Source organism: Pomacea canaliculata, linkage group LG13, assembly GCF_003073045.1.
Source record: "Pomacea canaliculata isolate SZHN2017 linkage group LG13, ASM307304v1, whole genome shotgun sequence".
Classification (NCBI taxonomy): Eukaryota; Metazoa; Mollusca; class Gastropoda; order Architaenioglossa; family Ampullariidae; genus Pomacea; species Pomacea canaliculata.
The window spans coordinates 8555533-8665481 of record NC_037602.1 but is presented as its reverse complement, the minus strand read 5'-3'; the positions used below and the strand labels follow the sequence as shown (position 1 = coordinate 8665481).

The 109949-nt window shown below is 39.0% G+C and overlaps 6 protein-coding genes across 13 annotated transcripts in view; 4 read left to right on the top strand and 2 right to left on the bottom strand.

The window, feature by feature from the left end:
* LOC112553776 (tetraspanin-3-like) overlaps positions 1-6858 on the top strand; it is a 7769-nt gene extending 911 nt beyond the window's left edge. The window contains exons 2-7 of the mRNA XM_025221214.1: positions 561-752; positions 938-1012; positions 1515-1607; positions 2076-2225; positions 3371-3454; positions 4032-6858. Coding sequence (XP_025076999.1) covers positions 561-752; positions 938-1012; positions 1515-1607; positions 2076-2225; positions 3371-3454; positions 4032-4130 — 693 coding nt within the window. The 3' untranslated portion in view covers positions 4131-6858. The remainder of the gene's footprint in view (positions 1-560; positions 753-937; positions 1013-1514; positions 1608-2075; positions 2226-3370; positions 3455-4031) is intronic.
* Positions 6859-11490: 4632 nt separating this feature from the next.
* LOC112553620 lies at positions 11491-33216 on the top strand. The gene is made up of 3 exons (XM_025220967.1): positions 11491-12648; positions 30307-30510; positions 31107-33216. The coding sequence occupies exons 1-3, from the start codon at positions 12348-12350 to the stop codon at positions 31478-31480; spliced, it is 879 nt and encodes a 292-aa protein (XP_025076752.1). The 5' UTR covers positions 11491-12347; the 3' UTR covers positions 31481-33216.
* A 172-nt stretch (positions 33217-33388) lies between these two features.
* On the bottom strand, positions 33389-55784 carry LOC112553619. Of its 4 annotated transcripts, none has more exons than XM_025220966.1 (5): positions 55672-55784; positions 51862-54539; positions 51547-51678; positions 49993-50139; positions 33389-40192 (listed from the first exon to the last, which is right to left on the bottom strand). In XM_025220966.1, exons 2-5 carry the CDS (start codon positions 52570-52572, stop codon positions 37691-37693), a joined length of 3492 nt encoding a protein of 1163 aa, XP_025076751.1. In that variant the 5' UTR covers positions 52573-54539; positions 55672-55784; the 3' UTR covers positions 33389-37690. The 4 variants fall into 4 exon arrangements, with proteins under 4 accessions (XP_025076751.1, XP_025076748.1, XP_025076750.1 ...); XM_025220963.1 differs by lacking the exon at positions 33389-40192 and adding an exon at positions 44389-48614; XM_025220965.1 differs by lacking the exons at positions 33389-40192; positions 55672-55784 and adding exons at positions 44389-48614; positions 55400-55584.
* Positions 55762-63441, top strand: LOC112554392 (zinc finger CCHC domain-containing protein 4-like). The gene is given in 14 exon segments (XM_025222151.1): positions 55762-55882; positions 56355-56571; positions 57067-57256; positions 58068-58159; positions 58441-58522; positions 58937-59179; positions 59854-59925; positions 59927-59947; positions 60154-60207; positions 60209-60276; positions 60890-60965; positions 61523-61648; positions 61896-61968; positions 62654-63441. Coding segments are annotated over 12 exon segments (1314 nt in total). The 5' UTR covers positions 55762-55809; the 3' UTR covers positions 61896-61968; positions 62654-63441.
* Positions 63442-64896: 1455 nt separating this feature from the next.
* On the top strand, positions 64897-91065 carry LOC112553707. 5 transcript variants are annotated; one of them, XM_025221101.1, is made up of 19 exons: positions 64897-65094; positions 67815-68069; positions 74778-74858; positions 75134-75244; positions 76905-76961; positions 77495-77836; positions 78527-78567; positions 78770-78907; positions 79297-79366; positions 79511-79652; positions 80061-80096; positions 80450-80602; positions 80973-81086; positions 81858-81872; positions 83528-83575; positions 83673-83774; positions 85443-85535; positions 86719-86844; positions 88327-88792. In XM_025221101.1, the coding sequence occupies exons 2-19, from the start codon at positions 68004-68006 to the stop codon at positions 88608-88610; spliced, it is 2019 nt and encodes a 672-aa protein (XP_025076886.1). In that variant the 5' UTR covers positions 64897-65094; positions 67815-68003; the 3' UTR covers positions 88611-88792. The 5 variants fall into 5 exon arrangements, with proteins under 5 accessions (XP_025076886.1, XP_025076887.1, XP_025076888.1 ...); XM_025221104.1 differs by having other exon boundaries at positions 64899-65094; positions 88650-91065; XM_025221102.1 differs by lacking the exon at positions 81858-81872.
* A 450-nt stretch (positions 91066-91515) lies between these two features.
* Positions 91516-109188, bottom strand: LOC112553706 (zinc finger RNA-binding protein-like). Its single transcript, XM_025221100.1, is given in 23 exon segments — positions 91516-92733; positions 93678-93813; positions 94133-94230; positions 94802-94913; positions 95426-95521; positions 97466-97557; positions 99405-99546; positions 100492-100675; positions 100870-100923; positions 101495-101643; positions 101924-102038; positions 102477-102622; positions 102882-103021; positions 103325-103378; positions 103809-103904; positions 104062-104329; positions 104514-104690; positions 104803-104990; positions 106039-106186; positions 106188-106228; positions 106659-106752; positions 108110-108325; positions 109088-109188. Coding segments are annotated over 23 exon segments (2814 nt in total). The 5' UTR covers positions 109094-109188; the 3' UTR covers positions 91516-92671.
* Between the last annotated feature and the right edge of the window lie 761 nt (positions 109189-109949).

The following is a 109949-nucleotide window of genomic DNA, read 5'->3' as shown; positions in this document are numbered from 1 at the left end:
GATAAAGTAGTGTTATGAGCAGGGGTGGGCAATTAATTTTCCCAAGGGGCCGGATGAGAAACTGGGATGGTTCTAGAGGGCCAGATGAGAAACTGGGATGGTTCTAGAGGGCCGGACTAATATAGTTAACTCAGTTTTACCCAATACTGTATGTATAGTATATTTACTGGTGGGCGGGCCAGCGGGCGGGCCGGTCAGAGACAGGAGGCGGGCCGGATCCGGCCCGCGGGCCGGCGTTTGCCCAGGTCTGGTTATGAGTAATGGGTAAGAAACTGAATGAAGGGAACAGCCTTGTTAAAACAGTAAGAATGAAAATACTTGTGATTATATTTATGAGTAAATATTATAGGAATAGAACTTTTTTGGTACATTGAAAGGGTTCCAGAAAATTGTAAAGTAAAAAGGTATAAATTTGTAAATATGATTTACAAAAATCAAGCAAACGTACCATTGTTGGAACCTTTCAAGACTTTTTTGTGTGTGAGTATCATAGTTTTTCTCCTATGATATAATTTGCTTAAAAAATGATTTTTTAATGTGTGCAATCATTTCAAATACAGGGTGCAGCAGTTGCCCTTTGCTTCATCAGTGCCTGGGTTTTCAAGACTTACAATGACTTTGGACACCTAACGGAATCCACACTTATTCTGCTGCCAGCTAGCATTGTGCTAGGCATAGGCATTTTCATGTTCATTGTGGGCTTGCTAGGGTTCATCGCTGTCTGCAAGGAGCACAAGTTGCTGTTGTCCATAGTAAGTAATGCTAGAAGTGAAATAAAATGTAAGTTTTCTAAAGAGTTTTCAGTACAAGAACGTACATTAATTTTAGTATCATACATTTATTCAGTATCTTGTTAATGGTATCAGCACAAGAGTAATACTACAGTTATTTAGTATCTTTTTAGTATTACTGGCAGCTGAGTACTCTTTTCTTCCAGTTCTTCTGCCTCATCCTGGTCATCTTTCTGGGAGAGGTAGTGGCAGGAAGTCTTGGATACGTCTATCGCAAAGATGTGAGTATTATACCATTGTCTTCTGATTTGACTGTATTAGTAATCATATTTATCTGTTTTTCTGGCCCTTTACATGCATAGTTATTATTCATGTTAAAATATGGTTTATATATAGATTTTTAAAAAAGTTTGGAGACACCAGTAATGTTTAGCAGGGTACTGGCATTGCCAGGGTGATGTCCCCTCTACTCATGTCTGTGAGAGTGGAGGGCATCTACCTGGCAGATTGAAGGACAAAGAGGGGAAGAACAACATATACCAGTGGTGCCCAACCTTTTCTTTCCTGAGGGTCACATTGGACTTGATCTTGCGGGCTAGAACATGGCAGTTTTGCTAGAATCATGACGTTAAAAATGAAATTATGTTGTCTCGTTAAAATGAGCGGGCCAGATGTTTAAGTTTGTTTTTGGAGTCTGGCGAGAGGAAATGATGGAGTTAATATTGTTGATTTTACAGATTTTAGGGTCCAAAAACTTAAACCAACACAATTTTTTAATGGCAGGTTGAAAAGACTGTTTCTGATGGTCTCACCGATGCATTGAAAAATTACAATGACACCAACAAGGCTGGCCAGATTGACTACCTTCAAAAAGAGGTCAGTTATCAACATGGAAGAAAATAACCAGCTCAGTTCTGATAAGCTTAGGATTGTGTCAGCAACAGTTACAAGTTCTTGTTGATCCTGTTTCCCCCAGCCTATCCATAAGCCATGAGTCTGAAGACATTCTAAAACCCGTTAGGATCATGAAATGGTTGAGAATATACAAGAATTATAAAAAAGGTACAAAAATATAGTTGCCTATCTTGTCATCTTAAGAGAAAGTGGGGAGTTTGCAAGCAAAGCCTACCTGCAATCAATCAACAATCAGAATAGATAAATATGTACCATATTGTGAGTTCCAAGAGTGTTAATCACTATAATTTCAGCTAGTGACAGGCAAGCACCATAATTCCACAAGGGTGTAGCATAAGTTATTGTCTCACTGTAATAAGAATAATAATTGTAGAGCATGTTTCCTGATGTGGATGTGGGCTTATTATGTTCAGTTTTCTTTTTCCTCAGCTGCACTGCTGTGGTGTGCATAATGCCAGTGACTGGACAATGTACCCTTTCTCAAAGATGGCTGTTCCCACCTCTTGCTGTAATTTGACACAGGTTTACAATACCACTACCTGTAATACTCAGATTGGAAGCAAAGACATCTACAATGAGGTCAGGCATCAACAGTTGGTTTTTTTTTCTATTTTGTGCATTTGGGAGCCAAAGATTGAGCTAATTCAGATGGGCACTTGGCATTGATGAAACTATTTGTGGAGCATTTTGAAATTAAATAACAGTTATTGATGGATGTATATAAGTGTGTAGAATGTGGTGGATAGGTAGCACTTTTTGGTGGTGTCAATTTTTAAAAAGATTTTACTATAATATTCATAATGAATGCTTGCCAGTTTCTGAAGAAATAAACAAGCTGTGTGTGTCCACATGTGTGCGTGTGTATGTGCATGGGTGAATGCATGCTTTTTGAATTGTCAACTCAAAAAATTATCCTTTTCTGGGTATTCCCAGAGTGTGTGACATTCTTCATGGTTGGCAAAACGCAGCCTTTAAAACCACATCATCTATATAACTATATGCATTCTTTATCTTAATCTAGAAAGGGTATTATTTAAACTGTAAAATGCTATTGTAATGATGCCTTCTGTTCATTTTTACATCATATACTGACATCTTTAAATAGATCGATAACACTCTTTTTTGTATATAAAGAAAATAGTCACACATTGCTAAATATAGCTAGCGTATTTAAAGTTAGGCTATCCATGCCATAATTTGTGATACTAAGCTTGCATCCCTTTGACTATAAATATCAACAAATAAGTGTCACGTTCCTTTTGTTTTGGTTTTTTCTTTTTTGTGTGTACTACAACAAATGTGAGCAGACTTAACATAAGATATAACATTGTATACGGTTCCCAAGGTTAAATAGGACCAATCATATAGAACTTGTAGTCCACAAATATGCTGGCAGTTATATTATTTTTACTTTTAACAACTTTGCTTTCTTATCTTAACTTTGCCATTACTTAGGCCTTTACTCATTTTACTGCTTGGCGGATGTGACCACATTCAAAATAATTTGGGGTAAATCATGTAATAATTGTAAGAGAATTTTTATGTGCTTTCCCAATGTTCCCTAAATAGGGAGCCTATGATTTTTTGGCTTCATGCATAGCAAGGTCCATTCTGTTGATGTGATATGGTAGACTACTAATTTTGATGTATAAAAGCCTTCCTTGGTTGTCCAACTTTTCATTCATAGGCAAGATGTAGGAGTTAACTAACATCTTTTGTCACAGGGCTGTCTAGATGTCTTGGAGCACAAGTTTATTGTCAACCTGATCTACATTGCCAGCACTACAATATCCTTTGCTGTTATTCAGGTTAGTAAAAGCACTTGACCTTTTTCCTTTACAGTCAGTGGACTAGAATTGGTGCTTATTTTTATGGATGGTGATCTACAATTTTAGTAGAGTAGAAATGACTACCTGTTTTCAAAAATAGGACTGTGCTGTTAAAAAAAAAGTGATTTATCTTATGATGGTAACACTTCTCTTAATTAAATTAATTCATTCTAACAAAAATTTACTCATGACTTCTTGATCCTAATCTTTGTCCACTTGTCATAAAAAATAAATGTTGTTTATTAGTAAAATCCATTTTTGACTTGAATATGACCTTAGTCATAAAATTCAGTTCAACTTAAAAATGCTTTAAAAGTTGCATAGAATTAATCATATTGTATTTTCTTATGTTTTCAAAGTATTCTGCACTAATTTGCCTTCATAATTTTATGCTGCAGGGTTAAGACTTTGCTTTTTTTTTTCCTTATTTTGTTCAGAGCCAATATGGTATGAAAATGTACTTATGCATTCTAATATCTGTACATTATATTTTATTTCTTATATTTACTTGAATGTGATTTTATTAGATTCATCAGGAGCAACTAAATTTGTGCAGATTCTGGGATTGATCAGTGCTTGTATCCTGATCTGCCGAACTCATGAGGTGAAGTACGACCGCCTGGAGAATGCACAGCGCAACGGTCTTCGGGTCTGAGGTGTGGGACCAGCAGGTGCAGTGCTGACAAATTTACTGGCTGGTCCTACCCCTGCTGTAGAGCAGGCATCTCTCATTTGGAGAAAGCTTCTTTTTGTCTTCTGTCTGTCGTGAGGCACATATTTTGTCTTTTTCTTGTTTTATTGTAGTCCAGACAAGACTTATGCAGATATTTGTTTCCAGTGTGTTGCATGTGGTATTATTGTTGCTAGAGGTTGCATTTTATATTTATTGTGCCAGACATTATTTTCCACGTGTGGGGAAGAAGACAGCAGATGTGGGATGTTGGTCATTTCCATTGAGGCTCTTTTTCTGGATTGTTTCACTGGGATGAGACTAAGACTATTGTGTATCATTAGAGATGATAGGTGATTGGAGAAAGGGTTAGTCTGTTGGATAAACATATTTGGAAAGATCACTTCCTCACTAGATGGATCTCATTCTGTGTCCTAATAGCTATACTTCAATGGATTTTCAATTAGTTGTAAGTATTTTATCTTTCTGCACATTATGCTATCAAACTTTGGATTGTAGTGTATTGACTGCATGAGCAGGGAAAGCCCTGCTTACCGGTGATCGCCTCAACTTATTTATTACTGACTGGTAATTGCAGAACTCCTACTATGAGGTAGTATTAGGAACAGATGACGTCTAGGCAGGCTTATGAATAAATAGCTTTTAATGTAAGACATCATTGTCACAAAATTAGCAAAATAAAGATGAGGTGCATGGAATGTGTAAGCAGCTGTCTGTGAGGCAGCTGAAGTGTTGGATTAGACTGTCAGGCACCTTTGGGACATTACTGAAAGGAGAGAACTGCAGAGATAGATTTGTGACTGGATAGCTTGTGATGTTTTTTCCTACTTTAACCAGTTTGGCCTTGGAATTGTTACAGAGAAACACAGATTGACCATTGTATCAATGTTTGTGTGTGGACAGTTATCATGATATAAAAAATATGAACTTTTAATTAAATCATAAAAATCTGTTCAGCTGCTAGACATTCTGGTAAGATAGGAATCTTCTTTCCATGTTTTCAAAAATCCCTAACAAAATCTTTGGTATAATGCAGGTAATTATGCTTAATTTTTGGACTACCTAAAGATACACAGTATTGCAAGTAGATTTTCGACTTGAAATATGCATATTACAGACAGGCTGGTGCATCAAAGTAGACAGTATTTTATTTTTGAAGAAGCTGAACATTTTGTATCTTAATATTTCAGTGGCAATACTCGCAAGCATTGGGTGCAATCTCACAAACCCAGAAGAGATTAGATTTGTTTCTCAATTTTACTATTGTTTTGAGGGTTGCTACTAACCCATGTTGCTTCATTATTTTGGCATTCTCTGTGTTATGTAAATTAGTTGCTTTGTTGCTTACATAGTTAATAACTCACCATGAAAAACATGTTAAATTATTATCTGTGAAGAATTAAGATATGCAAATTATTACCACCGACATCTAAAAAAGCAGATTCTGTTTCATTTCGAATGTAAAAATTGACATTGTGGAGTTTTCCTTGATCTGATGTACACATACATGTTCGTATCAGTCACAAGTCCAAGCAGGGTACAAAAGTAGCAATGTCTTTTAAAGAATTAAAAAATCCACTTTAAAGACTGGACATTGTATTGGAAGTCTTGTAAACATGACAACAGTGGGGGAGCAGATCGAGATCTGGAATCTGTGATAACTGGTGCAATACCTCTCAACTGACCCATTTTTTCACTAGATACTTATGGAGGGACTGGGCAGGTAAGGTAGTGACAAAGATGCACCAGTCTCACAATGAGCTGGCCATGAGAAAAGTGGGATCTCCACTCCCCAACGATTAAAAAAATAGTTTTTTTTCTACCACACTGTTGGCACGTGCTGTGGTTTAGTATTTGGACAGCCTGTAAGATTGGGACAGCTGATAGCATCGAACGAAATGACATATCTTTTCAAACGCAACTAGTGTATGTTGTAACACATTCAATTTAAATATTATTGTATATAAGAATGTGTAGAAAAGCATGTGTGAAAGACTTTTGTGTTAGACCTACATATTTAATATTTTTGTGATTTTAGGTTGGTTTTTTTTTAGCTTCCCTTTTATCACCTTGTAATAGTTTTTCACTTTGCTGGAACAGAAATATGGTTGGTTTTTTTTTCATGTAGGATGAATAAAATTGCTTTAAAATGTTTGATAAAACAGTACAAACGGGAAGGTGCAAATGTAAGCCTGATGTTAAAGAATCTTTACACATAATTTTTATTAAAAAGTTTCCATTTAAAGAATGCATATTTACACAGTTTAGATACCAATAAGCTAATAGAAATTACAAATATAAGTGGTTTCTTTAAACTGGATGTATAATCTAACATTGGTGGGCTATGACTCTTGTGCCACAGTGCTAGTGCCAGATCCCACTTTTTTTAGGACATGAACATAAACAGTGTCCTTCATGCTGGAGACCAATATGTCATCCTGTCAAGAATTCTTAGCAGGAAATGGATTGCATTGTGATATGTGTCATTAAGTGTATTTCAGCACTTGAAAGAAATTTTTAATCAGAAAATCTGACAATATCTCTTAATTTTAGTAACTTTAAATGAGCTGTGAAAAGATTTTACTGTTAGCAGTGAGATTTCTATTCTGCAATGAAACGTGTATATATTTTTATTTTCTCTGAAAAGTGCTGCACTCCTCAGTAAAATTAATAAATGGATTTTTTCTACAAATTTGATTGCTGTTATGATCTACTGAACACAGATGTCCAGATAACTTGACGAAATACTGGACAATAACCAGCTAGCCAAAGCTCTGTCTGTGGAAATGGAACTGCCTTGACGTAATCATGTGAGCACCAACATAGATTTCAGGCACACATGAATGCAAACATACCTTACATTATGCTGCTTCCTGTTACAATGACAAATTATTATATGTGCTAAAACAAAAGTTTGAGCACCTTATTTAAATACTCCTTTGAACAGGTGCGACAGGAAATGTGCTTCTACAACCTCTGACTCTCCAACATATCTTCCACACTGATGAAATGTAGTGATAGAAGCCAGCTTTTATTTTTTAATACAAATTCTTTAATATAGCGTGAAGTGACTACCCTAAAACCATAAAAAAGACAAAACCAACAACAGAAATAATTATTATTCTTTAAAGGCACCAAGAAGTAATGGCAATAACCAACTTTATTAACCTTGGTGTTGGTATTGTAGTGACTGTGTAAAACTAGTCGTGAAATGCACAAATACAAGTGATAATAAAAATCATATCAACTGCACTTTATTCAAATACTGCTTTGAACATATGGTTAAAAAGATTACACCTGTTCAACAATAGGTTCTGGTAGAAGACTTGCCTGAAATGTCAGTATTTCACCCTGTTTCTTTTGTTTTTGTTTTTTTGTTTTTTTTGTTTTTTCTTTTTGCTTGTTTTTTTTAAATCCTGGAAGTAGATTGCAATGGTTGTTGTGTTGGCTGTCAAAGGGTTGAGGCCGAAACCCAGACATAAGCGTCCTATCACCTCCTGTTGGGTTTTTTTCTTTCTTTCTTTTTCTTTTTCTTCTTTATAATGGCAGCAAGGAGGGGCGGGTTAGAGTAGCGTAAAAAAAAGTAAAACAGACCTCAGGCATACGTGTGGTTCTTTAGGTGTCGATCAGACTCATCATCATCATTCCTTGTTACTCCTCAAGGAGCATAGGGCCGCAACAACACCTCGCCAGCGAACCCGGTTTTGGGCAGCCCCCCTCAGTTGGGCCCATGTGGTTCCGGCAGCCTTTGCCTCGCTCTCTACTGATCTTCTCCAAGTCTGTTTTGGCCTTCCAACTTTTCTCTTCCCCTGCGGGTTCCAGTCAAGTGCCTGCCTGGCAATGGTGTCAGCCGGTTTGCGCAGGGTGTGTCCTATCCAACCCCACTTGCGCTTTTTGATGTCTTGACTAGTGGCATTCTGGTTAGTTCTTTGGAAGTCAACCTGTCGATCAGACTGCACCAAGTCAAACTTTTTGTTTTCTTTGATTCTGATCAGCAGAGCGTACACAGACAGATTTGTGTGAGGGCATGCATTATCAGGTACCGACAGGAGTGATCGGTGGAGGAAAAATGCAACTTGGCAAGGATCCAGATACCATCTTGGGGGCTTGGCTCTACACACGATAAATAAGTAAACCGATCAGTGTCATACATAGCCCACAAGGGCTTAGGTACACGTGCACTTGAGGAAGGCTGAAGACTCTGGATGACACTTTTCTGGAAACCGAAAGAGTGTGATGACTCGGGATATTGATGAGAGTCTAGGTTATTAATAATGTTCTCTGCCATTTACAGCTAAAAGGGAAACAGATCGATCACACATCAGCCTCTTGCCGTGTGAACACTACTCTCTTCATGCACGTCATGCACACTGTGGAGGAGTATCCGAAGAAAAGTCGACTGTCTGCTCAGTAAAAAGGTGTCTTGACTCCGAGAGCCGAGACTTATCTACTATGCTGGTGAGGAAGTGGGAAAGATAGCATTTAGTGATTAGTTTAATTTTGTGTATGTGTGCGTGTGCGCGCGGTCGTGGGAAATTTTATATCCTATGTTGACAAGGCCCGCAGAGCTTTTATTTTGAGGAGCGAAAGGAGTGGGAGGATATTTAGCGCATGCGTAAGTGGGGGTGCGTTTACGTGTGAGGTGACAGTGGCCACATGGCAGCTACACTAACGGTTAATGGTCATCAACTGTTGGGGGATTCCTTTTGGCCTCGGTAAATAAAAAGGCAAGAAGGGCTAATTCCTACTGATGGATGATTCTTCAAAATACCCGCTGAATATCTTAGCCCGTTGTGATTTCAGTCTGGTGTAGTTAACGGAAAAAATCCAGGTTATACCCCAGCTGCCCTCCCCGAGAACATTTATCATCCAACTGACGATGTAAAAGTCGATAAGAGCCCACGGGACTGGTGCCGTACCCAGAAAGAAATACGTTCGCTCAGTGGTACAAGCAAGTCAACAGAAAGTGTCTACCCACATTTCATACACTCAACTGACGGGGACAACAAAAGACGATGACGGAAGGCCAAAATGGGATCGCTCAGTCCTCGACTTTGAATGATTCTTGTAAAGCTGCCAAGACCACAGACCCACCGCGGTCAACATTTTCATCTTTACTAGAAGGAATTAAGTTCATTGCAACTCACTAACTCTCCCCTGCCCACCATCAAAATTCCCTTCCACTTTGGAGATTTGATACCTTCAAACACTGATTTACACAAAAAAAAAAGTATTTAAGCATAACCAAGGGATATATGCACGTGATAGCCAGAGTCAGTGTGGACCATCAAAGAAAACCAGAGATAAAGGAGAATTTGACAGAAAAGCTCTATTACTGACACCTTGGAACAGATTATCTGAGTTCGTAATGTTTTGAAAAAAAAAGCTGCCTCCTTGCTTTCCATATTAACCTCTTTGAGGAAACAAGATGCACTTCTTATGAGTCCGCTCATTTAAAAGTATTTACACTCGGCTTAGCCTTTAAGAACAGATCAGCTATTGATTAGCGGTACTAATTACACCTCTTAAAAACATGAAAATCACCTATTTCCTGCTGATTTTTGAAAACATATACCTTGCTTCACCAGCAACGGCCACAGTCTATGGAGAGGTAGAGTGTAGGCAGGTGCCGGTAGGGACCATCCCAGTCTACCCCTTGTTGATAGCAAGCGTACAAACATTTGCATGTAGATAGGATCTCTGTATACCACTTACTCTAATGGAGAGCCTATATACATTGTGCCTGTAGATACGATCTATGTATACCCCTTGCTGATGGTAAGAAATCGAGCAAAAGAAAGAGCTGGTAAGTAAACTATCCACCCTAACCCCTTCTTCCCCTTCCCCATCCACAACAAAAAGGATCTTGCGCAAGTGGGAGAGAGGTTTGCTACAATATTTTTATAAACAGTCCTGGTAAACATATGTCAACATTCTCTGCAGCTTTGTCTGCCCCAAGGTACAGGGTGACTTGGCGCAAGAGTTGGTTCCCTTACTCGGGTGCTGTCCCCTTTCAGCGGTGCAGGTAGTAGGAATCTTTGGGTGGAGGGGTAAGTGGAAGGAGAGGAGACAACACCCGTGGCCTTATAGACATATCGTTTTCACGGTCTGCCACACGCACTTTCCCTCCCAAGCCTCAAGAAGACACAAACTTGACTTCCACCATCTTGAAAACGCACTCATCACAAAATCGTTTTTGAAGTGCACAGAGGTTGTAAGATCATCAACAATGTACACCCGTATTTTTTCATGCCTATAGTTGGTTGATATGATCCAGACTTTATAATTTACAGGTCTTACAAGTTCAGTCGTTTGGTTGTCTGTAACCTGCTGACTTGTAACTCCCAATGCTGCTTGTGTTCTGTTGTAGGACACATTACCTGTAATCGATGACTGAATTTTCCGATAAGATATCGGAGAGTGAAAAAAAAAGCAATCACAGGATAGTTTGTTGTTCAAATAGACGATACATATACTTTGTGTTTCTCATTGGTAGTCTTTGGATAATGTTGATATTTGTCAGAAAAGACCTTTATTTTTATGTAAGTGTTTTATAATGGACTTAACAGAAGATTTTAATTCACATCGCGAGGTCACTCCTAGAGAGGGGAGAATGAGTGTGCGTGCAAGTGCGTGTGTTCGTGTGCTGGTGGGAGTGTGGGTGTGAAGAGTTATTGTCCTCCAAAAGAAAGTACTCTGAGTGCACGATGTGTGTCCTGCTCAGGGGTACATACCGTGTAACTGAAAAAGCACCCCCTTCCACACATACCTCCACTCCTTATCCTGTGTTCTCGCCCCTTACTTGTTCAAACGTCTCCTTTCATGCTCACCTTTATATCTATTTACATTTCCGAGCGTACAGTATATAGATTGGCCTTACATCCCATTTGACATGACACGTACTCCGGCAGTTGTACACGCAGCACTTTAGAAACATTCTGTTGTACACAAACCGCGAGCAGCAGTCTTGCTGAACTGTATCTCCTACAGTACACTAGGTGTACACATAGATATATATCTGCGATCTTCATGCTGCAGTAGTTTTTGGTACCTAAATATCTGCTTTACATCAGATGAAACATATATACAGCACCAGATCATTTGACGACGACGACGACGACGATGGTGATGATGATGATTAACAATGTAATTTAGAAATTCATCCATTATCACTATTATCAAAATTAAAATCAGCAATACTAACTCAAAAAAGGTGTGATGGAGCTATTTACCAATCATTAGAGCATCAGAGTAAAACCCACGTGCGGCGGTGTCGTTGGCTGCGGATCTGACTGCATGACAGGACAAGAAGGGGAGTGCGAGCGTGGGCGGGGGAGAAGGAGGGGTGTACGGGACGATTGACGTTTCGTCAGAAGGGGGCGGGGCTTGGCCCGGTGTGAGCGGACAGACCTGTGGGGTCAGATACACCAGATAAATATCTAAAATATCTTTGCTCCTAAACTTGAGCCATCCAGACAGTATTACCTACCCACACTTTGTGCACCCGACCCCAGGCTCCTGGCGTCGACTATCGTGAGAAACACGCACACACGCAGTGCGTGCACACAGGCACACGGACGATAGCCCTCTACCTCGCTCACCTGTCCTACTCCTCGCCGAGAGTTCGTAAACATGGGGTAGATGGTCTCCATTCAGCAGCAAGCTATAACAGCTCGCGGCAGTGTCTTCGGGTAGTATTCGTTGTTCCTGAAACTACAAATGGTGTACCCCGAGTGCGTAGGCAACACTCTCTTGTGTCCATCACTGCGAGGGTTGTGTGCATTTTTGTATGGACCACACTTATTTTGGCCAGAGGGAGTAGGGTTCTTTCAGTACTATGGTGCCCTCCCAGGCTGCACTACGAGAACTGATCCAGAGCCAGCCGGCAGCCACCATTATGCCGACGATTAGACAGTTCGGCACTTGATCCCACTGCCTCTTCGAATCTGACGGAGAGGTGGAGTCAAACTGGTAGTGGGTCGTGAGAGAGAGAGAGAGAAAAAAAAAAAAAAATCCGGGGTTCTGCATCGAACTCAGGACTCCACCATCTCACACCCACACCCCAGACCGCCCCAGCGTGACATCACGAGACGAAAGAGAAGGAAGACAGCTCACAGTTGACAGTGTCAACATCCCCGCAACCCATCACAGGCCTTAGCTGATGGGGGGAGTGTTCCAGACATGTCACGGCTGCTCATTTTCTTCATTGTCTTCATCGTATTCTCCTCCTTACCTCGGTGTGCTTCTCGCTCATCTGCTCACCTGCTGACCTCCACCGCTAGCCACCAAGACGACGTTCAGGTGGAGGAGAACGTTGAGGAGGACGGGGTCAGCGAGTGCAGCGACAAACCACACACGAGCAAGGGGGAGTGTTGTGCTGACCGCAAGCTGAGACAAGAGATGAGTTGTATGAGACAGGAACTAACAAAACTGAGCAAACAGTTTCAAAGTCTGGATTTGGAAACTAAAAAATACTTTTCAGGTAGGTGCTAAAGTATTATTTTTATGTTAGAGAAATATTCTGATATTCCTGTGCATTTGTACGTTTGTAAAATTTTTATTGCTACGTGCTACACACGTGTGTATGTGTATATCTGTTTATTGAAACTAAGATGCATGCTTATGATCCATGTATATGTATGAGGAAGATCCAAGTATTTGTGTGTGTGTGTTCATGAATGCCGACACGTGAGTTCACAAGGGTGACACTTTTATATAAAGTATCTACAAAGTTATCTAACTATGGTCATGTATTATTTTATGTAGTACCAATGTCTAACACTGTGTTACTTGCATGTTATAAATAACAAAAGCCGGTCATTAAATATTTCTTAAACTTTACAATACAAATTCATGATACGCAAAATTACTCGCATTTAAAACTTGAGCTATTTTTGGAAATTATCAATGAAATTCCTTTTCGGTATTTTTCTTGGAGCTAGTCTTCCCAGAGTGCAAACCCTCCCGGATTTACTTAAGTCAGCCCTGACATTACCTACTGGTTTCAGGAGCTTACAAATCTTTTCATGATTTGTCTACCATGCCTCAAAAATTGTGTAGTCTACTTTTTTTAAAAAAAGGATCACTACATCACACCAACTGTTTGCAATTTCTCTATGGCAAAAGATTTCATCTTCTTAAGAAATTTTGCTGAAGGAAGGACACGACTGGTCTGGTTTTTAATGTCAAGAAATATAAACTTGATCAAAATGGTCTCTTCTAAATTAAATATAGTCTCTCCTGAATGACAGGATGACAGCGAAGGACGGAAGAGACTATCGTGGATGACAGAAAGGGTGACTGAATGACAGAAAGGATGGGCGTGGCCCGAGTGGGTGAGAAGATGACCGGGAATATTCCCCACAGAAAGGTGGACCGAGGGTGAGAATATATCTCCTGTAGGATTTTAACATTATTAAGACATAAACACACTGATATTACAGAGGACGCTTGTGTAGGTGATTGCATCGGGTCCGTCCTTTCGCCATGTTCAGGTGTTATACGCCACAAAACGCAATGATCCGCATCGCCCTCGTCAGGTACACATGCTTGGTGACGGACACGAGACTTTGAGAAATCTACATAATATTATAAGCATCATGATGGTATAGCAGACAACTTTGTCGGGAGTCGTATGGAAGAATGTTGTCAGCTCCGGCTGCCAGTGTGTTCTGGAAAGAGTCTATGACACTCTGTCTCATTGAACACATCTACATACCTATGGCATGCTTCACCGAGCGTAACGGTTGTGTTCCTCGCGTCATTGGCGGACACGCTTTAGTGAGCACGAAGTTATGCACGTCTGGACGTAGATATGGAGTTCTTTCCACCTTTTTCCTCATAATTTGCCCCTCCCCCTTTGTTGTTGTTGTTGTTGTTGTTGTTGTTGTTGTTGTTGTTGTTGTTGTTGTTGTTGTTGCCACTTTCCATGTTTGTCCAAGCGACACGTCTTTGTTTCGCGACTCAAATCTCCATGTTACCTTTTTCCACACTTTTACGTCTGTGTGCATTGGCCAAGCATGCAGGTGAGTAAATGACAGTGTGCGTGTGTGCGTGCGTGATTAGAGGATAGATGAGTGAATGAGCCTGCGTTCGTATGGCCATGCATTCCTATCCTTCTCACACTCAGACTACGAGGACAAGCACACACATGTATACATAAATATGCATAGCTTTCGCAATCTTTCTACTGTTCGCTAATCATCCATGTAGTCGCCCAACCCATTTGTCTATCCATCCACAAATATAGGTGTGCTAGGGGGCCTGCACTTCTCTTTTCTATTTTTTGCCTCTCGCACAGAAGCTTGGGAACACACACACAAACACACATATAGGGAGAAGGTAAGCAAGAGAGGAGCACTAGAGAGGAAGGGAGAAATCTCAGAAAGAAGAACTCATGTCCTGGTGTTACTTTGCGGAGACGCAGTTCGAGACTAGGATGTGTTCGGTCTTGTCCAAGTCTCCAAAAAATCGCCAGTCTTGTGTTTGTAACTGACACTGGGGCCCACCCGACGTTATGGAGGATGGGTATCATTGGATATCGCTGGGTATCGCCGCGAGGGCCATTCATGACATGCAGAACCTGCTCTGAACCTGTCGACTTGCATTCGATGAGGCACCGTGAACAAGCTTAAAAGAACAGAACAAAAAAAAAAAAGTGTTCACAAGCTTAAAGGTATAAGAGCATACTGGAACATGTTGGAAATCAAAAGCGTTTGGGTATTCAGGAATAATTTTTTTGGTGCTCAAATCAGGGATGTGAAACTTTTAGCGGGTGCTTTGTCACATGCAGGTTGAAAATATTATTTGATATTTGTACACAACACGTACGTCTGTGCACTTGCGCGCGCGCGCACGTGTTATGTGTGTTTTGAGAGAGTGTGTAATGTCTTTTGTCATTAGTTAGACTCTGACCATTGATCACTGTCGTCCACTGGGAATATTATTGAATTAACAGTTTTCATAGGTCATGTCCACCAGCAGTTGGTGCAACTTACCTTGTAGAGGTGTGGTGGCTTGCGCTCCTTGTCGATCCACAGAGCGATGTCGGCAGGAGCCTTGTTCTCCTGGCAGGTCCAACCAAACCAAACAGGTCTGTCAGGGGAAAGGCCAGACTAAAATGTTGCCCCCTGGTCCTCCAGGTTGGGCTATTTGCTTTGGGACAACAACCCACTCATTAAAATAAGAGCTGTTACAGAAACCGCAACAAAGGCCTGGTCGGGAAGAATCCTCTCTAGAAGGGCTTATGATGGTGGTGGTGAAAGCCTGGGAAGCCACCTCGTAGACTCATCTTTTGACGAACCACATGGGTCCAACTGAGGGTCATCTGGCGAGGTGTTGTTGCGGCCCTATGCTCCTCGAGGAGTAACAAGGAATAATAATATTATTAAAAAAACATAGGTCACGTGTTCTTGTGGAAAAGGCTGCGCGCGGTTCTCTTTGAAGCAGTTATCATGCTTTTTGCTTCCTGGAGCAGACTTCAAAGTGCAGCTTGTGGAAGGTTATCGTTTTCGTCTGTTGGATTAAGATAAAATAAACGCTCTGTTCAAGCTCATCGCTACTTCTTGACGGGAAAGCAGAAAAGGGACAGGGAGACAAGATATCTTGAAAGTGGCTACAAATGTTTGAATACTTCAAGATACTGTTAAGACGAGATTAACATTTGTTAATCAAGGTAAAGTATTGATAGTAATTTAACCACTAAAATTATTATACCGAGCTCACGCCCTCAGCTCCATATTTACTGTTCATAAATCTATGTTATCTCTCTGCCGCCTCCTGGCAAACAAAAGAAACTTTCAATGTTTTCAGAAGTGCCATTTTTAGCCCACAATCTACAACAAAACAGCTTTTGCATGTTACAATAAACTTTGAGAAAGACAATAGCGGAGGACTGGGGGTGTCTGGAGTCAAACAACGGAATTTCAATATCGCCAGATGCCCACAATGTCTGCATTAAATCTTCTTTGTGAGCAGTTCGTACCTTTTTTTCATCAAGTTTATCCCCAGTCAAGGACCAGGCCCCATAGAGATTTGCTATTGTCCAGTACCTGGGAGGAACTAAAAATACAGTTTCCACAATCACAATGCACGAGGATAAAACAAGTTGAGCGTATCGCCGTCAGTAAACAAGGACCTAACTGGTCACGCCTCCTTTGGGGGCTGAATTACTCCTTTATTGACTAATTCCTTGTGAACTGCTTTTAAAAGTAAGGTATGTCAAGTTACCTTTTAAGTCAGATATAATTAACGGTCTGCCTAATCACAAAACCAAAACGAGCGAAGTAAAAAAAAAAAAAAAAGAGTTCTCGAAAACACAAGCGTGACAAATGAAATGTTCTATACCCTGCTCTACCTCTTTAAAAAAAAAAAAAAAACAACTTTATTTTCGTATCTTGTCAGACGATCTAGTTCTTTTTATCTAACGATTTGTCTACAGGGTTTGTCTTACCTACCCTTCCCTCTTCACCCTTTCCTCGCCCCCCTCTGTGCATTTGGTTCTTCTATGCTGTCTCTCTGTTTGTCCCCCCTTCTCTCTCTCTCTTCACTTGCTTGTTTCAACGATAGAAACCTGACATGAAGAGCAAACATGACTGAACAGGAACAGCTGACACGTCCCACGGCGATGCAGAAGCAAGAAGAAAGAAAAACGAATAAAATCCAATTATGGTTGGGTAGTTATAATGTACTTTATAGACCGTGATCGCAGCAGGTGTCTGTTTCATTCACCTAAGCCCCGCTGTACATTCGATCACCTCGCTCCTGTTGTCGGAATGACTGTTACACTTGACAACGCTCGATGAGCTCTTCCGCCACAATGGCGACAGGATATGCTGTGTGCGCATGCGTGAAGGTCTGATTCCGCCAGGCGCGGTAGCCATTGTCGTGTGTAGCGAAGAAAACACACAACCACGAACAAACAATCAGACAAACCCGCTATAAACATTTTACTTTATTGTGGCCAATCTGGTGCTGGCTTAGGAATTCTTTTATTGGATGTTTGAGCTTAAACTGTGTTTTCTGATTTCGGGAGGTATATATAAATATCAAAGGGCTGATCCTCGAGTAGGTGACTTTTGAAACTCTTGCCGCATCCAAGTTTAAGATTAGTTCAGAGTTGAATTAATCTTAAATTGTATTGAATTTGCACAAATTGCGAGTGCTAAGAACGCAGTGTTGTCATCAGTCTCCCCGACGATCAGTGTTCCTTAAAGAGAGTTATCATGCATTCCAAAGTTAGAGATTCTTTCACTCCATAGGGCATTAAAAGTATTAACAACACGCAATCACACATGCACGCACGCACACACATATTGCATGTTTACAAATGAACTGCAGATGCACGATCCTTTGCAGTGCGAACTAGGAGCTAGCCATCAAACCAAAAGGCAGGAAAATAGCATAAATGAATGAACGAAAAAAGTGGAAAATATGAAGGAAAGAAAGGAAATGAATAAGAGACGAAAAAAGGATAAAGAAAAAATCAAACGAAACAAGACAAAATAATAAAGACTAGTAATGGCTTTTGTTTATAAAGATGCTGCAAAACAAAACAAAAAAATCAATTTTTGCGTACGTTTATCCGTCTGCCTGATAGCCGCCACTCTAGTGACGAAAAATGGTCGATTTTCACAAGCGTAGGTTTACTTTCAGAAAAATATAAAATCGGTTTACAACTCAAGATGAAGATGCCTTCGTAGGCCATTATTAATAATTTTTGGATGATTCAGATTGTTCAATGCGGGTTTGTGTCATTGATATTGTGTCACTGGTTCCATCAACATCGAGGATTTCATGTTTCGTTGGACATAGAGGAAAGGCCGTTGAGAATGAACACTGTGACTGAGGACTGAGCGGCGAGAAAGATAGCAATGACGAGAAACATTTCGATTCCATTGGTTACATTTTGGGCGCACTCTTGTACGAGGAAGGAAGAAAAAAGTATAACTGATATGGTGGGAATATCGCGCTATTTTCTCAGTGATTTCAGCCTTTGGGATGAACTCTTTGAAGACTTTGCGACCATCGACCCCCCCGAACACAAAATAAAATGTCCCTTCAGGTCTGTTTTGAGAAAAGCCCCGTTATTTTACTGCCGTGTCCCCTACCAGTTTGGACCATAATGTTTCTGGCTCAATGTTTGTTGAACCTATGACGGGTAAAATTCCCTGTCCATCAGCTTATAAATATGTAATTTATCTCAGGGAAAGTAACAGACAGCAGATGGAGATAGCTAAAAGATGGCTTAGTCCTACAAACGAATAAGCCGCTTACCAACGCTGTCTCAACGGCTATTAGCCCATGAGATCCTTTTTTATTGCTTTTTATTTTATTTTATTTTATTTATTTTACCTTTTTCTTAATACTCCGTGATTAGTAATACGATTTTGAGATGTTTGATGCTTGTTCGATTTTCGAGATCCTTTCTTTTCTTTGGTTCCTTAGCATCATTAACATCCCCCGTCCTTCTTCGTGCCCCAGACGCAGGAAACACCAGGCGAAGAGAAAAAAAAAGAATAAAATGCTATTTCAACATTTTTGTTTCAACATGCGCCATAGCAGCTGCACACTAGCCACACATTCGTCTCTAGCATCAGTCGCTGTGGCGACAGGAATGGCAATCAGAGTTGAGGCTGATAATGTTTTTGAAACCCACGCTTCCGCCCTGCTCCCCATCAGCATGCAAATGCAGCTTCACCGACTGTTTACCAGTCGTCTGGCCGTGCAGCACGTTCCTACTACGTCCGACGTGCTAATCACGTAGACGCTGATATCGCCGTCAACAATCTGCTCTGGTGAGCATGTCTCTTTTTTTTTTTTCCTGCGCCTCCGAGACCGTGATGACAGGCAGCAATGGCTATAACTCTTTTATGTGAGATTATTCCCTCTTGCACCACAAGACTACGAGGATCATACGCAAAAAGTCGGAATTTTTATACTGGGTTTTTTCCACTGGTGGGTTGGAGGTTCGATCGTGCATTTTTCCATAGCTGGAAACAGGTCTGGCTCTTGTAGAAAAATGATGTGCGTGGGTTGCTTCGAAGTTTCTGTAAAAAAATTCTGAGTGCTTGGGTTTTGCCCAGATGAGACACGAATATTAGCATAAACATAACGCCATACTCCGAACTTAAACTAATTACTCAGAGAGTAAACGAACAAGGCTCACATGCTGACAACTGACAAATTTCTTTGATTTTTTTTTAGTTTGTTGTTACTTCACAAATGTCAAACTCCGACTGAAAAGTTTCACATTTTTTTAAAAGACTTATTTAAGAAGGTAAAATTTGCAACGCTTGGAAATGTCTGTCCATGCATAAATTTACTTTACTGTAGCTTCGCAACAAGGCTGAAAAAAATGTTGCATTTCGTATTTAAAAATAGATTTACCTGATTTAGTGATATTTCGCAAACGCAAATATTCAGGAGATTGAAAAGTCCATAGAATGCACAAGTTTAATTTTCTTCGATGCCAATCCCATATGTCCTTCCCCATACCCTACCCCAACAAAACTAACACACACAAAAAATGTTAAGTCGTAAAAATTTAAACTTCAATATTAAAAATGACTTGCTCTTATATTTCTTTTTTATCGCAATTAAGTGACTGAAAAAAGTGCACAAAATAACAAAAATATAATAGAATAATCTGAATAATGATGCTAATATAAAAAAACAGCAAACATTAAAAAATGCGAACAAAAATCCATGAATAAAGTTGGCCACGGAACATCCGGCTTCTGTTACTTCCGGAAAGTAATACAAACATGCGCCACCTCGAAATTCCTGGTCATGGAGAATTATCGACAACATTCTGCAGCTAGAGAAAATTTGCATGAAAGGTTAAAACTGGATGAATTTACTGTCCTGTAAAATTGCCAAGCCATTGCCATGACATTTTACGGCCATGAAGGCGTGTGTCATGAGAGAATTACAAAGCCTGATGTTACTTTATTGTATATTGTCGGAGCTTCGGAAGCAAATACAAATCTTCTATCATATAGTCTCTTCTTTTTCTGTGAGAGGGGAGAATGGGGTTACAGGTTTGAACGAGGACACTGAACGAGCAGATCCGGCTTGATGGGTAGGCTTGGTGCAATTTTTTTCCTAATGAGTGGGTAAATCTGTGCAGGATATTATTTCCAAACCTTTGGATGAATAACCCACTTCTGTTCTAGAAAAATCCCAGTGCATAAAACTAGGATATACATCTAACATAAAACTGTTATAAAGAAAAAAAATTGGAACTTCTTTCTTTCAAAAATCACTCCTGTGCCGCTTAGATGCGTTGCACACGTGCAAACGAAAAGTTGTGCGGAGAGGAATGAAAGTCTACCTTAAGCAATTTTTTTCTTACTTAAAACAGTTTTAGTTTAAAAATCTAATGTCTTGTGTACTGTGTTTCTATAAAACTAAACAGATTTAAGGCCTAAAGTGTATGAATTGTGTTGTGCGACCGGCCTCAGGACTGTATATTTACGATATCGGGGATTTCACTAGTAAAAAGAGAGCAGAGACAATGTGTTTATTACGTTAATTATGTATCTGTGGACATACGTGACGTCCTAGTTTGCTATTGTCTGCATGGGGACGTTTGTAGGTGTGTATATCTACAACGGAAGGGGGAGGGTACTTCGCCAAATTTAGAAAATAGTATCTTGCACTGAGCTTTACCCAGTCATTAAAAAAATAAAATTGTCTCTCCTTCTTTTTTCCCTCAAATTCCACAAAAAAACCCTTTGTCAACAACCCACTCTGTTGTCATGTCAAGGCAACAATAAATAAAAACGGAAATAAAGGGAGTGCGTGTGCAGTTGATAATAATAATAACATCATCATCAACTTTTTGTCGAGTTAGAAGAACATCAAGAAATCCAGGTGTCATGGTGACGTCATATGTCATACGTGACGTCACAGAACGAGAGTCAGTTCGGCAGAGGGCACAGCAGTAGCTTCTGGTATGAGAACCAACTTTTAAATGTAGACAGCTTTGCACCTGACTCAAACCTTTCAATACCACGTGACCTGTCAAAAGACAGGGTTCAGTACGTGTGTTACCGAGATAATCGAATTTCTGAAAAAAAATCTAGGATTTCCCACCCACCTACACAGTCAGCCCAAACCTGAACTTGTAGGAGTGCCAACCACCGTTAGATGTACTCGTTTGCACAAACGTCGTGAGCAAAGGGGTGCGAGGGTAGATACTACCTCTGTCACTTTGCATCTGTTTCTATGTTTGTTAGTATTCTTTCTTTTCTGTTTTTAATTCTTTCTTTCTTCTGTCTGCCTGTGACTCGCACACACACACACATCTCTCCGCTCTGTGCACAGTTTATGCTGTACCCACTTCAACGAACTTCTACACCAGAAGCATTTTTTTCAGTCACATTGAGTAGTACGTGTCCGGCACGTAAAAAGGACGTTACATCGCAGTCGGTGACTTGAACAAGACCGAAGCAACGTAGATACTTAGTTTGTTCAGGTAAATCCTTGTCCTGTTTACATCAACTGCTTAAAGACTCACGCGGATAACACGTCGATTTTGTAATCTATTAACATGCCTATCCAGCCGATAATTGATTTTATCCGTTCATCAACGCATGTGCCCACCAGAGGCACGTGACAACCGGATGCTCGTAGAACATGGTATTTATGACGGACGCCGTCGCTATTGTACGCCGGACACAACAAAGCGAGTTACAGGCTCGATATGAAATAATAATAATATTTTTTAAAAAAAAACATTTTTATAGTTGGCGCTGTTCCCTTGTGATCCCTTTCCCCACTCCTTAAAGTTGATAGGCCTTAGAACCTTGGTAACGATACGAGCGCAGAAGAACCCCGTATGATGTCTTGACTAATCTAAACACAGGTGTTAGCTGCTGATAATAGGTCCCTCAACGAAGCCTCCTCTTAATTCTGAAACAGATAAAACTTTTAAAATGCGTATCAGCTTTCACACCTGCGTTCTTAAGATGATGAGAACGAACGTCTGCGGTCTCGAGACTACACAGCTTGCCTACATGCACACCTGTGCGCACCTGGGAGAAACAACAAGAGGGAGGGAGAAAGGTCGCCAGGAGACGGGTCACATCCTTGAGGAACAGCATCTGTTCGAAAGCGGGAGATCCTGTATTGTATTGGGATGGTGTGATTAGAAATGATCGTTTAATACATCGCGTAAAATAACTGTTTGATGGAATGCTTGCTGTCTGGACATGCTAAAGCTTGAACGACACGCAATCCTCCTCAGTCTCTTCCTCTTTCGGGTTTGCACTGGTTTGAGCAAATACAGTGTGCAAAGGTGCGCCCAGGTGTTCTAGGTCGCCTATGTGGGTTTTTTTTTGGTCTCACACACCCTGGCGTGAATCGCTATTGTATACAATGTCGTTGTCATTTACCGATTTGTGAAAGAACACCTGTAAAGAAACCTTCTGATGTCCAGACGTGTCTGCTCTATTTGGTGACCTTTGACTTCTTTCCTGGTATCAGCTCATTATCCAGCATCATGAGTACCCTTCTTAAAGATCCATTAAATTACAGTATTTTTACAACCACCATTCCTTCTAGATGCTTGCTTGAAACACCAACATCCTTGTCTGTAATCAAACACGGATCCGTCAGCATTTTTTTTTTTTTTTTTTTTGGGTGTTTGGTGAGGCACACTTCCTTTAGTTTTATGCAGCATATAAAAAATTGTCTCAGTTTTCTTTTTAAAAAAATGATATTTTATAATCTCCCTTTCCCGCTAGCAGACCAGCTCATTGGCAAACGTCTGTCTCCCTCCCTGACTGTCGCCTTGACTTCTCTCTGTGCGTGGTGATGTTTGAAGACTTGCATTTCGCGAACAAAGAGACAACAAGGCGCAGAATTTGAGAATTTACATTGTTTTTAAAGTTTTCCTCAAAGGCCTACACGTTTATTGGTTTATTAATTTACACGTATGCATGTCTGAGCGCACATACTCACATGAATATATATTTAAACATAAACGCGCGCGCGCGCGCACACACACACACACACACATGTAAGTATGCATAAAACAATTTGGTTGGTAATGTTTGAGTGTGTAGGTTAGTTTTCCTCCGGCATTATAATTCAATCCAATCTGCAATTCGTCCGCCATTTTGACTTTCTGAGAATCAGGAGTTTAGCAGTTCTGGTTTTGGTTTTGTGAAACACGGAATAGGTTAGTTCTGTTTTATATTAGCGCAGTATGTCATTGCATCGCTTTATTTTTGTCCCTCATACAAGTGTCACTTGAATACAGTTTAAGAATGAGCATCACACCTCTGTGACCCGGCAATCGCAATAAAGTGCGTGCCCAGACATTTAGTCAGGGTGTACAACTAGTAGTTTCCCAGAAACACGAAAGGCTCTAGGGCAGTGGTTCTTAACCTTGTTTGAGGTACCGAACCCACAAGTTTCATATGCACATTCACCGAACCCTTCTTTAGTGTCATCACGAATTGCGGGAGTGTCCTGACCTCCATGGCGGAGGCTCCGCCGAACCCCTGAAACCGACTCACCGAACCCCTAGGGTTCGATCGAACCCCGGTTAAGAACCACTGCTCTAGGGGTATAGAGGGAGAGTTGCTCGTCGCAGGTACGGGATTTCAGGTAGCCACAGGTACGAACGCCCACATTAAACTCATAAGCGCAGACGCACGCACATTCACACAGGTAAAGGCGGCGGCGGCGGTGGTGGTGGCGGTGGTGGTGGCGGGGTGGGGTGGTGGTGGTGGTGGTGGGTGTAGTGTAGGCGTCACACAGTGTTATGCTGTGTAGGCAGTGTTCAGGTCAAGGATACAAGAAACACTTGTAAATACCTTTGGTGTTCAGATAGGGTGACTGAGAGGTTCAATACTGATAGGACTGAATACAGCAACTTCCTTGTCCGTCTACCTGGCTCATTTGTGTGTGTATATATATGTGTGTGTGTGATCGCACTCTACTCTGACTAGCCTCGGAGCAAACTAGGGCGTTATAAATTATGCCCTTAGAAAACGTTCGCTACTATAACACATTTATGTCCCACGGCTCATTTATCACCGGGAGTGCAAATACAGGATTGTTTATGGGGATGTGGGCGGATGAAAGGTGAACATGTACCCGCTATAAAAAAACACACACACAAAAAATAACATTCATAAACGTTGATAACCATTTTACATTATAGGACGTTACACAGCAAATCCTTCTCTATCTCTCTCCTCGTAAAGGGCGAGGTTCAGTTCAGTCCCATGTCCGGGCGTAGGGGGACCGTCCTGCAGCAGCAACAGACATAATTTTCCACCCGGTCCTCTCTTGAGCAGATGAGAGCAAAAGGGCGAGGGCTAAATGGAAAAAAATTGTTTTCTTACTTCGGTATTTCGATAATAAAGAATTTTCATTGATAATTTAATCTACTCCTCCACCTACACAGCGTTTTACCTCCGAGGGAAAACCTGCATATATTTTGTTTGAGGTTCCATATCAAGACATTGCATGCAAGTTGACTTCGACCCAATCCTCTAGAGACTTGGTCTGTGACCTGCAAATGTCGGACTTCCCTCCTACACGTGTTTCTATGGTAATGGAGGACACAGCTATGAATTCTGTGTTGGTGTTTTTATTTATCGTCGCCAGTCCTCAGAGTCGGACCAGGAACACGTGCAGCTCATATGTAAATAAAAATAAACCCAGAGTCATAGATGACGTCAAATGAGTTAGAAAACGTAGTAAAGAAAACACGAGTCACTGAACAAGCGTCACCACCTTATAAGTGACGTCAAATGCAAGTTGAAATGTTATTTGATGTCACTTCCGTGCAAGAATACATTTGGAAGAAAGCACATCCGCTTCTTTTTGTCCTGAAACACTGTTTTCATCGTAAATATATACAAGCGATCTGTGCGTATGCGTCAGGTTTCGTTGCTGAAGACTGTACTTCTATGTCTGTTCCCTAAAGGAACCTCTGACGAGAAAATTTCAGCCATGGATTACTCACTTATCTATACTGTACACTCTTTGTCAACCTTCCCCCACCTACTCAACCAGCACCTACCCTACTCCTCCCTCTCCCCAACTCTCCCCCTGATCCGCTAGTCGTCGTGTCGGGGCGGACGTTGACGAGTATTCACTTGTGAATGAAACTCGTGTGTGGCACAGCTGGGATCTACAGCCAAGCATTCAGTTTTTAAGTGTTTAAGCTGCATGAATTTACATGTAAATTAAACCGAAACAAACTAAAAGTTTCAAACTGCACGCTAGTTTATTTTGTTTTCTAAATGTATGCATTCATAAAAAAATAAGAAAGAAAATGGACATTTTTTCTCCCTCTGTGTGTGTGTGTTTTGTGTTTGTGTGTGAAGAGCTAGGGCCCGGTGGGAGAGAGGGAAGACGGTAGAGGATTCACAATGTTTCAAAATCCTGGCTTCTAGTTCAGTCTGTCGATTTATCAATGAAATACTTTCACCGGCATTAATAAACGCACCTCAGGGTGAACGCGGACATACGTATCTTTTTCAATGTCCTGCTGGGTGCGCATTTATAATGAAATGAAACTATTCACGGGGTAGACAATGAATAAAATATTTCGTGAAGCTTACAAGACCATCTTGCGATATAATAGCTTATTTCATCCTGCACCTTTCCCTCCAACCCTCACAGCCAGAAATCTTTCTATGAATACACATATTTTTATTATAATTTTAGGTCAATATTATCTCCTGTTCTTTCATCCTTTTTTCCCACTTTTTTTTCCTTCTTCGTTATTTTGCTTATTCTCTCTCTTTTTTTCTGTCAGCTAGCGATTGCAAATTCTTTCATCGTTTTCTTGCAATTATAGATGGACAATTTTTTATGCTTACAGGACGAGGTTTGAATTAATATAAATATTTGTAACAAAAGAACAGTCGCCGAGCCTGTCTTCACTTCCAGTTCCCATACAGGGTTTGTGGCCATGCATTTAAGGCTAGACTGGGACACAAAGCATGTTGCTTGTATAACTTAGCCTTGTATCGGTCGTGCTGAGATAAAATTACTGAGTTGTAAGCCGCCCAGGGAGCAGAACGTCTGGGTTACGGTGGCAGCCACATAACTCAGTATCTACTTCTCTTATCTTCTTGTCACGGCTCATTCTCAAAAGTATTTCACTGTCGGGTGGCGAGCATGTCTACGGTGTTATCTAGAAACATAGCTTTGAAGTGTTCAACACCTCGTGCATGTTACAAGTCTTGTGCAGGCGAAGCTAAGCGTGACGAGTCCCGTAACCTTTATTGCACAATCAGAAATTTGTGAAGCGTACCGTGATAGAGGGTTGAATTTTTATATATTTTTCTATTGTTATCTGTCCAAGGTATTATAGTGTAATCAAATGTCTTCCTCGAACACTGTATTATGCGAAAAGAAAATTTTTGTTGCATTGTTTCTTGTAATCATCATCAGCAGCAGTAGCATCATCATCATCAATCACGATAAGTACAAATATAAATCAACATAATAATATTATTTTTAGTAGCTTTATAGGTTTTTCGGATTATGTTTTAGCCATTCATTTTAAACATCAGTGTGACTATATACTTACCGGTGCAGAAGTTTAGATAACTGAGACTGCCACTTAGAAAACTAAAAATTAACCACAACGATGACAGAACAACAACAACACAACAACAACCCGAAAAATAAACCGCGACTAGTAAGTTAAACAGTTAAAATTCTGATACCGCTACAGGGAGAGAATCTTGTTTGCTTGTCAGCCCCTAATCGTAATGAATGAGACAAAAGGATTCTTCTACACGGTCAGCTGCCTTTCCTCTGGAGAAGACCTGGGCAAAGGGGCGGCCCGCGGGCCGCATCCGTCCCGCCTCCTGTCTCTGACCGGCCCACTCGCTGGCCCGCCTACCAGTATATATACTATATATACAGTACTGGGTAAAACTGAGTTAACTATATTAGTCTGGCCCTCTAAAACCATCCCAATTTCTCATGCGAACCCTTGGGAAAATTAATTGCCCACCCCTGCTCTAGAGGTTTGTGTCAATCTGGCGAATTTTGTGCAGGTCAATGTCACTGGAACTGCAAAGCACCATTGAAGTTCTTTTACGAGCAATCAGAAGCTCAGAGTGACCCACTGCCATATCGGCGAGTACTTGAAAGAATCTACAGCTTGCTAATGTCTGAGATGTTCTACTTTCATTTTCTAAGAGACTATTTCCAAAGCTTAGTAAGATTTTCCCCGAAGCCCCTTGTCCTCCCTTCCCTCTGGTCCCTCCGCCATTCAGTCTGGGGTCTGATGAATTGGACTCTTGTTCCAGATGTCAGCAGATTTTTAGGGAGCAAAGGCACTTCACAATATCAATGGTTCCCACTGGTCGGTGACATGGTGGGTGGTGAACTGAAGGTTACTTGGCCGCTTGCCTGACTTTGTTTCGAGGAAGCTTCTATAGCTGGCTGGATGTGGACATGTTGCTACAGGTTCTGCCATACGAAACGTGAAGTGAGAACTAAAAGGTCTTTGTGAACTGTAGTCAAGAGATAGCCCGACGAGGGCAGATTTTAAAAAAAAAGTCACGCTGTTGACGGGAAGACATCTTGGAAGACAGCCAGAATGAAATCTCAGAAATTGTTACATACCATGCTTTATTTGTAGCACTTTCTTCTTTCGGAAAGAAAAACTTTTTTCAAAATTTTATCAACAAAAAACTTCCCGTGGCCATGCACCGTACACATTACATCATTTTCCTTCTACTTAAACAAAACTGGACCTGTCTGTATCCAGAAAAGTCCATGCACTATTGTGTTGGATAGTTCCGACAGACGACAATAATTTGTCGACAGGTGCTAAGCTGTTGGCTATCAGGTGTCGGGAGGAGATGTCGTAATTTGCAGGTGAACATATGCCAGTCGTAATTTACACATTGCAAAACACAGAGAAATGTGACACTGTTATAATTCGGAGATTACAGTTATAAATGCACAGAATTGCAGATTACAAGGTATAAACACTTGCCAATGTTGTAATCGTCGGATCACAATAGGTCAGTAACGACCTCTGTGTACAGGACCAATATCTACATGATTATTAGTCAAGCAGTTGTAAAGGTATGTCATCATCGCAAAGAGCATCTGGGTGCACTCCCTCATCAGCATCTTCCCCTTCCATTTCGATAAAAATTGGGGAATATTTTAAATATGATGCACCCGTAGTTGACTAAGTAGTTAACACCGATGGACCAGGTTTGGTAAAATATGACATCTTCATTTGCGAGATACATGGTACATGACACCCGTAACCGTTACATCAAACGAAGAAAAGAAAAAAGTTAAAGGATGGATAGACGAGAGAGGTGGAGATTTAATGAAGGAGAGGTGAGAGCGAGAGAGAGATGGAGAAACCGAACTGTAATTCCAATTTTTCAAATTTATTCACTCAGCCAAAGGTTATAAAAAAAAGTCTTATAAAAAATGTATTTATCCTGATATTAAAATAAGCGTAACTATCACAATTAAGGCTACCTGGAGCTCAAGAACTGCCTGTTCCTCCTTCTGATATCTTCTTTTCTTTCTCGGTCTGTCTACTGGACTATTCCTCCTTTCTACTGTGGTAAACCAGAACATGTGAGATCGCGAACATTCCTGAGAGCAGTCATGAAATTCCAGCATCATTTTTGAGCTGTTAGTGAGGGCGGTGCCATCTTATCTCCTTTTCTGCAACCAGTCTAAAGACTCAGGTAGACATTCCACAACTACTGGGTCACCTGTAAGAAAGTAGGTTGTCGGCTACAGTCGGTCTTGCGGGTTCGAACCTGCGGCTAGAAAGACTAAATGGAGGTATGAAGTTCATATACATTTAGGGTTTAGACTATCCAGTTCACCAGTCTGTCCCTACCTGAAATGCCTCTACGAAAATACAACTAATTTTGAATTTATAATATACAGTCTAAACAAAAATGAACATCGCGCGATTATGTTGAATAAATTACTGCTACGTATTACTTCGTAATTAAATTTTCCAGGCATTGTTTGAGCTCCTTGTCACACATTCACAAAGGCATAATTTATCTAACAGTTCACATTTTTTGTACAATCTACACTTTGGCAAACGATTGCTTCGATCTTTGTGCGTTTTTCGTGGTGAGCCAACAAATGTAACCAGACTCTATAATGTCATAATTAATTGAAATTAATTTTAGTTAAAGTCAAACAACTTAATTAAATAATATAAAGATATGAATAACTAAAGTGAATATGGAGTCCATTATTTAAATAATTTTTCAGAAGTACCAGACTATCGGAAAAAGACAATTAATAAACAACGCATTAAAAGTAACGCACATTATCAATATGTTTACGGAAAATTTTTCTATTCAAATACGTGTCTAAATAACTTATGTTTCTACGAAATGTAAAAATAAGCATACCATAAATATGCGACAAATCTCTATACAAAAAGGACTGTAATTATAAATGATACAAACAGTGCAACAAATATTTGCCAACACATTTATACTTTTTATGCATCCAATAGCAACTTCCCTTTTTTTTTACTCAAATACTCAGTTAACATTAACCGATTCGTCAAATGAAAACATCTCTTTTTCGGAAATGTTACCAGTTTTGGGAAATCTTACTATCTTACTAATAATATTTTTCGAGTATTATTGCTTACTGCTCAGTTATTTTCTTTATACCTTGCTTGATTTTTGTAAGATGTTGAGTTTTATTATTTTTGAGATCTGAGCTGACATTATTAGGTTCTTAATTTTTCCTTTATGATGTTATTTAATTTACTGTACCAAGTGCGGAGTATCCCTCATGAATGAATGACATTTTTATCAAATATTTGTGTCCGTGTTGACACTCATATTTTGGAATGAGATGACCACCTGACCACCAGAATGCAAGCAATCTGCGGAGGACGTGTACGGTGTTTGTCAGGGAGAACTAAGAATAATGAGCTCGCTGCTTGCTCTTTTCACCCTCCTAAAAGTAACATCCTGGCAACCTTAAGATAAACGATTATAAAACCCTGTTCAAAATATTCATGATGTCTGGTTATGCCCTGGGCTATGACCTCTGGTATAATTTTTTGACTATAACAGACGCTCAACTCCAAAGATATTATTGTCTCTGAAGATATGCACTCTTTTTTACTCGACAGATGCACAGAAGGAAAAATGCTTCTCGGCATCGTGTCCAGTGGGGGCAGTGAAGTCCGATTGTCTGTGTCTGCTGTACGTGCTGCACCAGAAGCTCCCCTGGCTTGAAGCACGTGATTACTGCAAGAGCATGGGTGGCAACCTCGTCATCGTCGACTCGGAAAGAGTCACCAAGAAAATACGATCATTCCTCGACAGCAACATTGGTGAGATGAATATGCGCCTGTATGAGGGCTGTTGCCAGTTCATTTTACAGCTCTTTGTTTGGTTTTTGTTTGTTTGTTTGTTTGTTTGTTTGTTTGTTTGTTTGTTTGTTTGTTTGTTTGTGTGTAGCCTTATTTTGGCGGTTCACCATGTTTGGTCTTCCTTCCCTGGCTACTCTGGATTTCAGTCCTGGTCGGTTCTGTGTTTTCCTTCAGTCTCCATGTGAACGTGTAAATTCCCTCCTTCTTTAAGTGTTTAATTGAACCTTTTGTTGTTATTGTATGCGTTTTCCATGTTATTTAGTCATGAAAGCCACCCCCCCCCCAATCAACCCAACTCCATGATGTCCAAGACATCTGCCTGCATTATTTGCCATTTCCCTTTTGATATATGGATTTTCTACCATGGTTAATATAGATTTTAATCGTTTCTTTCCCAACTGCATATCTTTTACTGACATTAGCAGCTTAAACATATAAAGCAGCTATAATTTAGTCTTTCTTTATTAAAAACAATTTCAGGAATGGAGGGACAACGGTTGATATTTGTTGCTGTGCAGTATCTATTTTTTAATTACAAATCTTGTTTTGTCTTGCAGGGAAGAAAGCAAGGAGAAGGGTGGAGATCTGGACCAGCTTGATACTGACAGTCGAAGGAAAACCAGAACCTGCTCACATCAAACTTTTTACAACGACGAGAGCCCAAGACTTTTACTGGCACACGTTCACCGGTACTAAACAACTTGACTATACCAACTGGGGGAGAAAACCTGACAAGGTCAATGAAGGTTTGCTGGCAATGCCTTCATGTGTAGCTATGATAGGGAAGGATAATTTACAGTGGGAAGCAAGACAGTGTGTGGAAAAGAAATATTTTGTGTGTGAGTTTCATTTAAGGCCAGCGAAAAAGAATCGCTCAAATGATAGACAACAAATGCAAGAGAACTCCAAAACAGCCTGCGAAAATGGTTGAAAAAGTACAAGATGGACCTATGGAGGAAAAAAAGTACTTGAATGGTATATAAGTGGGTACAAGACCTACAGGTTGACCTTTTTTGCAGCTCTTTGGTTCATCTGTACTCATTTTTGTGTTGGTTATTACCTGCTGCTGGCTGTTGGGACATGAGATACTCGTGGAGACAGGAAAGTGTGTTTGGGAGAGAGAAAGAACAAAATGAAAAGTCTGAGCAGCACCAAGAGGAACACTTTTTTTGCTTTGATGTTCACACAGCTGTGTCCAACTACTCTACTCGACTTGTGCAAAATGAACCAATAACTCACCTTTTCAAAGTGATAGCAACATCCTGATTGTTGTTTTGTGTCTGTGTTACTTTACAAGACCTTTTTTTTAAGTGGTCTGGTCCTTACAACTCACTGGTTACTTTTTATGGATGTTTTTCACGGAAAAGTTACTGTGCACATTGCACTCCCTGCAACTGAGATCTACTGTGTCTAAATATTCACATCGCTTCTAGGTGTTTGTTTCCTGCACTTCTTTGCAGACTGTGACAGCATTGTTATTTTATACACTAGGTTCGCAAGACTTCATAGGTAGAGTGTACATTTGTATGGTATATTATTGTCTACGGTCTTTACAAGTTTGAGTGTGTATATCATCAATGTCCGACTCTTTTTCCAGGGTATTACTTTCTGTTGCATCAACTCACTTTTTTCTTTACAAGGAGGGATTTCCCTTGCATCAGTTTCCAGTCCTCATTGGGATAATGACTGATCGCATAAAACTTAATTCTGTGCAGTCAAAGATAAATTTATTCTCAATGTGATATATTTAGTATAGCCCTATTGTTATCTTGATGTGCAATGCAGAACAAGGGGTGAACGGTATTTATTACCTCATGATAATGTCCTTAAGCAGATACGTGATCAATATGTCAGTATTCTCATTTCATTTTGGTTTAAATACTATCAAAAGCTGTGTTATATTCATTCTTTTGCCTTAATTGTTCTTTTGTTCACTTAAAGATGGTGTGAATTGCAATAAATTATATTGAGCATACCTGTGTTTATCCTTATGTGTTTCAGTGCAAATGTGTGGTTTTTATGATGTGTATTTGCATGTGCATGCAAGCACACGTGACAGTTCACACAATCTGTACAACAGTTTTATATATTTGCACCACCTTTTAGGAAGGCTTTTAAAGTTTTCTCTAAATATTCCTCATATAAAGCAAAAAAGTGCATCATTCTGCTTCATTAAGTAGGCAAAGAAGACTGCATAATTATTTAATGTGATAGTAGTTTGCATTTCAAGGTGACATTAAATGCTTGGGGCAAATTAAGAAACACAAATGCCTTCTTAAACTGGAAAAATGCCAGACATATGAACCATATTGCTTTGCTTATTTTTTTTTCTAAGTAGGAAAATACAATGTATCTTAATTACTATGTGATGTTCATACCATCCATTGCTTTCTGTTTATCATATTTATATATTTTACAGTTGTTATTTCACTCATGTACCTAAGAGTAAGGAAGACATTGTAAATATTGTTTAGGTTACAATGCTATTCATTTCTATAGTGCCAAATGTATTTATATACACTTACTATGTTCTTTTCCATTTTCTCAGCATAAGCATCTGTGACATGATGGTTAATGTGTTGTCGACAAGTCAGAGGGAATCTTGAAAGCGTATATTTTTTGAATAAGAAACAAACCAGCGTGATGGAAAATAAATGTTTTATGGTTCATTTTATGTCATTTATTATGCTGATCACTACAATGTGTGGCATTTGGGAACGACTCTGCTTGCATATGCAAGTATGCTCACTTTTTTGGGTGGTGGTGGTGGTGGTGGTAGAAAAAAAGGTAATAAAATTTCAGTCACATAAATTTAAACAGTAAATTGTAAAACATGTCAGCAAAGAGCAAAGTAAATTTATTTTTATTCCAATGACACTCTCAACACAAGTCTTTTGCAGCACATTTCGATAGATATTTTTTTAACAGTTCAGTGCAACTGATTGCATTTTTGAGAGCTTTTGGTAATAAAAATTATGGCATCTCTTCACATCAGATATTTAAAAAAAATATGGCATCTGCCCTTCGTGCTTTCTATCCAAGCATTAAAAATAATGCAAATAAAAGTGACTAAATGCAACAAGTTTTAAAAATTGCTCTGGAAACTTCTTTTCCATTTGCGATGACACTCAAACTTGTTTTTAGAGGTTATGCGATACTTGTGCATCTAACATCAATGAACAACATGCAGTTTCATGATATTACACTGCTGAAGCAATCATGATAATTGTAACATATTAGTACTTCCTTAATGCATAAATTAAATTGTACTGAAAAGTGAAGGCATACTTGTGCATTCAATGTATGTCATTGGAGAGAATGCTATTTACTCCACAGGCTTGATTTACATTTTTATTTCAATATTGATTTCACTAGGGTCCCACAACTCTTGTTTTGCAAAAGTTTCAGTTTGGATATGGGTGCCAAGCACAGTGTGATATGGTCTTATGCTCTGTGAACTGTGCTTGATTATCACCTCTTACTCAATCCCCCACCCCCCCAAAAAAAATGCTAGGAATCAAATTAACTAAAATAATTATAAAAGGGGGAAGACTAGAAACAGGCATAAATTTAAGAAGCTGTTAAATCTATCTGTTCTGAAAATAAATATACTCACAAACTGTGAAATCTAACCCAGTGCAAAACACTTGCTGACAAAATGAGAATTTAAATCACATTTAAAATACCTCAAGACCAATTAACAACTGCTTGAAAAAAATATCACTGATACAGCAGCTGAAGTTTTTCATACATTCTACAAAAGATGCAAAATAATTAAGTCCACAGCAAATAATCTTAGACTTCATGAAAAAGAGGGCAGCAGCATAAATTATTGGAGACAGCAGCCCTTGACCCTTTGACCCAAGGTTATACAGAAGTAATTTGGGCTGTATTTTATTACCCTTAAGCTGTAGACTTTGGCCACAATATACATTCAGCAGGATGGGGTCATAATGCCTTTCACTTAAATAACAGTGGAAATCCATCAGGTTAACAAAAGACTGTAAAAAGGACAGGTAGAGCCTGGAAGCAAGTCTCTCAACAGTCTTCATATAAAATTTGTAGCCTAAGGTCTTCAGGACGTTAACAGAATTTTATGTAAAAACTGTTAACCCTAAATATTACTTGTGCTTGGGATTTTATGCAAAAGAAGTTAACACCAAGCATCACTCACGTATCCTGATCTGGCCCCACATTCAGAATTAACTTTTTCTTTTCACACAAAATTGCAAGCCCATGTAGCACTTATGTTAAAGCCCAAAAGATTGAAAGATCAACATCAAGCACGACTTTGTTTCTGTACATGTGGGAAGCAGGAGCACTGTAGAAAAAAATGTCCTTAGCTGCTTGTTTATAGTTATGGGGATAGACAACCAACAGTCTTACAATAAACCATTATGAAACTAAGCTGAAAATAACAACTGCCTATCCCCAAACCATGATAAAGGTCCCCATGGCCTAGTGGCTTTGTGGAAAAGGGAAAGAAATAAACTTATAAATCATTCACATTTATAGAGTGCAGCCTGACCAAAAACTGAGCAAACTAAAGTAGTTAACAACAGTGTGGAATGCAGAGAAAATGTAAAAAAAAGTAAACAAATCAACAGCTCTAGTAACAGCTTTGCAAATACAGGCAAAAAATGCTTAGAAGACAGCACCTGCACCAGTGATCATTCTTTGCACTACCTGCAGTCAGTTGAAACAATTTGGAAGATATAGTAGTAGGTTGCAGATTTTAAATTAAAAAAAATTCAGATAACCAGTGATAACAGAAGTAACTTAACATTCAAACTATTGGTCATCAAAGGTATTATTTTATCCTGCATGTCATTGCAAAAGTGAGCAATCAGCACAATTTTTTTTCATCAACACAACAGCACAAACAATTTAGACCTGTTTGTTGTCTCTTTACTATACCTGCACACAAAGAAAAGCACAACCAGGTGTTCTAGGGTGTTCTAGTGTTCTGTACCAGCTGTGCTGTAGATATGGTGCGAACAATTTATGTCATCATAATCATCATCCTCACTGCTCCCTCAGCCCAGATTGGCAATGATTGGAGGGAAGGCCACAATGAAGATCTTGCTACCAATGGTACACAATTATGCATCTCCAATATGACTCGTCTACATTGTTAATGAACTATAATTGGTTGATAGATTAAAAAAATTACTAAAATGCATAATGCATACAATAAAATACCCAGATGTATATAAGACGGGCAATAACTTGCTTTTAAGTGATTATATTAATCATTTATGCTGCATCTCCACAGCTTAACAATGGTGATATGCATATCTTTAAAGATATAAATTTATTTTTCAGAGAGAGATAGCTAACACAGACTGGGTAGAGGTGTACACAAGACATAAAACAAAACAGAGAAATGTTTTACAGACAGGCATCAAAAACAGTCATCATACAGGTGAGTCATTACTGCCTGTCAAATCATTGTATTCATTAATGGAATTCTGCAGATTGACATGTTCGTGGATTCAATAATAAACAAAAATCTTTATATATATAAAAGAAACATTAAAAAATTAAAACATTGCCCTTTGTGAAAAATAACTGGTTTGTACTGGAGGCAAACAGAATACCAGAAGATTAACAAACAAAATAAGCCTGCTGGCTGAAGACAACATTTCAACAAAATGCAAAACAACTTCTCATTCATCTTGACAAATTATCTGATAAATGTCCTAGAAAAATCAAAAAAATTGCACATCTGCAAATTTCTCATTGTTGAGAAAGATTTTTTTTCATCAAACGCTTGATAGGACTTTAAAACCAAAATGTTTCAGTATAAAAGAAAGCGATACAAAATAGAACAAAAAATCTACAAACCTTGGCAATACTTAATATTTTGATTGCAACTGGCATGCATATGTATTTGACTCGGTAGATATGACCACAAGTGTACATGTATGCAACTAGTTGTGGAGTATCGTGTATGCCCATATATGTGTGTGTACAGGGAGGGATCGATTTATGTGATGGCTGCATGAGTGCATGTGTCAGCATTTTTACAAATTTTGTAAGAGTTAAGATTGTCAGGTGACCATTTTTAGGTCATTGAGGAGTGAGGTGTTAGAGACCTAACCCTTCTTGGGGCTATGGAAGGGCAGTGTCTCCTTTTCCTCAAAACTTTACTTTCCCCAACCCTCAATGGAGTCAGGTACCCATTTTTAACAGATGGGTTGACTGGGCAAGTCTGCTGTGACAAATCTTCCTTAGAATGATAATTTAAAGTGGACATTATAGTCAGTATAATGCTGTTCACCTATTACACATTTATACTAGATTTTAGTTTGCTTGCTAATAGTTGCTTTTTTTCTGTCAACATCACAGCACTTGACAGAAATATGTTTCCATGCATAATTACATTCAGTTTCACGTCCAAATCATCAATGAAAAATGGACATGTTCAAAAAGCCATTCATATTCACAAAGAATGAAATAAAAAATCTGTCCTCAAATTGACTGCTCAACTTGTTTAGTCAAACATGAGATCCAGTCTATTAATTTTCAATCACAATGCTAAGATAAAAGTACACAACACATCAATTAAGCGATAATATGAATGCAATCTAAAATACTGTATCAAACAATTGGCACAAATTCTTTCAGTAAATTCACTCAGATATTTGGATTGTAGGAGTGGGATTCAAGGATTGAACGATTATCTGGATCACAGGTTTATTTCACAAGCTATAATACAGCAGCAGATAACTGGATATGTGATCCTTAACTTCTGCATGGAAGTTAACAGCAAGAGACGAATTCACAGCATGAACAGTGAAAGGCATGTAAATATTGACAGCAAACCAACATAAGCCGCGCTTAACACTGAATAGGTGTACAAACTCGATAACCAGCAGTAGATGTTTTAGTGTGCCGTCTCCACTAAGCAGATAGGGGACCAGAAAACTGTAAACAGATGATACAATGCTGTTGTCACAAAAACAAGAATCAAATCTGCTAGGACAGCAAGGCTGGCAATTAGCTTACTGGGCAGTCAAGTCATAAATAAGTGCAACAAGTTGACACATACGCAGCTCAAAAACATCAATTTCTCATGGCTTCTTTGTCGATGTTTGAAGCTTTCTTCTGGTTTGCTGAGTGGTACTAGTTCTGCTGGTCAAATGTAGAGCAACAGTAAGGGTGCCAGACATAAGGGGCCAGGCTCTGAAGCGACCCAGAGCTTGCAGGAACTGTCTGCTGAGAATGCAATGACTGAGGGAATACCACAGCACAGATGTTGCTTAGAGATGACTGAAGTCAGCTGCAGCTTGGAATCAAGGATTAGGACAGACTGGGTTGTAGAGTCCAAGATTCCAAGAAAACCAGCACTGTGTGCTGATACACTGATGGGAGTGAAATCCTTCTTCTGGTCACTGGGGTGAAGCCCAGCGCCTGTGTATGGCTCAAGGGTTATAGCACCTTTCTTTAATTTCTTTTCAAAGAAACATACAGCATGTCCTCCTTTGTCTGCCACACAGATGACTTCACTTCCATCTCGAAACATCACAGCACATGAACTGGTCTTTATGAAGGTAGAATCCTCTTCTGACACAATCAGCTCTTTGGCTCCACTATTCAGATGTATCCACAAAAGAGACCTATAGCCGCAGACAGCTATGCCTGTGAAACCAACGCTGAATGCAGTCGTCTTCATATCCAATACATGCATTTCAGAAGGCTTTTTGGTGCTGTCAATCAGCAGAAGTCGAGGGTATGGTGACTGAGACAAGAGAGCGATGCATTCATCAGTGATGCAAGAGACCTGGTAGATGTTGCCTCCAACGCGGACCCGTTCAATGATCTTATCTTCATTCATCAGGTCAATATGTGGATCTCTGTCACCATAGGCAAGCCATACCTGACCATTGGGCAGGGGAGCGAATGAGGTTGGCACTTTGCCAGACCCTTTGAAAGTAACTGGTGAAGAGCTTGTGTCCTCCATGATACTGGAAGGCATGATGGATGTTGGCATTTCAAAAGCACTGACTTTAACTGCTTGTTTCCTTCCCTTTCCCCCTCTTCGTGACCTCTTCCTCTGCCTGCTTTTGCCAACTTTTTCACCTGAAGAACTAGCCTGAGGAAAGAGGCTCCCACCTGGAGGCACCGGCACAGCGGGTTTTTGTGCTACAGCTGCATACGACATAGACTGACCAAATGAGCAGCTCGCAAAGCTAGATGGTGGCATGTCAGCATAATGGCTGAAGCCGGAAGTCAAGTCTTGCATGGCTGTGCTGACAGCAGATGTCTGATGAATGACTGTCTGAGGTAAGGAACTATCAGTGTCATTAGCTACCAAGTCTGTGGACAGATTCTCCAATCCTTCTGCTAAGCCAGCTCGGTCTGGGTAGGATCTTTTGGTCGAGTCAGCACAGGGAGCAGGGTGCGTTGATAATGGGACCGAAGACCAATGTTTAATTTCAGCTAATTTAGGGACAGGTGGGCCCACCAGAGTGAGAGGAACAAACATGGCTTTTTTTTGAGACTGCGCATCCTTCTCCATTAAGTGAGAAATTGCTTCTCCTTTGTGAGCAGGCCGTTCTGATGGAACAGCTGTTTCTGTCATCCACTGCAAGCTGTCTGCAGTGCTTTTGCTTTGAGCTGATTCTGCAACATTTTTTCCTGGTATTGCCATGTTGTGTCTACTCTCAGCTGCTTCAGCACTTTTATTCTTTGGTGGTGAAGTGCTTGTGCTTGTGCTTGTGCTCTGCACTGCTGCAGTACTCTTCTTTTTCACTTTAGAAGTCTCTTTGCTTTTAAGTACTGCAGTACTTTGAGGTATTGTGGTACTTTTGCTTTGAGATGCTGTAGTGCTTTTTATCTTAGGTTCCTTGGTACTTCTGCTTTGTGATGCAGCTTGTGGTGTACTCTTAACCTGTGGCTCTGGTGATTTCTTATTCTGACTAGTATTTTTGCTTGGTGGTACTGATGTACTTTTCACTTGCGGATCTGCAATATGTTTATTTTGAACAGTACTTTCAATTTGTCCTAGGATGGCACTGCTGCTTTGCGGTGCTGTAGCACTAATTTTCAGTTCTGTGCCAGTCACACTGTGCACTGCTGTTGCATTCTGCATTGTAGTATGTGATGCCAATGTACTCCCAATCTGTGTTGCTCCAGTTCTTGAATTCTGAGACGAGATATACTGCTGTGATGAAATTATGTTTTCACAGGAGGCCACAGGAGTTTTGCTTGATGCCCTTGAGGTCTGACTTTGTTCTACACCAGCACCCTTCTTTTCTGTATCTGCAATTTCTTGCTTATGTGGTCCCATAATACCAGCAACCTGTGGTGTCTCTGCGATCTTCGCTTGTGGTGCAGTCCTGGATTCAGCAGTAGTACTCTTGTCTGGGATGATTGTACTGCCAAGATCTGGAAGTGATGCCAAAACCTCATGTTGTTGTGCAGTAGAACTATTACATTGCGGTGCTGGTGACATCTCAGTGTGCTGTGCTGGAATTACTTTTCCTGTTGGTGGTGATAATTCTTCATTTTGTCCTGAGGTCTCTTGTTCAGAGAAAGATGAATAATTAACCTTGACTTTTACAGATCCCGCAATAAAGGAGAGATTTTTGGTGATGTCGTCAGGACGGTCAAGGATGTATGATTGTTTGGCTTCAACCTGAAAGGAGAAAATTTACACAAAATTCATCATTAGTAAGAAGATAAATAAAAATGATACAGAAATTGCTTAAGGCATAAGTGACACACAACTTTATAATTTCAGTGGGTCTCATTGAAGAGGTGTATCTCAAAAGTAACGAGACCGGTGTCACAATTTATTTCATTTCCTACGACAAACCACATGGTTTCCCCTTCAAAGTAAACCCCTTGAGTATAATGCACTTTCTCATCTTTCTTTGCCATGCTTCAGTACACTGATGGAGGGATTCTTCTGGGATACCCATCCCCTCCACAATTACGGCTCTTTTGATGGCCTTCACACCTTCAAAACCCCGTTTATGACCCCCTTGAGCATGGGGAAAAGAAAAAAGGTGAAATGGAGCAAGATCAGGTGAATAGGGAGCTTGTTCGAAAACAGCTATGTTCTTCTCGTCCAGGAACTGCCAGATAATCAGGGGCTTTGTGAGCAGGTGCATCATGGAGGCCATAGTGATGGAACTGATGGTATCCAAGAAAATTCTTCCAGCAGTGCATAGAAGCATAGCAGAGAAGGATGGAAAAGTGCACGAGACTTGAGGGGGATTACTTTGAAGGGGATAGTTTGTTATTAGGAATTGACTATGACTCCCACCTTATTACTTTTCAGACACATCTTGTATTTGGTGAACTTTTAACAATTTTAACTGAGGGTCTGAAAAACCCCTTGCCTTTTATGAATGGTAAAACCAGGTAACTGTAATCACATGAGTGTGACAGTCAGTATTTGCAATATCCTTAAGAAATCTACATTTCCTCACATTCTACAGCCATATTTTTGGTATTATTTAGTTACATGAGCTTAGGATACTGTGTTGCCTAGGTGATAAATTTGGAACTGTATGTTGGCGATATGCTTGGTACACTTCTTTTTGTTTTAAAAGATGGCTATCTTTTTCTTGTTGCTTTTCACCTCTCTTAAACCATCTCTCCTCCTAGCTGTATGTAAAAAAGTAACAAGATGAGAGTTAAAAAAAAGAGAGAGGAGTGTGTGTTCATGAGAAAGAGGATATTGAATTAAAAAAACTTAAGCAAAGTATTATCAGGCATAAACCTTCTAGTGATGCACATGGTGATCCTGCTTAAAGATTTTGTTACGATTGATATCAACATGAATATTGCCTACAGTCACATTCTAAGAATTAAAAAACACCATACCCATCATCAAGAAATGTCTTCATTATTAACCATATATATACAGCCATTGTGGATGTCTAGTGACATCAGGGCCCCTTTCCATGTCGTAAACAAAATATGTCTACTCCCTGACAGTCAAATTTCCTAACTGATGGCTAAACTGATGAACCATTTAGAGTGCCATGTGCAAGCGTGCACCACACACAAACATATATACACATTGACTTTAACCTCCTTGGCATCACGAGGGCTTACACTTTATGTTAAAATAGTCTGAAGCTCGAAATTTTATATAAATAAAAACAGTTAACTTCAAAAATCCCTTGGGTAACCCGATTCAATCCCCAAATGCAGCATTTAACACAAGTTCCATTCAGGTTTAACTATTTTTACCTAAAATTCTCAACCTGAGTTAAAATTTATGGCTAATTTCAGGAAAGTTAAACATCATCTCCGATTAATCAGGCCAGGTAAACTTATTCAAGTCTATCTTTTACAGGAAAGGCAATAAAGCATGTGTGTTCTATTTGTCTTGCATTCCACATCAAAAATCTCTACTCTGCATATGAGAAACTTAATGACTGAAATTTTCGATAACTGTCCACAGCAGTTATACAAACATACAACTCCTTGAAGACATTATTGTGTTAATTTATTTTATTCTGGTTGGAATTCACAATGTTTGATATTCTGCAGTTTCATTATCATTGCAGAAGACATTTTTTGTGTTACATGTTAAGCAGCAGATGGTATCCAGCCTAACCTTGATTGACTGGACCATAATATATATGTAACAACACAGAAGACTGAACCATAACTCAATCGGTTTTTTTTTTCACCATAGAGTTGTAAATTGCATGACCAAAGCAAATCTTTTTATGTAAGAAATATGTTCAGGAGTTTCCAAAACGAAAAAAGCAAGCATTTTAATTTAACAGCACAACACCTTGTTGAAAACTATTCTTCAAGGCACCTTGTAGGGAAGTCAACGCCGCAGTGGCTAGAGAAAGAACTGGCTTACGAATGTCAAAGACTGTACTAGTTGACCTGTACAGGACCTGCTGACTATTGCCCACAGTAGGCAAGAGTGGTGGGCCAGTTAGCTGTGTCCATGTGCTCCCCACCACCGACAGGTGCCGGTCAAGGGACGACCAACTGACTGAGGTATTATTTCAAACCTTTGAAAGTAAAATTTTTTTAAGTAGAACCATTAATTACTGAAGACAGATATAGTGTGGCCAACAAACACCCAACTTAGAAAAAAAACCTCTATGACCCCAGAAAGACTTAGAAGCCACAGCATCATTTAAGGTATTTGACAGCTGAGCAAATGAACAAAAAGGAGAAGTGTTAATACTCATCACAGTTTCACTATTCAAAAATAAATAAAAATTGATATATATATGTGTGTGTGTGTGAATTACAATGTAAGGTGACCAGACGTCCCGCTTTAGGCGGGACAGTCCCGCTTTTGACCTCGTGTCCCGCCTGAATATCGGGCGGGATGCCCAATGTCCCGCTTTCTGTCTTTCTGACAAGTCCATCAAATGTCCCGGTTGTCTTTAAAAATCACTTTATTCGGAGTTCTTGGACAGTGACGACACCATCATCGGCACGTGTCCCGCTTTCGCCCCCGAAACGTCTGGTCACCTTACAATGTCAAGCTGATACTTAAATAAATAGGTATGTGTGTGTGTGAGTTAGCAAGAGAGAGACAATATCATGTTGTAACTCAAATAAATAGGCGAGTAAAAATAAGATATTTCATTCCTCAAAACTTTTAGCTCAAGCCTCCAGGTAGAGATAAAGTGTATGTGCAGTCAATCTTATTTAATGAAGACTACAGTTCAGCTAAAGATTTATGTCAGAACAGAGACATTTACAGGCAGAATGAAAATCTCAATAGCAAAAAGTGATGAACACTACTAAATGAAAGACATTTTTCATCTCCAGTAAAACATTTAAATGAAAGACATTTTGAAATAAATTTTATCACAAAATTTTGAGCTCAACCAGATCTTGGTTAAATAATTAATAACAAACCATTATGAGATTCATCAGAAGAGAACTGCCATTATTAATCATTTACTGTCTGCTTGAATTCATACAATTAAAGCTATTTTTGTACACACATTTCAAAACAGACATCAGAATGCAATAATTGCACAAAGATCTTAAATTCGAAGCAGCATGTGTACATGGTCAGCGTAAAATCTTGCTCAGCTTTCCTGCTCCCTCTCCCCTGTTCAATATTACCATATCTGTTTATGACTCTGCCAAGAACCTAGCTGCGTGTCATATTCAACAACAGTTCGTCTCCCATACTGTCAAGTCATGCTATTATCATCTCTGATGCATTAGCCAAATCTGAAATCATCTTCCCATGCACAATTCCACCAAACTTGTTATCTCCCTTGTCCTCTCTTGTATTGAGTGATGTTAATATCTAGGAACTGTGATTGACGACAAACTCACTTTTACCACCAATACTGAGGTTATTCATAAGAAATGTCAATCTCGATTGTACTGTTTACAAAAACTCCGTTCCCTGGATGTCAACAAAAAGGTTTTAAGTGCTTTATAGATGTTTTCTTGAGTCTGTGTTGACATTTGGATTTTTATGTTGGTATGGAGGATTGAGAGCTAGTAATAGGAATGTGTTAGATAGAGTTGTGCATGTGAGTGGGAAGGTGATTGGGGAGAAGCAGGAGTGTCTGAGTGAGTTGTATGCGAGGCGAGTAGTACGGAAGCGAGAGCGATAGTGAAAGATAGAACACATGTTTTAGCTCAATATTATAACCTTCTTCCGTCCAAGAGACGTTTTATTGTACCCAGAGGCTTCCACTGCCCGTTCTCGAATAGTTTTATACACCAGTCTGTTGTATTACTGAATAAGTGTTTGGAAGGATTTGTGAGTGTGAGGGTGTGGGTGTGTGGTTTGGGAATATAGTTTTAGTGTTGTTTCTTATTTAGTCGGGTATTTACATGGACTGTAGGTGTTTGTGTGAGATGATAGTTTGAGTGGAATTAAGTTGTTATTAAGTTTTTATTATAAGTTTTATTATCAGCCAGTTGTTTTACCACGTCTTTTAATTTCTCCTAGTGAGATAATAAAGTTAAATTGAATTGAATTGAATTGAATTGAACTTTCTTCTTGCTGGCCTTCCTGACTTTACCATCCACATTCTCCAGCATGTTCAAAACGACACCTTCCGCATCATTTTCTGTTAGAAATAACCTAATCATATCACTCCTCTCTTTGCTGCACTCCACTGGCTCCCAGTTTCCCAATGCATTCAATATAAACGTCCTCTGTTATAAGTGCCTAAATGACTTGGCCACCACCTTACAATTCAGTTCACTTCATATCTACACACCAAATTATTCTCACTCATCCTCTTCTGATCTTTGCAGACTTTGTATTCCTAGATCAAGACTATGGTCTATGCTCCTTTTCTGTCTCTGGTAAACTCACCAGGAAATGAACCGCCACTCCAGATTTGCAGGAAACCTTATTTCTCTTCTTTTAAAATGTCTCTGAAATCTTGTTATTCTTGCCCTAGTGTCTCTCTGTGTGTGGGGGAAGGGGATCTGCATGCACATGTGCACATTCTTTGATACGTTCATCTTGAAATGCTGTAGCAAGAATAAGCACTTTATAAATACCTTAATTAATATCTTATTAAGGAATCAAAAAACATCGTAAATCCTGATAAACATAGATACATAAACATCCTACATCTTAAACTTTGCTCATTCCAAGCTCATGTCAGGTTAATGAAGTAACAGTCTAACTCAGTTCTATCAATCTTTCATTGAAAGTCTCATCACTTTTTCTTTCATTTCTTGGTTCCACAGCCTCTCCCTAGTGAACAGGAACAGTCTTGTTTCCCTTGTTAGTATATTCCAAGATCACCGGAACCAGGCAGAGCAATTTGGCAGCCTTTTATCATCAGCAAATCCTCAGGAAGCCATCATGCATTCTATTTCTGATCATGTGTTGGCATGTGAATTTTCACTCTTGCAATCTGGCTATAGGTACGCAATACCTATATGCTGAACCAATTGTCACCTCAATTCCATGTCGTTCACTTGATAAACTCTACTGGCTGTTCTCATGTACTAGCCTGAGGTGGCCTGGGGTCACCAAGTGCATCTATTGTTGGAAATGTGTATGTGGGAGAGAGAATGTGTGTGAGAGACACTATTTCAACAATATTATCTATTTTATTTCATGTATATGTATATTTTATTGCTAGTACGAGCACTATCTTGAATTGCGCCTGGGGATCAATAAAGTTGCATTGTATCAGCTTGCTCACCAGACAAGCTAACATACTTTGTTATGCCTTTAAAAAAGAAATAAATGATCAAACGTTTGTTTTCCTCAACTAGTATAGAAAGTATAGCAAGCAATATTTATGAAGCATCAACAGCAGTAGATCAAACTATGAAAAACGTAATTTAATTATTTGGGTTATATAAATCTCTGATATTCAAGCAGATCAAAGAAGTAGAAAATAGTGGATGAATTTTAAATCCAGGATTATGAGCAGTAGACCTCCAGCCTCCAGTTAAAACTGTGCCAATAAGACACTGATCCAAAACATAATAGCTTACTGCTATCAAAACATCTATCATGTCTAGTAAGTTAAATTGATTTTCCTTCCTCACATATTTCTGAGGTAAAAGTAAGTCTTTGATAAGATTTAATTCAAGGGAAGAGAAGCAAGACATATGGGGCCAGGTTCTGATGCGACCCAGAGCTTGCAGGAACTGTCTGCTGAGAATGCGATGACTGAGGGACTACCACAGCACAGATCTTGCCTAGAGATGACTGAAATCAACTGGAGCTTGGAATCAAGGATCAGGACAGACTGGGTTGTGGAGTCCAAGATTCCAAGAAAACCAGCACTGTGTGCTGAAACACTTATGGGAGTGAACTCTTGATCACCCTGATAAAAATCTGCCCCTGTGTAAGGAGTAAGGCGAGCTGCACCTTTTCTCGATTTCTTCTCAAAGAAAAACACTGCATGTCCTTCTTTGTCTGCCACACAGATGACTTCACTTCTGTCTCGAAACATTACAGTACATGAGCAGGCCTCTTTAAAGCAAGAACTTTCTTTCGACACAACCCACTCTTCAGTGCCACGATATCTGGGTATCCACAGAAGCAATATGCTGCTGCAGACTGCAATGCCAGTATCACCGGCACAGACAGCATTGACCTTCATCTTTAACTTACGTACAACCGTAAGCTTGTGATTTCCATCAAGAATTTGAAGAACTGGCTCTGGAGACTGGGAAAGGAGCAGAATGCGTTCTTCATTAAGACAGGAGATGTGAGTGGTGTATCCACCAATTGTGATGCGCTCAGTCATATGGTCTTCATCCATCAGCTCAATGTATTGATCACTAAACCCATAGGCAAGCCAGACCTGGCCATTGGGCAGTGGAGCAAACGAGGTTGGTACCTTTCCACTTCCTACAAAAGTGACAAAGGAGGAGGTGTTGTCTGCCCTGATGCTGGTTGGAATTGTTGATGCTGCCATTTGTAATGACTCAGCCTTGCATGAATTTCTCCCTTTTCCTCTTCTCCTGTGTCTGGATTTCTTACATTTGATAGAGATTGCAGACGAAGCTGACAAGGTTTCTGAAAATTTCTGCTCTGACCCTGCATGAAACTGACCACCTTGTGGCAAAGACTGGAAGCCTGGCGGCACAGAAATAGGAATTTTCTGTGCAGCTGCTGCATATGACAAAGATTTATTGTGCTGAAAGCCTGCAGCATCCAGTGGTGTCATAACTGAGCTATCACCTGAACAAGGAGAAGTCTGAATGCCTCCATAGGTATCAGCACCACCCATCACTAGAGATGAAGAATCATAAATAATATCTTTCACTTCGTCATCATGGTGTGTTGAAGAGCTCTGCCAGGAAGACTGTATATTGTCTTCCAGATTTGTTGGTGAAATGAAATTAGAACATTCTGAAAATCTCAAAAAGGGAAACATATGGGCATGGGAAAAAGGAACTTGTGCAACTCTGTCTCTGAATGCTACATCCAGCCCTGACAGAGAACCTAATGCAGCTGGTGGAAAAGCATCTACAAAAGTGTTGCCGACAGTATGGTGCGGTGAATAATCTTGTAAGGAAGTTGTGTCCAGATGAGAACTTGCAAGAGAAAACATGCTCTGAGCACCTGTGTCTAAAACAGGTGAGCAAGGGGGTGTTGTGAGAGAGGTTGAATCATCAACAGGTGAGTAAATGGAAGTTGTGGGAAGAGATGCTGACATTTTGGATTGGAAATCACCACCAGTGTAGCATGCTGTGTAGTTCTGCATGTCTTCTCTCTGAAGAATGTGACAGAAAGATGTCTGCCTGCCTGCTATCTCTAAGGATTGATAACCAGGCCCCAGATCATCTTCTTTCTGAGAAGCTTGATGTGTAAAGGACTGACTGTGCAACTGGTCACTGTTTAACAAAGGCACTGCTGATGGTTGTCTCATTTCTACTGAACGTAATTTAGGAACAGGGGGGAAAACAGAAGTCAATGGAACGAAAAATGGCCTTTGTGAAGCTTGAACGTCCGGGTTTGTAAAGCATGGCTCAGCAGTCAGCACTGATTTATCAGAATTATCTGTCACCAGCAATGAACGCAAATCTGCGTGTTCTACCTCTCCTACAGTACCCTTGCAATGTGGTGCTGTTAAGGTGTCACTATTTTGTGAAACATTAGCACTACTACTTTGTGATGCTGTAATGTTGCTGATTTGTGATGCTAGAATACTGCAGCTTTCTGAGACTGCACTACTGCAGTTTTGTGGTACTGTTGTACCACCACTTAGGGGTACAGTAATAGTCCTATTCTGCACTGTATTTATATTCTCTAGTTCATTACTGCTCTCTTCTTCCACCGCTGTGAAACTCTTGCTAAATGCTGGCATTATGTTCTCATTTTCTGGCAGAGATGTAATTATGCCTTTTGGTGGACCAGTACTCTTGTCATACTGTGACAAGCGGTTTTCACTGTGTGGTGCATTACTTCTTGTGTCTTGAAATGTTTTACTCATCCTGCCTTTAAGTTCTGTAACACTTCCAATTTGTGATTCTGTAATTATGATATTCACATTTTCAGATGAAGCCATCTTTGGATCAGATATGATTTTTACCAAACCCACAATGTAGGGTAGGCTTTTGCTGGCGTCTTTGGGAAGATGCAAAGAATAGGAAGGCTTGGCCACTACCTGGAATGAGAATTTTGAGCAAAAACATGTACGTTTATTAGAAATGATGCAAGAAAAAAAGCTCAATTACAAAGAATTACAAAAATATTAACAATATTCATGACTACAGAATCACCAAAATTCTCAAGTTTCAACACTGATGATTACGATCAGAAATGATATCTCAAGAAGAAACTTACTGATTTCAAAAGGAAACTTGCTGTCTTGAAGTTCTGAAGAAGGAATGCCTTGGGAGGGTCAGTCAAAATAGAGTATCTTCAGAGATCTACTCTACGACTAATTGAAGGAAATCTGGAACTACTTTGCAAATGCATCCCAGTAAGAACAGCTATCAGCTTCAGTTGAAACTGACTCCCTGAAATCTATAGGTACTGAATCAATGAGTCATAGTAAAAGAAAATTTGATGGAAAACTTCCTCTCGGGCAAAAGATAGAAATTGTAACAATTTGGTGTGAATTGTAATAACAAGAATAAAGCTTAACAGACAAAAGAAGTTCAAAACCCACAGGTTTTGCATAAAGCAGACACAACAGGCATGCTTTTCATAAAAAGGACACCCAGCAGGTTACATCAAACGTCTTTCTGACAACAAATTTGTATTGTTTAATTTAAGATTTGTTACCATCCTTCGTATGGTCAAAAGATAATTCTCGGTGTTTAAGAAATGAATACACAAAGAAAGAAGTCAACAATTTGCCAGAGACACTTTATCACCTCTCCAAGCACTGATGACAGACTTGTATACAAAAATTAAAGATGGGCGAATGCTATTTGGTTTAAATACAAAGTAATATTTTTTATGAATGTCATGAAACCAAATACACTGTTTTGTCATGTCATCGAATGTAACTACTTTTTTATCTTTAAAAAAAAATCAGCTGTACACTAACCACTGGAAAAAGGTATTACTATTAGTAAAATTTGTGAACTTGCATGCACAAACTTTAGTAAGATGGAAGGCAGAATAAATTTCACTAAATAAATCTGAACAGCAATAGTCATGGAAACAAACTTTCCTCATAGCATATGAAAATGCAACATTGAAAATTCTGTAAAACTTGATCGAAAGAAAATAAGATAATAAGCAGAAGATAATTGAACATACTGACTGCAAAAGGCCCATCAGCTACATAGGTAGATAGGACTGACTGGAAGTGCAAAATGTTATTTACATGGAAGCCATGTTTACACCATTCACCATGACCAACTACTTTTGGTTTGTCTGAAACCTAAACAAATGGTGACTGTAACTTTTGTTGCAGTATACTCTGGGTTTTCCAATGAGAATTCACCATGATGAGAATGAATAACCACTAATCAACTACTAGCTGTGACTTTCTAACTCAATAATAAATGAATTTCTCCAACCAGACTTACCTGAAATTCAGGCATCATACTTAGAATCGTAGTCAACTCCTTCTTTAAAGTTTTAAAGCCAGAAGATGGTTGGGGGCACCCATCATGATGAAGTGCTGTTTCCACGCGAGCCAGAAGGTTTGTTAGCTGGGTCTGATAGCTGCATACCTGTGAAACAAACCATTTTCACCAAATGAATGCAATGCTGTAAAAACAAATTCTAATGAAACATCATGTTAGTAAGGTGTTTAGTGACAAAGTACTAAACTGTTCCATTCCAACACTTCTCACTTCCACAACCAACAAAATCTTTAAGCTATTAGTTTGTATTTTAAATGTTTAACAGGAAATATCTACAAAGATGCTTATTTTCAGATGGTAATAATTTCTGAGTTAAGTTGTATAAGAAGCAAGTACTTTATCCACACTTTTTAAAAAAAGCCAAAATATGTTGGAACTGGGCTTCTGCAACCATTTCTAAAAGGTACATCATCCCCTAAGCCATGTGTAACCATGAATCATAAAACAAAAAAAACAAAACAAAAAAAAAAAAAATAAAAAAAGGACAATATCACATTCTAAGAAAGAACTGTAACATTAGTGTAAAGGTTAGCGCAAAACATTTTTATCTTCTGTTGTTTTTGCTATTAGAATGCTGTAATATCTAAAATGATAATCCGTCAAGAATCTGGGCTTCACTGTCACTGGAGATATGACTCTTGATCAACAAGTTACAGCTCTTTGTCAGTCTTCCTATTATGAGTTCTGTAACATCAGCGCCATCCGTCATATTCTCTCTTCACGCACTACTAACATTTTTGTCTGTACTTTCTCAGCTTGATTACTGCAACTCTTTGCTTACTGGCTGCCCTGCATACCTTCTTCACAAACTGCAGAACGTACAGAACAAGTCTGATGCTTAGAGCTACTCTATGTCACTCCTTTCCACCGTTTTCTGCACTGACTACCCATCCATTCTCGTATTCAGTACAAACTGTCCATGCTGTGTTTTAATTTCTTTTCTGGCACCTGCCATATTTCTCGGAACTTCTCTTTCCTTACGTCCCAGCCAGACAATTACGCCTTTCATCTGATGACTGTCTCCTAACTATTCCTGTCACCAGAATAACATGCAGACACAATATTTTTAGTTACTGCAGCGAAACAATGAAACTATCTCCATATCTGCCACCTACCCACTATTTGAATTCTTTAAACTTGCACCGAAAACGCACCTCTTCCTTAAGCATTACTCCTAACAACAGTCAACAATGCTTGTCCTTTTTCACACCCTCCACCCTTTTACACTTATTCCCTGCTTGTCTTCCTTTTGTAAAGAAACCATATTCTCAGTTCTTGTTACTTGGATCCTCTTTACTTTTTTTATGTCTTTTGTTCGTCATCAGTACTGTTTATCCTTCTGTCATTCATGTGTTATTTAGTTGTTCTTCTGTCCCTCATATGTTGCCTAAGTTGTCCTTATGAGTGTGAGTAAATGCTATTTAAATTTTGAATTTATTACCATTATTATACAGACTTGCAATAAATATTTCACATGCACCTACACATACGTACCTCGATCTGACGTTCCTTTATCTTTTTTTCGCAACTGCTGTGTTTTTTATAGAACACTTCCTTGGCCTGGCGGTGCTGCTTATCTAGTCTGGAGTGAAGCTGGCTGATATAGGCCGCCCATTCTTTATCCACCTTTAGGCAAGCAGATGAAAAAAATGTAAATAAGAATTAAAAAGGACAAGGTTATGTCTTACTTGCCACCTGCACAGTTGATCACTTGCAGTTAACTGCTCCTATGGCCATTACAGTATAAAACTTCTAGTTCTACTCTTTACCTATGCATTCAAATGATACTAGATGTTTGCATAAACTTACCTTTGTTTTGGATGCCGTTAGCTCTCTCAAGGTTTTCTTCATATAGTTCTCTTTTTCATGCAGATTCTGCAACTCTTTTTCAATTCTGTCTTTCAGCTTCATCAGTTTTTTCCCTTGTGGAAGCTCTTCTTCCTCTTGAGCAGAACTTCGTGCTTGTGCACCTAGACTATCCAAGATCCCTGCAATACCTCCAACAAGACCAGATGAACCTGGAAGGATGCCTTCATGATTAAAATACAAGTTTAACAGGCTTGTGCCTTCTGCTTGTGACATGAATCCATGTAGTGGGCAGGGCTGAATTCCTTCATGGTCAGGAGCAGAGGAGTTTGTATTTTTGTTTTCTCCATCAATACTGTCAGGGATTTTATTAACTGATGGTTGGCTGTTTGTTAATTTCTGAACAAACTGGAGATGCTCCAGGAGAACCAAGTAGTACTGTTCAGGGGTCAGATTCTGTAACTGACTGCATCTAATGGACCAGTCCCGGTTAAACTGCTCTACTAATGAGCATGTACACAACTGTTTCCCTTCTGCTTCCATCCCACTCTGCAACTCTCTAGAGTGGTCAGTGCTGTCTCCTACTGGGACTCCTGTTAATGTTTCAAATCCAAAGGTTACTTGTACAGGTTGAATTCTAGAATTTGTCTCTTTAAGGACCCCAGATGATGATAACTCTGCCTGTGAGAGATCCTTCTCCACAATGGCATCCATTGTAGAAGAACTTGAATCAGAACTACATACACTTTTATCTAGCCCATCATAAAAAAACTGTGAAAAAGGCACCTGTTTCTCTAAAATATCTCTGGCAGCTGGTAAACCTGATAGGAAACTATGACCATCTCTGTCAAGAGTAGCATCTGTGGATTGTAAACCTTCCTCTGGAGGCAGGTTGGTTTTCACTGTAATATCTGTTGCTGGTGATGAGCACAGCTTATGACTTTCACATTTTTCTGCAACTGCCTCAACAGGTGAATACCTAAACTCTCTGCTTCATCTGTTATCCTGTCATCTGGTTGTAAATGTGACTGGAGAAGAGACCTATGTTTTTCTGGAACACCCTCAGACATTGAAAAGGAAGACTGAAAACTGTCTCTGTCTGCAACCTCATCTTGTTGCACAGACGAGTGACAAAGAGGCTCACCTTTATCCAAAACTGCACCAGTCTGTGAATGAACCTCATGCTTATCCAGAAGTGAACTCGGAATGCTGTATCTGTGTTAACAGCAGCATCCTCTTCCTCTAATACTGTATCAGATGACTGAAGACCTTTCTGGAGAAGGGGTTCAAATGTCTCAAGAATAGTTTCTGTTGGTGATGAGCTTGACTGGGAGCATGGTTCACCTTCATCCAAAAGCACTACAGAAGGTGATGAATCAGAGAGAGAAAGAGATTCATCTTTTTCTAAAACAACCTTAGCAGCTGCGGAAGACAGTGAAAGATGCTGGTTCCTCTCAGCAACTGCTTCAGTTGGCGATGAATTTGTCTGGGAATGAGGCACCCGTTCATCCAAAAGTACGACAGATGGTGATGAATCAGAATTAGACAACAGCTCATCCTGCTCAAAAAGGGTCTCTCCTGGTGATGAATCAGAATGAGAAAAAGGCTCATCCTTCTCTAAAACTACCTCAGTGGGTGAAAAACTTGCCTGAGAATGAAGATCCCCATCATCCAAAAGTACAACAGATGGTGATGAATCAGACAGAGAAAGATGTTCATCCTTTTCAGGAATAGTCTCAGTTTGAAACAATTTAAAATAAGAGGGTGGTTTAACTTTCTCCAAAACTGTGTCTACTTCTGATAATGCTGGATGAACTTGAGACTTTTTTTCATCTAAAACTGCATCATCTTCTGGTGAAGTTGGCTGAACTTGAAGCCCAATGTCGTTTAAAACCTCATCAGCTTCTAGTGAAAATTGCTGAACATTATTATCTAGAACTGCGTCAGCTTCTGCTGAATCTGACTGACAATAAGGCTCCTTTTTCATCTGGACTGCCTTTAAAGGCACTGAATTAACCTGAGCATTTTCCAAATGGTCAATGTTTTCTTCAGTTCTAGTGCTAGACTCATCATCATGTGTCATCCATGCACCATCCTGGGGTTCCTCCAGACCATCCAGCAAGTTATCTTCTGATGGTAAGACACTTGTCTGAGACTGAGAAGATGTTTGCCTTCTGAACTATCATCCTTACCCTCTTCCTTCATTTCTCCATCATGATCTATGGTTTCAGCATCACTTATGTGTTCTTCTAACACAGTTTCATCTTCTTCACAGCTTTCAAAAGTGTCTTCTTGTGATTCTGACTGTACCTCGAAAGAATTTTCTAAGAGTTCCCCATCATCACCAGCTGGATATTTGTCAATAGTATCTCTGAGAACACTCTGGTCTTCACCAATGTCTTGGCCATCAATCCTCTTATTAACCTCATTATCTATCTTGCTGTCTCCACTGTCATTATTTTCAACAGTTATGTCTAAATGTCTGCTTTCCACTGCACAATCTGATAACTGCTGGGAAACATTAGATTCAAACTGAAGCTCTCCAGAAGCAGGAGACAAAGATGGTGCTGATCCATTTTCATCACTTGTCAAACCAGATCCCAAGATGTTCTGAATGCCATCTCCCTCCATGGAGTATAATATCTGCATACAAAGATGCCCTGTCTACCCTATGTGATTCACTGCACACACAGAAAAAAAGCAGTTTTCTTCACCAGTCAACTGCTACCAGAAATAACTTAAACAGTAAAGCAACTTCTTTTCCTCCATATGGCATTCTAAAGACAACACATTTGTATATCATGATACATGCATCTGTTTTTGTTTGTGTGTCATTTTTTTTCTTGTAAAGAACCATAAGCTTTTTCACAGGCCAAGTATTTTGGTATCATAATATATTGGTATCTGCACTAACGTTACTAAGTTTCATTAGCTTTAAAGTTTTCATAAGACCCTAACATGGCCTGAACAATAGGTTCAATGGTACTTGTTTCTCACTTTTTCTAAATCCTCTTAAAGAAAGAACAGGAGGATACAAATTTAGGCACTGGCAATAGCACTGTGCTTTCAGAATTAAAATTCAGAAGTAATTTCATTTGAATCACAGCCTTTTAAGTAGTTTTTATCTTGTACAAGTTGAGCAACATGAAACATCTGTGCCAATTTTACTGCTATACATCTTATTGTGATAAATCCACAGCGAACTGTCAAACAGCTGTAATCATGCACTCCTGATTTCCACTGGAATTTCATCCCTTTAAAAAAAAAAAAGTCTTTTTGCTCGTCTGTGAATTGAAGATTGTAACACTATAGCAAACACTTGTTTCAAGCACCAACCATGATAAAACTGCTTCTGAAGCCCAATCAATATCAAAAGAGTCTGCAACAAACTATGCTTTTAGCAACTGGAACTACTTTCATTTTTTTTCCCCCGTGAGTTGAAACCGAAATAGAAAATACTGTGACAAATATTACGTCACTTATTGCCTAAACATGACTGTAAACAAAATATCATGTTTATGCACGCCACGTTAATGCTTACCGGAAATGACCTCACATCGACAAATGCCACAACAAATTCTCTACTCTAGATTCCGCGTTGCTTATTCAATAACTCGAAATACGTAACTCAAGTGTTTATTGCGTTTGATAAACCTACAGCCACAGCATATGTTTATTTTGTTTTGTTTACAGTCGACTTGTCATGCTGCAGACACTTGCTCCTCACAAACCGAAAATAGAAAGTAACTGTAGCTGTGAATATGCGCAATATTCGCTTTAAATAGTTTTAATTAGAAACAAATAGTGTTGTACCTGTGTGTACAGCCCACAAAGCTCCTCGGGATATTTTACGGGCTCCCTTTCTAAACGTGAGACTTCTTGGTATATAACACTAAGGGGAGAGCATGCAAGCAATTCGATGCAAGTTAACTCCCATGCTATTCAATCAAAATGGCGTCCTCGTGTTCAAACATCGATGTGCTGGTAGAGCCGGATATTAATACTGTTCCCTCATGTTCCCACGGTGTGTTTCCAGAATTATTCGTTTACCGCTGACGTTTCTAGCTCCTTTCTTGTCAACTTGATTTATTACCACCTTGTTTCATTGTACCAACAGCTGAGGACAGACTCAGAAACTTGAGAAAAGTTTGATAAGATCACGAACTAATATTTTCTATGTAGGTTCCTGATAAATGTTTCGGTGACTTTAAAGAGTAATTAAGTTAATTAAAAGAAGGTCTGGTATTACTTTCTCTGTAAAGCACCCAGTATGCAGTAAACTAACTGCTAACCCTTAGTCATAACGCCCCAACCATCCATCTGTGGGTTTGTTTTCAATTTTTAAAAATGACTATAATAATTATAAACCTGTGGTGGTGGTGGGTGCGTAGGATTGGTAAACTACACAAGCTTTGATTTATTACAAATATACATGTTTCTAATATATGCATATTTTGAAACTTTGTGTTTGAAAGGAAGTCCCCATAATTTTGCAGGACCATGTCTTCTTTTCGACCAGTACACGAAGGATGGGAGGAGTCGAAAGTTCTTTGCGTGCTCAGCATTCAGGAATCGCAAACAGTGTAGTTTTTTCCGTTGGGCAGAAGACTTGAAATATTGCCACAGCAAAGGACAGCTAGCTTCAGATCCTCTCTCCCAGAATGAAACTCAGATACAAAAATGCGAGAAAAGCCACACTGCCAACCGAAAAAGGTAGTGACATAATTTTTGTCATAATACTAGGGAGAAAAACTTTTGAGCTTTTCATAGGTTTTTTTAAAAGGATCGGGAGGTGGGTGGGGGTGGGGACTATAAAAGATGCATTCAGTTTCCTGTGATATTTATTTGGCTGGTATGCTTTTTACTTTTTCCGGATTTACCATCTGTTTATGATTATTTTTCAGTAAAAGGAATATAAGTATATGCTGAATAAACAAAACTACAATGTTCTGTATCAGAAACCATGCATACATTCTGGCCTTTTCATTTGTAACTTTTACCATATACTTTGGTTTTAATTATGTTTTTTGTCATGCTTAATTTCTTTATCCACTTCTTGACATTCGGTGTAGGTTTTACAAGAGCTCTGGGTATGCTGTCAGAAGCAAGATCCTAAATACACGGCACTGTATTGATGACAAAGCTTTTTATAAAAGCTTCAAAGATGTTGCAGCAGTTCTGAAATCTTACACTTAATTTGTTCAACAGATACTTGCAGTTTAAGAAGTTGCCATGCAAAGAAAGAACTGCTTGCACTACCTGCGGCATTGTGCTGTTGCCTGGAGAATTAAATGAGCATGAAAAGAAAGGTCATGTCCTCCGCCACAAAGTCAAACTCCATGATCTCCAGCATCCCACATCTTTCTTTGCACCATATGAAGACAATAAGACATATGCAGTTAGTATTGATTTAAGTGTTAACAGGGTTAAACATGTGAAACTATGTTAAGTCACTAGAAACTATATTTAAATGTAGGAGTTCTAGCATTCAAACCAAGCTGTTAACACACTGACATCTTTGCATGTGAGTGTTGAATGCACCCTTCAGTCTTTCGTGGTACTAAGTAATGAATGTCATATTCAAGTTTTTGTACAAGGCTGTATTACAATATGTATTACAATTTTTCACAAGCTGCATTACAATATCCAAAACATTTCCTAAAGAGAGTTGCATCCCTTTAAAAAAAAATTTTGAGGGATATCCAGCAAGGCGGATAAAGATGGTGATGGAAAAAAAGATATGGAAATCAGCAATTGTCCTGACCATCCAGATGCTGGTCTTCTAAATAATGACATATTTTAGGTGATATTCCAGATGGTTTTGATGGCAGGTTTTGATACAAAAAGATCTTCAGGATTTTGACTATCAGACTAGATAGTATTATGATCATATATTTCCATCTGTATAAAAAGCATTGTTCAAAAGTCTGCTGAATCCATGTAATTTATTTGGGATTTACAAAAAAAGTGATGTCTCAGTCCCAATTCAGGTAGAAAAAAACTGATATAATTTTAATTTATCCGCCTATCATTGAATGTCATGGCAGATTCTGTCGAGGAGGTAATTCATGAAGCATCGTGGTTTTATTATACTGCTGGTATAGGTTTCAGGAATTACCTCCATTACACCATCTACCTTGACATTCAAGTAATCAGTCAACAGTATAATAAGAACTAATTTTGACATTAATTTTTTTTCTTTTTTAAAGCAATACTTGTTCTCAGATACCACAGTGGACTTTCTGTTGTCTTATCTGGAGAGTAAAGATTTCACACATGTCCTTTGTGTTGGTGCTCCAAGGTAAGACTACTAGAAAACTTGTAATACATGTGAACCAGCATTTAGAATTTTTTTCAAGATTATAAATAAACTAGCACATTAAAAGTTTCTGACACTGTGAAGTAAAAACTTTTTGACGTGAATATGCTAACATCTGACAGATAAAACCAGCTTGTGAAACCTTCCTTGTACAAATAAACTATGTGCAATAACACAGACAAAATGACATTACAATGAGTCCTCTTAAAGTCTTGAGAAATATATTTTCAAACAATTTTTGGATGAAAACTTTTTTTCCAAAGAATTCATGAAGCAATCACTTTGAGAAAGAGGTCAGGGAATGTGACTTTGACAAGCCTTCTGTTGGATTTAGATGAGCGCTATGTGAGTATAATTATACTATTTTGCCCTTTGATGATAAGAAAGAATAATCGACATTTTCAGGCCAGTTTTAAATGTGGCTCAACTGCATGACAAAGATCTTCAGGATTAACTGCATGACATGATGTGGCTTAACTGCATGACAAAACTGTAATGCTTAAAGTACATCATTGCACCTAATTAACAATGTACACAGATTAATGACAATAAATGTACAGATTTTTCACAGTGCTGCTCTTTTTAATATGCTCAATTGTGGTCAGTATCACTTTTAAAAAAGTGACAGCTATTCTGAGCATTTCTCCTCACTGCTAGAAATATTAATGTGCCATAATGCGTAAGTGATGAGGAGGCCATATAAGGTATTTCTGAACTGACATCATAGTCTTTTGAAGGGTGTGCATTTTCACGTTTCAGATGCAAGTATATCCACGCAAACAGATGTGTTTATACAACATGTTCAACCACTATTTTTTTGACTCCAAAGGAGAGTCCATCTTCCTATCTTTTCTGCATGATGGTGGTAAAGGAGTAGTCTTAGTGAGTGATCCACCCTTTGGAGGCATGGTGGAACCTCTTGTAGCCACCTTCAGGAAGATTGAGCAGTCCTGGCAGCGAAATGTGGAAACAGGTGTGTCATCAGAAAACTTAAAAAAAGAAGTTTTTGTTCCTTTCATGTTGTCTTTATTTCTTTTTTTTTTTTTGAAATTGCAAAGCAAATGCATTGCCACAAAATCCTGCATTACCTTCAACATTTAACTCTTTAACTTAAAGTCTTTACAGTTCACTCAGAAAAATAGAATTTTTAAAAACCCACCTTTACCTGATAAATGAGCAAGTAGAGTGAAAAGCATAGAGTTAAGCATTCATTTTACTCATTTCTTAAGACATGAGCTTTAGAGCTTTGTAGACTGCATTAAGCAAAATAGGATGTAAGTGGTAAGGCTTTGGTTTTAATTTTTCCTCTTTTTTTTCTAGTTAATTTTACTCATTCTGGGTTTTTTAAATTGATGCCACATTGCTGTCATTTCATACTTTTTAGATTTGTAAATGTTTCATGAGATGCCATTTAAGCTTGATCAAGCCTTCATACATTGAACTCTTTATATCACACAGTTCCTGCAGTGACATCCGTAGCTGCATTTTAAGATTTGTGAACGGAGACCTCTACTGAAGAAGTTCATTGTAACAGTTATTTGTCAACAGTGGATTTTCTTCTAGTATTTTTTTTTGGTAATTTAAGTTCGCTACTTCAGAGATAACCATAAAGATGCACAACTGAACATCCTGAATGTGTTAAATATTTATTTAACCAATGTCTGTCTGTTTTGCAGATAAGTGACTTACCAATAATCTGGTTCTTCCCCTACTTTATGGAAAAGCGCATTACAGATGCAATGCCATCTCTTGACGATGCTAGATTATAAGGTATGCCATAACTAAATCAGAATACAATGCAAAATCCACTGTTTTTTAAATATGTAAAATTATGTCGCCATTGAAAAAATTCCTTATTAGGTACAAGTTTATAAGTTTATAACAGTATTTATTGAGAGATGAGTTATCAGTTACTACAACAAGGGTAAAACAAATATAGATAATTAATGAATTGTTTCTGTAATGGATGCCTTTAGGTTGATTATGAAAATCACACCTTATTCAAGACAAAAGAAGTTAAGAAGAAAGGTAAGCCCTGTCCGAATATTCACAAACTTGCCAGCTGAATTATTTGCTCTTCCAGCATCAGAAGGCTACTGGTAAAAATTTTATTTACTGCATTTGTTACATCTTTGCACCATTTTCGAATACTAGAAAACTGAGCTCTTTTCTTTCTTGAGTGTTTGTTATCTATTATTTGATTAACACCAACTGGCTTTGTAATTTTTGAAGGCAAGCTAGGATTCAAGAAATTGAGGAAATGTTTGGAGAAATGAAAATTGCAGTGCCCATTGTGCAAAGATTTTTAATAAAATATTACTGCTGCAAAAATATGTATAAACATATAAATAAAAGATTTCACCAAATATCTTTAGCTGCAGTAAATGTTTTCCATGCTTCAATAACTATTTGGCATTATCTTTGTACACAAATCCATGGGTTTTTGGTTTGTTTGGGGTTTTTTTTGGGGGTTAAGCAGTATATTGATTAACATTTTCACAGGACATATCACAGTCATTATATTCTAGCCGGTTGTATCAACATTAACTCCTTGTGTTTCACAAAGAATTTACTATGCTGTTGCTTTTATATTGTTTTTGATGAAATTGTTGAAGACTTACTACTGTGAGCTGGGTTAGAATTACAGGTTGGTTGTTTTTACCTAGTAGACTCTGTGGTTCATTGGAAGAATTAAGTGTTCTTTGCATGTAGGTTCTGCGCAAAATGTCAGAGGTTCAGTGCAGAAGAAAACAGACACTGTGACAAGTGTGGCAGCTGCACCTCTAAGGTTAGAGATGGATTTGTCATTAACTTTGGTGACTTCTTTTTTTAGTTTTTAATGCAAGCGTGTATTGTTTGGGATAGGGGATATCATCTCATCACTGAGCTTTCAAAATTTAATTTATAGGTTGTTTCTGAGTGGATAGTTGCAGGTAGGAGGAGAAGAGTATGCACTCAGCTGCATAGACCCTTCCAAAGTGCTCTGCATTTCTGGTCTAAGAAAAATTCTAGTTATTTTTTAAACATGGCATAAAAGTTTTGTTGTTTTTAACTCAGTTTTTGTTACTAAAATATTAATTCAAATCTATTTGACTCATTTCTGTGTTCATCGGATAAATTTTAGTGACTGTTGATCTAACATCTTATTCAACTTACCGCAGTGCTTTTTTTGCCTGTAGGATCTGTTTACAGGGCTGGTTGGTTTGCCATGATATGGCCTTACCTGCTGGCTCAGCATAAAGCACCAATTCCCTCTTCTCCATTCTTTTGTCTCAACAAAGTAAATGTAGTTTGATTAATCTGTGTGCTCATATTGCTCAGTTTAAACTTGGTTTCTGCAACCAGGATGGAACCACCTACAAACACTGTGATTCGTGTAAGAGATGTGTGAAGCCTTCACGTGTCCACTGTCCACAGTGCGATGTTTGTGACCTTCCCTCTCATATTGTGGGCAGCAGCAGCACAAGCTAGGTACCAGTTTCACTTAATACTTTGAATGAAATTAGCTGCAGGGTAGCTTCACACAAATTAGCTTCATTTAATTCAGAATTTCTTGCTGAGTAGATGGTCATTTCTTCTTTATCTGTTTGAATAAACTGCAAAGAGTAGAGCATGGTGAAGAATTCTAGGTGTGCATGTGATTTTCCTAGACAATTTTTTTTCATTTCGAGGTAACAGTTACATTTTATTTAGAGGTGGTAGTTACATTTTGTTTCAGGTTGTTACATTTGTGGTATGGTGGAGCACAAGAGAAAGGATTGTCCACAGAAGTTTAGTTTACCCCATCAGAAGTAAGTCTGCATAGCTGTATTTCTGTATTAACTGTGCTTTCAATAGATGGCCAGATCATTAGGAACCGTAGGGCTACAGCTGCTCTAAAACTAAACAAACTACTGTCCTGTTTAATGGGTTAATTGGCCATGGCTGCTAGAGGGTCTGTAAAAGAGTTGAGTAGTAATTTTAACTCATAGGAGTCACATCGTAGACCCTTATTATGAAAGCTCGTGCGAGCGCTAAGATTATAAAGGCTAGTAAATATTTCCATTCCTATAGGTAAAGGATGTAACTGGATATTGCTTATGGAATTATTTTTCTGGAGCTACCTTTCTTGACATTGTTTAGTCGATTGTTTCCTAGAGGTAATTTAGAATTTTCTAGATATAGTAACTGTCTTTCGAAAATGGCAAGTCAGTGATTAGAGGTTTCATGTCAGTTCTCAACACAAAAAACACTCAAACTTTATGAATATACAGCACTTATTTGTGTGTTTAGATTCATCCGACTTTTTCTTAAAACCAATAGGTCGACTGGCCATACTATCAAGAAAGAAATTGTACAAGGAAAACTTCGTTTTAAAGGGAAACTAAATGAGGAAGATTTAATTTGAAGGACTTAATATTTATGGGCATAATTCGCGTCATATATTATTACTACAATAAAATGACTGATTAACTGCTCCTTTTTTTTTTGCTGCAGACGCAACAAACGGTTCGCAGAGGAAAAGGATTTTACGTCAAAGAAAAGACGTACAAAGACCTGATCTTCATTTGGTTTTGCCGTGTTTTGTTTATTGCTTTAGTTTGTATAAAGACAGTGATGTCACCCATTGTTCAGGAAAGTGAAACAATGTTTTTGTTTTAAAAAAAGGGCGCGGGCACGTCTAAAAATTCTTTTGTGATTTATTGGAAAGATACGTGTGTGCCAAATGACAAGATTGTTCGTGGCAACCACGTTACCATAGTTCTTAGCGTAATGTGATATTAACCGATTCAATGTGAATATTGTTGATGTTTTTTATGCATAATTTTCTACTTTGAAACAAACCAAAGGGTTTTTTCAATAAAGAAGCCGAAGTGATAGTTTGTGAGAAATACATCAGTAGGCGTCGGCAAACAAAGTATCTTTAAGTGGAATAAACATGAGGTTGAAATGACAGGCTACGGGTGGATGTTGATCATGTAAGAAAGTGTGGCTTCAAGAGGTCCCCGCACTTCACCTCTTGAAACGCGAGGAATCCGTTGACTGATTTATGTGTGACTTGAAGGTCTAGTGGGGTGTAATTCATGTATAATCCTGACACCTGTGTTGTTGACTTCTTTCTGTGTGGGGATATTTGTAGGTGGGTTTCCCGAGAACGGAAATGTGTGTTGGGGTTATTTGGGGAAATGGTATCTGGCTCTGAGCTTTGCAGAAATCCACCAGCGGGTTTCCCCGGCAGACGGGTGCACCACTAACCAGAGACAGTTGCATATAAACATACTACTTCCACCCTCGACAAGCCAGCACATGTTCGGGTGTATGTACGCTACCACTGCATTCTTCTCGTGCGTTCAAGCAAGCAGTTGTCTACGAGTCACCTGCAGATATCTCGACCTTCAAAACGAGGAAGTAGATCTTTAACTAATTTCGATTCCTTGCGAAACACCTGTGGAAAAAAAATATCTTGACTGGAAGGTTTGCACTGTCAGATTTTTTTTTCTCTTCTAAATTCCCCCTCAACGTAAAAACGCTTCCGTCCGGCCGCTGTTTGCACAGCAAGAAACTTGAGAAACTTGTCGTTTATGGACTTTAGGTTATCGGAAGGTTTGGGGTGTGGTTATCGGAAGACGAGGAACATGTGATCACCGGGAGATTATGATGCATGTGATTACCACTGGAGGGAAGCTGCCTGAAGTGTGCGATGGATCACAAAGACAAAAAGATGACTGTTTGGGTCATGAGCAGCACGCGATCAGTGTTTGTGACCCCAGGTACAAAAGGTCAGAGGAGGCCAGCAGGTGTTGAGCAGCAGACTCACAATTCGAGTATGTCTATATGTATGTCTAACCAATCAGTTTTGTGGGACTTTTCATCTTCCTGCTGTTCCGCTTCAAATACTCTGAATGTTGATAGTCTGAAACTTCACATTTGTTTGGGTGTCCTACTGACACGCGGGGGGAAAAGCCCGACCTTTCTTACCCTGATGAGTTTTCGCAAAACGGGTTTGAGTTGTGGCGACCGAAGAATTAATTTCTAATAAAGAATGTGTGTTGGGACACTTCTCTGGGTTCTGCTCTCATCTCGGGCACGCTGTTCTTTCTCTTCAGGTGGCATCTGTATTATGTTCTTATTCCAATCCTTCTCAAACCTACAGTTTGGCTAAAACACCAATCTCCCATCACCACCACCACCAGCATCAATCCCCGTTGATGATGTAGCTCAAGCGGTGGCTGAGATGCCCTGGGGTAGAGAAAAAAAGATGGAGTATCGTCCGCGGGGTCTGTACTACGAAAACAAGACGCTTTTCCTTGAGTTCCTGACTTTGCCCTGTGAATCTTTTTTCTTTTGATGACACGCAGGAACAAAAAGGTCAAACACGTTCGACAGTCAGTGTCCGGTTACACAACCAACAGAGGAGAGAGAAACAGGTGAGGCAGGCGAAATTCAAGGAAGATGGTATAGACGAGGACAAAAGGATGAGAATAAAGTCCACACACAAAAGAACATGAGATAAACGCACACCAGTGAATACGCTTGTGTCCACTTCCTCACACTCACCTACCCTTATATCACAACAGCCACACACACGCACGCACGCAGACCACAAGTACACAAATGTTGGTATATAAAGGTCGATGTGATTATTATTACTTCCTGGTCGAGTGTTGTCACCCAGACACAGCGTGATCACTCGCTCACGACTCCACCATCACAACCACCCCCGACGGCCAAACAGTTGGGGGAGAGGTGCTCTTTAAGGGAAGTGTTAGGGGGTCGTGGCAGCCACTGGGTAACGACGGTGTTGTCACATCGGTAGTGGCATTCACCTGTGGCGCTTGCTCAGGTAGACTCAACGGTTGTGGTGCAGTGGAAGTGCTCAGCGCTGGATTTTTCAAGGTGTTGCCAGAAAGGGGGCAAAATGGTACCTGTTGGCTGAGGTAGGACTTGCATACCTGTATATTATTGTGAGGAATCGATTTGTTTATAGAAACAAGCAGTTGAACACACCACGTAATCATTTTGGTAATTTCTTTGAAAAAAATATAACTTTTGGTCAGCACTATAAATATGGCCAGAGTTTCGTCTAGTCGTTTCTCGTGTTTTACGCAAAAATAAATAAATAAATTACTGACGCTTGGACTTTCTGAAAGAGAAAAGAATTCCCCATTCTGAACTACTGAACGTCAGTAGTCTGATACACACTTCCAAATTTGATTCGCGCGTGTGTTTTGTTGTTATTATTTTCTCTTGAGGTGTGTTAAATCCCTGAAGTAATACGACACACCTGTGTATTCAGAGGGGTTAGAAGTCATTCTGTTCCACTCACACTCTCAAAAGAAGACTTTTCTCTCTTGTAAATAACTCTAAAGACAAGTCTCGCACCCTCAGACGCCTCTCAGTGCTGAGAGACATACTTGACCCGAACCAGACCCTTACCATTATTGGCTTCTTGCAATCTCGAATTTCATCCTGTGCTTCACCAAACACAATTTATTTTTGTTCCCAGTAAATCTTGAACAGACACACCACTATTTAATGTTTTTATTATTAAATGTGAGATGCAATATAAAAACATTTATTTCTCTAACGACAATGCACTCCTTTCCCTGTATGTAAAACTCACCGTTTTGTTTAAATCATCGTTTACACATCATCTTCAAGCAAACCGATCATTTAAATATGGTTCTGGCTTACAGCAACGCATGTAAAAAAACTTTGAAAGTACAGTGTTTCAAAGTAAGAAGCTTATTATTATCACTAATAAAAAAACATTTATAGATCAAAAGCGCCCTTTCGATTTCGATGGTGGTTAAGGTTGAAATGGTCTGGGGATGAAGTACACATGTTTGCTGATGTTCGGGGATTTCATGTCCCCTTTCGCAGATAACGAGGTCGAGATGATACTTATACGAGTGACTATGGTAAATAGTTCATGGCTGCTACACGTGTACAGAGCTACCAAGTGGTAGTCATATATTTGTCGGGTTCAGAAGGTCGCGGAAGACGGAGGACATTATTGGGTTCTCAGCTCGCGGCTGTGACATAAAAGAACGTGTTCTCTTGATCATCGTCATCGTCGTCGTTTCCCTTCTCTTTGTAATCCATAAAATAATTGACTTAATTTCAAGACTTAATTCAATATCTCAAAACGTCGTATGTCTTGAACATCAAGAACACCTTCATACTAAAATAACCTGTTGTTTAATTTTCTTGAATTTTAGTTCTTTCTTTTCTTCTCAGTTCCTCCCCGGTCTTTCTTCCTTACTTCCACCTTTTATTTTCATCCATTTATTCATTTTCTTTCGTTCGTTTTTATTTTCGGTGATACACATGTTACGAAAGTTTGTTTCTTGTTTGTTTTTTGTTTCAAAACTTCCAGATAAAGTTCACCAGATACCCGGGGTCACGATTTTAAACTTCCGAGATAGTGGAGGCTCAGATAGTTAATATCTTCGGGTACTTGTCTTGAACTTCCTGGTCGTGTACGTGTGTCCCTAGATAACACGATAGCTCATAGAAATAACGACTTTCTATTCCCGCTACTCACCCGTGTCCTTTCAATAATGCTCAACTTCATTGTCAACAGACACCTGTTCATTTCTCCAGATGTATTTTTAGTGACACGTGATATCTTTCAACTGCTTCAGGACTATTAAATCCTGTATTACATCAAATATAAGGTTGGGACAGAATATACAGATCCAGGGGGTTAATAAATGGTGGGTGGGTATGAGCGTGAATTCATCGGTTAAGGAACAAACTTTCTTTCCATTACATATTGGTGGGTGTGAAAAAAAAAGCTGTTGCTTGGACACATAAGTGTTTAGACAACACTGTGTAGGGTCTCACTATCAACCTGCGCACACATAATGAGATCGAAAGGTCAAAAGTTGAACTCTGGGCTTGAGTTTTGAGAAATATGTTGGCCCAGTAATTGCACCTAATCTTTTTTATCACACGCGCACGCGCGCGAGAGAGAGAAAGAGGGACCCATTATGCTTTCTCTTGTCTGCTCAATTGAAGTGTCAGTCATTCTAAGGAAACTAAAGCAGAGGAAAACACTTCTTTGCTCCTGTGAGTCCCCTCGACAGAGGAAAAAGACGATAACCTAATCTGGTGGTGACGTCATTAATAACGTTTATATGGCCTTCTCGCACTCAAAATGAAGTCTCACGAGAAAATCAACAACCGCTCTTCTGAAACTTAACGTCCCCGACATTTTCAAACCTGTACATTCTTGACATAGATTTTTTTAAAGTTTCTAAGGATTAATAACAAATATTTACACATAGAGATAGCAGAGAAATATCGCGATTTAAGAATGAACAGAAAGTGGGGTTAGTTGATGTGAACGGCGATGAAAAAGGAGTAAGGTTAGAGCTGTCGGCTGCGCGAGACATTGTCAGAAGATTGTCTAATATGCTGTAATTGTGTATGTATGGAAAAAACAAGGTCTTCCTCAAACTGTAGGTTTGGGAAAAGATAGAATACGAACATAATGCAGATGGCTAAGCTTAATTCTTGAAAATTGTGTTCAACAGTTAAACCTTTTTTTCCACCTCCCTTCTCTCATATTTTCTGTCCATCCATCCATCCATCCATCCATCCATCATCCATCCATCAAAATTGTCACGTGATTTTTGTATCTATTACACAGGTCAGTCGTGGTCTGAGAAGCGCACACTGCGAGGTTCTGTCACCGGCTGTGTACAAGTGATCGTGTGTCAGTCTACGACTGTCTAAACAACATTTCAAGTTGAGAGAACCTCACCAAAGCCTACACCTCAAAAGAAAACTCAGTCACAAGGGAGCCGATTGTCCTTACACGTTTCGGCCACCCGAAACTATGGAGTACAACAGCACCCAGCATGTGTGCCTGCATGCCGGATGGTTGCAGTATAAAGCTTCACAGGTAAAGACTCAAAATTACTTTTTCTTGCCGATGAAGATTGGAACAGTGAGGAAACGAGGGCGGGAGGGGATGGAGAAGGGAGGGGTGAGTGGGTGGTTGTCTGACAACAAACTAGCAACTAAGACTTTAATACAGGGAAGCAACCCCCCCCCCTGTAAGGATGTGTGGGTTAGTGAGTGAAACGTGATGAGGAAGTGCGTGCGTGCGTGCGTGTGTGCGTGTGTGTGTGTGTGCGTGCGTGCGTGCGCGCGTGTGATTATGCTAAACCGGCTTTTTCAGTTCCATTTCTCTTTGGTTATCATTGTGAGCATATCTTGTCATCAGAATGTGGGAAAGACGGCTCACTGACCTAGCACCCTCGCTTTCATAACAACAGAATGGAATAGGAAAACCGCAGAGCTATTATTGGAGTGGCCGGGGAGGGAAAGAGGGCTTGGGGGGAGTCACTCATTCATCTGAGAGGTAACTTTGATAAAAAGGGTGGTGGTGAGATTCGCTACAGTTAATTGATTCCTACATTATGCCTACATACTACATAAGAAGAGAGAGCAGCCTAGTGGTTACAGCAACAGCCTCGGAAGGTGAAGGTTTGGCCATTTTCTGGGTCGATACCTGTGTGGCGCAGCTTACGTCACTCCCCCTCCCAGACCTACACACCCCACCTCCACCACAAGGAATAAGACATGGGCGCCACTCCTCAGAAAGAAAACCGGATCCTTATTGGATCCTTAGTGCCTTCAGGATGTAGGACTATCTTTTATATATACATATAAAGTATTTTTTTAAACGTGAATGCACTTACTGCTGTACTGTCGCTGCTATTAATGTCGTCAAGTGCTAGCTATATATATATTGATGTGTTTTACCTTGATTTACATGTCTTAGCCACGTAATACCACCCCGCTTCCAAAAAAAAAAAAAAGGTTGAAAAAAACACGATGGACTTAGAAGAGGGAGACAGGACTAGAATAGACACAGGAGAATGAAGAAGAGAATAATAAGAGGAACAGCTAGAGGACCAGAGTGAGACTGGATCAAAATGAATATCGACTGGAAAGTGAATAAGACAGGAGCAAAATGGTCCTAGACAGGAAGTGAATGAGACAGGAACGAAATGAATATCGACAGGAAAGCGAAGGAATCAAGAGCAAAATGGATATAGACCGGAAGTAAATAAAACAAGAGTGAAATGGTCCTAGAAGAAGAGAAGCAGACAGAAGATGAAAACTATTTAAAGCTAACACACACTCATGTATAAATACTTGATAAGTAGAGAGAAGCGAAAAATATACCTTGAAAAACATCAAGAAGTAACTAATAGGAAGTTGAAATGTAATTAGTGATTTTCTTGGTAGTTTTTTTTTTTTCAGGATTCCTACCCACTCCTCCCTCCTCACACTTGAACTAACGAGGTCGTTGGTCCGAATCAAGCAGGTTAACGAGGTGCGGGTGCCACTTACTCACAGGCTGGCAACAGTCGTGCCCATCCATCAGTCATTTTTATGTCCAGAACAGATTTGATGGCTCTCATCAGTCCCCATCCACGCTGCAGTGCGGCTTCATTCAATTTAACATCACTCAAAGCACAGATTCGTTAGATGACGACGACGACGACTGGCTGGTAGCCAACACAGTTTTTTTTTTTTTTTTTTGGTCGAACATTGAAAACCCAGACTCTCAATTGTCGCCTGTAATCAGGTTCACTTACGACCATCTCTAAAAATCGCTGACCGAGAATTTTTTTATGGGAAAGCAGTGGATGAGGACAGTTGGTTAGGGTAGTGGTAGAAATCCTTCTTGTCCCCACGAAAACTAGTAGGGTCCTGGGTTCAGATCTCCTTTCTGGGCGAATTCTGTTCACAGAGATGGCGTCCATTTGTTTTCTCCAGGTACTCGAGGTTTCTTTCTTCATCATCCCCACCCCTGCCCCTCTCTCTCTCACTGCAATTTCAAAGAAACCATGCAGCCTAGTCTGGAAATGAAAGTGTAAACATTAATTGCAAAATAAGCTAGTTTAGGACTGGTGACCATTGTGTACATGTGTATTTAAAAATAAACAAAAAAGACAGCCGCCACAAAGTTGACTGCGGTTATTGAATGACACATCAGCGTTAAATGCGAGTTAGCAGCCCGTCGATGTCGCCATCAATTCTTTGTGACAGCTGCAGCGGGGGAAACGGAGTTGAGTGGGTGATGGGTGTCCTTATCATGGGGGGCTGACTTGTAAGATGTTGTCCATGACGAACATTATGTCTGACAGCTTGTACAGAAATAGCGAACTTTTGCCATCAGGGGTCAAGGGTTAGAGCTGAAGTCAGCAAGACAGCTGTGTGCAAGGAGCCTGAGTTAAAGACAAATTTGTGTAAAGAAAACCTCGACAACAACGACGACGACACCGGATGTTTTTGGTTGAAGACTACGAACTGTGCTGATAGTCTCGACACCTGGCAAGTCACGACATTTCCTTAGCATCGGCAATCAAGAACAGGTGTTGCAAAACATTTTCCTACTTTTGAAAAATGTCAGAGGAACAACTGCTTTGTTAGAAATCGTCATCAGACGCAGTATCACACGTTCGCTGATCACCGACATCGCACTGGTGGTGACAGAACTACGATCTCACGGGGCTTGCGTTTCTATAATATTATCGTCTGCCACGTGATCAGTCGACGTGTTCACTGGAGTAGCGATCGTTGGCTTGTGTGACGTCACCGGAGCGGTGAACGTTGATTTTTTCCATAATGACGTCACTAGCGAGTGGCAACCACTGACCTGTGTGGCGTCACTCGACTAGCGGTCGCTGATGTGTTTGTCACGTCACTAGACTAGCGATCGCTAATGTGTTTGTCACGTCACTAGACTAGCGATCGCTGATGTGTTTGTCACGTCACTAGACTAGCGATCGCTGATGTGTTTGTCACGTCACTCGACTAGCGGTCGCTGATGTGTTTGTCACGTCACTAGACTAGCGATCGCTGATGTGTTTGTCACGTCACTCGACTAGCGGTCGCTGATGTGTTTGTCACGTCACTAGACTAGCGATCGCTGATGTGAGTCTGTCGCAAATAAACCCACCTGGCCCCAGGAAAACTACAGTCAGTCCTTTTTCCTGGTAAAAGTTTTTATAAGAAGAGTTTCTGTTCAGTAACTGAGCATTTATCACAACAACAACAACAACAACAACATTTGATTTAGTGCATACTACCAGTCCTTGGGTCATCAGGAAGTCATTAGGGAGGCGCGGTAGCTCACTGGTCACTCTTTCCTCTCTTGGAAGTGGAGGGGAAGGATGCTCATGGCGCTTCCTCCTTGTCAGCCATACTTCCCTGCTCTGACACAAGTGAACTTTTTTTTTCTCTCAGGCTTTGAGTGCATGTTTCCAGCCTGGCATGGAACAAAGGACAAGAGAAAGTTTCAGGCTCAAATAAGACAAGGGATAAAGAATGTTTCAGGCTGACATTGGGGGAACATTTCAAGAAGCATTGCTGAAGTCACGTGACAACTATTGCTTGATGTGTGTCAGTTATGTGTTTGATATCTGTGAGGCATGAGTCGAATAGTATGTGTCGTGTGTGAATCGAACACGTGCCTGAGTGAGTATCAGGTGTGTAAGATGCGTTAAGTATGAGTTCATGATATCCTACATGTGGTTGGAATGTGTCGGATAAATGTCAGATGCTTTGATAGCAGCTTCCGTGTAATATGTTTGTTAGTTTTCTTTTAAAATATTCCCAAGGATTAATCTTACAGGAAAGAAATAGATAAGAACTATATTTTGTTATCAATTTGTTATCAAGTGACATTTCCGTTGTAGTGATAAATAGTTTCGTTGACAGTTATTCCACTGGTGCTTAAAGCAGAATCATAAAAGTCATCTAGATTTTCTTCGAGGGCAAAATAGATAAACACAGCACAAACATATACCCCAATGACTTGTGTGTGTGTGTGATTGAGAAAGAAAGAGGAAGTGAGAGAGAATGTAAGAAAGAGAGAATCTACTAGAACTAGACAAACACAAAAGCAACTCATCGCTCGGTATTGTTTGCTCAGCTCTGATATTATTGTACTCTTGCTATTTTGCAACATTTGTTCAGATCTGTCTCAACCATCAAATGTATAGTAATTTTATTCCATACCACCTCTTCCCTGTCTTCCTTCAAAAGAAAAGACAACTTCGTCTCCTCGGAGCGGGGGTGTGCGATATTTGTAGAGAGGAGAGAGAGAATTCACCTGATTCAACAAACTTGTCCCGATCATAACTGGTTACATTCTTCCACTTCTCCACATATCTGAGTGATGTTTACAGACTAGATGAGATGAACCTACTGAGTGTGTGATGTTACATTTCTCTGGTCGCCATCAGCAGCAAGGTGACAATTAGAACTGTTGCTGCATCGGGACAAAACATCAACTTCCTACTTTCCTCCTCTCCCTCCCACCTTCCCCCAAGTTGTTCATCTCCAAAAAGTGGCTCTTATCCTCTTTTCCACACCCGATAGCAAGAACTTCATCTGCTTGTAGTCGAGAAACAGATAAGAAACAGACCTCCACCATGTCAGCGACAACATTTTGATTACGAAGAAGAGTTGGAGGGATAATGATGAGAAGTTTGTTGACTTTCATGGAGAAAATAGGAAGTAGCTAGTGACACTCCATTATCAAAGTGTAATGTGATCTTCATCTTGACAGACTTCTGCTTCCAGAATCAAGAAGACAATTGTTTTTCATTAGAAGGAAGGATCAGCACACATTCTATACCTTTAGTGACGACAGGAGTTACACTGTCATGGTAAACACATTTGGAAAATATGTTTACTGCCGAGCAGACCATTTTTAGTCCTGATCAATTGGATATGTTTGTCAAGGTGTGAATTACCCACAGGTAATCCACAAAGTTTCGCTCAGTGCACGGCCGGGTTTTGCCCGGACTGCAATGCCAAATACCTGAAACTATTGTCCCCATTGTCCTGGGACTTGGCGCTCGTGGCAGACCACGTGACCATAAGGCCGGTGTGTGGTACACCTCTAGACACTAGCTGAATGGCTAAAGACCAAACTGTCAACTTTATGTCTCATGAAGAATTTAACCGACTGCTTGGTGTTGATCCTAAAGTTAGTTCCTGGAGGCGCGTGATGCAGCTGACCCCAGACACCCGCCGTCAATAACTTCCTTGTACCTGACGTGTACTGAGTCTGACCGAGATAATATGGGAAATTTGTTTGTCTAAAATAGGTTTGCTGAAAACATATTCAGCAGGGAGACTTTAAAATTTTAAACTTTTATTGGGTTTGGTACGAAAATGTACACTTACTAAACCCACACATACATGTACAAATATTCGGCAGACACCCCTGTACTCCTGTCTGAATACTTACCAACATGGATCACTGCACCTCAATACATGTACACACCTACTTGTATACACAGACACCTGTCGTATGTTTGTGTGCCAGAGCCTTCGCGAATCAGTTTATTTCGCGGCCTAGTTGGAAAAAAAATACATAAAAAAAGTAATCCCACAACAAGAACTGTCTGTTGGTCTGTCTGTTGGTCTGTCTCTCTGTGTGTGTGTGTGTGTGTGTGTGTGTGTGTGTGTGTGTGTGTGTGTGTGTGTTGCTTTCTACCGCATTTAACATATTTTACCATTTTTTTTTTTTACCAGTCTCCTCCACACTCATTATTATTATGTTCATACCTCGGTATCACCTGTACAATCACACCTGTACACACAAAGGCATGCACACGATCGCAGCCGAATTCGCCATTACATGCTTGTTGTCAAAGTAAGCACCTTCAGTAAGTCTCAACAACAGTCGACACTTCTCAAGGCTGACAGTCACGTGCACATGAGTGAGCACGTGCACAGTACCTCACGTGCCTAACACAATATTGTATTGCGCACACTGCGCAGTCGTCTCACAACCATGCGCGTCACTGAAATTAGCAGAACTAACTGATGTGAGGACAGAAATGCGTATTTGGGACACTTACCTTTCGTCACGTGACCCTGTAGCGAGGTTTATACATTGTGACAAGCGTCGGCGAAGCGGACAACACGCTCCGGCAAAATTGGACAGGTGCTGGTGCGGTGTCCTTTGACTTGTGGGGCACACGTGTGAACCTAACTGGTTCCAAAACTTAACAACAATAATTCCGAAAGCATTGACTGTGCCTCTTGGGGGTGATTTTGTGCACCTGGGATGTATATGATAGTATTCCTCCTTCTTTTCTCTAAATATACTTTTCTTTTCTGTGCACGCCCTTGCATCACACAAAAAGAAAAAAGAAAGAAAATGTAAATACTGTCAATTTGATAGGCTACTCAATAATTAATCTTTTTAAATGAACTGGTATACAACCTACTTAAGAGAGAGAGAGTTCAGAAAGAAAGTGGGGAGGGTACGGCAGAAAGGAAAAGACAAATGGAGGGAGAGACAGGAATAAACAAAGGGCAGGCAGAAAAAGAGAGAGGGTGAGGATGAAAGAGAGAGGGGGAGAGGAAGTGAAAGAAGGAAGAAAATGTGAAAGATTGAGGGGAGAGGGAGGATACATCTATGTAACGATGTGGATGTAGTGATATGATCATATGGCGGTGATGTGGCTGTATATGTGTAGGTTGTAAAATCTAGCGTCGACGTCATTACCACCCCAACCCTACCGTTCTCCCTCAAAAACAAACAAACAAACTAAAACTGTTCTTGTTGCAGAGAGAATGGAAGTCTGTGTGGGCGGTGCTAAAGGATGGCATCATCTTTCTCTTCCATTCAGAAATCACAACTCTAGAGAACGTAAGTATAATAATCAGTTAACATTCAGGACATCTTTGTGTCACGTGACCTGCACGTCAGCGCGGCTCTGAATGTCGATCCTGACAAGGGTGCACGTGCTTTTTCACACACTTTATTGTTTTTGCAAGCCTCAAAATTACATCCAGATTAGAGCTGACATCGTGACATGTCAGACAATATTTAATACTATATTTGTTACCTGAAATTCTTTAATCGTGTATTTAATTATTCGAGAAGTCCTTTCATCACCTAAACCATTCTTGAACGCTTTCCAGCACATTGGAACACTTCGTCTGGACCAGAATTCTTCAGTACAGTTCAAAGACGACAAAAAGCATGCCTGCAAGTTTGAAATCCATACTTCCAATAAGAAAAATATTTTTAAGGTAAGTTTTGCGTATTGTGGTATTAAAGAGATGTCACAATATTCAAGCAAACACGCAGGATTCGGCCAAGGCCAAGCTTGGTCCAAGCTTGGGCGAATCTTGTGTGTATGCTGGGATGCTCATTGGTGTGTGTGTGGACGCGAGCGATGTTGTGCCTTCTGTATCATTAATCAATGTTTAGATCAGCGGTTCTCAACCTTTTACTTGTGGCGACCCCCCTGACGAACACCGGTACGTCCGCGACCCCCTTAGCCAGCTAGGTCGGTGGAAGAGCGGGGGGGGGGGGGAGCCTTAGCTAACCTCGAACGCCGCGTCGTAGAAATCAACAACGGAAGAACAAAGTTCGTATCTGCAAGAAGTATAACTGTTAATGAAAGTTTACTAAAGCAAATTCTGCGGTGCTAATAAATATTATTTTATTAATTTTATTGGACACTCTCTTTGATTAATGAGAAGGTTGAGCCTGCTTGCTGTTGCATAGAGAAGCGAACCTGTGTGCGATGTTCGTACCCACTGCTATTCGCAGCTCAGCCTCTGCGTCCACACGATTTCTGTATTTCGACTTCAGCCAATGCTGAAAATCCTTGCTCACACATATACGAAGTTGAAAATGGCAGAAGAACTTTCATTGCTTTCTCAGAAAGGAGAGGATATTCACCGTTGATGCTAATCCAGAATGTTGGCACTGGTGTTGTTTGGAAGACCATTTTCAGGGATTGGTCACTCGAAAGGTCGATGAGCTGATCTTCTTCTGTGGACAACCCGCTTGTGCTAGGATCAGCCAGAAATGGATTACGAATCCAATCGTATTTAGTCACATCAATTTCAGCGAAGTAATACTGAAACCTTTCTTGCAGTCCGCTTAGATGGGCAATAATTACATTTTTCACCTGATCAAGATTCAAGTTGTCAGCCTTGCACTTACACAAGCACGGAAACATCAAAAATATTTTCTCTTGCGTCCACAACGAAATTTTTCGGACGAAAGCATTCATCTTGTCAGTTGTTTGTAACATGTTGGTGTCCTTCCCTTGCAGAGAAGTATTCACAACGTTCAGCTTCTCAAATATGTCCGATAAATATGCCATTAGCAGCAGCCATCGGTCGTTCTTAAGCCCCCACCCCGCACTGTCTGGTCATGGCCTTCTGTCAGGGTCCTAGAGTACTAGGAGTGAGCAGTGAGCACGTGCGAGGGGAAAGGGTGTGAATGATGGACGTTTCCTGACTGCGTGCCTTTTAGATGTTTTTTTTTTTTTAAAAAGAGAGGTGTGACTGGAGAGGGAGAGGGGAGTCAGCGATGAGAAATTGGGGGAGAGAGAGGGCAAAAGGCGAGAGGAGGGAGATTGGAGGCTTAATTGTTGAGAGTGGGATTGTGTTTTGAGTTTTGGAAGTGAGAAGTCACTGCATTGCCGAGACAGTGTACTTGAATAGGGAGAAGCGATTTTGAGTTTGATCGCCCTCACCACTCGGTTACACAATCTAAGCTAATTTCACTAATACCGGTATAAGAAACTTTTAAAAAAGGACCACCTTCGCGACCCCCTTGTAGGCACGTCGCGACCCCCCAGGGGGTCGCGCCCCACAGGTTGAGAACCGCTGGTTTAGATCCTTCGGGAAGCATTATTTCATGTGAATAAAATTTGTTTGCTGTCCTCCACAGGTAACGACACCGTACGAGAGAGAGCTATGGCGAGCATACCTTACAGGTGTTTTCACAGTAAGTACATTTATTTCGCTTTTTAACATTTATTCATAGTCCATGAAGTAAAGAGTTTAATTCGGGTGGACTGAACCCCGAACATGGGTCACGTGACCGAACATGCAGTTACTTCGAAGAGTAATAATCGTTGGTGATTTCTCCATATGGGAGTAGCGGGGTCATTGAAAGGGTGAGACCTCACCTAACTATAGCCAACATTGACCTGTATGTTGCTGTCATGAAATGTTTATAATGATGTAGTCAGAGCATGGTGGAGTATGGTGATTTAGAGTCAAGATATATGTTCTGTGATGTCCCTTTGTTTGCAGAACTCTTGGAATCAGGTGGAGCATAACTTTCCGCTTTCTCTTACCTAGGTTTTATAAATGAAGATTTCCTTCACTTTTTTCAAGGCATCACATGACTTTTGTTCAGGACTTTTGCATCACATGTACGATTTCATTAATAATCATTTCAATTGTTTGTTTCCCTCGTGTCTCCACCCCGTCCACCAGAAGACTCTGTGCATATGGCTTCTGCTTTATTTGTAGGGTATCGTAAGCGGAGATTTCATCTTAAGCCCAAGAGAACTTCAGGAGATTCAAAGAAAAATAAACCAGGTGAGACGTCAGCCTGATGCCGGTGTAGCCCTCCTGTCTCCCCCCATCCCACAGACTGACGCCTACAATCAGAGGACTAGTCCGGCCCCCACCAGCCTGAACCGCAATTCAGTCTCCCAGGTGTCCAAGAGGTCCGACAGCAGCGGCAGCACGGCCAGTGCGGAATTCGACCCTCCTCTCCCAAACATCAGTCCAGCTGACTTCAACAAGTCCACTCGGAGCTCCATCAGTGAGTGCGACTCTCTGGATCTGAACAGCGGGGGGCCATTCATGGTAAGAGTAAAAAATTAGGCTCACAGCAGTCCTACAGGTACCTCCAACCAACACACCAGCCAACTGTTGCAAAAAAACTTCATCTAGTTGCTCATTTAATTCGAGATAGTTGCTAGAATAATGCTAGATGAATCTTTTTGCAACATTTGGCTGGTGTGTTGGTTGGTGGTACCCGTAGGCTGTATTTCTTATGAGAAATATTTATATTAGAAACACAAATGGGTTAAAAAGACACACACACACACACGAAAGAGAGATTTTCCCTATAAGACCAAACTATAGCGGTAATGCTATTCTTAAAAAAACCTTTGACATCCAAGAAATTTGTGTCAGTGAAGTGAATGATGAGGCAGATAAAAGTAAGCAGGGATATGAATCTTACTGCTGAGATTGAGAGAGACTGGATCATGAATGAAACTTTGAGAGAAACAAATGATCCAGGAAACATGAGGGATTTTAGTATTTAGTCAGAATAAAAAGTTTAACCTTGTTAACTATTTTATTATTTTAATCATTTAAAAATATTTTGATGTTGTTTATAGTATTCATAACTAATTTTAATGCATTCACTTTGTGCAATGTGCAAGCACTTTAAGTTGTGTTTTTAATAGAAACAGAATGTTTCCTGTTAATCATTCAGCTATGAGATTGCTGAATTTCTCTCTTCTTTTTTTCATTTTATTTATGAAGAGACACAAGTTCTATACAGATGGGAGGAATGAAACTCCTAGGTAAGCGATAAGACAACATTAGAAAACAGTCAACATTAAAACTGCACTTGCACAATTTACATGCATGGTGATAAATCCACACTGATAAAGGAACTTTTGTCTTAATTTCTGCAAAAATGAATCCGGTTAGGGGAACAAGTTTATCATAAGCAAACATTCATTAAGCAGTTATGATGCAGTAACTTCTCCAATACATTTTCAGCTGGTTCTTTCCCAAGTGTTCTCCAGAGCTGGCAGAACGAATCTTGAAGTCCAATCCTACACAAGGCAACACACTTATGCGTCTAAGCTCCAGGGACCTCATTTCTGGCAGCTATGCTATCTCCAAGTGCATGAAAAGGTTTTTGACCTTTTAGTCATCAACTTCAATGCAGTTGGTTAAAGTTAAACTGATCCCTGGTTTTATTGTTTTTTGGTTTGTTTGTTTGTTGTCAACTTTCTCATAAATGTTAGGATTGTACACATCAGTCATGTACAGCATGATTTTTAAAAAAAATTAAGCCTGTCCCAAATTTTAGAGTAAACAAATGGATAGAAAACTTTTTTCCATAAGTGTATTAATTATGTTCTAGTCTTTGTTAGTAAAAGGGAAGGAAAGTGCACCATGTAAATATTGCAACTTTACAACTTTTGTCTTTTTCTTTCGTTAAAATAAAGCTGAAGACAATAAATTGTGAATAACAGAATAATCCCATTTAGTACCATTTCCCTATATTCACTATGTCTTAGAACTGGAGAGGTCTTACATTATGAAATCATCCGTGTGGCAGAGGGGTACAAGATCAAAGTGCAAAATGAGGTGAGCGAACACGGATGTTAGTCTTGAAACTGTTTAGAGAATGGCTGGCCATTAACTAAACATTATGCATGAATGCTAGCGATATTCTTCCCTTGCTGTTACACTTGATAAATTTTAGATATAAAAGACAATTCTGGGTTTCAGCATTCACCCATGAAATGCCTGTCAGAGGTGATGAGCTTTTTCCAGAAAATGTCAGGCGAGGCCACCACATTTCCACTAAAGACAAACAGTTTGCAGGAATTAGGAATTGATGAACCTCACTATGCGGACTTTATTCGACCTCGTAAGTAGATTTTATAAACCTATATGCTTTTCTCTCTCTTTGTCCCTCTTTTTTTACCTTGCTTTCTCAGTCTCTTGTTCTGTGTGTGTGTGGGTGGTGGTGGTGGTGGTGTGCGTGCACATGCATATTCAGTCTTGCAGTAGTTTTCTGACATATTTAAAGATGTCGTTTAAGTGCAAATTTCATGGTGAAAATATTGGGTATTTACTTCTCTTAATAAAATAGTACAATGTTTTCAAAATACCTGAAACAAGAAAACACTTTTCTCCTGTTTCTTTAACATCAGCACTTATATTTATTCAGCTTAAGATCATCCTTTTATAACACTGCTTGTTGACTGTTATGATCACAAAGTTTTCTGTGCCTGCTTTCATTTACATATTTGCACATGTATGTTGTGCTTTTCAGCTTCTTGTCAGATGATTGATAAGAATTCATCTATAAGTGAGTAATTCTAAGCCTATTTCCCACTAAATTTAACACTTGCAGTAGACAACCAGCAGGGATGTTACCATTAACATTTTGTTTACTTGTTTCTTAAGTAAATGTGCTAGCCAACTCCCCATTATATTTCACTTTCTCATGCTAGGATTTACTTTTCTAAGTGGCAGAATGTTTTTTCATATCAATGTTTTGTATAAAAATTCCAGTGTCTGATTTCTCAAACACGCTGTAAAGCAGAATTTACCTAGCATATGTGCCACTATTGTTTTAGTTATAAAAGCAAATAAAATCCATGTATTCATGTCTTCGGATATTTTGGGGCCTTCTTGATGAAAGAGCGGTTTCACTGACAGGCTCCTATGAACAAGATGGTGTGTACGAAGAACCACTGGCTATTAAAGGCGACCTCTCAGAAGCATTTCCCCCACCCCCACCTCCTATATGCTTAAGCGAGTCGGACAGACAATCCCTCAGTCAAGTGAGCCAAACATGGTCCTCTCGAAAAAGTGAGTAATTTCTTTCTAAGGTGCTGGAAGAGGATGGTAATTTACCATGTGGCGCAATCATGCAATCCCTCACTATTCCAGCAAGCCAGCACCTTCTTTCTTACTATTTTTTGTTACTTTAATATTTTCTGTAATTTTTTTGCACAGTAAAGTATATGTCAATAATACTGTATTCTCAGGTGCACTTCAGATCCCTCATTGACTATTTAATCTTCAAACTTCATGGTGTGGGTGTGGGTGGCAGCATATGCCTGCAAGTGTGCTTGCATGTGAATGAATCAGAACCAGACAGTGTGAGAGGAAATAACCAATGACCAAATCAGTAGTTGAGAGAGGGTCAGATACATACTCTGATCTCACTTCACTTCAGATGAACTGAGCAATGCTGGTCGTGGTCTGCCTAAGACAATGAGCAACCCAAAACCTACCAAGCCCAGTGAGATGCGTACTCTGTCAGACATACAGCTGCAGATGCAGACAGACAGTAAGAGTTGAGCCACACTAATAAATTGTTAAAATGTTTTTTTCATTTGATTTGTATGAGCTGTATCATGCTTGATTCATTGGAAGGCTTTTATGGAAAAAAGAATAATGAATTCTCCAGGAAAAGTCAGGCGATCATTCTTTGACTAGCTGGTTTTGGGGGAAAATTGTTTTCCTATAGTAGTAATGTACAGCCCTGTACATAACTAGATACTCAATTTAGTTCCTATGAACGTAGTGTTTGAGTAGCTCAAACTATTTGTATGACAGTTGAAGAGGTCATTTGGTGACATCAAATTCCCCAGGGTGACCACACCATTATGATGTCTCCTAGGACGGCCCGGTCTTGTAAATTTTATGCCTTTTAGTGTCCACTTGTTTTTATCTGAGCAAGTAGATATCACATTTTTAAAGCAATAACAGTCACTGGTTGAGAGTCAAATTAAGCTGATGAATGTTGATCTTTACTTCATTAACTATATACTCTCCTGTTCGGTGTACTGTTACATCTTGACTAAAATGTGTTATTTCTTTGCTGTAAAATAGTTATTAGGACTGCTTCCCAAGTATTTTACAAATTATTTGCATCCATTTCAGAATGGTTAATGATGGTACATGTTAAATGTTAACTGTGTATATTGGAAGACAATATACAGTGTAATTGGACCTCGTTAACTAACATCATTAAATATCCACACTCTAGTTATGTCTGCTACAATAAGGCAAGGCCTTTCTTAATGTAATCATAGGACTGTTTTTGTTTTTGTTTAAGGTAACATTGTTCTGGGTATGTAAGGTATTGCAGATTTTTAACTGCTTAATGCTTTAACTGCTTTAACACTTTGAAGCTTGAGTATGTCATGAACATAAAGCATGCTTGTATATAGTTACTATTTCCTAGTGAGTTTGCAAAAAGTTTTTATTTGCATGTTTGAAGATCAAACCAATGCTTTTGGCTTTAAGGACTCTATTCCTAATTCACACCTCAAACTCAAAATTTCAAAAAAGAAATACAGTTTTTGAGAAATTTTTTGGAAGCTGACCATCAAAGTCCAGTGACTGACATTAACGTGAGCAATCCAAACACACATGCTTCACTCTGTAGCATGGCTAAGCAAGTCTCTGACAAATGAGGTTCATAAAATGTCAGATGTCTAATATGCAAGTGTAAGAACATAAGCAAACTCAGTGTGATCTTTAATTTAAGATTTTGATGCGCTATAGTCTGCACAATGATATGAACATATTTCCAATAGTAGTACATGTAGAAAATATTATTATAAAGTGGTCACATATAGATACACCTCTTATTGCAATAACAGCAGAAAAAAGTATTCTAGCTTGGTGTTAGGACATTTTTTGATTCATTGAATAATGGCAGAAAGATATGATTATAAATATTCTTACATTTATAAATGTGAGAAATTTATGTTAATACGCAGCCCTGATGTTTCTTTATTTTTGCACTTTCTTCACAGTTATTACATGTAGACTGGTACTATTATACTTTTAAGAGGTCAAACGTGGAGTGGAAACAAGACAATCCTATGAATGCTAGCCAGATTCTTACCCAAATGCTTTCATCTGTCAAGTGTCACAAAACTTGATCATTTATAAGCTTGGAATCTAGATTATCCAGTTGTCTTTACATGCTGGAAGATATTTTTTTTATAATTTTCTTTGCTTATAAATTTGTATAGATTCACAGAAACTCCATGTAGATCCTTTAGGATGTAGCCTAGACTTTTAATATCGATCAACTCTCTGGCAAAACCCAGTCAATATCCTAAAATGTTTTTTTTTGTCTGTTCATTAGAAATACTAAAGCATGCCTTAAAGCTACAACTAGACAATTTGTAGAAGCATTTTACCTTTTTATTTGATACAGTTAACCAGGTCACTGAAGCATTTTGGGGGTTTATTGACAACATATATAGCTGACTGCCTTGTATGATAGCTTGATTGCCAACTGTCGTACATTTACAAAATTGTAAAACTCATAATCTGTGCATTAACTTGATTCTGTTTGTAGGATATAATTCATATAAACCTTTCAACATCAGAATTTAATTATGCATTTTGAAAAGACCAAATCTCCTTTTATTTCTGTGACATCTTAAAAACAAAATTCAAGTCATCCCACTTATGCTTTTCTTCGCCCTAGAAAATTAGTGAAAAGATTTCAGCACGTTAACTAATGACATCTATATATTCCTGTGGCCTTTCAGAAGTTAATTAGAGATTACTTTGCCACTACACTTGCAGTTCTACTTGAACATCAGCAGTAATTTCCCCTGTTGCTTTATATTTGATGTGTGAATCCTTACTGAGACATGATGTTTGATGTGTGGATCCTTACTGAGACATGTCTCCTCTTTAAGACACATTTTCAGACTGTATTGAGGACTTGACGTGCTTTTAAAAGTTATTTTTGTCTCACAGGTGTCATAAAGGATTTTGATGACCAGTTGGAAAAAATATCTTTGGATGGTGAGTTAATTGGGAATTCTCTCAATGTTTCTTCATGTGTATGTGTGTGAAAGACAGACAGAGACAGATTTATTGTGCTTTTTAAAATTAATTTCAGACTTACCCCCTCCTTTGCCGGAAATCCCAAAGGATCGCCCAAAACTTAACCTAAATCAACCAATTTATGCAAATGACGACCAGTCTACCAAAAATGGCAATGGTGAGTACTGTGTAACTATGCACACACATCCAAAATAATTCTGTTATACATTCTTGTGACTACATAGCAGTGTACTCTTTATGCACAAACAATAGATTACCCCTGATGACTAACTCGACTAACTCTTTCATAAATCCTAACAGAAGAAGAACTTGCAGAACTTTGTGCATGATGTCTTTCATGCTTGCATGATTAGTCTTATAATTGGACACCCAAATTATTTGCATGTCACAGTTATGCTTTTGACTGGTCAGCTGAATGAAGAGTAAATTGTAAATATTATTTGCTTCAATGATTTCTCATGACTTCTTAAATTTTCCCTTAAGTATATGTGTCTCTACACACACACAAATCCTGGTGTGTGTATATTGCTCTGTTGCACTGGTTGCAATAGTATTGAAATGGCTGTAGATTCATGTGCCTTTGTGTCTGGGAAAATCCCTGAATTATTAACAAACGTGCATGCCTCAGGTTTATGTTTAATCTCTTATAGCAGGTTTCCTCCCGTTACTAACAGCTGTTCTGCTTTAATGTTTATCATGCTTTAACTAATCCAATTAATTTTTTTGTGCTCTGTATACTGGACATCACTAACTCTCCAGGTATGTGGTGGAATCATTTATTCATGCTATTCATGCCTTGCAACATAGTATGCAGCCATATGCCTGGTGTTGTCAAACCTAGATTCTGGGATAAAATCACCATCATAAGCATTTTCAGACAGCAAATCAAAATGCATGTCATAGGAAGACAGTTTCATCTAAGAACCATGGGCACAGTCATTTAGTTGTAATACACCGTATAAAGGCCACATTTTCTATTAGTAAAGCTTATAGTTTTCAATACCATGGTTGCTCACGACTGCTAGATTTTATCGAATTGGTGTACATTGTGTGCATTAGTCTCCTGAACAATGCATTAAAATCTGAGTTTTTTGCTTGCCAAGAATATCAGCACACACTGTCTCTTAATGGTGCACTTGGAGACTGTAATAGTTGTGTAAAATAATTGGTGATAATAATCCATTGATGATACCCCATTCCCCAATAATCTCTGCAAGTATCAGACTCATTCCTCAAATTCTAGAAATTGACTGCAAAACCTCTCTTGTTTATAAACATTACTTCAGAGAATGATAATCCTGATAGTATAAAGGTAATTTTGTGTAAAGGTGAACTGTGAATGTTCTACATCAATGGAGTCCAATTTTTTTATAATGGTTATAGCGATAAAAGAACGCAGTAGCAGCAACATTGGTAATGGAAAGCATTAGCAACAACAGCAACAGCCAAGGCAACTAGCTATATACATGTATACATGGTGATGCACAGTGCTATTAATGCACATAAAGTGGCTTGTACTTACAAAAGGGGATCATTACTAACAAATTTCATTACTAACAAACTCTGTAATAACAATGCCTTACTGACATAAGTAAATGAAAGTGAGCTACACTACAAAGATCATTTTTAAAAAATTAAATTATGAAATGTGCACTTGTAAGAGAAATATGTATGCTGATTATATTCAAACTGTATGATACACAGCTGATTGAATATAAAATAATGTAAGGCTTTCTGACAGGCCCAGGGCTATATGCATTAAAAGTATAAAATATTAATGGTTCACAGAAAGAAAGCTATATTAGAATAAGATGTGTACTGACAGGTCCTGTCAATACACACCCTCGCTATTCTCAACGGTCCATGTCTATGCCCATGCCATTTGACACTCTGCCATCATTTTCTTTGGAGTCTAAAGGTGAGGTACCCATTGTTTTCCTTTATCATCAACCAAGCAGAATAAGCTCCCCCATGGAAACTTAATGCAAGAGATTAATTGCTCTTTACCTTCACATGCTTTTTCAGTGTAAGCATTCAAAATGATTCTATTAACTAATCTGCTCAAGAAGCTGATGAGGGTTCATTTACTTTGTGTTAAATCATCAATGCAAGTAATGGTACAAAAACAAATCAGCATCCAAATTTAAAAGAAGAATTTTGTACTGTTTTTCTGTCTCCAATAATAATAATAATAAGCTTGTTTATACTGTGTAGTGCCATATCCCAGCCCTTTGGAAAATCTCATGGTGCTTTTATAAAAACATATTAACAATAAATATTCAATATGTACCTATATTTCCTTCTGATTAAGGAGCTCAATGCATTTACAAAGTGTCTAGCATTACAATGCACAAATAAATTAGTACACCCAAATGCCATATGACTCTTACCAACCACTCAACTATTCAAATATGAGAATAACAATGAAGATTACTTATAAAGCTCAGCTCCCTAATGACTCACAGCACTTTACAAAAAATATCAACTAACATAATAAAAGCCATATCTCATACATTCAAACAATTAAGGATCGAGCTACTAGGAGGATGGGGGAAGAGTCGGTCTGTCAGCATTGGCTGTCTTTGAGGTTTCCTCCAACGAATAAACTAATTCCATAGAAAATCAAGTATATGGCTGCATCCTTTGTTCTGCATGTTGCATGACAATCTTTGTGTTAAATTCTTCATTTATAGACATCTGCCAGTGGTAAAGACCAAGCAAACTTTTACCAGTTGTTAAAAGAAGCAGCCACTATCATGCCCTTGAGAAAAAGCATTTTAAAACTCTAGGTCCCATGAACTAATATGCTAATATCACTCAACTTTCCCATCATACAAAATTTTTGTCACATTTACTTCTCAATAAATTTCAAGTTTTTTATATGGTACAGAAGACTAATTCAATTTTTACCTGTCTTGTGAAATAACATATATAATAGAGTCAATGAATTGTGCTATATTTGTATAAAATAATTGTTACTTTAGATGGGAAAAAGGTACTATTAAAAGAAAATGTCTCATAAGTTTGTATAGTAGCAAGATATTGTAATAAAAGAAAGAATTTCCTTGGAGATGCAATAAGAATAAGATTAATTTTTGCAGTGATTGCAAATACAAAGCCACCGATGGTTACTCCAGAAGGAAAAAGGCAATCTAATCCACGCCCTGGACTACCCTTGCAAACAAGCCAGTCCTTTGACCAAGGAGTGAACGGCACTAACATTCCAGGTAAATTGATGTCAGCCACGATGGCACCATTCTTCCTGTTCTGTCTCAGTGTGTATTTAAACAGCAAAGTTTGGGGTTAACCTGTGAATCTGGCACTTTCAGAGTGACTGACGCAGAAAATTAGCTGTGAATGTTGAGTTTTGCTTAAACATCACTTAATGATGTGTGTGGGGATGCTAGTACAGATGTTTATTTCTCCTACATTTTATGGCATAAAACACTTGTAATGAGTACTCTTGTTAAGGTTGTTCGTACAACCATCTTGCTCATCTGTGGCATTAGAATTATTTCTTAAAGATACCCCTTTTCTTTGTCTACCCATGATAAATTTTTTCTCCCAAACAGTGAAAAATCACGGAAAGCCTGTGTTGGGATTATGCATTGTCAATTATTACTACTATACCCCAGCTTGTTGGGTGGGGGAATGGGAGATGGTGGGTTCCAAAGATGTCCATGTAAACATGATATGTTTGCTTTCTCCAAACCCATCACACCCACTCTATCTCAGGCCCACAAAAGTGCATCCATGTTTGATGTACCAGTTGCTGCTTTTGTAATCTTTTGTCATCTGGCAACCAGACTGTCAATGGTTGAGTTCCTTAAGTCTGACAAAAATAACACGCAAAAGTTCCGTCTCACCGTTTTTATTGAAAATGATGCTATTTCTCTTTGGCTTTGTATTCTGTGTAGCTTTCTCTTGCTTGCTAGATTATATATTCTTGATTAGTAAGTATTGAGTCATTTTGTATTATGCCTTCAGTATTTCTTATACCTAAATGCTTTAGCCAGTAAAGATGATGAACATCCTTGCAAACAATGGTTGAGCTTCAGAAAGAAAAAGAATGTTTCGCAGGGCCATATAAGGTTAAATTGTATTTTGGATTGTAGATATTTCTAGATATGTTAATACATGTGTAGCTGAATTGTTTGACACTACGTATGTTTCTTCCCACCAACATTAAACCTCAGTCAAAAAACATTTATGCTTTTTGTGAGCAATTATAAAATGCTAAGCATCAAGAGAAAAACATGTCGATAGATATCTTAAATAATTTTAAGAGACCTCCCAGTAGACTTTTCGAACAATTGTAAAAAAAGATTTCTCAGCATTTTGCATTTTAGATAATCATTATTGCCATATTTTTGTTCCATGTGCTCATCTGTACCTTCTATGGGACACATCTCCCACCTGTATGACAACCACCACCTGTCTGCACGCTTCTGCTAATATGTGCACGCCTGTTTTGCTGCAACTGTTTGCACTGCTACTTGATCAACTATATATATATAAAATGCACTTGTTTTACAATTTTCATTTTTCCAAAACACATGGTTTATGCTTATCCACTTGTGTTACTCTAAATGCCTGCTTGTTTCCTTCTGTATAATGAATTGCTTTATCATTTTCCATGGTACCAAAATATTACCCACTTTACTCATTATGTGATGCTTTCTTCCTTCCTCTCAATGTCATGCACACAGTTGCTGTTAACCAATCACACTTCAAGCTAGACTCTGCTTCACCTGTGCCACTTGATGTGCCCGCAAGACGCACATCCCTCCCCCTGCCTTTACGTCCAACTGTATGGCATCGCTTTCGCCAGCGCTGGACATCACAAAAGTCTAGCATTCCCCTCCCTCTTCCCCCTGACATCTCTGATCAGATAGCAGCAGTGCAGAGGAGAGCGACAGCAGTTCAGTTAGTGAAAGCGGAAATTCAAATGGGGAGAAACAAAGTGCAGATGTGTATTATACCCCTGTGCTAGAAGAAGATGAAGAAATTTATGACTTAATGTATGTACCAGGTCAGGGAGGCCCTATCCAGTTGGCTCTCAACATGAGCCCCATGCAAGATGAGCTGAGGAAAAAACTAGAAGCAAGAAGGAGCAAAGTGGATCAAGTTGAAGACACTGTGAATCAGGAAAGTGACAAACTATATGAAAACCTGTATCAAAATTGACTGTGGACTTTTCCTTGTAGCATTCTGAACTGGCAGGACACCTTACAAACTGAAGGTGACAGAAGTCCTTTAAGGCTTGTGATTTACATTCCAGCAGTAATCATTACAATGTAGAGCACATGATTACAGTACATAAATATTGTGTCATGCTGTGATTTTTAGTGACAAGAAATCTATAAAAGGAGATTTAAGATTATTCCTTTAAAGGTTATTGTATTTCAATATCCATATTCACGTACACATAGTTGGTAATGCACACTGCCGTTTAAGAAATTTCTAATAGTTTTGAGAGCGAGTTTAGAGCCGATTTCTCTGCCTACACTTGGTAGGACAAGAACAGAATCCATCTTTATGGACAAGAAATCTCTCATGCTTTGATAAAATGTAATATTTTAAATGGAAGAATGCCACCAAACTGTGTACACAAGTGCGAAAAGCACGTCCTTAAGGATGAGGATGCAGGGGATGCAGCTTTAGTATGTGGTTTACTTTCAATGGCCTGTGCACTGTTGAAGTACTCAGTTGATTTGTCGAGTCACAATATCTAGCAGAAAAGTTTATCCAGTGGAAGCAATGACATCAGCAATTTTTGTTTCAGCAGGAGTCTTTGGAACCCATTTATGCTAATGTTAAAGTTTTTGAACAGAGAAGCCCCAAGCAAGATTGTTGCTAAAACACAAATGTTTCGATTTTGAATCTTGAGTGTACATGACATCCACTGTAGTTCTGTGTTTATCCTGCCTATGGCTTCATGGATCTTCTCAGCTACTTTGTGATCATTTAGTGTCAGAACTTGTGCTCACAGTAATTATTGAGTTGTTTTTCAGCAAAGTATAAAGCACTTTGAGACTGCCTTGATAATGAGGAAAGTCAAACTGTTGTTATTATTAAATGCAACAGGAAAGAACACTGCCATGGAAAACACAAAACATTAATTTCCCAGTATCCTGCTTGCCTTGCTCTTCACTTATTTTCACCTACGCACTAGTTTGTTGTAAAACTTTTGAGTGAAAAATTAATAACAAAAAGACTGTTAAACATCAAAGGAGTCTTGCATATCCCTCAACTGGTTAAGCGGTCCGATGGTGCAATGATAAGCACCTGCCACCAATACAGTGAAGATTGTCCTGGGTTCAGATCTTGGGCACGCTGTTCTCTCTGCATGTGACATCTGTTTACAGGGCTGGCTGCTTTGCCATGATATAGTCTTAGCTGCTGGCTCAGCGTAAAAATCCATTCCCCCTCTCCCCTTTATCCACTGGAACTTTTTCATATCTTTTGGTAGCGTTTGTTGATCATGGACTCAAGTCCTGTACTAAGCGAATACTGGTTCTCCTCTATATATTTATGTGTTTGTGTGTGCAACATCATGTAACCATCTACACCTGCTTAAAGTTCAGTATTTCATGGATGTGGTAAACTGCTGATGTCATAAATCATCCTGATCACTTGCAGCCTACATATTGCCCACATCTTGCACTTCATATTAGTAAAATGTTTGTCACTATCCTACCAGCTATTCCAAAGGTTGTGGCTTGAATGAAACAAGAATGATATAAACACATCCACACAGCAACAGAAGGGCATGCAAATTTTAGAACATGAACAAATGCGTGTGAATGAAGAAAGGTGTATCCCTATTACCTTTGTACTAACACTGAGTACAGTAAGAACAGGCCAACAGATTTGTAACAGGTTAATCTGGCTACAGACCTTTCTACTTATTACATGAAAATATAAATACTGTCTGAAATAGGATTCCTTTCTGTTAAGTGTCTAGGCAAACATGGAGACTTTCTTCAATGTGGATTTTAGGAAAGTTATACAAGCTTTCTTCAACAGGACTTCCACTAAAATGGTTTTTTGTGTTCCATACTTTTTTTTTTTTGCATCATGTCATCAGTGATGATAGATGTCTGTGTATTGTAGTGTAACTTTCTGACGTGGCTATTCTTGTGCTGCAAGGGCCATTGGTAGTGTAATAATGCAGATGATTTTGCATTATCAGTAGTACCAATATAAGGCTACCTGTGCAAAGTACGTAGCTGCCAGTACACAAGTTATTGCACACTTTGCTGGCATAGTGGCGACAATATGAAAAAATGCCAGGTGGCAAAGATTTGCTGTCAGAAGGGCTTAGGCGGGTAGGAGACACAAAAGACTGCAAAGAAAATATCAGGACTTGCATGTGATAAGCATCTAAGGTCCGTTGTTACTTTTTAATGTCCTGTACATGTTTTTATTAAAGTATTACATAGCAAGCTTTGTTTCATCTCATTTTGAAGTGACTCCAAGTGTCTGCATCTGGGTACACCAAGCAAGCTATCATGGAAACTACAGTAGTAGCAGCACGCTAGTAGTCCAATTCTTCAACTTCACTAAATCTCTTACAAAATATAATCTAAATACAGTTTAAGCAGCATGATTGCTTTATAACCCACTTCATTGCTTTCCCCTCATGATTCCTCTTCTTTAAGTTTCAAACAGCAGGAATATCCCCCCCTCCCCTACACACACTGCAGTAGAATATATCAAGGGATGCATCAAACACCGAAAATGTGAAAGCACGACAATCCTGATGTGTACAATGTTTGGGGGAGATGGACGAGTGGAGATGTGAGGTGTGCAAGATATTTTTTGATGCTAGTTTATGTTCAATTAGATCTTTTCACATCAACCATTACACTTTGCCTACTTAAAGAAGAGATAAGTAAAAATAGTGAAGACTTTAATTGCTCTAACCAAAAATGTAACACAATGCACTGAAACAAAAAACACTACCAGTAATTCTTGTCAGCCATAAAAAGAAAATACTGTGCAGGGGCATCTGTCATTTTTCAGATCAAGACATTTTCAGGGAAGCATGTTTTCACAAGATTTTTACAGTATCTGAGCATGACAGCATGCTAAGTTGTACTAAAACGCACAAAGGCCAACACTCAGTGGTCGCTGACCTATGGGGTCACCAGCTGAGGCAACATATGTGACAGATTGTGTAAGCAAGATTCACAACATGGAAGCTACCCTCTCAAATTCAGGATTTACAAAACAATGAGACTTTGTGCTGAACATCTTTCTTCGCCAACCCATCCTCATTGTTCAAAATGCTAAACATGAACTAAAATTTGCATGCCATCTTACAAAATTTGTAATGTAAATATTCCAGCACAAAAATGACACAAAAGAATCAGACAATATTCTATCTTCTAACTGCAATTTTTGTTAAAAATTTTTAAACGAAGTTAATAAAGTTTTGAAAGTTTTTCAGTAGCAAATATAAACTTACAACTGGTATCAAAGAACGCCAGTTTTTTTTTTAATTTCTTTTTAATTTACTAGAATCTCTTCGATGATATTTGCCTTAGATACTTGACCATCATGGTCTAATGACCTGCTGTTTGTAAAAGACCGTAGTGTGATGAAGAGAACCATCTGATCCCAAAAATAATACAAAACTAATTCCTTATATATCAGTCTGAAAACTCAGCCAAATGAGATTGCCACATTGCTTGTACTTTGTTCACTCCTGCAATTTTTAACATACTATTTGTAAAGGTTTGTCTCACGCAGGCACGAAGTTCATAAACAGGCAGCAAAACTTGCAATTGTTTCCATTTTCTTCCATCCTCATTCATAACTCACACAGGACAAAATTCTCAGTGATTACACATTTCTGCACTCCTGAAAATATGCAGCAAAGTGGGTAACACTTGGAAAACGATGACCTCAATACAAGCAAAAATGGCATCCACAAGGTTGGGTGGGGGGGGGAGGCAAGACAACACCAGGAAATGCCAATACAGTCCTCTGCCCCCCACGCAATAAATGCAGGATGCAAAGTGGCTGACTTGTAGACATTTCATGCAGCTATTTCTGGTTGACAGCCTCTGTCATGTCCTCTCCTTCTTTCTTCTCTCTCTTCTCTACACCTGCACAAAAATATGGTTATTTGCAATTAATTATTTCTTATAAACAATAATCAGCTTGAGAATCTTCTAAATGGCCATATTTAACCCTAAAGTATGGCTTTTTGTGATGGATCAGACTTTTTTTAAAAATCTTTGTATAAGAGCAGTGTGAAAGGCACCCAGATGCAGAGCTCATGATGACAAACAGGTACTACTCTTGAGCAGAGTCAGATGATGGAATCATAGTCTAGCTTGGAGCAGATCAGATACACATGAAGTTGGATTGTGTGGTCTGCCCCCCACCAGCGTGATCAACTACTCAGAGAATATCCAGAGCTTTCTAACATAAGTGGTGTTGAGATTTCATATGGGGAAAGGAAGGATAGTTTTCAGACGACCTGTTAGCACAAAAGTATGCTGTGGTCAAACACAAACTCAAAGACAACCATAATCATATTTTCGTATACTCTGCAAGAAATATTTTCTCTGTAGTAATCTTTGAGTGAAAAAGAGCATGAGACTCAAATGGAAAGTTGCAGTCATCATATTTTGTTACAAGGCAGGGGTGAGGGGGGAAGCATAATATACCAATGAATTATACAAAATAATTCACAAATGTAAGAAGTGGCCAACAGAAAAATGGCTAAGGTTTTCTACAAATTAGACTAAAGCAGACCTGGGCAAAGGCCGGCCCGCCTCCTGTCTCTGACCGGCCCGCCCGCCAGTATATATACTACATATACAGTATTGGGTAAAACTGAGTTAACTATATTAGTCCGGCCCTCTAAAACCATCCCAATTTCTCATGCAGCCCCTTGGGAAAATTAATTGCCCACCCCTGGCTTAAAAATGTTTGCAACCTATCAAAGAAATGTATTACTAGAGAGTCAGGTAAATACACAAAAATTGTGTTGAAAAGATGTAGATCTTGAAAATGCTCGTCTCAGCTGCAAACTGGTTCTTACCGTCTGGTCCCTCACTGCTAGTTAGGCGTCGTTTACGTGGGTTATTAAATCTCTGGCGCTGAAAACGGGGAGGAGGCAAAGGTTCCATTCCAAGAACTTTGTGTATCTGCCTGAAGGCCAACAGGCGGAGAGCATGCTACAAAAAAAAAGCAACAGGCACAACCCAATTAGAACTGGTGTTATTTTCATCTGTTGCATATGTTGGTAATTACCCCTGTACCATTTGCTGTAAAAATTACTAACTCTTCACAACAGACCATGTTGAAGATCTCCAAAATTATTCTACTTCTTAAATCTTGTTAGTTCTTTAACTTCATTTTGCCCCTACACAAAGTTCATTGGTAACAGTACTTTAATGCAATAATGACGTGCCCAGATTTGTGGAGAAGGGGAAGCTCACATATTCCTCAGAAGTTAAACTGAAGCAACTGCAAAATTAGCTTATGACTATGTACCTGTGCCGATGCTGTGAGATCTTCCCTCATCTGATTGGTCAGTGATGCCAAAGCATCAGTAGGCTCCTTCTCGCATGGGTCATACAATCCTGGCCCACCTACAACGGAAAAACAGAGAACTAAAAATTCTAGAAGACCGTAAGTTATGCTTGCATAATTATCTGCAAAAAGAAGACATTATCTATGTCAGTCTGTTGGTGAACTAGAGCAAGACAGCACAAAAAATGTTGTTTTGTAATTAAAGCATAATGCTTTGTGGAACAGCACTCTATCTTTATGCTACATAAATAAATTATTTTTAAAAATTCAGGTAGTTAAAATTTATATATCATCTTAAACTTCTGATTTTAAAAATGTGTTACACAAGGCACTTGAGTGTAACAGTTGTAAAGAGATTCTAGCTACAAAAGATTAAAATATAATTTTTAAATGTTATTAGCTAGGAATTCTTTACAATTTTAACACTTAAAAATTCTAGTGGACTGTAAAATTTGATCTCCCAGGTCCTGGAAACTGTAACATGTATGAATATTACTTCTCCTAATCTAAAAGTGTACCTTGAAGATTGTTCAAGGTAAAGGCTGGATCAAAAGGCCTCCCCACCCCCACCCTACCCAGTTTAATGTAAGAGTTTACATCTGAAACTACAAATCTCAACAAAATGCATACCTGGCAACAAAATGCCCGAAGCAATACACTCAAAGACTCGGCGCAGTGCATCTCCAGGACTCATGTTTGGGCCTCCACTGCTCACACATTTCTCTACAAGCAGTTCCATGGCCTGCAGTCACAAACCAGCAGATAAGAACCATTTTGATAACATGAATTTAAGTGCAAACAAGAACAAGCTTTAAACTAACATTTTATGTGTCTTGCCATGTTTTTTCTTCAAAATTGTATTAAGACAATAAAAGGCTAAAATGCTTTTATTAGTATTCATGAGCTAAAAAGAGACAAGTTAACGTGTACGTTCAAGCACAAAAAAATGAAAATAAAAGATAAAAGTTACTGCTCTGGACACCTGGATGCAACATGATATGGTATGATCTGCCCAAGCCAACATTTGTGTGTAGAGGTGAGTTCTGTGACCCGTAAAGTATGCTGACAATGTGGAGTACTAATAGAAAATTATCTGGTAGGAATGTTACAACAATGGCCTACAAGCAAAAGACCTGTAAAGGTGAGGAAGTGGAAATAAAAAAGAACCAGGATTTCAACACTCAGAAACAAACAAATGCGAATATTTCCATGCTAGGAATTCCTTAAGAGTTTTTAAATTGCTAACAAGCTTACCCATTCATTGAGATGTGACCATGTAGGTACACGCTGGCACAGATCCCTCAGTATGCGTATGATAATGACACATGATGGAAGTCCTGTGGCTCTAGCCTGTCAAATTCATGTCAGCATACATACAAACATTCATCATTAGCCTTTTTTCTTTCTGCGATTGTTGCACATTTCTACAGTTGTGCACAGGTCATCACTGTCTTGTCTCCAGTCCTCCCTCAATGTGCAGCAAAATGCACAGTAAAACTATAAAGGTTATTCTGCTTTCAATACATTACAATATTAACTTCCTAGTAATCTGTTGTTGGGGATTGAAAAGGAGAATAGTAATTTCTCTTTCAAGAAAAGAAAGGGAGCTTGATACATATCTATATCTGGGACACTGCACAGCATGCCACATTGAAACATCAGGATTATGGAGTCAAGTCAGTGCAGAGGGTAAGTGGGGAGAGGAGAAGTGATCAACACGTTTAATCTCTAAGCCCACATTAAAAAAAAAAAAAAATCACAATTAGTCACAAATTTTCTTCTCATCCTCTCATCACTTTCCCACTGCCACCTTTATGGCTGCAGAGGAAAATGTTTTAGCATGACTGCTGTAATGGACACGGAGGAGGTGGTTCACATGGCTAACAAGTGACCGTCTTCAAATCAAAACATAGTTTCAGTCCAAAAGGACTTTCGTTTCTGTAAACTGTACCTAATTCTGGAAATTGAGGCTGCATTTACTACTCTTTATGGGGTTTTTATTCAAAGCTTATTTTCCACTTAGCACATAACTGCTGTACTTTAGTGCATGTTAAAACATTAAACATTATTCAAAACACATCAATACTAGGCTTGCGACGGTTGTTTGATTGAGGCAATCTGTTCATGTTGTCAAGAAAAATTATATAACACTCTGGTGTCTTGACATCCCCCACCCCACAATGCCACATTTTCTCAAAATTACTTTGCACTAAGTCTTAATTTTGTTGCTAAACTAAGCATTAGCCTGGCTTGCTTCATTTACTTGTTTGATCTAATTAAGTGCTGACGTAAAGACAGGTCACACCACCTCCGCCACATCTACGTACATCACTTTCCAGCCTCATGATCAATCTTGAGTTAACTTTCCTTTTGTCTGACCAAGCACACCATCATAATCATTGCATGAATGCTCACTTTGAAAACCCTTTTTTTCCAGCAGCAAAGATGGATGAAACACTATTTTAGAGAAAGCTTTTTACACTGTAGTCATTATATTAATAAGCAAAAGAACAAATACTAAACTGCAACCTTCTTGCAACTGACCCTAGTGATGCTAGTTTTCATTTTACACAGCCTACACTTGACCTTTTTCTTGGGGAGGTGTGGGAGTGAGAGTAGGAATGACTAGAACAGTGTCCTAATCAGGCCAAGATCCACAAGGTCGATTTTAACAATATAGCTACAATGCAGGCAAGATCAATCAATTTATGCCCATCATACTGCAATTCAACTGTTTCCTGCTCAGCATTGCTTACACAATTACCAATTTATTAATGGCAGTTTAAATAATACACTACAAAGATTTTATGTCATCGTCAAGAATTTACAGACAAGAAAGACTATTTCATAACAGACAGTTCAGAGCACTTGCGCATTCCTGTCACCCACCCACTCATGCAGTTTTGTTTCTATCCATCATTTGCTTTCACTCAATTTTGTCTTTTTTTTTTTTAATATTTATTTTTCTCATTCTCTTATTTCGAAAGACTAGGTCCCTGATAGGCACTTTGGGACACAAGAGTTCTGGTACAGACAGAACCAGTCTCCTTTCCAAAGGCTTGCTCAGGAACCCCAAAACCACCAAGGCTCTTTCCAGTTAAAAACAAAAAGCCACTCTTCAACATAAGCCTTATTTTCCCACCTCTGCTGAATGTCTTAATTATGTGTGCTTGCACTGTCAAACAAGTTTATGATGGTCATACACAGCAGTAATCAAACAAAGCATGTTTTACATCAAAACAACAAGGAAAAAATGTACCATAAGGCTGAAAAGTAGGAAGAAAAGTGTCAAACCTGGAACCATTTAGCATGTCGGAGGGCAGCTAGAGCAGCCAGGCATTTCTGCCTATCCAGAACATCCGGCGGGTCTTTCACGCTTATGGTCTCTATAACAATGGTGCGCAGAGTTTGGTCTCAGTGCGGCCACGTGGAATGGGTGTTTGACCATGTGTGGGGGTCCGACCCTTCCCACACAATACTGTGCACATATGCGCAGGTGTGCAAAGTGTGGTTTGGGGTATGGACATGGCAAAGCAGATGCAAGGACAAAGGCGCAAAATACCCAGTCTCTCTCATGCTCCTAGTCTTTGATTGTCTTCAGATTTGGTTTCCAGATTAAAAATACTACAGTAGCTTATGAAAAGCCCCTAGTACTATTCCCAACCACAGATGAGTGCTTTCCCTCCCTCTTGTTAAAACAGGCTGCAAAAATTTAGCATAATATAAAACTGGCACATTACAGTGGCTGCCTTTTTGTTTCACAACCTGTATGACGAGCTTGACACTTATCTGTTAATCTTCATGTTTTCACATTGAAACAATAGGTAGGAAATGTCTTTCTGTTATCAGCTCATATTAAAATGTAAAATGAAACTTTTGATTAAATGAAATCTATCCAGCTCAACTTGCTACAAACCACATGCATCCATGTGTACATGAAAGCGTGGTATTGCAAGTCCACTAGTGATCTTTTGCATAGAGAAACTGCTTTGTGCCTCATTGTTCTTGCACCACTTAAGCACACACCTCCATGGTCAAAAATCCTTCCTTTCCTTCTTCTATCCCATTAGCCGCAAACAACCTGTAGGTATCTAGAAGGCTTGGCACAGCATACATGTCAGAATTAAAAACACAATGAAATTGACATAATCATCACCTGGAAAACTCAACAAACATTACTGTTAAGGGAAATTTCTTCTTATGAGCTACAATAAGCCATGAGTTGAACATGGATGACTAGCAAGCCTTCTTCAAATATGCAGCAGGTTTGTGTGTGTTTTTTTTTTAAAATCTTGTTCCCCACCGCAACCACCTGACTCCATGAATGATCAGAAAACTGCATGTAGAATGATCATGCTTACTTAAAAAAATAAAAGCAAAGAATTTTTTATCAATTTATAATTATTACAGCTCAACATGACCACTCTACAATGACAAGCCTCAACACTAGGATTAAGGGGGGTGCTCAATACATAACAGTACGTAATCAGCAAAACAAGCCACAACCAACAACTGCCTGTTAGTTTCTTCAGTGCTAAAAGGTCAACTCCACTTTGCAGTATTCTTGACAGATACCAGATCAGGACAGCAAAGGTAGTCTTCAAGATAATGAGAAGGCCTAACTGTATGCTATAAGCTACAGGCCCAACTATTAGCAGACTACTGCTGTCTGATTTCAATCATCTTGCTTCTACTAAACAGCATTCCCTTAAGCCATTATAATTCCCACTGCCCAGACTTTTGGGAGAATTTTCTCCTAGGCAGAAACAGCAAAAAACATTAAAATGTATTTAACCTTGCCTTCCTACCCTAAAAAGTATTTTTTCCGACTTAGATTGTAAATAAAGGGTAAGTTCAATTGTTTAAATTTAATCCCTCAGGGTTATTCATATCAGTTTTTTTAAAACCCTGCTAGTAACTCATCAATTTTCTTGCCTTTTTTGCAAATATCCTAAAATATTTAGAATATATCAAGAAAAAGGTTGAAGGAAAGAACTTAATAGTTAACATATATAAAATTATGCAATCTCATTACACCAAATGATTCAAAGGAAGATGGTAACTAAAATCTATAACTAGTAAATGCCAAGTTGTAGATTTATTAAATGCAGGTTTGACCCTTCTTTGCACCAAATCTGAAAGTTTTACAAGGCATGAAAGTTGTGGCTTAGCTGCTTTGAATATATCTAAACAAGCAGAAGGTTAGATAAGTTGCTAGATGTCTGAAATTTACCTCCTTCTGGCAGATTAGTATCTCGCATTATGGGGGATGTCAGGGTTATTGTGCATGAAGCGCTGGGCTCTACTTCTGACGTCACAATGATGGCAGCCTCCTCTACACATCGCCTCACATCATACTTGTCTTCTGTGACAGTCTGAAAAGGGATGAAGAGAAAAAAAAAAAAACACCAAACCAACCATGTATTATTTTTTAAACATGCATTTAAACGTAATATAAACATGGAATAATATTAACATCTATTTTTGTTACTGTAATCGCACAATGCTGGTAATACCAACCCTTAGATTGACCAGTGTGTACTCCTGCGTCTGTGTATTCTATCAGTCACAAAACAAAGATATGTATGTGTGAATGCATCTCCCTTTCTGTTCACTGGTTAAAGTGTCATTGTCAGTACTTTTAAATTCAATAATTTACTCAAATAATATATATGTGTAGGTGCATTTTAAATTATTTTCCTCTAATTCTGATGACTTCCTGTACTGAGTGCAGCTTACTGATGCAAGTAAACAGGTGTGTATGTGGAATTCTTTTATTGGGAACTGGCACTCGTGTTCTTGTTGGTGGAAAGTGGGCAATAGCACAAGTCAAAGTAACTTAGGAGAGAAATACTGTTTTGAATCACAAGAAAAAATTTCATCAGTTGAAAAGAATATGGTTTTGATGTGTGCAACTTCAATATTTTATGTTGTTGAATGTGATAGATAAACAATAGCTGTGATACAAATCACAAAGTTTAAGCAGCAATAGCTTGAAAACTGAGATAAAGACGCAGCTTTAGTTTTGATTTTCTTACATTTTCTTTTACATTTACATTCTTGAACATTAAAAATTTACTCATTTTTAAAAAACCTTATTTTTGTTCTTATACCTACTTATATGTGGAAATATTATTTCAGAAATATTCGAAACCTGATATTTTTTCCAGCAGTTTTACAAAATTAGATCTACATGAAACAAGCACACTATTTTGAGGAAAAAACCTTATCCCTCCTGCATGCAGCTTAACAAGTTATGTTAAGGAATTCAGAATGATGCCTTTTAGAAAAAAAAGTATTAGCACAATCATATTACTTACAGCCAGTTGCTTTGGTAGATTGTCCGCAATGCGCTCCAGTAGAGTTCGCGTGGGTTTTTCAGAGCACAGCACAACCAAGTTCACATTAAGATCTCCATGCAGCAGCAGTCCTTTAGCTAAAACTCCCACCCGCATCACACCTTTTAGAACACGACTTGCATTCACAGTCTCATCCTTCTTGTCACTGCATGAACATCAAATGGTTATGGTATAAATTATTTTTCAATTTTACAAGAATTATTAAAGAATTATACACTTGAATGGCCAACAATTACCTAGCTAATGTATTAAGCTTTGATTTTGTTTCAACCTGAACCTTCTCCCCCCTCAACCCCACTTCACAAGATATTCACTGGCCAATTGGTACATTGCTCTCACCTTGAGTTCTCATCTTTTCTTTCTTTCTTAGCCTCTGTGGTTTTTGGAGAATCACTGGATAAACAAAAACATATCTGATAACTTATCTTCAGCACAAACCGTAGAAAGCCTTCACTTACACTTTCTGTAAAATCACAACTGTAATTACTCTGTTTTTCACTCAAGTGGTATGGTGGCAAAGGAATAAAGAAAAATAAGTTTTTTGCTCTGCAACCAGTGTCATTTGTGCTGCACTCCACTTTCTGTCTCATGCTTTCCTTGGGAGTTTTTTTTAAATTACAGTTTGTGGTACCTTTTTAACCATGGTTTTTTCACGCAATAAGTGCATACAGACTGCTAACACTGACACATGACTTGAGTTTTGGTATGTGCTGCACTGTATCTCTTAGTAAAAGCAATGTTGAGAACAGGTGCAGCAGAGTGAATAGAGTACAGGAGAGTGAGATAAATGATTCAAAATGGTCTACTAGGAAAGGAGCCATAGTATTCAAGGGCAGATCGATGATCTTGCCTTAAGTTTTTTGCTGAAGTGGAAAGTATTAAACTCCAACGGTCTTTTGGAAAGAACAAAACAGAATTTAAATTATTTTTTCTTCTTTCACACTTTTCCTCATGAAAAACACACCTTTCTGCCAGGTAGTCAGACACCTGCTTTAGTGCTCTCTCGCATGCTGTTACTATGGTTTGAACAGACTGCAGCTCGTTTTCTGTTGGGTAAATACTGGTGTGCTTGGCATTTACATGGCGGTCATCTGAAGATTCAGGTTTTCTCATCTAGCATCAAAAAGGGGGTAAAATGCATAAGGCTTCTCAAAATATTGTTAACTTTTATCTAAGATTTTTCAAAACCAATAGCTCTGGTCACCACCAGCATTCAACAACAAAACAATTTGAAGCAATTCACTAATTCAACAATTTCAGAACATAAACAAGACTTTTTGACACACACAAATTGATATTTATCAAATATTCTAGAAAATGTCAAGACACAAAACATATTTGGTAGGCTAAACCAAACAATATGGGAGAGATGTCTTTGAAAAAAAATTCTTACCACAGGTGCTGGGCCCCCAACAAAAGGTGCTCTGGGTCCAATCATACCCATTGGACCACGATGATAATACTCATCATAGCGACGCTGCTGCTCCCAATACATCTCCTCTTCCATTCTGTCATGTCAGGAAAAAGAAAAGTTCCTCTGCTTAACATGAACTTTGACCAATCACCAAGACCTGGACAAGTAATAGTTTATGAATTTTCTCGACTACATGGAGGGAGGTGGGGGTTGGTGCTTTTACTCAGACCCAGCAACTAAGACTATATCACGGCAAGGAAGCCAGCCCTGTAAACATGATGTCACATGCAGAAACAACAGTGTGCCCACGACGAAAGCTGAACCCAGGACAGCCAACTCTCACTAGATTGGTGACAGGCTAACTGCTGCACCACTGGACCATTTACTACTACAAGGGGGAAGGGAAATATGGATGGAAGCAGTGAACAAGATAAAGCAGTTTGGATATAAAAGTAGTCTGAAAACCAAAATTCCTGCTTCTCTGACATAAAAATGAGATAATGAAGAACTGAGAGATTTAGATTTTAAAAACCTCATTTCTTCACGCCATCGATCTTCTTGTTCCCGACGTCTCCAGTAATCTTCTTTTTGCGCCTGTCGCCTAAGCTTGTCTTCTTGGACTTTACGGGCTCTGATGCTAGGCTTGACTTCAACCTGCAGGTTTGGGTCCACCTTTTTCTGCACAAAAGGCAAGTAAAGGAGAAAAATAAAAACAAATCAATAATATCTACTTAGAAGCAGCACGTTGTATGGCAACACACCATAGAAGTACTAATAGTAAGGGCAATGGTTACACAGTAATAAAGGATTAGTCATACTTTATATTAATACATAATTTAATTTACAGTTTGATGTGGGAGAACATTTTCAGTACTGATAACTGATAGTACACAAAACAAAAAGAAAATCAATCATACAAATTTTAAGAGAAGCCCACCTTATACTGTAAACGATGTCTCCGTCCTTTGAGATGCATTTCTTTAGCATTCGGGTCATTAAACTTACATTCACAAAGCTTGCAGTTAAAGCTGACAGTTTTTCCTTGCTCGTTGCGTACTTCTTCAATGTATTCATGGCCTAAAACCCGCAAGCAAGCAACTGAAAATGCTGAATGAGTACACTGGGCATCTACATGTCCTATAGCAACTCTTCAACTACCAATCAGCTAAGTTATCTTTATGCAAGATTTCGCGCTAAATATGTGTAAGTACATAGGTGGGTAAGCATGTCTTAGTTGATAAAATCGTCATAAGACCCAGGAATGAAAGTGTGGAGAACTCCAAAAGAGAAAATTTCAATACCCTAACCCAACCATATTGTTCTTGTCAGTCAAGAAGTAGCAAACAAAACGTGAATATAACCATAACCAGGAATGCTCACCTACTGGGGCAACATCTTTCTCACCCAAAATGTTCAGTCGTTCATCTTCTTTCACTGTTTCAAAGATTGAAAAGAATCCATGTGTTTTATTTGTCAAAAGTAAAGTCTGCAACTATTAGTAAGACGGTTTCAATTTTTTAACACCAAAAATTAATGGGTTGTTATGAAAACACTTAGACCATACTAACTACTGTGGCACAATTTTTGTTAGTAGATTTAAGCTCCTTGGTGCTGCTCATTTTGTACACATTTTCATACAAGGTCCTGACCACAATTTTTAATAGCTTATTGCTAAAATAAACACGTTTTAGGCCTTTCATTTTTACACCCCCTAATCTACAAGAACAGTACACAATGAAAGCAAAACAGTTGAATACACTGAACTTCTTCTGAGAACTGATGATTGCTATACCTGAGAACATGAGGACTGAGAAGGGGAGAGATATGGAGAAAGAGTAAGACAGACAAATGACAAGTCACTCACATTCTTCTTCTGATATGGTCTGCATGGGTTCTGCCTTTGTCTCAACAACCTTCACTTCTTCTGTTTTTGCACCTGTGGTTCTCAGAGTTGTCCCACCTGCAAGCACAGAGATGCATAAGGATAGTTTATTTAAAACTACTACTCTTGATTATTTTGATTAGGGAACTCCAAGCATGCTCAATTTTTCAAAAATCTTAAAATTGTGCAATTAAAAGAGTGTTACCATCAAACTTGTGTCATAAGCGTCACTCACCCACGAAGGTGATCTTTGGTGCTGCAATGACTTTTTTGACACCTCCAAAACCTGCAGCTGCACTGGTTGGAACTGGAGTTGGAGTTTTGGTCACAACAGTTTTAGGTGCTGCAATTGCAGCAGAGGATGTGGTTGATGATGTGACATGTGTGGTACTGACAGATGAAGTAGTCTTTGGTGGAACAGCAGTGCTTGACCCAGAACTGGATACCAATACTGGGTCTGTGGACGGGATTGGCTTGCCCAGCTTTGTATGTAGCTTCACCACCTGCAAGAGGTCATTAACCAAGGAAAAATTAGATGCATAATTAAGATCTGGTTCATTGCCATACAGAAACACAAGAAACAATAAACCCAATTTCAGTATAACCTGACATGGAAAAAAAAAAAAAAATTAGTTTCCTTTAAAATAGTATCAACATGTCTAGGAGAAGTTCTGCTTTGTAGTTTACCTTCTGGTGCTTGGCACCTCGTATGTGGGCAGCATAGGCATCTGCACCTGTACAAGTTACGTCACACAGTTCGCACCGTAACTGGTTGTGCCCACCCCGAACTGCTGGAGCTTGTGATCCCTTTGCTGCTGCCTCCTTTTTCTTGTGCTTTTGCCCTTCTAGATGCTCTCTATAGGTCTGCCACACACAAAGCCAAACAACCCAAGAATGAATAAACTATGCCAAGTGAACAGATTACACAGAAAATGTCAAGAGTTACTTTCCATGTTGCAGATATAAAAATGCTTACCTGTGGCCCTGCACAGCTGATCTTGCAAACATCACAATAATGGAGCTGTGGCGTTTTGGGAGGTCCTTTGGGCTTTGCTTTGAATTGCTGTGTCCCTGGCTTCTTAGCAGCCCAAGTGCCAATGGCCTTGGCAGCCTGCTGCTGTTGGTAGTAGGATGATGCTGCAGAGTACACTACAGCATCATAGCCTGCATACACACAAGACTCTAGATTGAAAACTGCATTTATTTAGACTACCGGCATTATGTTTTCAAAGGGCAGTCCTGTGGTGACATGCCTTTGAAAACATGCTGAGAGTTAAAAGGATGATTGATTTTATCGTCAAATATAAAATATGTGACACATTAATAAACAAGTTCAGCTTGGGTTTAAAATTTTGTGCCTTGGTGTCACAGAGAAGTATGTACCAGCTTCTGATGCTGACAACTATGAAACCCAGGTATAGGTTTAAATGATGAGGTTTCATTTCTTTACAAGATGTGTGTTCTGAAACTAGGAGTAAATAGCGTAAAAATAAAGACACAAGCTTTCAATCAATACTCTCACCTAAATAATAGTTTAAAAAAGCAAGAAGTCACTGTGGTTTATAGGTACACTTACAAACTTATAGATACACTCAATCCAAAAGCTAGGAGCACATTAATAAAATGAATCTTAATGCCTGTAGCCCAATATTTTTGAATATATAGAACTTACTCATGTATATTTTGAACTTTTCAGGCTAAAGTTATGGAGAATAAGATCCCTTAATGAAGTGTTAAAAAAGAACCCCTACTGGACTGACTGTTCTGTTTAAAATAACATCAGGAGTTAGGCAGGGATGTATGCTACTGCTTCAATGTTTCATTAGCTACGTGGACATTTGCTAAATGTGGGTGCGTAGAAGATGGGGGTGGGTGGGGGTGGTCACACTGCCTTACTGTCACCAAGGTCTCACATCAAGCCATCAGCTGCAGTGTTCATCTCCCAATGATACCCATGGGCACCAGTGGATGATAAAGACATTCCAGCCCTATTTTACAATGCAAGAATCTAACCATGCTGCAAACTTTAAAAACAAAGTAAAACAGGTTTTATTTCACTGCCCTTACTAGGATACCACACACAAAATCTGGAGTCATCTACTGCCAGACAACAAAACCCTGATAGATGATGGCTCAGACAAGTAATTACTTATGGCTACCTGACATTTAACATTTTCTTACTGTAGTTAATGCAGAACACTTCATGGTTTACCTGATATGCTACTCTGGGTGGTAGTGGGAGCAGTGTAGGTTGTGCTATAGGTATTGACAGCAGGGGTGGAAGCTGCAGGATATGTGTAACTGTTGCTGGTGGTTGTGACCTGGACTGCTGTAGCTGCCTTTGGGGCAGCTGCTTGTCTCTTGCGCAGCAAACCCAGCACCCGTTGTGAAGATTGGTTTTGCTGTCATTGCAAAATTTGAGAATACCTTATACATAACATGAAAAAAAACATTTTTGAGTAACTACAATGAAAATTGGTTTTTTCCCAACGGTAAGATGTATGACTTTCTGTAAACAAATGATTACAATGCTTTGTCTCAAATATTTCAATTTTGAACAAAAGGAGAAAAATCCTGAATTCTACAGTTAAAAAATATATATATATTTACTGATGATTTGTTTAAAATGGCATTTACATTGTGGTTAGAGGGAATATTGAACTGTCACAATATGCCTAAAGATTTTTGTCAACATTTTGAGCCAAGGTTTCACTAAAACCTATTGATTTATAATTTTGATGACAACTGTACCTTCTGCTTTTTACTCCTTTTTGGTTCAACTGGCATAAAATGGTCAACAAAACAAAATATTAAAAAGGGAAATGTATCAACCTGTTTGATAGTGGGCTTCTGTAGCTGTGTAGGCAGTGGCTGCAGCTGGAGCAGGCTGGTAATATGCCTTAGGCTGATCATAACTAACAGCTGGCTGAAAATACAAAATAATTAACATGCAAAATTCCTTCAATGTATGAAGCATATGATTTGTAATGAGCACAACAAAGATAAAAACACTTTTAAAGGGATTCTTTTGCCAGACATCATATACTGGGTATAATCATGTTCACAATAAGAACTATACATGTATCACATGGTGATGTGGTAAAAATACAAAAAGCCCTAATGATTGTCTTGTGAAAAAACCCAAACCATTAGTCTCATGCATGTTTAAAACAAACTATTCCAAACATACATTATAAATGCTATTATTAAATATACGGGTGGCTCCATAAATCTACAAATTTAAATAAAAAATGGCAGGTATATAGCTTAAAAATTTTGCATTTCTAATTATAAAAATCAGCGATACTGTTGTGAAAGAAATTTTGTCCCAAAGTCAAGCCATCCCTAAATTTATATTGTGCTGTTTATATTCTTTGTAGATCTAATGTCACTGTGTATGACCCATGCATTAATTAAGCACTGCACTTATGGGATGCTGTGTTCTAAAAACATATACCAAGTTTATCTGTTATTAGGTAACTGCAAACAAAATTTTGTTTCCTGTATACCACTTTAAAATATATGTTACTATAATGAGTAGGAAAATACAATAATAATATATTTATAATGCAAAGCATCACGATGAACACAGAATCTCACTTTCTGAGCAGACCAATAATGATAAATAAAAGATAACAACCAGTGGACAGTGAGGTATGTACAGGGACGGTGAAAAACACGAAGAAAAGGTAAACAGGGTTCCCAGGGATCAAGAATGGCGCCAAGTAAGGACCTTTCATGCATTTGTAATGACCGTAAATGACAGTCATCAATGCTTAAGTTTTGCTCATGTGCGGTCGGAAAGAGGTATTATTTATCAATCTTATAAATCAGTGCTGTCTTATTTGAGCAAGGTGGGGAGGTTCTTGATTACCAAAGTAATCCTTAACACAAATGCGTGTATTTTCCAGAAATAGTTTCATGTGCTTCTTGTGTCTATCAGTAAGCGTGTGCTTCTTCAAAACACTTAGGCTAATTGACGAAAGATTCAAGGATATTTTGCAGGCAGCACATCGTGCCCAATGTTTATCTTTAGAGTCTTTTATCAACCAGTCTTTATATTTTTCTTCCTTTAGCCTGTTCTCCTTAAAAGAACACTTCCCCGGCATTTTTTGAATCGTCAAGAAGACAGAGAAATGTGGTCATCTGTCAAGACTAAAATCTCGCGAAACTCAAGTTCTTGTCGCGAACAACTGCTCCTACATACTGTTATCTGAGTGATTTGTACCATTTGGAAACAAACCAACCTATTTCACACTCTTTCATTACTCTAAGAACCTTACTGTAACAGCCACTTGCGCTCGTGTAGTATAGGCATACTGTGTTGTTGCATGAGCTGCTGGATAACTTTCATATGCCTGTCCAGCCCGTGGAGCTGCTGTCCCATAAGCAGCTTGAGGAGCTGCTGCAACGTATGCAGGCTGTGCTGGATATGCTGTAGCAGGCTGTGGATTTGCTGGCACAGGATAAACAAAGTGTGCCATTGCACCTGGAACTATCTGCAAAAATATGCAAATTTTTCTTTCGAATGAATCAGTGCTCTTGGTGGGACAGTAAACTTATCATCTACATACAGCATCAAAGAATATATTGCAGGTAATGTAAAAGATCCTAGGTAAAGATGAAAATAATATCAATCAGTATATGCATCGAAGTGAGAAGTACTAGAATCCTCACAACCCAAGTTCGTGTTTGAAGGAAAAGCTACACTGCGTATCATTCCGCACAAAACAAAGAACGGTCGCAACTAGGATCGATTATTTTTTTTAATTTCATTCTGGAGGATTTAAAAGTTTCTATTTAATATTATATATATACATTCCATACTAATGTCCAATCCATAGAAGTATTAGGAAAGTTTGTTGAGTTAAATGTCTTTTTTTAAAAAAAGGTCTTAAGCAAACCAAGCAGTTAAAAATTACTATTTAGAAATAAAAGGGTCAACAACTGAAGACGAAGAACTCTCCCTCATTCACTCACACACATACCGAAACATCAATACCTCTGTACACATTACACATGAGCACCAATATGCACTTATGAAGCACACGCAGAGGTACAAAATGAAAAATTATTAAAATAGTCCAACACGGCGTCAGCTTTTGTTGACAGGATTTTTCGGCTGGCCGAATCTCTAATAAAATTAATCAATAACCTAGCCATAAAACGTTAAATTTAACATCTCATCGTCTAATACGTTGTAATACAATGTAATATATATGAATAAAGCCAGATTTATCTTAATAGCAATGTGACACAACCTGCATTTTCCTGATAACGACCACTCGACCTATCCGTCTGCATAGGCAGGCACGCTGGATCCAAAATGGCGTCTAAACTCTGCATACCTACTTTATTCACAATAGAAATGGGCCGATAAGATGCCGTATAGCGCAATAATGCAATTTTTAAAATAAAACACACTTACCCTGTTGACGTTGTATGCAATCTTTGGATATCCTTTAAAATATATGAAATCGATAAAATTTTCGGAAATTTTTCATCCGAAACGCCGGCTTTTAGGTACGTCTACTTTAGTGTCGTGCGCACCGCTTACGTCACTTCCTTTTGAACGGTCCGAAATGCACCCTGCGTTGCAGGCAAACTTGTAGTAACATTATTTTTATGAACGGATCATCAAAAAAAGAAAAAGTTTGAAAAGCCTCTTTAGAATGCAAAATTTAATCGAATCACAACTTTTAATTGGTCTCATATTGTATACAAAGTAATATCTTTTATTATGATGATGCTATCAATAATAAAAGCAATTTTTTGACATCGATAGCACGATATAACAGTAATAACTCATTGCATTGATGCGAACTTTAATAATTCCCCGATAAAACCTCCCTCGCTGTTTCAACAATGTTGAAAACGTCCAACAATTTTATCTGGGGGTAATATTCCTTCGCATTGTATACACGAGAAACTCTGCCTATATTTGGCTATATATACATAAAACCATTCTCTCTCTCTCTCGAGATCATTTACGCTTCAATAGAGTGCATTGAAGCTTGAATGCATACGTAATCTTGGACTGACAAATATAGTATACGAGTATATATATATACACGCAGGCCCGTTCTTAGCCCCCGCGGGGCCCGAGGCAAAGGGCATGTGCGG

What these genes read in the sequence shown, in the direction of transcription:
- LOC112553620 (XM_025220967.1), top strand. Translation starts at nt 12,348, where the DNA reads ATGTCACGGCTGCTCATTTTCTTCATTGTCTTCATCGTATTCTCCTCC. An exon ending in AACTAAAAAATACTTTTCAG is followed by an intron (nt 12,649 to 30,306) that starts GTAGGTGCTAAA and finishes TTTACTCGACAG; the next exon opens with ATGCACAGAAGGAAAAATGC. An exon ending in ATTCCTCGACAGCAACATTG is followed by an intron (nt 30,511 to 31,106) that starts GTGAGATGAATA and finishes TTTGTCTTGCAG; the next exon opens with GGAAGAAAGCAAGGAGAAGG.
- LOC112553619 (XM_025220963.1), bottom strand. Translation starts at nt 52,572, where the DNA reads ATGGATGCCATTGTGGAGAAGGATCTCTCACAGGCAGAGTTATCATCA. An exon ending in TAACGGCATCCAAAACAAAG is followed by an intron (nt 51,679 to 51,861) that starts GTAAGTTTATGC and finishes GCTTGCCTAAAG; the next exon opens with GTGGATAAAGAATGGGCGGC. An exon ending in TAAAGGAACGTCAGATCGAG is followed by an intron (nt 50,140 to 51,546) that starts GTACGTATGTGT and finishes TTTGTTTCACAG; the next exon opens with GTATGCAGCTATCAGACCCA.
- LOC112553707 (XM_025221101.1), top strand. Translation starts at nt 68,004, where the DNA reads ATGGAGTACAACAGCACCCAGCATGTGTGCCTGCATGCCGGATGGTTG. An exon ending in AGATCAAAGTGCAAAATGAG is followed by an intron (nt 79,367 to 79,510) that starts GTGAGCGAACAC and finishes TCTGGGTTTCAG; the next exon opens with CATTCACCCATGAAATGCCT. An exon ending in AACATGGTCCTCTCGAAAAA is followed by an intron (nt 80,603 to 80,972) that starts GTGAGTAATTTC and finishes ACTTCACTTCAG; the next exon opens with ATGAACTGAGCAATGCTGGT.